Here is a 144,179-nt window from a genome sequence, read left to right on the forward strand (position 1 = left end):
ATGACCTCATTTCTGCTGGTTTAGGCATTCCCAGAAAACTATTCCCAGGAATACTTAAAAGAGTATATTATGTCTATCGCAGACAGCTCACTTTTTACAGTACATATTATTTCAGTTTTAGTGTATGTTTTCAATTGGCTCAGACAGTTCTTGTGTGTAATTGCAATTTCTGATGACTTGCTCCTTTGCAATGGTAGGTACTGCATATGGCCAGTGGTTTCTGCTCAAAAGCAAGAACATACATGTCATAACTCTTATACAGCTCATACAATAACATCATACTTCCAGAGGTTGTACAGTGTATGTTACCAAATGATTCTGCAAAGAATATATAACTCAGATATAACTATGTCCTATAGAATGCAGCATGAGAGCCTACCTTTAAGGGAAGAAATACCGGTGCATTATAAAAACTGATGAGAATGACAAATAATATTTGCTTTGAGGTTAGAGAAGTGCATTTCCATGTTTAAGATCACTCATTCCCAAATGCACCTACTATACCAGCATTGTTCACCTGTGTAAGTATTTAAAGTATCCGTCATTATACTGCCTGGGCCCATTGAAAACATACACTAAATCTGAAATTCCCAGGTGAACCTTATCCAGGTGAATTTAAACAGTTGTCTCTAGGGACACTGAGTGGGCAAAGTGTACAAACAGTAAACATATGATAGTCAAGGGATCACACATTCTAATTGTTATTTTATGATGCTGTTTTACATATAAAGCATTTACACTGCTGGGGATATTCAGGTGAAGTACTCAAATCAAGCACACAGCAGCAGCACCAGGAGCCAGACCAGTAGCCTTTGTGATTCCCCATTACTCATGTCACAACAGCGCCCCCTCTGGTTGAGCAGCACATTTTCCTCCTACTGCTGCTCAACAACAGACCTCAGCAAGTGAGTCTGAGATACACTGGCTGTGTGTGATTCAGAGAGAGTTGCCCATCATATCCAGAGTTAATGACAGGAGTGTTTGAGAGATGAGACTGCAAAGTACATTTGGGCATTCAGAATTAGGAGAGAATAAAAAAAGGGAATAAAAACATGTTTAAACACTGACAGTGTGCAGGGTAATAATAACACTGGCAGTGTGCTGGGTAATAATAGCACTGACGGTGTGTATCGCAGGGAAATCGAGTCTCAGTCCCTGATGGACTGAAATCCTCCAGGCAGCATGAGGCGTATTGGCCAGACTGAGATCTTAGGCAGGAAAAGCTCAGATCAGGGAGAGAACCTGAATAAAGCATCTCACCAGCCCACCCCAGGCTATGCAGTAATGTCAACTGACCACCAGAGGGCGAATACATCGTGAGATTTGCTAATGACACGCACCAAAGGCAACATCTGTATAATCCTCATTTAAAACTTGATTATGCTTAAATATGTGGCTGAGGGAGCAGTATTTTCGTAATTATGTGCATTATCTATGACAAACGAACACACACATGCACACACACATATCTCATGGTTCCGAACCAGGTGTCTAGTGGGCTACCTGGAACCTCAGGGAGGAATCATACATCATCAAACCACATAGAGAAAAAACAAGGACACGGTGTAAAGTAGAAATGTTCCACACAGACAACACAGAGAGATGAAGACTGTATGAATTGTATGTGGAGGTAATACCCTGCTCTGTGTCTATGGTAGATGCCTGTGTTAACGATGTACAGGCTGTGCACAGAAGCCCAGATTAGCCACACTCTGTTTTATTATTGATACAGTCCTGCATACTCACTCTCCATAAAATCAGAAACTCATTGTCCATCCCGCAGTTTCACTCTGCTTCAGTCTGTACACTGTGCAGTGGAATGATACAGAGCTATATTCACATCTGCTGAAAAGCTTACATTCAGACAAAGCTACTGCACAAATATCACCATATTGTAATGACTCTCATATGATGCAATTTCTGCATTATTATTTGTATTATTATTATTATTATTGGTGACTGCACAACCCTGCTTGTGACACAGTAGACTGTATATACTAATGTATTTGGACAGTGACACAGTTTTTGTTATTTTGGCTACGGCACATTGGATTTGAATGACTGACGTTACACCACAAACTGACACCTTGAAGTTGAGGGTATTTACATCCATACCAGGTGATCCATGTAGGAACCACAGCCCTTTCAACAGTAGACACACTAGTCCTCCATGTAAGGGGTGCAGAAATAATGGGACAGGTGGCTGCTTAGCCCTTTCTTGGCCAGCTGTGTGTCTTTGCGTGATTATTTGATGCAGAAGAAAGCTAAAAATAGATATAGAGCTAATTTGCATTTGGAGTTGCTGTTGCCTCTCAACATAAGGACCAAGTAAGTATCAGTGTTAGAAAAACAGGTAATCAGGTTATCATGAGACTGAAAATGTGAATAAATCGAGACGTAGCCCATCACAATGAGTACATCAAAATAAAATGTTTGACACATTATTAGGAAGCAAGAACAGACTGGTGAGCCCAGCAATGGCAAACGACCTGGTAGACCATCTAGTGCACAACCAAAGAATACTTTCAATTGTGAAGAAAACCTCCTTTTCAACTGTCGAACACATCAAGAACAGTTTCCATGATGTAGGCATAGGTGTGTCAAAGTCTACCATAAAGGGAAGGCTTTAGCAGCATAACCTCAGAGGGATCGATGCAAGATCCAAACCACTGGTCCAGTAGTGTTAGCCTCAAGAACAGAACAGCCAGGTAACAGTTTGATAAAAGCTACATAAAAAACTGGAGAGTATTAAAGGTACAATAAGTAAGGTAATTTTGGTGTTAAAATATTGTTACAAGACCCTTGTAAATCCCTTCCTATCATTGAAAAAGGCTCACTGACATGTTCACTCACCCTCTACCTGTGTTTATAGTCCTTAAATTCCGGTTTAAAAATAAGCAGTTGACGGGCACTCTGTACCAAAACATTGTATAGCTGTACAACAATTAATTGGTTGAAAATTGGTTCTAATTGCCACAGCCAATGGCATTTCAACTTCAGCGCGTTCAGAGAAGGGGAGGAATAAACAGCGTTGTGATTTGAGGAACTGCTCATGATCCAAAGCATACCATTTAATCTGTGAAACATAGTGGGCCCAGTATGGCTAGGGCATGTATTGTATGGCTGTCACTGGAACTGGCTCACTTGTGTTCATTGATGATGTCATTACTGAGGGCAGTAGCAGGATGAATTCCTAGTGAATCTTGTCTGCCCTGATCCAACCAAATGTCTCCAAGCTCATTGGACGGCACTTCAAATTGCAGCAGGATAATGACTACAAACACACTGCTAAAGCAACCAATGAGTTTTTCAGAGCCAAAAAATGGAATGTATCTGACTAAGTCGATTACCCATCTTGAATCCAACTGAACATGCGTTTCACTTGCTGAAAACAAGATTGAAGACAAAATGCTTCAGAAACAAACAGGAACTGATGCTGGCTGCAGTACAGGCCTGGCAGAGCATCACCAGGGAAGATACTCAGCGTCTGGCCAAGTCTATGGCTAGTAGGCAGTCTTCAAATACAAAGGATTCGCTACCATGAACAAAAAATGTTTCTTTTTTGTTTTTTTCATTGCAGATTATTTTTACTTGTCCAAATATTTTTGCTCCCCTAAAATGCAAGGACTGTGTTTAAAAAGGGCTGTAATTCCTACATTGATGTCCCAATGTGAATGTACACTCAGTGAACAATTTATTACGTAGTCCTGAACACCAGCTTGTTAATGCAAATATTTAATCAGCGAATCATGTTGCAGCAACTAAATGCATAAAAGTGTGCAGTCGTGGTAAAGAGGTTCAGCTGTTTTTCAGACCAAATGTCAGAATAGGGAAGAAATGTGATCCAAGTGACTTTGACCGTAGAATGAGTGTTGGTGGCAGACAGGGTGGTTTGAGTATCTCTGACACTGCTGATCTCCTGGGATTTTCACACAATAGGCTTTAGAGTTTTCAGAGAATGGAACATAAAACACAAAACATCCAGTGGGCAGCAGTTCTGCAGGCAGAAACGTGTTGTTAATGAGAGAGGTTAGAGGATAAGGGTCAGACTGGTTGAAGCTGACAGGAAGGTGACAGTAATGCTAATAACAGTGGTATGCAGAAAAGCATGTCTAAGTGGATAGGCTACAGCAGCAGAAGACTTCATCTAATTAGTCTAAAACATAAGTCTAATAAAAACCTAACAAACACTGACAGTCATCAGATAGTCCTCATATCGATGGTTTTATTTCAAATGCAATGTCAAAGCTGTCAAAGAAAATATGTCTGCTTTTATACTATATGAGGAGCCAGTTGAGAGCAGATTAGTTTTACTTTTGTACAATATTATTCCTCATGGGAATTAGTGCATGTGTGGCCCTGGAATAATCTCACTGTGCAGGTAAATCCATAAAAAGACTGAGATACTCATGCAGTGAGCACGACCAAAAGCTCTCCAGATGAAGAACGTAGCCTACTCCAGTTTCCATGGGAATCCGACCAACGTCACTCACACTCAATTACGCATTGAATACATGTCTTGTAATTGAACCGGGTAAATTGGCAGAGGGCTAATATTTTGACATTGGACAACTACACTGTCTTCCCTTGGTCACAACTCTCACAGTTAGAATTACAGTGGTGGGCTACCACAGAAGAATAAAGCCATATTCACCTGCGTTTTAAACGCTTGTAGTGGGCAACCCTTACGGTTATGTTGCCAATCGCGCTTATTGTGTGACTTCGCTTGTTTGAAGGAGGGTGACTGCCTGCATCACGTGGTCACAGACAGCATCACTAGTAAAGCAAGGAGCAATCTAGGAGGCGGCGAGAGCTTTCGCTATGGAGCATCAGGGCTGCGGCGCTGTCTGACTGTACGGGCTCGCCAACTCATTCCGCTGGGACTGCACTTCAAACGCACAGGTAGGCCAGTCAGTCCGGGCCAGGTCGCTGGATACAAGCTCTGCACATCTGGCGTGCACATGCGAAATATTAAAAATATAAATCACAAGACTACCCTTCCCAAAAAAAAAGGAAAAAAAAAACGGTTATTGGAGAAAGGAAGCCTTTTCTCTCCAGGAGTATTCGTTTCGTTGTAGCGTCATGCACATTGTACTTACGAGGAACAACAGACCATTGATATGCATTAAATAAAATCCACCACGTGAATGATCGAGCATCATTGGTTTAGATACAAAAAGATGAAGCGCGTTCCCTGACCACTCGCGTCTGGTAGCATTTTGCGGAAGATGCACGAGGAATTATTAAAGTAGGTGATGTATCGATTGCGACGGAAGCGGTGTTGGATTAGCTTATTTTCTGCCATTCGCCGTGAATCGTTTAACAATGATTAAATACATTAACTGTGTTATCGCTGCTTATGTAGCCTATAATACATAACAACAGCAAGAGTGACGCTACAATGTCCAATAACATCAGTGTTTTTATATTTGCTATGAACAAAGAGCAGCCAATGTTGTCTGAGCGCAGTGTATTGCCTTGAAGAGGGTTAACTCCGAAATGAGCAAATTCATGAAATCTAGGTTAGCATATTACAGGATCTCAAATATTCACTTAAGCTTCTTCCGATTTATACTGGTTTTTCGTATATGCAATAACTTGTGCAATAATAAATCAACGAATTCCATAAATGTCCGTACATGCATTCAATCGCATCGGATGGCAGGGTGGTCATTACAGCGCTTTTCCCAGTAGCAACCCCACCTATAATATAACTGATTATCTATTTTCGAAAACGCATCGATAACTGCTTAGCGCTGCCGCCAATTTTTAAGGAAGCATTGCATGACTGTCATGATTACAGAGGAAAATACGGCTGACACAATATCGCCAAGTGCTAAAGTATTTTTTTTAAATAGGCTATCGGTAAAAGATTTATTGTAATTTCTATCGTCTCATCTCATGTTGTCAGCGTAGAACATTTACCATTTACAACCAGTGACGATGACGGATCATGACGTTATTTCTGCAGATAATGCTTTGAAGAAGCTGGGAAATTCAGTACAGTATTGTTAGTATTGTTGAATGGACACATCGTTTTAGCGCGCTCACCATTCGCGTTTCCGAATTGTGCCCCACATTAGACAAAATTGAGTCCGTGCCAAATTATAAAACAAATATTAGATTACAATGGGCGTACTAAAAATCATAAGGCCCATAACAATACACATGCAGCTGTCTGCATTTCAAACACGTTTCTTACGTGCAGTGGAAATGTATCAGTTAAACAGGTGCAGTCAGTGGTCTGTATGTAGAACAGACGCAGTTATTATGAGGTTGTTGGGCTTCCTTTTACTGCATGTAGGGTGCCCTAAATGTAGACAGCTGCAGTGGCATGTCAACAATATGCAAAGTGCCAGTGCTTTTCCCAGAATGCTCTGCATGATTCTTATGTATTTCAATATTTAAAAACCATCAATGTTAGTCTTGTTCCTGCCGTTGGGTAGCTGTGTTCATTAGACGGAGTGAGATACATATTTGGCTATACTTCCAAGGGGTTGGTGCTGCACATCTGGCAGTGTCTGTTTATTTCCGTGTTCTTGTGTAGATTTCTGAACGCCATGGAAATTAGTACTTACAGCATGTCTCTTGCCCACACACGGGTCTATATATAGGCATTTGCATCAAGAGATGGTGTCCTGGTGCTCTGAGAAAATGCACAGAAAATTGCTGCTCTTCCGAAGAGAATCATGCAGGTTTTAGATGGAAGGCCGTTCCTGGTAGCGCAGATGTTCTGGGTGCCAAGGGGCTGGAGTGGCTAAGCACATATTACTGATTATTACCCACTTCCCAAGCAGCTTGATCAGAAGAGTAATGTGCTATGACTTACCCTCGGTGTGAAGCTACAAGCACGGGCTTGAGAAACCAGGCCTCGGTTATGAATGTACAACACAACGCTCCCTCTGTGAACATTTGTTTTACAATATGAGCTGAAATGCTGACAGTTCCCCTCCGACCCACATCTCCTACCTGCAGGAGTCCATAAAGGGTCATATCTAATTGGGATAATCTCCTGGTCTGGGTGCTTCGTCTGCTATTAATGAGAGCTGAATATGTGATCAATCCTCATTATTTTCCTGCCAATTGATTACCCGAGCGGACAGAGAGAGGTGCAGGTGCAGTCCTGCTGACTCCATGTCCAGTCAGACTGAATTAGACAGGCTGTAATGGGTGAAGAATAAGTCTGTCATCTCAAATCCAGGTTATGGAAGTCAGCAGTCCATAGTCCCGGTGCTGAGTAGGATCCTGGACCAGAAAGTTTAGAACAAACTCTGACAGAGTACTTTTAACTCTGATTGAGTATATTAAAGTCCTATGGTAGTGATGAACTGAGAGTTGATTTTAACCCTGACAGTGTTGTTGTGTTTTCTGATTTGTTTTGTCTTCAGATTTTAACTAATAGCGTATATTTAGTGAGAGTATGTTTAACTCTAATAAGTATAGTATATTTAGTTCCTATTGTAGTGATGTACTCGGAGTTGACAGTGTTAAAATGTGAGTTCTGGCATGTGGGGGAGTGGCTTCTGGTCCAGTTGTTTCCTTGACGCCATCACACAACCCGAAGGCATTTCTGTTAACTTCTTAAGTGAAAGGCAACTTAATGAATGAATTTTAGGAAGCTTTTTGCTTGTTTGCTGTCTACTGGTTCTGTATGATTCCAGAATCAGCCATATCCACTGTGCATCTTCCAGATGCAGACACGTACTCTCAGCAAAGGCAGCCCCCAAAAAATGACTGGATTGCCTCCATTTTATTTATCACTCAATAGGAACTGACATTGGAAAAACGAATGTGGGCTGTGGGTCATTTTGGTAGTTAGAATGCCATCTTCTGTGTTTCTGTCAAGATGAACTACACATGTGTTGTGATTTCCGATTTCTTGTTGTGCTTTCGGACTTATTGTTACGTTTCTGATTTCTTGTTGTATTTTCTGGTTTGTCATGTTTTCTGACTTGCCATGGTGTTTTCTGACCTGTGTTTTCAGATTTTTTGTTGATTTTTCTGATTTGTTGTTGTGTTTTCAGATTTGTCTGTGTTCTGATTTGTTGTAGTGTTTTTTTGTTTCTTTTAGTTTTTTTGGATTTGTAGTTTTGTTTTCTTATTTGTCATAGTGTTTTCTTGTGTTTTTTCTTTTTCTCGATTTTTTGCGTTTTCTGATTTGTAGTTGTGTTTTTTGACTTGTGTTTTCTGATTTGTTGTATTTTCTGATTTGTCGCGATGTTTTCTGGTTTGTCATTTTATTTTCTGATTTGTAGTTGTTTTTTTCTGATTTGTTGTTGTGTTTTTGTATTTGTTGTAGTGTTTCCTGACTTGTGTTTTTTGACTCGTTGTGTTTTCTGATTTGGTGTTGTGTTTTTGTATTTGTCATAGTGTTTTCTGATTTGTCGTAGTGTTTTCTGACTTGTGTTTTTGACTCGTTGTTGTGTTTTCTGATTTGTTGTTGTGATTTGTCGCCGTATCTCATCCCTAGATTTATTACCCCCATCCATTCTGATTTTAATGAATCTCTGTGGAGTCCACTCACAGAATGTGGGGGGTTAGTGGCACAAGTTGTTTTTATGAAGGTCAAGCCCACAAATAGTGAGATAAGCTTTGACCCTGTGGCCTGTCATCACAGTGGTGGCTGTGTTTAAGAGAGCTGACAGGCCGGTGAAGCAGCTCTACATGAATGAGGACGGGAGACCCGAGGTCCTCAGAGATGCCTTTCTGCTTCCCTGCTCGGGAAGTCTTTGCGTGTCAGAGTGCAGTGGACGCACTCCGGAGCCCACAGGGATCTGGTGACGACAAGAGGCCGATCGGCCTGTCGAGGTTTGTCACGAGTTTCGTCAGCTGTGTTTCTGCATCGCGTCCGATCTTACCATATGGAAATGAGCAACGAAACTTTCTTTTACTGTGTTGAATTATTATTTTTTAAATTATAAGTCAGCTGCCGTTTTTCCCATTTAACTGATTTCCTCCTAAACCCTCCTGATTATTTAGACTTAGATCATATCTAAAAATAAACAAACCTTGTGCCAAAACAACCCTATACAAGTGTGTTTTCCTGGATTCGTCTGAATGACTTGGCCCAACGTTTCTATCAGATAAAATAAAAAGTAATTTGTGACCTGATTAAAACCAGCGAGCAGTTCTCAGAATTCTTTAGAACTGTAATGGTGGTATTAGTAGTATTCTATGAGGGAGAGGTAGGATAGTGCTTGCTAGCTAATTGCCATGGGTAGGAAGAGATAGACGCTAGCTATCGCACAGTCATGCAGTTGCACAGTCAGAGAATGCACGTTCATACGGCTGTTGGCAGTGCATGGAAGAGAAGCACGTGCAGTACCTAACGTACAGTCCCCTGTGTTCTTTTTCAGAATGAAGCCACGGTGTCGTTTTAATAATAGTTACTCCATTCTGAATGAGCCAAATTTAAATCAAATGAGGATGAAGAGCTTTTATTTCAGTTAAACAAGTTAGAACTTAAGGTGTACTTTTAAAAACACAACAGGATGAATACTGTCCACGTGTTGTGCCATGGCAATGGCAATGGTGGTGTGGTTGTGTTTAGTTCAGCAGTTTCACTAGTGTGTGTGTGTGTGTGTGTGGATGTATGTGTGGTAGAGTGTGTGTGTGTGTGTGTGTGTGCATATGTGTGTGAGTGGTAGTGTGTGTGAGTGTTTGTGTTTGCATGTGGTTGTGTGTGTGTGTGTGTGTGTTGTGGTGCCCTTGGTGCTGTGACTCTGTTTAGTTCAGCGCAGTGTCAGTGGTCACTGTACCTTGTCATGGCTAAATGGTCAAGAAAAATACATTTGATTTTATGGCGGGTGTGTGTACATGGGCATTTTTGTGTACATGAATAGGAGGTTTGGTCTCATGATGAATAACTCTGAGGAGTGAATTAAAAGTGCAGTGTTTCTTTGGCTGAGCAAGCGAGATTAACCAGGCTAAAGGTGCTTGGCACAGTGAAGGCTGTCCACCAGGCAGTGGTATCGTTCACATGCCAGATATCCACAGTGCCTCCGTGCCAAAGTGCACATGCCACAGATGCCTGAAGTGTGGGTGCTTACTTACACACACACACACACACACACACACACACACATTTATTCCCATTCTCCCATTAGAAGAGTGTAGTGAAATGTAATCTGGGCCAGTGTGGAGGTGGACTGGGTCAGTCTTGTTTGGAGGCAGCCGTGGATCGGCTGGCAGACAGGGAACTCCACGGGTCTGTAACCAGACAGCCCCACGGACAAATCAGAAGGAAGGGAGGGAAGGTAAGAGCACCGAACACCGCACACAGCCCCACTCTCCGACTGACCACCGCACACAGCCCCGCTCTCCACGAACCCACCATTTACAGTGGAGAGTGGCCGTGAGATTAACAGCCACAAAACGGGGACTCGAGGAACAGCAGATAACCCTGTCTGTCAGGGACACGGGATATACGGGACACCTCTTTATTTAACCAACGCCTTGTCTGAACTGGGCGCACTCTGTAAAGCTGTCGTAGGGATCGCAGCTTTTCGCAGACACTCAGTGAGGTCAGTTTTCACGGCTGGCACTTCTGTACGTGGAAAACAACATGGAGTCTGTGCATGAGCCCTCGCACTCTGAAAGTCATTCCGATTTCTCAAGGACACCTAGAGTTAAAGAGTCTAGTGTGTTTACGGAGAAGACCAAAGTGTTTGCAAGGAAGACGTTTCCACCTGTCCACAGGCATTCAGGACAGTGCTAAACAATTTAGTATATTCTCCCTGATGTGTATGTGTCATGCCTGAGATAATGTGCATACTGTGTGAACAGTAAACTGAGATATCAGTGATGCTTCGCAAGTTTTAGTCGACAGCTCCGGCGTGGAAAGATCAAGGGTGTAGCTATTTGTTCCTCACGCGAGTGAATCAGACTGGGCTCAAGTGTGAATGTGGCGCATATTTAACAAGAGTGAACGGCTCACTGTGCCTATTATAATTCAGACAGGAATTTTATATACTTGTAGGCTTAGTGGCAGGTTTCTTTTTAGGGAAAGCCCTATTTTATATAGTAGAATCAATAATGATTTAGAGAATGTGCCTAAAGGCGTATATGTGTGTGAGTCTGTGCGAGTGTGTGTGAGACACTGTGTGTGAGAGAGAGTGTGTGTATGCGCATGTGTGTATGTATCTGAGTGCATGTGTGTGTATGTGTATGTGTCTGATTGTGTGTGCGCATGTGTGCATGTGTGTGTTTATATGTGTGTGTATGAGTGTGTGTGTGTGCTTTACAGCTGCAGTATGCAACAGCTCACTTTTGACACAGTTCAGTTCCACACTGAAATTTGCAGCAAAATGTCTGACTCATACATTGACAGTTTCTCGATGTTTGGCTCCCCTCTCTTAATCAGAACGGGCTCTCTTGAGCAGTGTTCTCCCAGAAGTGTTTCCTCTAAATCTCTGTCCAGACAGCAGTGTAAATCACCAGTAGCTCTTTCAGGACCAAATGAAATATGGAGGGAGGCTCTAAGGTGGTCTGGCACCAGGAGGCAGGTGATGAGCCAGCTACTACTTGCTGTTTGACCCGCATCCCAATATCCTGCAACAGTGAATTTGATCATGGCCAAGATTATCACTATGTCACTCTTTGAAAGGCATCTGGTCCGTAAGAACACAGCAGGCTCACGCTTGTGGTGTACCCAAATAATTGAACATTACTTTTAGGTTACCTATCGACATAGCCTGCCCTCCAGACAAAAACAATGGTTGTTTATCAGTCTCTTTGATATTGCGCAAAGCCAAATGATATGTCATTTAGAAGGTAGAAGGCACGATATGCTAGGAGATAATTAATGCACTTATTAATGCAGCTTGTGTATAAAATACTGGATCAAATTGAAAACAGTTTAGTGCAGTGCAGTGCACTCTTAACAGCAAGATACTTGCATAAGACTGCTCAATCATATTGGCTGCATAATGGTAGATATAATGATCATTGCTTGTTTAAAATAAAAGGTAATGATAAATGTTCATTATTAGCCTACATTTATAACATATTACATTTATTATGCCAAGAGAGAAATTGTGGTCTATGCATAATCTATGCGGAATATATATATTTTTTACACACATATTTTTTATGTTTTTGAGCTTTTCATATGATCCTCAAGCTTTCGATTTGTGTTCCATACTGATTCAACACATAGAACTTGAGCCGAGTTTTCTTCTCATCACTGTAAGTGCTTTAGTGTCCAGAAAAGCGCTGTATAGAATGATAATGATCTATCAAAATGTTGGTGCTAATGCTAGCTAACTAGTTAGCAAACAAAGTTAACAAATGTATCGTAATTTTGTAATTTCGCTGGTCAGCATTTACAGAGGCAGCCATGACACTGCACTAGAAAGTAACACCCATTTCTTCAAACCCCCGCCGACACAATTTGATTGACAGGTTTCCTGACTGCAAAGGCAGGCTTGTGTAGGGGTCCTCGCACGGGACTCCAAATTACGTAGGGTCCTCGCACGGGCCGCCAAATAACGCAGGGATTTTACTCTCTACGAAACCGGGGCGCCAGTTAAACGTTGTGTAGCAGTATAACTGCGAAAAGTAATCAGTCTCATAAAATTACTGTTATCAGAAATATCCAACCACAAATTTAGTATTTTTATTAATTAAAATAACCAATATTAATGATTGAACATACCGATAACCTGAAGGTTGGAAGTTCTTCGAAAGACTGCTTTAACTCGGCTCTCAGGTCTATGCGATTACAAAACGGACACCGGGGTTTAATAAAATATATTTATTAAACAAACATACAAACACATAACAGATAAACGAACGGGAATTAGTAGGGGAAGTTAGTATGTTAAGTTAGGGCGTGTATGTGTGGGTGCGCGCGATCGCGCGTGTCGCTTGAACAAAGGAAAGGTGGGAGTAGCTAGCTGGAGTAAGCTAGAGTTCTGGGTGTGGTAATAAGTTAGAGTTAGCTGTGAGAAGGGACTACTTGGGTAGTTTTATTCTATATATGCGCAAAAGACGGCGAATCAATTCACGTACATATATATGTAGCTAACCAAACACATTACAATGGTTGGATGGTAAATATTGAAACACAGATTCACAAAAACAGTTAAGACTAAACTAAACACTGGCTATGCCTGAATGTTTGTTTTCTTACTGAGTCCATACGCATTGCTGGATCCAAAAGACATGCTGTCCTTGTAGAAGCGGCGATGGTGCTGTGAATGGTGTCCGGGAGAGATGCGCAGGCTGGAGTGTTCCCGTCTTAGCAGCGTGTTGTCGTCTGATCCGCTGGTCCTTTTCCAGGTGTAAAAGTTCGTTGCTGTTTCGTTGTTGAGCTTTATTGGGGTAAACTGATGTAGCGTTCCGCGTACAACAATTTCCACTCACTATAGGCCACGTAGTTACCGCGAGGTAGGCCTGGTAGTGCGCTGTGCAGCATTCAGCCTCTGTCCGAGTCTCGGAGCAGATGAGCTGAAGCGAATGGCCAAAAAGGATGCGTCGAAGAGTAGAAGCAGAACAAGCAGAACAAGCAGAAAAAGCAGAAGAGAGATCCCAAGAACGTGTCTTGCTCTTATACGGGACCGTTTATTGCTCCCGCCATTACGGAATTGGCTGAACCAAGTTAGACGTCATTCGTGGTGGACATCGCAGAATTTTCCTGTGGGAATGTGGAAGTTGTAGTCCCTACACTTGCATTATCACCTCAAATTTTGGCGAGGTTTGTGCATGACCACGTGAAAATGATAATGCAAAGGTAGGTTTGCATTATCAACTAGAATTTTGGCAGGGTTTTCCATCACCAAGTGAAAATGATAATGGAACAATGATAATTTAGTAGACAATCGTACCCTATCTATTCCAATTGCCTGTGTGTTAGCTAGGGATACACCGCCCACACCCCATCCCTTGGCGGCCCATGGCCCGGATGGATCAGGGGATCCTGAGAATGACACACCTTCTCCAAGCTGCCTCGCAATTATGCTGCTCCATGTGAGCCGGCCAAACTCAGCTTTGGCAGGACCGGGAATCGAACCCCGTAAACCCGGAATCATTTTTGCGTGGTCCTCGGTGTGCAACTGCAATGAACTGATGCCTGCATCAAGCTCCGTTCATTTATCAGAGTAAAACTTTCAAGCAGTGCAGCTGTTTTTTGTCCACCACTTGGTTGGACTGTGGGAACAGAGGATGCAGATATTGCAGTGAGGGTACGGGGTCCAGCTGGCAGACAGAGATAGACCCACGACCCATGAGAACAAGTAAACACAGACAGCTAGGCCAGCTCTGCCTCCTTCTGCCCGTGGTAACTCCACATATCCCAGCCGTATTTACATGAAGACAAGACCTTTTGACCACTAGCTGCGAGTAAAGTGGCAATGCTGAAAGTATTAAGCACTCCCAATCAGAGGCATGTTTTTCAATAGCACACAGGTTAATTTCTGAGGGCAACTTACAGCTTTAAGAGTACGCTGTCTGTAAATATGCCGGATAAACACTGTCTGCAGCTGATTCCGGAGAATCTAGCAAAAACCCCAGAGGAATTTCTTCATAATATGCTGTAAAACAGAAGTCCTAGTGATGGCTGTTCACACGGACACTCTCAGCTCTTAAGAAAGACCTCTTGTTTAGAACAGCAGGCCATTATCTGACCTGCAGTTCTCTACATCTCTCTCTGACTGGCCAAGCTCTTGTGTTTGAATTGACCCTCTTCCTTGAAACATCTCAAAAGCACTACAGACATCAGTTCAGCTTACACACAATCCGCATCTGTCTGGTAAATTTGGACTTTGCCCATGGGAATTAATCTGTTGTTTGGCTGTGTGCAAATGAATAATTGTCTGATAAATTTCACTGTAGACTTGACAGATTTGCTGGCATTCATTATTAGTCCAGGCCTGCTAGATTTTACAAGTGTTTTTACCAGCAGATTTTTATGTTTGCATTGGTTGTTCACCTAAACGGAAGTTGTCTGTCTCATCATGTTGTGTTGGCAGTGCTACTGTGAATATTTCTTATCCCGTATATGTGCTTAATTCTGGAGGATATTTCTGCCAGCAAGTAAAGCTCAAGAATGACATACCAGCTTATTTCTTGTGCCAGTTTGCATTTAATAAGTGTTTACTGTCCACTTGAAACATGTCTAAAGATGCTATTTGGCAACTTCTAAAATGCCAAGATTATCATAAAAATAAGGCGTCAGAATAGCTTTTCACACGATAGCTCTCGTTTTTTATGGGAAATAGCTGCTTCTGTTCTTCTCACTAGCCAGGTGAGCAGATTGTAGTATTAATTGTTATCTTAATTGGATGGTATTAGCTTCTTCCCCTATTCAGGAAGTGTTAGCAAATTAACATGAACTGGAAAAACTGGTAGAGTGTGGATAATGAGCCCATTTTTGGCCACTGGGAGGACATGGCTTTTTTCCAGTTGTGGCAGCAGGCTACCAGTGGAGTCAGATCATTTCTAATCAGATCAGTCCTATGGCTCTCTTTAGCTGTGTAGTAGCATTTATTTTGAGTATAATACTAATTGCATTGCTGGTTAGTATGTCAACTTTACATTATTTTATTATAGATAAATAATGTAAAATAAAAATAATGCCTCAGTGCTTTCTTAGTAATAATGCTCTTCCGTATTCCTCAGAGTAACACTTATTCACTTGAAAGTTTTGTGTGTTAGTCAATTAGGTAATGAAAGTGTAGTTTAATGTAATGTAGTGTAGTATAATGTTTACCTGAGGTAAATAAAAACTCTCCAGTGGAGTGAAAAACCCTTAAACAGTGGTGAGAAACACCTCCCCAATGGCAAGGAACCCTGCCACCCTCTCCTGGGCTGCAGGAGGAATGGATGTAACGGAAATGTGTGACCCCGTGTTCTCTCTGTGCCTCTATGTGCAGGTTATGCCACCCCACAGGCTGACTGGAACCCCCGCTGTGAAAGAGAAGGGCTGATCTCGGACCAGTGCCCCCCCCCTCCCTCCCCCCGCTGCCCTCATACGTCCCCATGGCGACAGGAGGTCATGCCCCCGAGACAGACGTGCTGGTCAACCTGCATCAGGTAGGAGCCACTCCTCCCTCACCCCCCTCACCTCAGAAAAATCCCTGAGAGAGAGAGAGAGAGAGAGAGAGAGACACAGACAGAGAAAGAGAGAGCATGCCTAACATGAAAAAAAAAAGATACAGACATCCTGCATCTCCTCTCACACATGCCTACAGACACATGATGAAAATGACTGACGCTGGTGGGTTTAGCGATATTTAAAACAGATTGGGTTAAAAAGCCAATGCAGTTGGTGTCGTCTTGATAATTTGCAGTAAATCAATCATCCCTAATTAGACTCGGTCGCTCAGGCGACCTTAGCAACCGCCAACTGAGGGCCAGCAGCGGGCCATGCCACATGAGGCCCTGTGACACTCGCGAGTGGTAACTGACACTCGCGTGCGGTAACTGTGACACTCACTGTGTGTTTGTGATGGCAACTGTGTGTCTGTGACACTCACTGTGTGGCTCTGATGCTGACTGTGACTCTAATGCTCACTGTGGCTCTGACGCTCACTGTGTGACACACACTGTGACTTTGACACTCACTGTGACTCACTGCGTGGCTCTGACGCTCTCTGGCTCTCACTGACTCTGACACTCGCTGTGTGGCTCTCAGTGGCTCTGATGCACACTCTGTGGTTGTTATGCTCACTGTGACACTCACTGACTCTGATGTTTGCAGTGTGGCTCTGTGGGGAGCTGTGACTGATGCTTGCAGTGTGGCTCAGTGGGGAGCTGTGACTCTGATGCTTGCAGTGTGGCTCAGTGGGGAGCTGTGCCTCTCTGTGACTCTGATGCTTGCAGTGTGGCTCTGTGGGGAGCTGTGACTCTGATGCTTGCAGTGTGGCTCTGTGGGGAGCTGTGCGTTGAGATCCGTGCAGATGGACAGGCTCCCCCGGTTGTCTTCGTGCCGTACGATGGCGTCTCTCCACTCAGCATGTGCGCAGGGGGCTGATAGTAAAATGGCTGGAGTGCCACCAGCGACATCCCCACGGCTTTCTTTAGGACGTCTGGGGGACTGACACTGCTGTGTGCTGAATGCACCCAGGCCAGTGCTGCTCTCTACATGTTTTGGGTTATAAGTGGCTCCAGACAGGAGAGTAGGACAACCTCTCTCTGATATCCCAAACAAACAGTACTGGTGGTTTGACCTACAGGATTTCCCAACTTACACAGAAAAATCAAGGAACAGTAACTGCAGCATAAATACCGATTCGTCAATTATGTGTCTGTGACACTCACTGTGTGTTTGTGATGGCAACTGTGTGTCTGTGACACTCACTGTGTGGCTCTGATGCTGACTGTGACTCTAATGCTCACTGTGACTCTGACGCTCACTGTGTGACACACAATGTGACTTTGACACTCACTGTGACTCACTGCGTGGCTCTGACGCTCTCTGGCTCTCACTGACTCTGACACTCGCTGTGTGGCTCTCAGTGGCTCTGATGCTCACTCTGTGGTTGTTATGCTCACTGTGACACTCACTGACTCTGATGCTCACTGTGACTCACTGTGGCTCTGACGCTCACTGACTCTGATGTTTGCAGTGTGGCTCTGTGGGGAGCTGTGACTGATGCTTGCAGTGTGGCTCAGTGGGGAGCTGTGACTCTGATGCTTGCAGTGAGGCTCAGTGCGGAGCTGTGCCTCTCTGTGACTCCGATGCTTGCAGTGTGGCTCTGTGGGGAGCTGTGCGTTGAGATCCGTGCAGATGGACAGGCTCCCCCGGTTGTCTTCGTGCCGTACGATGGCGTCTCTCCACTCAGCATGTGCGCAGGGGGCTGATAGTAAAATGGCTGGAGTGCCACCAGCGACATCCCCACGGCTTTCTTTAGGACGTCTGGGGGACTGACACTGCTGTGTGCTGAATGCACCCAGGCCAGTGCTGCTCTCTACATGTTTTGGGTTATAAGTGGCTCCAGACAGGAGAGTAGGACAACCTCTCTCTGATATCCCAAACAAACAGTACTGGTGGTTTGACCTACAGGATTTCCCAACTTACACAGAAAAATCAAGGAACAGTAACTGCAGCATAAATACCGATTCGTCAATTATGTGTCTGTGACACTCACTGTGTGTTTGTGATGGCAACTGTGTGTCTGTGACACTCACTGTGTGGCTCTGATGCTGACTGTGACTCTAATGCTCACTGTGACTCTGACGCTCACTGTGTGACACACAATGTGACTTTGACACTCACTGTGACTCACTGCGTGGCTCTGACGCTCTCTGGCTCTCACTGACTCTGACACTCGCTGTGTGGCTCTCAGTGGCTCTGATGCTCACTCTGTGGTTGTTATGCTCACTGTGACACTCACTGACTCTGATGCTCACTGTGACTCACTGTGGCTCTGACGCTCACTGACTCTGATGTTTGCAGTGTGGCTCTGTGGGGAGCTGTGACTGATGCTTGCAGTGTGGCTCAGTGGGGAGCTGTGACTCTGATGCTTGCAGTGAGGCTCAGTGCGGAGCTGTGCCTCTCTGTGACTCCGATGCTTGCAGTGTGGCTCTGTGGGGAGCTGTGCGTTGAGATCCGTGCAGATGGACAGGCTCCCCCGGTTGTCTTCGTGCCGTACGATGGCGTCTCTCCACTCAGCATGTGCGCAGGGGGCTGATAGTAAAATGGCTGGAGTGCCACCAGCGACATCCCCACGGCTTTCTTTAGGACGTCTGGGGGACTGACACTGCTGTGTGCTGAATGCACCCAGGCCAGTGCTGCTCTCTACATGTTTTGGGTTATAAGTGGCTCCAGACAGGAGAGTAGGACAACCTCTCTCTGATATCCCAAACAAACAGTACTGGTGGTTTGACCTACAGGATTTCCCAACTTACACAGAAAAATCAAGGAACAGTAACTGCAGCATAAATACCGATTCGTCAATTATGTGTCTGTGACACTCACTGTGTGTTTGTGATGGCAACTGTGTGTCTGTGACACTCACTGTGTGGCTCTGATGCTGACTGTGACTCTAATGCTCACTGTGGCTCTGACGCTCACTGTGTGACACACACTGTGACTTTGACACTCACTGTGACTCACTGCGTGGCTCTGACGCTCTCTGGCTCTCACTGACTCTGACACTCGCTGTGTGGCTCTCAGTGGCTCTGATGCTCACTCTGTGGTTGTTATGCTCACTGTGACACTCACTGACTCTGATGCTCACTGTGACTCACTGTGGCTCTGACGCTCACTGACTCTGATGTTTGCAGTGTGGCTCTGTGGGGAGCTGTGACTGATGCTTGCAGTGTGGCTCAGTGGGGAGCTGTGACTCTGATGTTTGCAGTGAGGCTCAGTGCGGAGCTGTGCCTCTCTGTGACTCCGATGCTTGCAGTGTGGCTCTGTGGGGAGCTGTGACTCTGATGCCTGCAGTGTGGCTCAGTGGGGAGCTGTGCCTCTGATGCCTGCAGTGAGGCTCAGTGGGGAGCTGTGCCTCTCTGTGACTCTGATGCTTGCAGTGTGGCTCAGTGGGGAGCTGTGCCTCTCTGTGACTCTGATGCCTGCAGTGTGGCTCTGTGGGGAGCTGTGCCTCTCTGTGACTCTGATGCTTGCAGTGTGGCTCAGTGGGGAGCTGTGACTCTCTGTGACTCTGATGCTTGCAGTGTGGCTCTGTGGGGAGCTGTGCGTTGAGATCCGTGCAGATGGACAGGCTCCCCCGGTTGTCTTCGTGCCGTACGATGGCTCTCTCCGCTCAGCGTGTGCGCAGGGGGCTGATAGTAAAATGGCTGGAGTGCCACCAGCGACATCCCCACGGTTTTCTTTAGGATGTCTGGGGGACTGACACTGCTGTGTGCTGAATGCACCCAGGCCAGTGCTGCTCTCTACATGTTTTGGGTTATAAGTGGCTCCAGACAGGAGAGTAGGACAACCTCTCTCTGATATCCCAAACAAACAGTACTGGTGGTTTGACCTACAGGATTTCCCAACTTACACAGAAAAATCAAGGAACAGTAACTGCAGCATAAATACCGATTCGTCAATTAAATACACTTCACTTAATTTCATTTAATTCATTAGATGTTCATATGCTGCCTTTTTAGTTTTTCTGCAGTTAGATGAATTAAAAAATTTGAAGGTACACTTTCTCAGAAAGTGACAGTGGAGGTAAAATTATGTTCTTCAGGGATAGAATTTCCCAAGTGTACAGTGAAAGTACAGTAATAATGTCTTTTGGTACAAATGAGTATGCCTTCCAAGCAAAAAAATATACAAATGAATTAAATACGTATATTGTTGGCTAGGGGTAAAATGTTATGTACCTACAGGGTGCCACCCCTCTCCCGACCTGATCAGACCTCTCCACTGCTGATCAGACCTCTCCCCTGCTGATCAGACCTCTCCACTGCTGATCAGACCTCTCCCCTGCTGATCAGACCTCTCCCCTGCTGATCAGACCTCTCCACTGCTGATCAGACCTCTCCCCTGCTGATCAGACCTCTCCACTGCTGATCAGACCTCTCCCCTGCTGATCAGACCTCTCCACTGCTGATCAGACCTCTCCCCTGCTGATCAGACCTCTCCACTGCTGATCAGACCTCTCCCCAGTCTCAGCTCTTCCGGAGCTGAGACCGCGGCAGCTTGGGCTGCTCTGAAACGAGAAAGACAGGCTTTTATTTCCCCCGGCTCTTATCATCCATCCTGCCCTTTCCAAATGCCGACCGGCCCATATCAAAGTGATCGTTTTGTATTTTCTCATACGAGAGGTCCCGGACAACAGACAGGCACTGATTGAACTGATCCTTATTCTGATGAGAGTGTAAGTCACCGTAATAATGTGAAGTAGATAATTATTCGAGTGACGCATATCATGCATATAGATGAGGTTTGGCCAGCATCAGAACACAGAGGGAAAATTCAGCACAGACGACACAGATTTCTGTTCAGACGACACGGGTGTCTGAACTCCGCAGCGTCAGGTGGTTGGGGAAAGGTGTAGTGTGCAGAATGGCGTGCGATAGCCAGCAGCCCTCTAATTGGCTGATTAGGCCTGTAGGCCCAGAAATGGCTCTGGTGTGTACAAAAGTGGATCGCCCCTGCGGGGTTCACCTAGAAGCAGTGTGCGCACGGCTAGCGGCTTTTTCCCACCGCGCGGCCTATGAATGTGCGCTGTTCCGCATATCAGGTTCACCTGAGAGTGGAAATGAACACCCAGCCCCAGCCGTGCTCCTGAGGCAGTCTGCTCTTAGCCCAGACGAGTGAGGGCGCCCCGTGGGATAAGAACAGACTGGCTGGCAGTGATCGCTTTACTCCCCTCCCACTGAATTTACCCAGAGGGCAAGCTGAACGCTTCTGTCCCTTCTGGCTCCATATTTCACTGAACAATATTCAAACCTCATTCAAATCAGCACAATGTGATATTCAGTGACTGAATGAGGGAAACGTATCAGCGACTAAATTTAGCCAAGGAAGAGAAATTACAAATAGCACAGTAAAAATCCCATTGTGACACTTTGAAGTAAACTGGGCCAAGTGTTCTCAAACTAAAATATCATTTGAAGTACAATTGATTTCAGTTAAGGGTAATTTTTCTTACAGGAATAAAAAAAGGCTTTTGGCAGTTTTGTACAGGTAAACGGACCTGACTGACATACTGGCATTTGGGGCCGTATTATTGATAGTGGGAATCTTTAAATAAACATCTGAATTGCAGATGATTCATTTGGACTCTTCAGTGTTTATTTGCTTGTAGTGCAGTGAACCTTCTGGACGTCTGGAAGGACATAAGAGAGAGACTTTTCTCCTGCTTTCCGTCTCCCAGCGTAAGGAGCCCCACGATGGAAGAACTGTCTGTGTTGTTTGGTGGAGCTCCAGAGCCTGGCAAATCTCTCCGCCTCACACAGACTAACTCAAACAGACAGCAGTGCCGGCATTTTATCGGCCCCCTCCTTCAGAGACCCCAGAGAAAAGGCTTAAATAATACAATTGTCTTGGGTGAAACATCATGTTGCAGGGAAAATATTATTGATTATTATTTTATATGTACTGTATGTATGTCCTCCACACAGGACAACAGGGCTCAGCATGATAATTCTTGATATGAAGACTGGAGACTCCTGCCCTCTACAGGGGACAGAAAAGAACTGCCGGGTCTAAGGAGGATGTAAATGGACTGCATACCAATAAAAAAATAAATGATTTTGGCATAATGTTAACCACTCCCAATAGTTTACAGTGTGGTGTGGCACTCCTGGGTTTCATGTTAAATCTGCACTCGTTTCGGATTAGCCTGTTTCGGTTGCTGTAGCCATGATGGATAATTGAAGGTGTGGCACTCCTTTGTTTGATGTTAAAGCTGCACTCTGATCGGATCAGCCTGTTTCGGTTGCTGTAGCCCTGAAAGATGGATCAGGCTGATGTTGAGGAAAAGGTGATGCTCTTCATCGCTCCGGTGCAGTGCAGGGCATTCGTGTGATTACGGACACACTAATGCCCTGTCATATCACAATATGTGCCTTGTACGGACAAGGCACATATTGTGATATGACAGATGTAAACAGACAGGGCACATGTTGTGATTTGACAGATATGAACACACGGGGCACCTGTTGTGATATTACAGACATAGCATGTTGTGATACGACAGGACGCATGTTGTGATATTACAGATATAAACAGACAGGGCACATGTTGTGATATTACAGATATAAACGGACAAGGCGCATGTTATGATATTACAGATATGAACAGATATGCATGTTGAGCATGGTGACTGACTGATTGTTTACTGCTTTGTTTTCTGTTCTGTTGTCTTTCCTGGTGGCTCTGAGCGCTGGCAGAATGGGTGAGCCCTGGCATTCTGTCATTACCTATGGTTAAGGGCACATTATGGGCTGGGGTAGCACCCATTTTCTGAAATGTAAATCCTTTTTTTAATTCATGTATTTCCTTATAATGACCATAACTTATCATACTTAAAATAATTTATTGAGTACATTTTTTTTACACAGAACACAAAGCGCTTTACACTGCAAAATAAATGAGCAAAATAAATGAACTAAATAACATAATGAAGACAATAAACAGAAAATAATAAAAAAGTGATATTGGTAAGATAGATACCTAAGCTTGAGTCTGAAAACTGGTCAAATCTGGGCAGTTATTCTAGAAGATTGGAGCCCTCCTTGCAAATGCCTTCTCCTGTCATGCTTTAGAATGTGTGGTTTGGGTGGTGAGCAAGATTTATGTTGAGGGTCTAATGTGGTTGAGTCTGCGCTTCAAAGAAAACATAAATGTATTCTTACCTTAAAAGTGATGAGTAAAATTTCTCAAATCATTTGTAAGAGATACTGGAATCCAGTGCCGTGAAGCCAGGGGAGGTGTTATACGAGATGTGTTATTTATTCTGTGTAAAGGCCTGGCACCTGCATATTTTAACTGCAGATGGAAATAGGTATTTTCCACTGCGATGCAGAAGCAAAAGGATGCAATGAGATGAAATTCATGTGCAATAAAAAAATAAATAAATCAGTTTAACATTATACAACATTGATGGCTCACAATGCTGTCTCTCGATTATATTTTCCTGTGTGGTGGGGACTGTTTATGGACTTCCTGTTGAAGCGTGGACTGGTGGGGTCCAGTGTCACTGATCTTGGACACCAGGCCCTAGCCTCTGGCCTATGTAAGCTGTTTAATGTCTCTCCTCCAATCAGCTTCCATTAGCAGGCTAATCACCTGTCTAACAGCAGCATGCAGGCCGTCTCTTTGATTTCCTCTTTTAAAATCCAGCCAATCAGCCGGGGTCTGTGGGGCAGCAGGGACCATCTTCAACACTGTAATGTAATGTAATGTAAAAGTGGTAGAACTGCAGTGTTTGAGTGGAACTGCACTGTTTGAGTAGCAAAGTTTGAGTAGCACTGCAGTGTTTGAGTAGAACTGCAGTGTTTGAGTAGAACTGCAGTGTTTGAGTAGAACTCCAGTGTTTGAGTAGAATTGCAGTGTTTGAGTAGAACTGCAGTGCTTGAGTAGCAGAGTTTGAGTAGAACTGTAATGTTTGAGTAGAACTGCAGTGTTTGAGTAGCAGAGTTTGCGTAGAACTGCAGTGTTTCAGTAGTCATTGCCTACTTGGCCTACATCCAGCATTCATTGTTCAGTGCTCCCTGTTTGTAGTTGATCACCTGACTGCCTTGCATAGTCTATGGTTATTTTTAAATGTGTGTGCTAGGGCTGGGGGGTATACCTTATTTTTGGGTAAACCTGTATACATGCAATGGTACGTGAACAGCATTCTATTGTTTTTATTCAATTAAGAAATTGCACATTGCACCAATATTATAAATAATTAGCAGTGTAAAGTTAGGACAAATTGTCTGTTTGAATGAAACACACAATTTCATTCAATTACATTTGTCTCAAACAGCACATGCTGAGCAGTTTGTGGAAACACAGGATGGAGTCAGCGGTGAAACCGCTCATGTTCTGCTGCATCTGACTGCGCTGTTCCATTTTAAATGGGACATTGGTTGAAGGCTCGCTTGCAGTTAGCATTGTGACGTTTGTCAGTTTCTTTTATGAGAGGTGTGGTAAACAGAACAGCACGATTCAAGGAAAGCATTGGCTTACAGCTTTTTAATAAAGACAACTTTGAAGAGAAACAAAAGGCCAATCCAACAACCCCCCCCAGACTCACAATCAAAACCTATAACAACCATTCACAATGTCTAAAATACCGCTCCCAAAACCAGCTCCCAAGACCTGCAAACCAGGCCTTTTTTAAGGCCCATAATTAGGTACTGGGCCACAGTCGCAGTGATTACGATGAATCACAGTTGTGGCCCTGCCTGTAAGTGGGCCGGTGCTGCCCCTTGCTGGACATCACCCAAATCTCCCATCTTGGCACCACAGAGGTTTTAGGTATCACTGAGATTTTAATAAAATTCCTCCTGAAATTAGCACATCTGAACCACAGACTTTTTCTAGGTAGAAAAATGGACTTTACTTGAGTGAACCAATCATCTTTTCTTTTACCTGTGAATTTAATATCACTACCCCTCTGCAAACTAGGCCTGTTCACTGTGCTATGTGAATTCATGTAAGTTTGTAAAAAGATGTAAAAATCTTTACACTGGCTCCCTATGGACCCAGCCATAAATAAAGAATGGGTGCAGTGTATTTCTGATGCTCAGCTTAGCAAAAAAAGTATTTGTTTGCTCAGGACATTTCTTTGCAAACAACATGCTCCGTGAAATGGAGTAAAACACTGGGTAATACTCCCATGCATGCACACCTTCTGCATTTTTACAGTCAGGGTCATATTGCTGTACCGTTTCTGTCACAATGCTAATCTCTGTTAAAATGTGATATCTTAGCCATTATAGCAAACAGACCTACTGCCTACCTTGAAAACAAAATGAAAGAGGAATGTTGAAGGGATCTGGGAGGGCCCAGAACCTGACCTGGATGGCCCTCATATTCGGGATGTGACTCGGTGTTGTACATATACCGCGTGATAGCTCAGCATACTGCATACTGTTTCCTCAGGCTGTCTGGGGTGGAGTGGGTGGAGGGAGCGAAACGTGGGGTGGGTGTGTTCAGATTCCTGGGGACGGCACTGGAACCCATGCAGTTTGAGTGGGGGGGGGGGGGGGGGGGGTTGCTGTCACCATAGAGATCCCAGCAGGATTCAGCCCCCAGGGTGCACTGCTCCGGCGTTAGCGGGGGTCTGATCGAGCAGCGGCACCCGTTAACCAGTTGAGATTGCATTGTCATGGCAACGTCACCCTGGCAGCCAGCTGCAGCCCAACATCAGCAGCGTTAGTCAGAGCGAGTCAGACCCCCCAGAGATACCAGACCATAAAGCCCATCCATGCACTAGAACAGTGCCTTAACAAATACCAGACCATAGAGTCCATCCATTCACTAGAACAGAGCCTTTACAAATAGCAGACCATAGAGCCCATCCATGCTCTAGAACAGAGCCTTAACAAATACCAGACCATAGAGCCCATCCATGCTCTAGAACAGCCGTAACTGATACCAGATGCCAAGGAGCATAGGCCGCTGCCGACCTCCCACTGAGACGTGTTGGGTTTAATCTGCAAACAAGGCTGTTAGCCTGCGATGACCTCCCAGGCAGAGTCATCGGTCTGTTTTACCTGCTCAGTGAACAGAATCAGCCAGGTTCACACTCCTGTTCACTCAGCTCCAGGGGGTGGTTACCGTCTGTAAAACGGGCAGCATTCTCCCACCGCGTGATCCACAGCACTGGTCTATTCCCTGCCTGTCTGTGAGAGACTGCAGGTCAAATATGGACATAAATGCCATCCATTTTCCATTTTCCAATCATAGTAGTATGACGTCAAGAGGATGGTGTTTATAGACACAGACACACACACACACACACACAAGTGCACGCTTACACACGTACACACACACTCTTCTAACTGACCAGCAAACAAATGAGCATTGCGATTTGTCTGTGTACAGAGATGAAATCAGGAGTCCTGGGTAGCTCATTAATCTGTTCTAGTGAGACATAACATAGCCAAAGTGAAAGTTTCAGTCACATTACTTTTATGCTTTCAGCTGGAAGCAAGAAAACAGAATAGTTATTTCACACCACAGCCTCATGGTATAGTATTTGTGTTCTTTGTTTTTGTTTTGCAACGTCAAACAAAATGTTCATATTCTGTCCTGAGGCTGCTTGTATCTTGCCCGTCTGCGGCTAATCAGGTGAATACAGTTCAGGCACTTCTAAAGGTGAATACGTTTAGCCCAGAGGTCAGCCATCTTTATTTCAGTGACACGCTAGCACACGCCACCGCAATGGCTAATGAAGTGGCATCTTGATTTGTCTGAGAAGAGCCAGAGGAACACGTTTGACAAGAGGAATTAGTCCCCCTACTCAAATACATGTACCCCACCCCCACAGTGTTGTTTTGTCATGTTTAGCCATCTGTTAATTATCTACTGCTGCACAGACACAGCTGCGAAAATCCACACAAGATGAGATCTTTGGATTTAAAGGGGAACGCTATCCTGAAATCAATTTTGAATGGATCTGTTGACGGGTCTAACATATTACTGGTGGACGGATCAATTGAGTGCGAAGAAAATTTCATTTACATGATATTAGATATCCATCTCTCCTCCTGGAAAATCTGTAACCATGTATTTCATGTTCCTGGTTAAGCTTTACCCACTCTCAGTGTAATATTTATATGATAGGGATACAGTATATCAGAGTCAAATGGGCAGGTATAGGACACAATACAGGAGGAAGTTAACGATACATCCACCAACTTGAAAATATGCAAATTCCAGTTGTCAAAATTCAATCGGGTACTAGAACATTTAATTAGGATGAAGTTCCTCTTCATAAACCTTTTTTTAAATATCCATGTTATTCCCCAAATCTAGGTCCCGAATGCTGTTCGAAGAATAGTTTCTGGCTTAGTGAGACGTGTAACCTTTAAAAGTCAATGTCTAAATGAATGCAATAATTAATAGCCAATGTTAAAATCAGTGGCGGGTATATCAGGAGAATTCAGTAAGTGCATTCATTAAAGATCCACCCCACTCATGTTTTATTTAAGTTATTTTCAGAAACGATCACATGAAAGCCCCCCGAAATGGTGACCTGTGGAGTAAACAGGGGGCTATAACCCACCCCCCCTCCCCACCTGTGTGGGGAACACCCATTTCCTGTGAGACCCAGGGCCATGCTGGGAGAGAAGGTGCTGGGGTGATGAGTGCCTTCTTAAAAAAAGTTATCTGGTTTCCTGAATTTCAAGTGACCGTTTTTTAATCATTGCAATGTCCATTTTCTCTTAAAGTTATATTCCAGATGTCATTTCAACATTACTTTTAAGAAAAAAGCCACATAACAATGAACAAAAAAGTTATTGGTTTTTTTAATGGTCATTTGTGTTTACTTAATCAGGAAAGTTCACAATGTTCAACAGTTGGCATTTGAATAATTCAAATTCAAGATTCATTATATTGTTGATAATGTCAATGCCAAGTGCCCTCAACCTTTGTCATTACTAAATGCTAACCAATGTTCTAAGTTGCAACACTAAGATGCTTGTCATTATACCGTTGCCTCAGGTCCAAATGAGAACGTTTTTGTCAGCTGGGTTGGCAGGTATAAGCTGAAAGACAGAGAGGCCCCTCAGTGGAGACGAGGGCCCTGCTGCACTGTGGCTTGATGAATGTGTGCTGTGATTAAGTAATTGTTGAAGCTTGCTCCCCTGCAGCCTCACTCTCACCACGGTTCCTCATATTCCTCAGGTTCAGGCAGAAGAAGAGAAAGCCGCTGGCGATGGAGAGGAGGAGGAAGACTGGGAGCGGGCGCTGTCCGTGGAGAGGTTCGGGGACATCATCTCCGATTCTACTGCCAGCGGCGGCGAGAAGATGGGCCGCTGCTACAACGAGAAGGACTTTGAATGTACGTACTCCCCCGACCTTCTCGCTATCGTGTTTATTGTTTCGGTTGAAAAAAGATTGACCGCCCTGCATTGGCTTGATTTGGAAACTGCTTTAATGGAAGCCTAAGGCCGCAGTTCTTTACTGACAGACCAACTCCACCAGCCTTAGGCCACCAGTAAACCCAGCCAACTGTGCAGTCATTGGAGGAAGCCTGTTGGGTATAAACCTGCTTCTCCTGTCAGAACGCAGCCCTCTGGCATGTTGATCTGCACTCAACAACACTTGAGGGAGTATCCTCTGGATGTGGGGATTTGGGTATTTACAGTGAGGCTCAGATCAAGACCAGGAAGGGGGCGCGCACGCGTGGGGAGGGTGGATGGCGTGTGGTGCTGGGCTGGTGATGGATGACAGCCCGATCATTAGCGGCTCCAGTCTCTGCCAGAACAACAACGCCCCAGTTACTGCTGAGTACAGGCTTGACCCACAGCCCTGGTCCTGGGGAGCCACAGGGTCTACTGGGGTCCCCAGCTGTGGTCCTGGAGAGTCACAGGGTCTGCTGGGGTCCCCAGCCTTGGTCCTGGACAGCCACAAGATCTACTGCCTGATGTTTTAAGTAAAATCTGTGAACAGTTCAGAGCCACTGAACTAGGTGAGGTGAGTTAACATAATCACCAGTTTAGGCCAGAAACTAGCAGACCATGGTTTGGAGCCCTAACCTGAACTCTGAACCCATAGCAGTGTTACCTCACAGGCCTGTTCGTGTTGTAGTGGTGTATTTACAGACTGTGATCTCACGGTCCTGTTTGTGTTGTGGTTATAATCTCACGGTCCTCGCGATGTGGTTGTATTTTTACGGACAGATCACCGCCACACCTTCCACCACACGCACCACCCCCTCTCCACCCACCTGCCCCCTCCGCTGCGCTTCAGGAAGAGGGTTCTGAGCATTGACCGGCGCAGGAAGAAGAAGCGCAGGAAAAAGAAGACCTCCATGCCCCCCTCGGAGGTCACACCCACCATCCAGGAAGTGGACGAAGAAGAGGCAGAGTCAGAGGCAGAGGGGCAGGGCCAGGTGGCCACGCCAACTGAGCAGGCAGATAGCAAACCAAAGGTAACCTGAGACCACACCACACACCTGGGACACACACCATCGCTTGCATCTTAACATTGTTGGCTTCTAAAATGTTCATTGACTGTGTTGTAAAAATACACTCAGTGAGCACTTTATTAGCTATTTATTAGACTTCCAGCACATTGGATTTTAATGGTGTTAAGATATAGACTGTCACTTTTGGGGTTTTTACATCCATAGTATTTACATGCATGTAGGAATTCAATAGTACATAGTATAAAAAATGATCTGTACTGTCTGTGGTTAGCAGAAAAATAAACTGTTGACATCATTGACATGAGTGTTTGAGCTCGAGTGGAGAATGTTCTCGGCTGGACTGTAAATGTGTGTTGTGGGTTGACCCATTGGCTGTCACCCATTGGCTGTCACACAACGACTCGTGAGAATTTGTGGCGATACCTTTTTCCTATTTTGACAAAACGAGCTGAGTCTTGTAAAACATTACTGGTGCACATTTCTTACGAGTGTCCTTCACACCCAGATGAGCTGCGTGTTAGGAGAGTGTAAAACCACTTCCTTTGCCCAGTCAGACTGCGGCTGTAAACACCAGAGCTGACAGAGGACTGATGAAGATCAGCTGAGCGGCAGAATTATCGCCATCTTCAGAGAGAAAGAGACACTGCTCACAGAGCATGAGAGAGGGAAGCTACCCTTCACCTGCGCTTTTACTTGCCTTCAGAAGAGCTGGCGGCTCTGTTCAGACTGTCTGAGGGGAACACTGTGAGGGTTTGAGGGGGAGCACTGTGACGGTTTGAGGGGAGCACTGTGATGGTTTGAAGGGAGCATTGTGACAGGGTTTGGATTTGGATTTGGCAGTGGGGACCTTGCTGGCTGATGGGGGCTTGTCCTTTGCAGTTCAGCCTGGGGGGTGAGGAGGACCCGCCCCCCCCTCTCCCCTTCACCAGCTTCCACATCGAGAACGAGAGCCCACCCACTCCCGAGGAGGCCACGCCCCCAAACCTGGAGCCAGAGGACAAAGCAGTGCCAGTGTTGGAGGACACCTTCCTCAGGTACATTACATTACATTATTGGCATTTGGCAGATGCTCTTATCCAGAGCGACGTACAGTTGATTAGACTAAGCAGGAGACAATCCTCCCCTGGAGCAATGCAGGGTTAAGGGCCTTGCTCAAGGGCCCAACGGCTGTGCGGATCTTATTGTGGCTACACCAGGATTAGAACCACCGACCTTGTGTGTCCCAGTCATTTACCTTAACCACTACGCTACAGGCCGTCTACAGGTACCCACCTGACAGTTTTACACTTCTATAACACCTCCCAATGCCTGTATCTGTACGCCTCCCTGCTCCTTGAATGTTCTTTGTTGTCACAAAGGATGTTGGAGGAATGATGGTAGAGTGCTATGATAGAGCGCTATGTTTGTTGTTCCCACATTAACATTAGCATTAGCAACAGCACTAGCGCTCACAGCACTACTCGGGCACTTGAATTTCAGATGGGAACTGTCATCCTCAGATGTTTAAAAAAATTAGGAAGTTTGTGTATTTTTACAAATGGTTGTTAGGAACAGCAAATACATTCCAAGATTGTTTGGGGAAAACTCACTTGGCATTATGTACTGTGACAACCAACTGGGAATCTTTACTGGAATGTTTCCCAATATTTTTGAGCTGTTTCCTGTACTCTGTGTCGGACTGTCAGAACCAGTGGCCCATAGAGAAGAGAGAGAAAACAGAACTCTGTCCAGGAAAATGTTATTTTAAAGGACACTCCTGTGTGTTCTACAGACATATTTGATATTTGATATATTTTATGACTGAATTTGGCATCAAGACGGATCCCCATTTCATCAAAACAAACTGCTTGTTATCAGTATTCAGTGGAATTTGCCATCCAGGCTAATCTGTATGCATAGAGCAGCCATTGCTTTGTCACAGTTAGTCATCTCAGCAGAAATGTGTGTGCATAGGGGTCTGCTAGGTGGCTCATCCTGGCAATGCTCTGCTCTAGTGCATAGATAGGCTCTATGATCTGGTATCTGTTAAAGCTCTGTTCTAGTGCATGGATGAGCTCTATGGTCTGGTATCTGTTAAAGCTCTGTTCTAGTGTATGGATGGGCTCTATGGTCTGGTATCTGTTAAAGCTCTGTTCTAGTGCATGGTTGGGCTCAATGGTCTGGTATCTGTTAAAGCTCTGGTTCTGGTATCTCATGCAGTAGCCAGCATGTTAAAAACCAGCCGGTCGCAAAGCGGGTTCTTCATATAGGGTTCCCCACAGGTGCTAACAATCCTGCAATCAAAGTTAAAAACACAGCACACGAAACTCATGCAACAAGGGTGCTGGGGACGTAACAAGCATCAATTATGTGACTGATGTCACGATCACCAAAAAAATATCATTGATCCGTTTCAGTGGTTACTAGCGTCAAACAAGAGTATTTGACTGTATCTCTGATTGTAAACCTTTCAAGGTCTTGACTGGGAAAAAAATGGTTGATGTATGAAGTGTCATGTTTCCCTCACAAACCTGACCAGTCAAACTGGAAGTTGTTTTGTGTGCCTTAGCTTAATAAGCTAAACTACAACTTCATTATGACCATTCATTATGACTTCTGCTGTAGCACATCCACTTACAGGTTTGACACATTGTGTGTTCAGAGATGGTCTTCTGCATACCACTGTTGTAATGTGTGGTCATTTGCATTACTGTCACCTTCCTGTCAGCTTTTACCAGTTTGGCCCTTCTTCTCTGACCTCTGTCATTAAGAACACATTCAGACCTGCTGCTCACTGGATCTTTTTGTCTGTTTTTTGGTTTTCTGCACCATTCCAAGTCTAGAGACTGTTATACATAAACATATATAAAAATACAGCAAACTAAGTTAAAATCACAATCAGAAATATAGTACACAGCACAAAATCTAGGAATAGCATAGACATTACCATGAGACCACCTCCAGATCTGTATGCTGTAGATGTAAAGACATTTTTCTGACAAATGGAAAAAAATGAAAAAGTGTGAATCCTTCTTTGATCGAACACACCTTATCTCAGGCTTAAATTTTAATGACCATGTCATCTGAAGATGACTCATATATGAGTCATCTTCAGTATCATATATGTGTGTCTCTCAAAGCACATATGGTTCATAAACACACATGGCAATTAGAATATAAATAATTTGGTGTTGCTTTGAATAATTTATGGGGCAGGCTGCCTCCCATGAGCTGAGGTGGGGCTGAGGTACCTGTCAGCTGATTGCGTTGTGGAAAACATATTTCGATTTATTACAGATTTATTGCAGATTCATTTTAGAGCTTGGTTTAAAAACATTATGACAGGCTGATGTGAAGCTGTGCCACGGTGACTGAGGGAAAACAGGAAATGATTCCGTCACAGGCAGATTCCAGCTCCAGTGTTGTAGCACCCCCTGGTGGCCATTGGACCACACTGCTGCACTGGAGTCCACGTTTAAGAGATTAAACTGAAACTCCCCCCATCCACTGTGTGAGATCCAGGAACTACATTCGGTCGTAGCCTGAGAGAGCAGCAGTTTTACAATATTCACTGTCTGGTCATATATCCCCCAAAGACCCAGGAATTCATTTCTCTTCCCAGGAGGGTCACAATTCACTGGTCTTGATCTCAAGTACCATATATTTCACTGTGCCTACACTGCAAGTGGCATGCAATAAAAATGATTCATATTTTTAAAAACATTTTCATTTCACATGTTTTTGTAATGCAAGAGACTTCCCTGGGAGGGAGATGCGGCACTTCCAAAATTGTATTGCCTGTGGTAGACTTGCAGTGGTTCATTCATTTGCCGTGGCAGACATGCAGTACCTTTATCCAAAGCGCTGTACAATTGATGCCTCTCATTTACCTATTCACACACACACAGACACACACACACACACACACACACACACACACACCAATGGTGATTGGCAGCCATGCAAGGTACCAATCAGCTCATCAATTGGGGGTTAGGTGTCTTGCTCAGGGACACTTCGACACCCAGGTCTGGCAGAGGTGCAGTGAATGGTTGTGGCCGAGCTGCATTGATTGGCTGTAGTAAACCTGCAGTGATTGGCTGTGGCATATCTGCAGTGATTGGCTGTGGCATATCTGCAGAGATTGGCTGTGGTAGGGCTGCATTGATTGGCTGTGGTAGGGCTGCAGTGATTGGCTGTCTTCCTCAGGTTCTCGGGTGCTCCGGAGCCTCCCAGTGTGCCGGGCCGTGGATGGTTCCGGAGGAAGCCGCTGCACCGGGCGGCGGGCGCCCAGAGGCCGAGCTACGACCTGCGGGAGAGGATCTGCATCGGCAGCCTGACCGCCATGGAGACCGCCGTGTACCAGAAGGTGCCCACCGACGAGGCTGAGGCCCAGATGCTGGCCAGCGCCGACCTGGACGACATGAAAAGTAAGACCTGCGTCCAGCTGGAAGTCCTCACGAGTACAGCCAGAACACGGCTGACGCCTTCATCCAGAGCGACTTACAGCCAATTAGGCTAAGCAGGGGACAATGTGTGGTTAAGGGTTTTGCTGAAGGTCCCGACAACTGCATGGCTCCTTTTGTGGCTACACCACGGATTGAACCACCAACCTTCTGGGTCCCAGTCATGTACCTTCGCCACTAGGCTACGGGCCTAGTCATATGCTGTTTACTGTATCTAGAACTGTTAAATAGTCCTGCTTTTCCAGAAAGACTGCTGCTCTGTGGGGTGAGGCTTATGACACTGCTTTCTAAATGCATTCATTAGCTCAGCCAAGTGGGCCACAGCCTTGGTCCCAGAGGACAATTGGGTCTACTGGTTTTTGTTCTCCCTGGAAAATCACCATCCAGATCAGATCAAAGAAAGCAGGCGATGTAAGTCAGTTGCTTCTTTTAGTCTAACTGATATACGATCCAGCAGACCATGCAAGCCTCCAGGACCACACAGTGCTACCCTATGCTTATAAATATACGGTACATGTCCACAATACAGAGCTCCAGTATTATCTGAGCAGGGGGATAGCTTCAGTGACTGTGTGTTTACTGCTTATTGGACATGACAGGAAAGTCTTCGGTTCTGCTGTTGGAGCCCAAACCAGCCCAACAAAAACAGAGTGAGGGCTGACATCCCATCGCTCATAGTTCAAGGAGCGAGAACAGGAAGGACTGATCTACCGTTAGCCTGGTGGGCTGAGAGAGCCAGCTTTGGCAGGGTCTGCACCCGTGGGGAAAACGTACAGGAATGCCGTGAGCAACAACAGATTCACTAACGTGTTCCACTCGAGAATGTAGCTCTGGGTTCACCTCCAAGGCCCTCAATCAGACTGTGGTTTAGTGCACACAGGAGCACGTATTCTCAGGCTGAAAGTGTCACAGAAGCGAGCACAGCATGTTCTAGAAAATAATGTATTGGAAATGGTCTTCACATTTTTAAAAACAAATGTTATCCTGATTTATCTTCACACATTCCTGCTCATAGCCTCAGGGCTGCCTGCCACAATTGCCACTGGATTTGGTACCCAAACCGTTGGGCTCATGCATTAGAATAATGTCCTGACAGGATGAGCCAACAACCCTGGAGGACACATTCTGTGATATGATTTCGAACCCAAAATAGACGTTATCTCTAACATATGTATTTGCTTGTCCTTTAGCGTCCCAGGTTGTCTAGACACTTTGTAAATAAAGTCAGTCAGTGCTAAAAACTGCATGCCTACACTCTAATGTTATTTCATACAGTGCCAAAAAAAGGATTTGCCCCCTTTGTGATTGCCTCTATTATTGCATATTTGTTAAGTTAAGTCTTTAGACAAAATGTAATACAGGGAGGTAAGGTGGATGAATCAGGAACAATACTTCCGGTCTACTGCTACCTAATAGAGCAGCGAAAGCTAAATATCAACAAACTACTAACCGTTGAAGTCTGGATACATTTCATGGTTTAAATACATAGCTATATACTGAATATGATGGGATTTCAGTTCGTAAAAAGTCATGGTCTGCTTTTTTGGATTGCCTATGTTGTTGCATTTGGTAGACAAATCTCATTTGGGGGTTCATATCTCCAAAAGTGAACATAGTTTTAGTGTCATTTGATTTTTCAATGAGAGTCATCTCTGAATTCTTTCCCATTGTGTAAAGATGAACACGTAATGACAATGGCTGAGATAAGACCCATAGAATATTCAATTTGGCCATTTTTGGCACATATATACCCACCCGGAAACCAGTGTCATAAATTTTACCCGAACCTCTACTTCAAATATTTTGAAGTTACGTCCTTAATCAACTTTTCTAGAAAAAAATAGCTTTGGTACTCCGTGGGTTTTGTTTCTACAACATTCCCAACTAATACAGCAATTCACAGTAAGTAATCATACCAAAAGGTGATGGTATTGTTCTGCTGTGGGGATGCGCTGAGCAGTACGCCTTCTCCAAATAATAAAATTAGTAGACCTACACAACGGGATCCCACTGATGGTGGACAGTTTTTCAGGGTTTCCACAATGGGAATGTACAAATAAACATCAATAAGGCATAAACTCTTTGTTCACTAACTCTAGCTTGCTAGCTAGTTAGCAAGCTTGTTTAGCAGAACTAAAGTTTACTAACGTTGCATAGCAACCTCCTGGCACTATGTGCCAGCAGCCGGGAACTACCTTATTGCAAATTATTATTGGTGAGGCAGGGCTGGTGATGGCATGTAGTGCGCAGACAAATAAAACTCAAAAGAATAATTGGCTTCCTGCTGTTTAAACATAAGATACAAACAATCAACAAAACCTTTCAAACATAAAATAAGCCTCCAACACTCCAGGCTAGGGTGGAAAAAGGGAAGCAAGACATCCACAACCCAAAACATCTCTCCCTTAGGCCTGACATCCAGGCCTTTTATTAAGCCCATAACAAGGTAATTGGCAGCAGCCACAGTGATTACAATGAATCACAGCTGCTGCCATAGTGAGTGGGGCCGGTGCTGCCCCCTGGTGGACAGTGCTGTAGGGGTCCTCGCACGGGACTCCAAATTATGTAGGGTCCTTACACGGGCCGCCAAATAACGCAGGGATTTTACTCTCTACGAAACCGGGGCGCCAGTTAAACGTTGTGTTGCAGTATAACTGCGAAAAGTAATCAGTCTCATAAAATTACTGTTATCAGAAATATCCAACCACAAATATAGTATTTCAATTAATTAAAATAACCAATATTAATGATTGAACATACCGATAACCTGAAGGTTGGAAGTTCTTCGAAAGACTGCTTTAACTCGGCTCTCATGTCTATGCGATTCCAAAACGGACACCGGGGTTTAATAAAATATATTTATTAAACAAACATACAAACACATAACAGATAAACTAACGGGAAGTTAGTAAGGAAATTTAGTTTGGTATGTGTGTGTGCGTGTGTGTGGCGCGCGCAAGCGCGCGTGTCGCTAGAGTTCTGGGTGTGGTAATGAGTTAGAGTTAGCTGTGAGAAGGGACTACTTGCATAGTTTTACTCTATATATGCGCAAAAGACGGCGAATCAATTCACGTACATATATATGTAGCTAACCAAACACATTTCAATAGTAGGATGGTAAATATAGAAACACAGATTCACGAAAACAGTTAAGACTAAACTAAACACTGGCTATGCCTGAATGTTTGTTCTCTTACTGAGTCCATACGCATTGGATCCAAAAGACGTGCTGTCCTTATAGGAGCCGCGATGGTGCTGTGAATGCGTGTCCTGGAGAGATGCGCAGGCTGGGGCGTCTTAGCCGCGCACTGTCGTCTGGTCCACTCGGTTGCTGGAAGGATGTTCGCTTGTCCTTTTTCCGGGTGGAAAAGTTCGTTGCTGTTGTTCGATGGTGAGCTTTGCAGGAGTAAACTGATGTAGCGTTCCGCGTACACCAGTTTCCACTCGCTATAGGCCACGAAGTTACCGCGAGGTAACTGGGTGTGTCCGTAGGCCTGGTAGTGCGCTGTGCAGCATTCAGCCTCTGTCCGAGTCTCGGAGCAGATGAGCTGAAGCGACTGGCCAAAAAGGGTGCGTCGAAGAGAACAAGCAGAAGAGGCAGAAAAAGCAGAAGAGCCAGAAGAGAGATCCCAAGAACGTGTCTTGCTCTTATACGGGACCGTTTATTGCTCCCGCCATTACGGGATTGGCTGAACCAAGTTAGACGTCATTCGTGGTGGACGTCGCAGAATTTTCCTGTGGGAATGTGGAAGTTGTAGTCCCTACATCCCCCCTGTGGTCTCAGGATGCGGCTGAAGCCAGTGTTCCTCGAGAGCACAAAAGTCAGTTCACAGTCCACAGGTCAAGTACATTGGGTCGGTAACACAGTTCACAATTGACTGACAAACATCCAGGCATTTATCAACAATTAACTAAACTGGTCTAAAACACATGATACAAACAATGTGAAACACTAAGGTCGAACAGTGAATACATTGTCACAAAACATGAAAAACCTTGGTGAAAGGGTTAGTCGTTTTGTTAGTTCAGGTGTTTTGTTAGTTATTGGATGGTGTCCAGAAGGTGGAGCACCAACAGGAATGACCCAGCCATGAAAATGTTCAGATGATGTAGGGGTCTAGGATGGAGAGGCTGTAGCCTTTTTGGAAGTCTTGTTCAGACTGACCAATTGTTCTAGTCCCTACAGTCAGGTTGCTGACGAGGGTTGTCATCTGAAATATGTGGGGGCATTTTCAAATTAGGGCAGCTTTCTGTATCCAAGCTTAACCTTATGGCTGTGTCATCAGGAAGGAAATGGAGAGGTGGTCTCATTTCTAAATGATGTGGTAAGCTCACAAGTGGTCTTGTCTTGCTTGGGGAAGAGGTGGAGTAAGGCACACTGGGGTGTGGCAATATACTTGTAAAGATTACCCTGTAGTTTCTACATGCAATACTTTACGATGGTTCAGTAGGTGTAGAAAGAAGCAATGAACGTTTACGAGTTATAACAGGTGTCGGATTTAACTCTACAGTACCTACTTACGATCTGCGTTTGCTGCTGCTACATGCAAATCTAAGTGGCTGCTATAAACTACCAGTTTATTTTGCCACCCCCCTTTGGTAGGAAAGGTGTGCAAAAGAAAGTGGTCAAAGCTTCAGCTGGGAGTCTGCCTGTGAGGAGACCACGGCTATAGATCAGTCTTATTCAACGTCTTTTGATGGAGGTTGAACAAGACCAGATAGCTCTTTGGAGTGGTTACTCAAGGCATACACACTACTGAACAAAGGTTAGAGGCTTTAGTTGTCCTCAGAGGAACTGAAGAAGCTCTCTTCAGACAAGGTATCTTCCCTATCAGAGTCATGCTGGTGACTCTGAGGCTTGGGCCTACCGGGTCGGTCTTCTCTCCAATTCCGGCTGGAATCAGAGTGTGAGAAGCGACCACGGTGGCTCTTAACCGGGAACTTACTCACATGCCGTTGTTTTGAGCCATTAGATTTTAATGGGGCAACTTGGGAAGTGCCGGCGGGCTTGGTTGGAACAACGTGCTTAGCTGTTTCCAATACCTCGTTCCTGGGCACAATCCTGAAAGTGTCCCAGACCATTTGGGCTTCATTTCTTAATTCAAGGGCTGAGTGTTGGCCCCTTGAAAACAGTGAAACATGAGTTCGGACGCAGGGGTGCAGGTTGTGCACAAAAAGGGATTTGAAGGCTTGATCTTCATCTAAGCCTGGTCCGTTTCTGCCCTGGAAAAATGCATGTTTAAGTCGTTGGTAAAAGTCTTTTGGTCGTTCTGTACGGCTATGTTTAACCTCCACAGATTTGATCATGGCTGTGGCCTGATCAAACCGTGGCAGGTACTCAGCTACCAACGCTTCACAAACCTTGGGATAGCTGGAACGAACCTGTGGTGGAAGTTGTTCCATAAATGTATGGATCTCTCTGGTAGAGGTTTTCCATACAAGTCGTACCTTTTCTCGATCGGTTGCCCTGGGCAGATCCGAGAGACAGTAGTCAACTTCTCTCAAGTAACTCTGAATGTTAAATTCAGAGTCCTTGGGGTCAAATGTGTGGACATACTTCGCCATGGCCTCTAGCTCCTCAAAGCGAAGACCATGTGAAGTTGCACTAGTCTGCCTGTTTGGAGAAGGAGAGCCTGAAATCACATTTGAATGTGAATGCGTTTCATGCGGAGCTCGACGTCCTCGGTTTGGTTTAGGGGGCGGAGCTACAAAACAGTCATTCTCACAATGGTTGGCAGAAGATGAATTGTCACTGTCAGTGTACTGTACAGAGCTGTCACCTATCCTCTCAGTTATAAAGGGAAAGCTAGCGGGATTAGCGTTGCTTTTTGTGTGCCCAATTAATAACGTTAGATCTCCTCTACCGTGTCCACGGGAGGGTTCCCTGACCTCCTCACGAGAGGGGTGGGCATGGAAGGTGGAGTCCTGTACTTGCCTGACTGTTTCTCCCTTGCGGAGATGGACCACCGTTGGGATGGAGTCCCCCCTTTCCCTCTCCAGGGAAGAGGTGGGCAAACCATTGCATGGGTGGTCAACAGCACTGCAATCTGAGGAGACTGACGAGTCTCCATCAGAGCAAGCTGTGGAACCGGGATCTGACAAACCCGAATCAATTTGTGACCCCCCTTCCCCCGCCTTGTGGTGTAAGGAGGAAGCAGGAGAAGCTGGAGTTGGGCAAGCCTGAGAAAGCAGGCTTACAGAAGAGAGTGGATGTGGTAGCTTGTGGCATCCACTCTTCAACTGAAATAATTCCTCTCTGTAGGAACAAAGATCTGATTCGGCTGAATGCAGATCACGCAAGTATTGTACTGCTTTCTTGCCAACAGTTTGAAGCTCAAGTAAAACACTGGTGTGTTGTCCTCTGAGGTATGTCATCTCTGAGTCTAAGTTTTTGTTGCTCTGAAGAGCAAGACTAATCTGTCTGGCAAAATTCAAGACCAGACAACTTAGAATTGGGTCTTTTGAATGGTTGGGGGAGTGACCTTTCTCGTTGATTAATGAGAACATTTCTTTCCTACAATCAGTGAGGTTCATCTGATTCAGGAAAGCTATGTAGCCAGGTGCTAAACCTTGGGCTAAAAAGGAAAGGTACTCATCAATAGATATGGGTTCCATATCTCAAGCCAAATAAAGCTAAAAGCTAAAATCAGTAACTTAAGAGGGTACTCTTGAAGTTAACAATTTGACAAGGGCCTTGAGCTCCTAACAGTTGGCAATGAATTGTTTCCCAATATCACAATCCAACATACAAGTTGTGATGAAGGATAAAGAATTTAAAACGCTCTTTGAATATTCTCTATAACTATAGTACAAGGTAGCTATAGCATCACACAGGGACTCGAGTTGCACTAGCGGTACTGCAATGCAACAACAGCTAAATGAACAAACATATGGCGGATATTCAGACCGTAAAATAGGAACTGTGATGCTGATCACATTAATCCTAAATACCAGAATGTGATTGGTTGAAATTACAATTAAATTTGGATTTAAATGTAAAATTCAATTAATTATTAAAATTACTTTGACCAAGTAATTATAATTAATAATACAGTGCGGCTAATAATACTATTATTGATAATACGTATTATACCGGAAGGTAAATGCCAATCAACAAACTACCGTGTAAGATTACGAATGTAATGCCACAATGTTACACGAGGGGGCAGTATATTGAGAAAGCGGCTCATGCAGGCTTTCAAAAATGGTACAAGGGTGACATCTAGCGGTATTTTCAAAAAAATGCACTGGTGGCAATTTAGCTGAGAAAGAATGTCGAGAATTCGTTCTGGAGTCACGTGACATGAGCCAAAGCTCGTCTTTCTCACGCAGAGCTCCAAATTAGGAAGGGGAATTCGTTATGAAGTCACAAGACATGAAATTTGAGCCAAAGCTAGTCTTCCTCACACGGGGCGCCAAAATATGTAGGGGTCCTCGCACGGGACTCCAAATTATGTAGGGTCCTTACACGGGCCGCCAAATAACGCAGGGATTTTACTCTCTACGAAACCGGGGCGCCAGTTAAACGTTGTGTTGCAGTATAACTGCGAAAAGTAATCAGTCTCATAAAATTACTGTTATCAGAAATATCCAACCACAAATATAGTATTTCAATTAATTAAAATAACCAATATTAATGATTGAACATACCGATAACCTGAAGGTTGGAAGTTCTTCGAAAGACTGCTTTAACTCGGCTCTCATGTCTATGCGATTCCAAAACGGACACCAGGGTTTAATAAAATATATTTATTAAACAAACATACAAACACATAACAGATAAACTAACGGGAAGTTAGTAAGGAAATTTAGTTTGGTATGTGTGTGTGCGTGTGTGTGGCGCGCGCAAGCGCGCGTGTCGCTAGAGTTCTGGGTGTGGTAATGAGTTAGAGTTAGCTGTGAGAAGGGACTACTTGCATAGTTTTACTCTATATATGCGCAAAAGACGGCGAATCAATTCACGTACATATATATGTAGCTAACCAAACACATTTCAATAGTAGGATGGTAAATATAGAAACACAGATTCACGAAAACAGTTAAGACTAAACTAAACACTGGCTATGCCTGAATGTTTGTTCTCTTACTGAGTCCATACGCATTGGATCCAAAAGACGTGCTGTCCTTATAGGAGCCGCGATGGTGCTGTGAATGCGTGTCCTGGAGAGATGCGCAGGCTGGGGCGTCTTAGCCGCGCACTGTCGTCTGGTCCACTCGGTTGCTGGAAGGATGTTCGCTTGTCCTTTTTCCGGGTGGAAAAGTTCGTTGCTGTTGTTCGATGGTGAGCTTTGCAGGAGTAAACTGATGTAGCGTTCCGCGTACACCAGTTTCCACTCGCTATAGGCCACGAAGTTACCGCGAGGTAACTGGGTGTGTCCGTAGGCCTGGTAGTGCGCTGTGCAGCATTCAGCCTCTGTCCGAGTCTCGGAGCAGATGAGCTGAAGCGACTGGCCAAAAAGGGTGCGTCGAAGAGAACAAGCAGAAGAGGCAGAAAAAGCAGAAGAGCCAGAAGAGAGATCCCAAGAACGTGTCTTGCTCTTATACGGGACCGTTTATTGCTCCCGCCATTACGGGATTGGCTGAACCAAGTTAGACGTCATTCGTGGTGGACGTCGCAGAATTTTCCTGTGAGAATGTGGAAGTTGTAGTCCCTACAGTGCCTTATCTTTAATTCCCCTGTAATTACATTGTTGTAACTGTTTTGTAAAGGCAATAATTCCCTCCAGGACGTGGTGTAATTGTAATTTCATCACAGATACGGGTATTGCAACTCTTAAGTTATTGCTTAAATATTGTATTCTGTGCTGTTTGTAATACAGTGTTATGTCTAAGAAAATCATTGTTGCTCTGAGGTCTGTAACATGAGGTCTTTTCAGGCTGTGGTGTCAGAAAAAGGCTTGTCAGCGTAGTTGCTGCTGACACACAGCTTGCGTGTGTTTAACTCCACTGCCATGCTTTGGCCACTCTCTGTGGGATCGCTCTGTACCCGAAGCGCAGGAACCTCGCAGAGTATGGCTAAATCAGCCCGTCCTGCTGCTCCACTGCTGTCTGCAGTCTGGCCTTCTGCGTTCCGCCCTGAAGGCCGCAGTCTTGGCTGAGAGTTCGAGAGGGCTCATCCCAGAAGGGTGTGCTTCTGCATGGGAGACTGGTGTTTTCGCACAACCCTGCCTCTGGAGGGTCTGTCTCTTCTCTCACAGAGGTCTTTCAGCGAAAGGCGAGGGGTCCGACTGCCTGTGTAATGCAGGGGTTTGAAACATTTTTGGGGGAACCAGTTTTTTTCCAGGGACCCCCACCCACGGTCAAAACTCATCCAGGGGACCCCATTATAAGTAAAAAAAAATAAAATAAAATAAATACCCTTTTGAAATATTTTCCCAAAGCTATTTATAGTCATTGCATTTGATGTCTGGCCAGGGACCCCTTTCCGTACCCTGAAGGAGCCCCTGTTGAAAGCCCGAGACTTGAGGTGTTGAGTGCTGGAGCAGCCCTTTGTGTTTGGCCTGTGGACGGGGCAGGGGTGAGAGAGTTAGCGTCATTCGCGCAGAGCCGTGGAGCTCAATGGGAAGGCCCCCAGCTGTAATTAACATACAGGCTGTGATTGATTACGGGCGACACCGCCGCTGGCCCTTCCTGTTTGGGGCCTGGCCTCATCGACCGCTGGCCTGGATGGATTAGAAACAGCCCTCGTGCTGGAACAAGAAATTGGATTTTTGTTAGGCACCAGCGATGCTGAGTTTTATTTTGCCCTGCGTTTGCTCTTTGTGACGATGTTCTACCTCACGGTCTCTCCTGCCCGTCTTCTATTTTGCCGTTAGCATAGGAGGGTTTTTTACATCAAAGTGAAAGAAAGCACTGATATAGCAGACTGTGGTACAGTTTTAAGTGACACTTAGTTTAAAAAATACTTTCCTGACAGTATAACCAAACATAAACAGAAAATGTGCTCCATTTACAGACACCCACCCACACACACAGACACACCCATGCAGACACAAACACACACACACTCACTCTCCCCTCAGATGTGAAAGTGTAAAGGTCAGCGGGGGGGGACGTACTAACAGGGCAGGTGAGGTCATGAGAAATGGGACAGGGGTTATGTGATGGGACACTCACAGCTAGAGAGGACAGGGCATTATGAACCACAGTAAGCCCTGTCATGCAACATGTCTGCTCTGAACCAAACACCTACTGCCTTTTGCCTTTGTACATACACTGCAATATTCAATTCATAGAGTTACATCTACTGTAAAATTTATCAGCATTAGATCTGATCCTAGACTACAGTTTCCCCAGAAACCATCCATTATTCTGCCAATCTATCTGAAATCTGTGTCACTTGACAGAGATCATATGATGCTTGTTTATTGGCGAAGAGCTGCATTTTACTGGCATTAGCAATGGAACATATTTGACACTTACAAGAACTATTCTACTTGCATAATTCAACCACATTATCACATAAACTGCATAACTATGAGGATTTGAATCACAAAGGATAGAAAGCCAGGTGTTCAGAAAAAGTATAAAGAAGGTTTTGTGTTTGGTGGAATTGCATTTGTTCCTTTATGAGAATTAATGCTGTCAGGCAAGTCAGCTGTATAGCAGCCTTGCATTTATAATGTATTGCTCTTAACTTTGACAATGGCACCTACTGATATTAACATTGAACTACAGACTAAAGTACACAAATCAAACTGTAAAATGCCAGTTTTTCATCCTCTATCTTCTCTGTATCACTATGCCATTCACAATTTGGGGTTGAACATTATTCGGCTGGTCTTTGAGGCAGCTTGAATGTCTGCTAAGAATAATGGTGAATTCATTCTCTAAAATACACCCCCTTCAGGCTATCAGTAATTCAAATAAGCAAAAATAAACAAACCCTGTTTTGCTGGATGACATGTGAAAGCTGGGTTATGCCCATAGGAACAAGCTGGGTATTACAGGCACTTTGGGGTTTATGGTTTAAATGAGTCCATGTGACTGGAAGCTGAGAACACAAATGGGGTCCATCTCTTGCTCCACACAGACCCCCTCCCCCCAAACACACACACACTGACCTACACGCACACACAGACACACACACCCACACACACACAGGCCTACACACACACAGACACACACGCTCACAGACCTACATCCCACACAGGCTCCAGTGCATTTCCCTCAGTGGCTTAAACATCTACATGTAAGCTAAGGATATGCTTTCATTGTAATTCAGATAATACAAACATGATATGTGCGTGCATGTTTGTGTGTGTGCATATGTGTTGGTGTGTACACGTGTGAGTGCTACCATGTGTGTGTGTGTACATGTGTGTGTGTGTATTTGAGTAGGTGTATTATAGTATCACAATTTAGCCCCTCAGCATGCTCATATCTATAGTCGGCCCAGCACTCAAATGCAGTGAAATGGTATTTTCAAACACAGTGGGAAACCATGCTGGTGATGAGTGTGTGTGTGTGTGTGTGTGTGTGTGAGGCTGTGAGGACACCCTGATGGGCAGTGTGTGAAAATGAGTGGGCAGTGTGTGAAAACCCCTCCTGGTGAACACACGCGGGATCGATGCTAATAATCACTGGTCGCTGTGAACTGAACAGCAAGCCAGTCGATCAGCTGAGTGAAAATAGATCCGCGTATCAGTGTATGCTTCTTCTCACTGGGCTCAGCTCAGTGACCTGCGAGCTACAGAGCGTCGTCCTCACACTACTCCAAGCTCCGCTCATCTGCTCAGGAAGCTACCGCTCCCACCTGCCGCTCCGCCATCGCACACCCGTCCTGAGCCGGAAAATAGTGGTCCTTCATCCACTTTTGTTTTTGTCGTTTTTTGACTTGGGACTTTAGAGAACAACTAGGAGCTACCCATTTTCATTCTCCACCAAATATACTTACGCTCATTTCACAACCCAGGACGTAGGGAGGGGGCACACGGGAGGGCTGTGTGGGTTCGGCCCATCGCTGCCACACTCTGGGACTGATTCTCTCTCCTGTGTCCTGGGGCTGTGAGAGCTAAGTTTTGGGGAGACAGAAGCGGTGTGCCCGTTCTCTCAGCTGAGTGGGGGCATCCCGTATGGACGCAGCGGGGCCGTGTGGGTGCTGACAGGCAGGGGGAGCGAGGACGCGGGAGGGGACGGACGGTTCGGAATCCTGGGTGATCCGGGCTCTCAGACGGAGCGGGGTGCAGCCGCAGACGAGATGACAGGGAAGCCGGACACAGAGGAGCCACTCTCTGACGGGGTGGAGGGGCCCAGGAGGGAGCAGGAGAGAGAGGAGGCATCTCCACTGGGGTGCTTCAGTGTGGATGGGTTCGAAGAGCTCGGCGAGTTCGTTCTGGATTTTGAAGACTATGATCTTTTGGAATCTATCCACTCTCAGTTGGGGTCCAGTCCTGAACACTCCCGTAAGTTTATGTGAGACAGACTCATCAAGACAGATTGGTGTGTGTGTGGTGTGCGTGTGTTTGAGTGTGGTGTGTGTTTGGTGTTTGTATGTATGTATCTGTGTGTTTGTATGTGCATTTGTGGGTCAAAGCCAAAGTCATGTATGTTTTCCCATAATGCACCTGCACCCAGCCAGATTCAGTGTGCGTCATGTAAAGAATGCTGTTCCCTTTTTGCTGTACATTGCATGCATGGTTTCCATGGACACTGGTAATCAATCACTCAGCCAGCTTTCAGCTTAACTCTGCAATCTGTCAGCAGTGTGACATGCTTACATATGCCAGCCTGTTTCCATGACATGGGCCTACTTCCGTATCACAGTCTATCATGGAGCAGTGATGGGGCTTCAGACAGAGTGCAGGGATGTTGTTCATTTTGGCTGAAAATGACCCTCATGCTGGGTGGGATAAAGCCCTGGCTTTGTGCATAGATCCGCTGAATGATCGGGGACATCTTCCAAGCGGTCGGCTCCATCGGTCATACGGCGATTTAGCGATAACTAATTAACGCCAGGCCTATTCCTGGCTCGGACGCGTGGTAATCGAAGATGTTTTCAGTTTTCAGGGCCCTGGGTGAAATGGCGTTCTCCTTCCACATCACTTAACGAGTCAGAGCCCTTGTCCATCTCCCAGCTGCTTGCGGTATGGGCATAGGCTCGTCCGAGCGTGAAGGAATCCCATCGATAGAGCGGACGTTTCCGCCTGACATTGTTTTGGCCGGTCTGTAATTAGCTGAGGGTTGAGAGACGGACGGGGTCAGTCTCTCTGCAGATCAGGGTCTTGTGGAAACATCTGCCCTCTCACACTCATAGGCCTCAGAGGATAATTGGGCCCTTGAGCTGTTTTGTGTTTCCTAGTCTAGATGGCGCTAATCAGCGGATCTCCCAGGAGTCCTGACCCCGTGCCTTTCCTAATTCGGCGAGAGGCCCAAGCTCCTCTGATTGGGCTTCCAGATCTTCCCCCTCGCTCCCTACAGGAGCCTGGACTGGGACAATGTGACCGCTCTCCTCTCTGTGTCCGGTGTTTGACTTTCCTTCTCCTCCCATATTAAATAGGAGTTTATTTTCACTTAATGGAGTGTTTTATATAAAAGATCAACTTTCAGCCATTCCTGGTTCCTCGTTTCTGCGAAGAGGCCCTAATGTTCATGCATATTTCTAATGCTCGGTCAGTTCACCAGTTCAACAGATCCTCAGCTTCTAAAGGGCTTTTCAGTTGCTTGATGCAGATTGCCATCGATCGCTGATCTTAAACTCCAGCTGGTTTGGTTTTCTTTTGAGCTTAGCGATGTTTGGGCTGCGCCAAGACACCCCCTCCCCCTCCCGTTAAGCACGGACCTGTTCACAAGAACAATGACTAATCCCAGCGCAAATTTACTGTGAGACACAATAAGGCGAGAGTAATAGGAGGCTGAGGAGAGATGTTTCGGGATCCCCCCTGTGGCCACAGGGATAGTGCGGAACAGCTGGGAGTTGGGTGTTTGGGTGGCCCCAAGGACCCCAGACCCCCAGCACCAGAGAAGGAAGCTCAGTGTACCCCTTCAGTTATCTTAAACTCACTCACCTGTCTGTCTGCAGCCTGAAAGCACACTGTTAAAGCTCTAAGGCCTAACCCAAGTCTTTCTCCTTAACTCAGATCTTCTTATATTTGTTTTTAAAATGGAAGCTTAAACACATGCATACATTAAGAACATGTTTTACTACTGCTTGATATACAATAGCACCCTTTTTTACTTTGACATGATTCCACCATGGTATTGCGATGGACAGCATGTCACCTTCACCCGTGATCTGTTCAGTGAAAGCCTGTGTATTTTATTTGATTCATGATTTTTCTTGGGGGACAGGTCACCGGTTTGAGGACAACCCTGGGGTGAGACGTCACTTGGTGAAGAAGTCTTCCCGTAACCAGGTAACCCGGACTAGCAACAGCTCACCCCCTACCTCTAGCATAAAGAAGAGGACCAAATCAGACAAGAAAGTCCACGAGGTGAGACAAGGACCCTCCGTACCAGCACACCTCATTCTGAGCAGTCCACTTAGCGACCCTACTCCACCTTTCAAACCCCAGGCACACACCTGGAATCACACCTTTCACGGAAACCCGAGCCCTTTGCCGCCTGGCTAGCACGCATAGCCTCCGTCAGCGCTGAACTCTTGAGCACAGGGAGAAGGCAGTCTGCCTACAGTGGAAACCTGAGACCTGGCTCTCCGGTTTGCTTCGCACCAAGGCCAGTCTCAATATTAACGCCACATCTGCTGATAAAACACAGCCAGGGCTAAACAATACAAGCTGATTCTGTTCACTGATCCCTCCCAGGCCAGAAGGTTCCTTGATGAATTGCATAAACCTTTAGTTCTTGACCAGACGACCTGCTTCTCTACCTCACAAGTTTGCTTTGTTGTTCTGTTTCCACTAAACTAAAGGAGCTTTTTCTCTGTGTGAGGGATCTGAGGTTATTTATAATGCACACTATGAATTAAAGGGAATGCAATTTTTCACATTCACGTTTAATGTGAATGATTTCTGCAGTAAAGTTGAGGTTCTCTGCCCTCTCCTGGCTTAATTTAAGTGCTGCACTGAAACATTTTCACCTGCTACGAGCAGCCAGGTCTTCTGGTTTGTGCAGGAGAACCTCAACGTTTACGCCATGTTTGCACGTGTCCTCCTGCTGATCCCCTCTAAACCGTCGTGCCGTTCTCCCCACCCTGTGTGGCCGACCGCGCCAGATCTTCGTGGAGCTGAATGAGCTGATCGTGGATAAGAACCAGGACATGCGCTGGAAGGAGACAGCTCGCTGGATCAAGTTTGAGGAGGACGTGGAGGAGGAGACGGATCGCTGGGGGAAGCCTCATGTGGCCTCGCTGTCCTTCCGAAGCCTACTGGAGCTCCGCAGGACCATCACGCATGGTGAGGCCTAAATCTGCCCTCACGTTCCCAAACTCAATAAACCTCACTGTTACATTTTTCATTTTAGGCATTTAGTGGACACCCTTATCCATGGGGATAGGACACAGTTCATATTCTTTACATCAGGGGTGCACAACTCCAGTCCTCGAGGGACAGTCTGCGTATTCCCTTTTGTGCCAACCAATTTCCGTGTTTTTAATTTGCTGACAGCTCTATAAATTACCCTTGTGCAAGCATGTACGTCAGCACAGTAAAATCATTAGGATACACATGCAGTCTGCTGCTGTAGCAGGTACTTATACACATGTCAGATAAGATATGATTGAGTCAATTAAATAATTAAGACCAGAAGTTGGCACAAAATCCTGAAACAGATCGGCCCTTGTTGTGTACCCCTGCAACATGCAATCCATTGATACAGCTTAATATTTACTGAAGCATTCACTGCTGAAGGGTATGATGACAGTGCATAATATAGCCCATGATTGTCTGGAGTCAACAGGCTTCACAATGTGACTGAACAGAACGCCCCCTCCCCCCCCAGGTGCAGTACTGCTGGACCTGGACCAGACCACACTGCCTGGCATTGCCCACCTGGTGGTGGAGACCATGATCATCTCTGACCAGATTAAAGCAGAGGACCGTGCCAATGTGCTCAGGGCCCTGCTACTCAAACACAGGTCAGTGTGTACTCACACACACTCACTCACACACACACACACACATCCTCACACACACATTCTCTTTCTGTAAGCCTTTTGGGACTGTGGATCTGCTGTATTTCTTGCACATGTGTTGTGAATACATATTTATACTGTAACACAATCACGTGATGTCCATTCACACCCATTGAACTCACAGGAGTAGAAAATAGCATGCCGGTGAGTCAGTGCTGAAGTTAATTCTATTTTGTCCATTGAAAAGCAAACCTTTTCTTCATTTCAAACCCAGTTCTCGGCAGGCACTGGTCCAATTGGACCCCCAGGAGTCCTCTGTACTGTAAGAATGGTATCCTACCTTAACACTAACTCACACTTACTCTTGCCTGTCCACTCCTTCCAAGCTGTGGAGATGTATTAACACTGTTGAAATGAAATCTAGAATTGGCACTTTGGAAGAATAAATGACCTGTATATGCAATACTACTGTACCCAACAATTAGTGCGTATAGACTTAAAATTAGGTGTCCCAGGACTTTAACAATTACATGAATTAAATACAGTCAGGGTGCATCTTGGGCTGTCATACACTAATGTGCACTTGATCCTGATGCTTGGTGTGGGGTGTTCTTCCTTCACTCTTCACATTGTGTGTTTTATGGAGTAGCTGTTACAGACTGCATCAGGGATCTGATTGCACCAGCTAGCAAGTCTGACCTTCTCTGCACTGAAATGACTCAACTGTACATTGTGGTTGTTCAACTGCTGGGCAGGGGGCTGGATATAGCCTGACTTACGCTAACCTTTGGACTTTTATCATGAGAAAGAAAATGTGTAAAATGGAGGTGCAGAAAAATACTATGGGCCGCCTGGAAGCAGTAGTTGTATAACCCTGCAGTATGAGGACCTCATTTTGATACAAAAATCTGCTGTGTGGAGACCTTACCCTGATACAAAAGCATGCAGTGTGAGGACCTCACTTTGATACAAAAATCTGCTGTGTGGTGTACCTCACTTTGATACATAAACCTGCTGTGTGGGACCTCACTTTCATACTCAAACCTGGTGTGTGGGACCTCACTTTGATACTAAAACCTGCTGTGTGGAGACCTCACTTTGATACTAAAACCTGCTGTGTGGGGACCTCACTTTGATACAAAAACCTGCTGTGTGGGGACCTCACTTTGATACTAAAACCTGCTGTGTGGGGTCCTCACTTTGACGTATGTTTTCTGACTGTGCTTGCTGCAAAGCAGTGACAACTATAAAGCAATTGGCTCAGTCCCTCTCTTTCTCTCACACACATACATGCACACACATATGCTGAGCATCAGGCACACACACAGATAGCTCATAAGGAAAATGAACATTTTCAGAATATATTCAAAAATGTTTTGTTTATTATATAGGCATATTCACTGGATAGAAATCGGCAAATGATGATTGACCTGCTGAAAAAACACCTTAAGCTAGGTTTTGAAATAGCTGCTTGACCAGTTCAGACCAGCTTCCAGATTTACTGGGTCGATCAGCTCAAACTATGTTTTGAAACAGCGGGGTGACCAGCTTAGACAAGCTACTAGCACTAGCTGGTTGACCAGCTCATACCCAGCTAGACCAGCTTCATGACCAGCTTGAGAAGCTCAACATTCAAGCTGGATTTTACAGCAGGGAGTGTCACTTTCCTATTACAGCAGATATGTTTTAAAACTGCAAATTTTACATCAATTAAATTATATGTTTTATATTATTTGTTTTTGCTTCTTAACTTTACAGTATACTGAGACAAACTTTTAGCCAGTTAAAGTGGTTTGTATATTGCTACTATGCACTATTTGTTGGCATGCAATTATGATATTATCTTTTATAACTGTGACTTTCCTTCATAACAAGGATATAGGCCTACTGTGTGTATTTGTGCTATGATTCATCCTTTGTCTGAAAGGTGTGCTTTTCAAGTTTCACACTACAATTTGATTGGCTTCATGGTTAACCCTTGTGTTGTCTTAAGGGTAAAAATGACCCACCACTATGTTTAACAGCAGAGAAAACCCCCTAAATGATCTTTTTTAAAATTTGTGATGAGTGACAGGTTGTTTCTTCTTGCAAAATAGATTTGGGGTTTAAAATTCAATGAAGCTGCTTTATTTTAGGGGTTTAGAGAAGGCGGGTCATTTTTGACCCATAGGACAAGGGGAGTATACAGAATGTTAAGACTACACAAGGATTAATTGGTTGTTTAACACAGTGGTATTGTCATTACCACTTGGGAGTTGTGTGTTGAACCATGTTCAACACAGTGTTCAGTGGCTGGTGAGCAGCCCTGTCTCTGGTCTGCAGTCACCCCAACGATGAGAAGGAAGGCTTTTTCCCTCGAAACCACTCCGTCAGCAGCCTGGGCAGCTTCCACCGCAACCACAACCACATGCCCACGACGGCCCTGCCGCTGGTGTCCGAGGACCATGGCGAACCACGCGAAACCAAACCTCAGGACCAGGACAAAGAGGTGTTTGTAAGCTTGTTTGTGAGTTGGCTGCCAGTTGTGCTGGTATATGTGCTCCACCCAATCCCCCTTCACCCCGGTGAATAATTGATACTTAACATCAAGGACCATTGAATGGCAAGTGAAGAGAACAGAACCAGAACCAGAATCAGAAACCTGGTTGGCACCTGGATCTGCTGTGACTCTGGTGACATACATACACTGATCCATGGCAAATGCGTGCCGTTTGCTGGACTGTGCTTATTGTGCCTAGTGCTCCAGCAGAATTCTGGCGAGCTTGTGGAATCTTCACCACCACATGTACTGAATTAGCCATTTCAGAACGTGTACAGGTGCTTCTCGTTAAAGCTTCTTGATGCATTAACTGTGAAACTTTTAATACTCCCCGTGACTGAAACATTTTGGCAAATTTAGACCGGCTCATAAAAGCACGAAACGCAGTCATATTAAATTGATTTAAAGTGATTTACCATTTGGTAGCGAACTTGCTCACGTGGTCCGGTACGTTTTTGTTTTTGTGATAGTAGAAAGTCACTGTGATTTTAGATGATTTATATATCTCACACATGTACGGAAATAAATATTTTTTCCCCTGCGTAAATTTAAATGGATTTCAAAACTTGTCATTGTTATGCTAAAGTTACTCTGCATTAGTCACACAAGACTGCACGTTTAAGCTAATATTTTACTGCCGTTTATGTTTTTCTGTTAACGAAAGAAAGCACTTCACCCCCTTCCTGCTGAAGTGCATCCGGCTGCTGTCAGGTCCATGAAACTCCTGGCGAAGATCCCCAAGGATGCTGAGGCCACCGTGGTCTTAGTGGGTAAGCCACCCAGAATGCACTATGGGTAATACACTAATCCTACACTGATTGGCCATTTACCCATGTGGAATATTTCAATATAATGCATGTTACTGATTATGGATTTACTGAAGATGGCTGCTCGTGTGAGAGAATAATTTTGCTTGCGTTATGTCAACTGTGTGGCGTATACTACAAGTGAAGTTTTACAAAGCTGCATATATACATATATGCAATATATACAGTGCAATGCATACAAGCATGCAGGAGCTTCAGATAATGTTCACATCAACCATCAGAATGGGGAAAAATGTGATCGAAGTGACTTTGACCATGGAATGATTGTTGGTGGCAGATTGTTGGTGGCATTTGAATATCTCAGAAACTGCAGATTTTCTGGGATTTTCACGCACACTAGTCTCTAGAGTTTGCAAAGAATGGTGCAAAAAACAAACAAAAAAATCCAATGAGCAGCAGTTCTACAGACAGAAATGCCTTGTTAATGGCAGAATAGCCAGACTCGTCAAAGCTGAGACAAACATGACAGTAATGCAAATAACCACACGTTACAACAATGGTAATCTCTATCACATCACATCATAACTCTAAGTAGATAGGCTACAGCTGTAGAAGTAAAAAAATAAATAAAGTAAAATAAAGTGCTCGCTGAGTGTATAAGAGCAGTGCCAGTCAGAGATCCTTCCTGCCGATAGTAAGGCTGGTCTGGGGTTGGTTGGCAGGGTGTGTGGAGTTCCTGGAGCAGCCCGCCATGGCCTTCGTCAGGCTGAATGAAGCGGTTCTTCTGGAGTCAGTCCTGGAGGTGCCGGTACCGGTCCGGTTCCTGTTTGTGCTTCTGGGACCGAGCCAGTCCAACATGGACTACCATGAAATCGGCCGCTCCATCTCTACGCTAATGTCTGACAAGGTATGGCTCTCTTTATCACTATTCACAGTGGGGCGATATAGATACATTCTCCAAAGACAACAAATGATCTATGTATTTTATAGGGCCTGTACTTTTTATTGTCATCTTGTTTCTTGCTTCTTTAAATGTCACTTCACCTCAGGGCTATTTATTTGATTATTGCATCTGCAACAGAGTACACAGAATGTATGAACAATTGCCAATGCTGTATATATATATATGTCTTTGACTAATATTTAAATTTGTTTGATGATCTGAAACATTTAAGTGTGACAAACATGCAAAAAAATAAGAAATCAGGAAGGGGGCAAACACTTTTTCACACCACTGTATATATATATATATATATATATATATATATATACAGCATTGGCAATTGTTGTAAAGGGAGGGCGGAAAAGGTAGGGTTCTCAGCCATGATTTGATTATCCCCAGCTTAAAGTAAAGTAAAACATCACAAATGAAGACCAAGTCCGATCCTGCCACGCCATTTGTTTTTCTCGCTCCCTGACATTAGAACTTCCACGAGGTGGCCTACTTCGCTGACGACCGCCAGGACCTCCTCAATGGCATCAACGAGTTCTTGGACTGCAGCATTGTGATCCCGCCCTCGGACGTGGAGGGAAAGGACCTGCTGAAGACTGTGGCCTCCTTCCAGAAGCAGATGCTACGGAAGAGGAAGGAGAGGGAGAACAAGAAGTGCATGATGAGCTCCACAACGGGGGCCGACAATGAGTCAAAGGGTGAGCGTCCTGTCTGACCCGGGCCTCTGCTAGAACCGGGCCTCTGCCAGAACCAGCCTGTGATAGAACCGGGCCTCTGCCAGAACCAGCCTGTGATAGAACAGGGCCTCTGCCAGAACCAGCCTGTGATAGAACAGGGCCTCTGCCAGAACCGAACCTCTGCTAGAACTGGGCCAGGCGTGCATAGTGGAGACGTTGGAAGTTAGCATTAGGTACAGATTGTGGCAGTACCTTGGAAGAAGAGTATGACTTTATCTAGACTACAGGCTTGATAGTTCAAATCAAATCTGAGACAAGTGCCCACACTGGAATGTTACTGAAAGTGGCCAAATCAGATGTGGAAGCTTAAGACAAGCTAAGACAAGCTGCTTCTTGTGGGTGTATATGGCTGGTTTAAAACACTCTCATTGTGGTGACTCAGAGGTGAGCTTGGACGAGCAGGAGGAGGAGGAGCAGGAGGTGGACCCTCTGAAGCGGTCAGGGATCCCCTTTGGGGGTCTCATCCACGACATCCGCCGTCGTTACCCCCACTACCTGAGCGACATCAAGGACGCCATGGACACGCAGTGCCTCGCCGCGGTCATCTTCATCTACTTTGCAGCTCTATCGCCCACCATCACCTTCGGGGGACTGTTGGGTGAGTGTGTGTGTGTTTGTGTGTAGGTGAACATTATGTGTGTGTGTGGGTTTAGAGTGTGTGTGTGTAAGTGTAGAGTGTGTGTGTATGTGTGTGTATGTGTGCGTGCATGTGAGTGGTAGATTTTAAAGGCAAGCCTCCCCCATACCCCCTTCATTAGAATGTTCCTTATGCTCCTTGTGAATGAACTTATAAAAAGTTAATTCATTATCAGCTCATAATGAAGTCACACAGAGCAGTCTGTCAGCTCTCCGCTCTGTGTTCTTCCCTCTCTGTCCAGGGGAGAAGACGCACGGCATGATGGGAGTTTCTGAGCTCATTATCTCCACCGCCACACTGGGGGTGCTGTTCTCCCTCCTCGCCGGGCAGCCGCTGCTCATTATCGGTTTCTCTGGACCCCTGCTGATCTTCGAGGAGGCCTTCTATAAGGTACCCTGCGTCGCCCCCAATTCTACCCACCCTGTCACCCTCCGTTCACAACCTACATCATTTCTACCTCCTGCACGTTCCTCCAGCATTCATTAATGCCGAACATTAACTATCACCGTGCCAACACCACACAACCCACTCTCCTCCTTGATGACTCAGATGAGAGAGAAATGCTGATGTGACCCCCCTGCTATATTTCACTTCTCTGCCCCTTCCCACCTCTCTGTCTTTTATATCCTCTGACAAACTGCTCTTCGCATTAGCCATATGTAAAGTAAGTCTAGGGATCTGCAACTGTGTGTAATTTTATTTTGTGCATCTCATTTGCACTCTGCACAACTTCCCTGACTGCAAAACCCAGTGCACACCTCATGGATTGTGGTGAGGTTGAAAGGTTGAGGTGACCTTGCTCTGACCACAGGCTCATCTCTCTCTCGCTCTCTCTCTCTCTCTCTCTCCTCCCATACCCTCTTATCCAGTTCTGCCAGACCCAGGGGTTTGATTACCTGACGGGCAGGGTGTGGATTGGGTTCTGGCTCTTCTTCATCGTCCTGGTGATTGTGGCAGCCGAGGGGAGCTTCTTAGTGCGCTACATCTCGCCCTTCACCCAAGAGATCTTTGCCTTCCTTATCTCCCTCATCTTCATCTATGAGACCTTCTCCAAGCTGATCAAGGTGAAGGGCCCACACCTCTATGCACAGACAGTGATCAATATACATTAATTCAGCATTTATTAGCAATGGTGATATAAGTGTAGATTCATTGTTAACATGCCAATCACTGTTTTATTAATCACAGTTTGGTTATTTGTGAATGATTTAGTCCATATCTCTGTGTATATGCCTGTATGTGTGTGTGTGTGTGTGTCTGTGTGTGTTTGTGTGTACATGCTTGTGTGTAAATTGATGCATAGGCCCAAGTGTCTCCCTACCAGATTGACCGTTTGCTTTGCAAGTAACTTCACGTAGTGTTTCAGCTAATCACTTCACCCACCAAAGCAGGAACTTTGACAATTGTTGGAAGTATTGTATTGATATAGTAATTAAGTTCATGCTATATCTCTTATTAATGTCATTTTGCTAGTTGGAGAAGTGAGCTAGTTTGTTACCTAGCTAGCTTCACAGAACCATAACACATTTACCTTGTTAGCTCGCTAGCTAGTCTAGATCACGAACATTACCAAGCTAGCAAGCTTACTAGTTGGCTAAACTACCTAGATAGTACCAAAGCATATTAGCTATAGTTGTTTCAGCACACGGATAACGTCATTCTTACATTACTCAATCTTGCAATGATTAACGTTTGTCAAAGTCGCCCCTTGGTGTACATCTAACTCTGTGTGTATATAGAGTACATCATTGCATGTGTATGTGTATGAGTTGTGATGCAGGGCTAGGGGTGGCCACTGATAATGTAGTGAACAGACAAACAGAAGGAATTGTTGTTTTAATGCTGTTTATTAAAGAAATATAAGTAGAAAATATAATAAATTCTTCTCAAAAAGTACTTCTCTGGACAAGGGAGAGTCAACATCCAAAAATGAAAACTAGAAGGCAACCACAAAACCACCAGCCCTTCCAACTTAGCCCAACACATCTCTCCCTTAGGCCTGACATCCAGGCCTTTTATTAAGCCAATAACAAGGTCATTGGCAGCAGCCACAGTGATTACAATGAATCACAGCTGCAACCATACCTGTGAGCCCTTCCTGGTACCACAGTGTTTATGTGCATGCGTGTCCACGTGTAGACATGTGAATCTGGTTCATCCAAGTATCCTGTATGTGGTGAGGTCAGGTTGTTAAAGGTATGACACATTCTCCCCAGGTGTTCAGTGAACACCCCCTGCTGAAAAGCTACCCCCCGCCCAGCTCCCAGAATGCTGTGGGCTTCGTAAACCTGTCCCAGGAGATGGGTCTGCTGAACGCGCCCGTGCTGAACCAGCCCAACACCGCCCTGCTGTCCCTCGTGCTCATGCTCGGGACCTTCTTTGTGGCTTACTTCCTCCGGAAGTTCAGAAACAGCCGCTTCCTGGGGGGAAAGGTACTGCTGTGTATGTGTGTGACAGAGAGTGTGTGTGTGTGTAGTGTGTGTGTGTGTGTGTGTGTGTGTGACAGAGAGTGTGTGTATGTAGTATGTGTGTGTGTGTGTGTGTGTGTGACGGAGAGTGTGTGTATATAGTATATGTGTGTGTATGTGTCAGCATCTCTGTGGCTCTGTGACTGAAAGTCTTCAGGGTCTCCATCCCTCTGTTCCAGGCCAGAAGAGTCATAGGAGATTTTGGGATTCCCATTTCCATCCTGTTGTCCGTGATTGTGGATTACTACATCCCTAATACGTATACAAAGGTAAATACACTGCTCCATCCCTGATACCTACACATAGGTAAACACACTGCTCCATCCCTGATACGTACACAAAGCTAAACACACTGCTCCATCCCTGATACGTACACAAAGCTAAACACACTGCTCCATCCCTGATACCTATACAAAGGTAAACACACTGCTCTATCCCTGATACGTACACAAAGCTAAACACACTGCTCCATCCCTGATACGTACACAAAGCTAAACACACTGCTCCATCCCTGATACCTATACAAAGGTAAATACACTGCACCATCCCTGATACCTACACATAGGTAAACACACTGCTCCATCCCTGATACGTACACAAAGCTAAACACACTGCTCCATCCCTGATACGTACACAAAGCTAAACACACTGCTCCATCCCTGATACGTACACAAAGCTAAACACACTGCTCCATCCCTGATACCTATACAAAGGTAAACACACTGCTCTATCCCTGATACGTACACAAAGCTAAACACACTGCTCCATCCCTGATACGTACACAAAGCTAAACACACTGCTCCATCCCTGATACCTATACAAAGGTAAATACACTGCACCATCCCTGATACCTACACATAGGTAAACACACTGCTCCATCCCTGATACGTACACAAAGCTAAACACACTGCTCCATCCCTGATACCTATACAAAGGTAAACACACTGCTCTATCCCTGATACCTACATAAAGGCAAACATACTGCTGTCCTGCACAGCTCTGACCAGACAACTGGAGAACAGACAATTTAAGAAAAACACACAGCATATTCAGTAACGTGTTTAGCTACGTTTATCCTTAGATGGACTGTGCTAATGTGTTAATATTGGGGCTTGAATCACGTGTTTTGTTTTGTTCTTTGGTTGGGGATTGCAGAAGCTGAACGTGCCATCTGGTTTCTCCGTCACATCTCCGGACAAGCGCGGGTGGTTCATCAGCCCATTCGGAGACAAGGAGCCATTCCCGGCCTGGATGATGGGCGCCTCTGTAATCCCAGCTCTGCTGGTCTTCATCCTCATCTTCATGGAGACTCAGATCACCTCGTAAGAGTTAGGGACACTGCACTGCATGCCTGGTTTAAAACATACACAGCCATTTATTACTTCTTATTTTGTCACTATGGGAATGTATGCTGACACCGTACAGATCATGCAAACACAGACTTGGACAGAATCAGTGATGCACCTCAATATTTTTTTTATGTTCTTAGGAGTGCTCATTTTAGAATAATAATGCAGGTAAAGGAGCACAAATTTGACAGGGGCAGAGTGCAAATGCAGAGAGAAAAGATGAAAGCATTTTGGAGGATAAAGAAGCCTTGAACTAAATAGTGTTCCTCTATGGAGGAACAGAGGAGCCTTTTGAACCCTTTCCTTGTCTAAAAAGTATCACGCTTTGTGCACCATGGTGTGTAAGATAATAATGATGATGATGATAAGGATGATGATGATGGCGCTCTGTCATACTGCAGGCTGATCGTGTGTAAGAGAGAGCGGCGACTCGTTAAAGGCTCGGGGTTCCACCTGGACCTGCTCCTCATCGTGTTTCTGGGGGCGCTGTGCCCGCTCTTTGGCCTGCCCTGGCTCACCGCAGCCACCGTACGCTCCGTCACCCATGTCAACGCTCTCACCGTCATGAGCAAGGCCACCGCCCCCGGGGAGAAGCCCATGATCCAGGAGGTCAAGGAGCAGAGGGTCACCGGCATGCTGGTTGCCCTGCTCGTGGGTAAGATGGCTTCTCTCATAGTTCTGTTCTTGGGTATGATGGCTTCTCTCGTAGCAGTGTTTGTGGGAAATATGGCTTCTCTCGTAGCAGTGTTTGTGGGAAATATGGCTTCTCTCGATGCTATGTTCATGGGTAAGATGGTTTTTCTCGTAGTTCTGTTCATGAGTAAAATGGCTTTTCTCATAGTTCTGTTCGTCAGTAAGATGGCTTCTCTCGATGCTCTGTTTTTGGTTAAGATGGTTTTTGATCGTAGTTCTGTTAGTGGGTATGATGGCTTTTCTCGTTGCGGTTCGTGGGTTAGATGGTTTCTCTCGTAGTTCTATTCGTGAGTAAGATGGCTTCCCTTAATGCTCTGTTCGTGGGTAATATGGCTTGTCTTGTAGCTCTGTTTGTGGGTAGGATGGCTTCTCTTGTAGCTCTGTTCGTGAGTAAGATGACTTTTCTCATAGTTCTGTTCATGGGTAAGATGGCTTGGCTTGTAGCTCTGGTCATGGGTAAGATGGCCTTTCTCATAGTACTGTTCGTTGGTAAGATGGCTTGTCTTGTTGCTCTCTTCGTGGGTAAGATGGCTTGTCTTGTAGCTCTGTTTGTGGGTAAGATGGCTTTTCTCGTAGCTCTGTTCATGGGTAAGATGGCTTCTCTCTTAGCTCTGTTCGGGATCTTCCTACATGAGGAACCTTCCACATCCATTTGAGTGTTACTGATGAGGAGTGAGGCGGCATGGATGGTGCAGTGGGTAGCACTGCCGCCTCACAGCAAGGAGGTCCTGGGCTCGAATCCCCGTTGGCCGGGGCCTCTCTGTGCGGAGTTTGCATGTTCTCCCCGTGTCTGCGTGGGTTTCCTCCGGGTACTCCGGTTTCCTCCCACAGTCCAAAGACATGCAGAATAGGCTGATTGGAGAGTCTAAATTGCCCATAAGTATGAGTGTGTGAGTGAATGGTGTGTGTGCCCTGTGATGGACTGGCGACCTGTCCAGGGTGTATTCCTGCCTTTCGCCCAAAGTATGCTGGGATAGGCTCCAGCCCCCCTGCGACCCTGTTCAGGATAAGCGGGTTACGATAATGGATGGATGGATGATGAGGAGTGAGCTCTGTTAGGTACTGACAAGCCATCTCTGTTAACTCCTGACGAGCAGTCTCTGTTCGCTCCTGATGAGCTGTCTCTGTTAGCTCCTGATGAGTCATTTCTGTTAACTCCTAACGACCAGTCTCTGTTAGCTCCTAACGACCAGTCTCTGTTAGCTCCTGACGGGTCATCTCTGTTAGCTTCTGGCGAACCGTCTCTCCCATGCGCCCCTCTTTCACGTCTCCAGGCATGTCCATTGTGATGACGGACGTGCTTCGCACCATCCCACTTGCTGTGCTGTTCGGGATCTTCCTGTACATGGGCGTGACCTCACTCACTGGGATTCAGCTCTACGAACGCATCATGCTCATGGTCACACCCGCCAAGCACCATCCTGACCACATCTACGTCACCAAGGTAACCCTGCCGCCTGCTTCCGGTACAAATGTGGTAAAAACACACAATGAATGCTACATGTGGTAGCTGGGTCCTCTTATCACACCCCTATTGTGTATGAATTAATTAACTGGAAGTGTTTAAAGGTTACAGATTCAGGTGAACAGTGGAGGTTGACTGAAACCTACAGTACCCGCTAGATGGCACTAAATGCTTTTCATTAGCTAACATGTCCTGCTTAGTGGAGGTGGAACGTATGAAGGCTGAACAAGACTCAGAATAGAGGGGAGTATTTATGGAAGAGCTTTAACTTGAAATTATGTGTGCTGTGTGTGTGTGCTTATGCATGTGTGTGTGTGACCTGCAGGTGAAGACCTGGCGTATGAACCTGTTCACCCTGATCCAGCTGGGCTGCATCGTGCTGCTGTGGGTGGTCAAATCGACCGTGGCATCACTGGCCTTCCCCTTCATCCTCATTATGACCGTGCCACTACGCCGCCTCATCCTCACTCGCATCTTCGAGGAGCGAGAGCTCAAAGCGGTGCGTGCAGCCCGATCTTACCCAGAATTCTCCACCACATCACCTTACCACGCAGTAAAAATAACATCAGTGTCAGGATAACACATGGGAATTCACTCAGTAAAGGCATGGTAATTCATGACCTGAAAAGATCAATTGATGAAAATGGCCCTTTTCTCCTCTTTCAGCTGGATTCAGAAGAAGACTCTCCCAATTTTGACGAAGACGGCAGGGACGAATACAATGAGCTGCACATGAATGTATAGTCAAACCACACAGGAGCACCCTGAAAACACCACTACAGCAACACTGAACTGGGTGGGGATTTGGAGAGAGCACTTACTGGGTATTGGGCAGGTGTGAGTCTGCCTGCCATAGAGTATAGTACACCGACTAATTTATTGTCCAGCACGCTTACGTGTTGGTGCGAGTTCGGAGATAGGGGTATTTTATTTATGTGGTTACGTTACTGTATGCGTGAGAGTTGTTCTGCGACACACGGGTCTGTAAGGGAGGCGTACTCCTTTGTATATTTTGTTTGTTTCATTTCTGTGTCTAGCTCAACATTTTTTCACAAAAGTGACCATAAGCTCTGTGCTTCACACGGTGCAAGACATGGATGGCTCTTTAGTACTTATTTTTGTTTTACAGGCCAGAGCGTGTTCTGGTCCCTTTACTAAACAGACGCACGGGAGAGGTGTGTATGGGTAATGAGCATAGGTGCATTGGGGGCCCAGTGTGAGTGAGGCTCTGAGCAGTTCCTCTGTAGCTCAACCTGGACTCTAACACGGTGCTGGCAGGGTTGGGATGATGTGGTAATGCTAAATTTCAGTTTGGATGATGTGGTAATGCTTCATTTCAGTGGCCATGATGATGATGATGTAACCAGTGGCAAAGCATCCTGGGAGTTTCTCTTACCTATAGAGCCGCGTAATGTTATGAGCACCCTACTGCTCTGGTCTTTAGGACCGTGACAGCGATTCACGTTCACATTACGAGTCTCCGCTGAAAGTGATTCCCTTTTTTTCCCCTCCTTTCAATTACCCCAAAGTAATGCACTGAAAACTGCATGTTTTATAGAGAGATATTTTTATGAGACAGATTTTACTATGTACAGATCAGATAAATATTATAATTATGACTTTTATGGACGTAGACATTGGGCTCTAATAGTGGAGTCACTGCATGATTGGTTTCCATTACATATAAGCTGTTTTGATATTTAAAATGTGACCACTAAAATGAAGTTTTACCATTCTTTTGCCTTTACACCAGACTAGTAATTTGTGAAATTCAGAAGTAGTTTCGAAGCCATGGTACTAATGTGTGGGTGTATGTTTGAAACTTCCCTGTATTTTATCTGTAAAAAACGTTGCGTGGACACTTGCATCATAGGAGAAACTTGAAATGACCATGGAAATGACTGGAGCTAGATGCTCATCCACTCACATTCACAAGACAAATGCGCTTGTGTTATTTTCATCCTCATTACACACAACGAAGCCACCAGTGAATGTCTAATGTGTCTTCTCAGAACCAACCGCTCAGAATTATGGGAGCCTAGACACGTCTAAAAGTGTGTTGCCCTTCCTAGTAACATTTGAACCATTATTTCATCTTTGAGGAAAAATTAGCCTTTTTCTGGGGGGAAAATTTGAATCTTGTTTTCTTTTTTTGGTCTAGAATCTAAGAATGTAGTGTGTCGACTAAAAACTAATTAGGCAGCACTGAAGTGAGGCTGAACAGTCGCAAGAAAAAAGCGTAACTCGATGTGGCACTGGGGTGAACAGTCAACATTAATCTGAGGCTCTGTTGCGTCGCTGAAAGCTTTTTTAAGGATGAATGTGTTGACTGAGACCGTACTTTTCATATAGCACCCTTTTGCAGGTAACTTAAACTTTGATTGAAGCTTTCTTTTTTACTCTACCACGCTCCAGTCATTTTATAAATAAAACCGACGAGCCATTTTCCCCTGCTATGCGCTGTACATTGTGCTTTGCAGAAAGTCTTCAAATAAATCAGCCCTATAGATTGTAAATAGTGTAATGTTCATCGATTTCTTGCTTCTGACTTGTACATTCAGCAGGCCACTTTGATACTATGACTCGAGAAAACCCACATGGAGGGCAGTTTCAATTTACAACACATCCTACACATCCTAAAAAACACTTACTCTATTAAACTGTAATAATTTGGGTCGGGGTATGCTAGGTTTATTTTATTGTAGTTTGAAAAAAAATAATAATGGTGTGAAGTTCTTATAGAAAGTAGTACTGCCTTAAAAGATTGAGGATTGTTGCTGTAAGTTGAGTTATTATCTTACAGTACATGCTGTATTGTAACCGCGTCCTTAATTCATGAAGTGAAGAAGAGTCAGTCTGTAGCTCTGACATGAGGAGAGTGGGACACTTCTAGGTGAGACTCAGTGGAATAAGAATGAAATGAATGGATGATAATGGTAATGGAAGAGGTTACTAGCCACTTTCTCAACACAACCCCCAGCTAGCACACAATATAGTACTGCAGCAAGGTTGTCTAAGGTTGCGGCGAATAACAATTCTATATCAATGTTTTCACAATATTTCTTCACCGCCAAATCATAACTTTCCACCTGTTTTAAATACTGTAGTTCCAGAATACAGCTGTACTTTATTCCTGCAGAATAAGGACGTGTTTACAACCCAAATCACTAGACATAACAAGCCATAACTTTTTGCAAGGCTTAAACGCGACATGTTGCTGCAACCTCGCGGTAATGTTTTGAGGTGGTTGGGAACAGCTTCTCACTGCTGCACATCTTGGATTGTGGCAGCTGATCATAGAAGTCACTGCTGGTGCCAAATGTTGCCAGTCTTGCAGGTCCTTTTAAATGTACTGCAGTCCCCCTCCACGGTGTGAGATCCATTGGAAGAGATGACCAGGAGAGGCTTACACGGCCTGTTTCTTATTGTGTGCCTGCCAAACTAAATGCGTCAAAGACAGTTCTGGTTATTTTGATCCAATTTATACATGGATTCTCCGAAATGTTCTTTTGGATTTGTCTGTCAGTTTAAAGAGGAATGCAGGCATTTGGATTTCACTTTTCCGCCATGAGAGGTGCGCCAGGCTATCTTTACATCTTTTCAGGATTCTAGTCATTTTCCACTCCTCAGAGATAATTAATGTGTGCAGTCCTGGTGGTTTCTGTGGGGAGACTAGTGTAATCGCTCTTATTTTTTTAATGAATGCTTCACCGTTTGGAGCATTAAGAAAAATCTCAATCAAATTAACCACTGCATTTAATGCCACTTAAGACACATGCACAGTAAACAAACAATGCAGCATATCAATCTCTATGGAAAACAAAGACAAAACAAAAAACAGCACATTAAATCAAATATCACTTCATGTTTGGTTAATATGACAGGTGCAGATCTGGTTTCCCTTCTAAACCAAACCAGAGTTTAACGGCATACAGAATGTACAGTATGTGTGAGGTCAGGCCGCCATTGTTTTGTAAGTCTCTTCTGGTTTGTTTTTTCGGTTTCCCCGTCTCTCTAATGCGAAGGAGCGTGTGCTCGAATGTCTGGCTAAACAGTACCAAATGAAACTGGGCGTGCTCCGGCTCAGACTCAACCCTTTGCGTTCTCACAAGGAATGACTTCAATCTGAGCCCTGACACAAAGGGAGAATTCAAACAGGCGCTTTCGCCAGAGAGAACAACAAGCGGTCGGGGAGAGAAGGGCACGTCTCAAACAGTGTTGGTGGTTACCATGGCGGCAGACATGTTGCTGCCCAAAATTGGGAAATTGCAGAGGTGAAAGCTCTCTGCTTGTCGGAGTGAAAAGGTTTTTTTTTTTTCTGAGCGAGAGTGCACGTGCTCCTGTGCAGAGGACAACCTGGCACGTGCACCTGCACTAGCAGGGCTGAGTGCTCACAGGAAAACCAAATGTCTGCCCAGAAATCTCATTCTCTGAAAGAGCATATTTGGACCCAATGTTATTGTCTTAGACACAGAAAGACAGCCAGATCCTTTGTCTGGTTTCGTAAACTTGAGGACCATAAAATTAAACTAAAAATGTTAAAAGCACATTAAAAAGTGACAGCGGGCTACAGTGAACATGTAAACCAACAGCATCCTGTCTCCAAGACAAAGCGCAATTGAGGCAAATGGTGTTTATATTTTTGTATTTATTTATTGATTACACTTTCTGTTTATGGAACGCACAGTTCTGTTTGACAATAGGGTTCTCATGGTCCGTGATAAGCCGACAATCATTACATGTGTGTTGTAGTTACTCTAAGGACAGACACAGTTGGTACGTGTGTGTTACTTGTCACTGCAAGGACATGCACAATCGGTCATCCATGGCAGGTTAGACCAGCCATTTTCATCCAGATTTGAATGATGTTTGTTGCACTTTGAACCTCACTGAATTGCAATGAGAGGCTGGAAGTGAATGGAACAAAAGATACATTTTTATGTGAATTAATGAATGGTAAATAATGTATTACTTTAGCATTAGCAATACACTAAAATAAATCTAATATTCTGGTGGGTAATTTATTAGTAGTTCAAATTGCAATTATTGTCAAATTGTAAAGAGCTTGTTTCAAGCCATTTAAAAGATTTGTTATTTTTTGTCCGGAAATAAATATTTATTATGTGTTTCAAGTTTATGCTTGTCTGGGAAGAGTTTATTCAACTGCAAGCACCATCGCCACTGTACTGTACCAGAGGAGGAAGGCTGCAAATGGCCTCTTTACATCTAATTAAACCTGCATGTGGTCCTGCTTGATATAACCCCATTCCTCCCCTGAGCCTTCTCATTTCCCAAAGCCACTGAAGTCATATTTCAATCAGAAATGTTTTGAGTTGAGAGTTTATCTTTGTGTATATGTAAAGATACAGAAGTAAATTGCACTGCCTGAACTACACTTTCAATATTTAGGCTGTTTCCAGCACTGATATATTATATCAATAAGGCTTTCCAAAAGCTCTTGGATTTCTGATAGCAAAACCATCTTAATTGAATGTATTTCTCTCAATGTTAGGATTCTTAGAATCACATATCTGTCTATGTGTTTAGTAAACCAGTTTTTTATTAAATGGCTTATTTCTTTCCACACCACATTTGTAGCAGCAAATGTGAGTTGCAAATGTCAACCTTAATCATCGATACGATGGCATCCATTTCTTCATCAAGGTGGTTTGTGTGTGTGTGTGCGTGTCCTCAAGCTCACAGCCAATCACAGACACTTCTGAGTCTGCAGTCCAGCAATAAGCTCTGTGCATGGAGAGACTGCAGGTTTCTGATCCACCAGAGGGGGGGCTGTTGAAATGTGAGACAGACTGAAACCCTTCCACCCATGTGACTCCAGGCCACAGTTGACCCTGGTGCATCCCAGGATTCAGCCAAACCATGGGGTCCATTACAGCACTGATAATAAGTGTCTTCATTGCATATGTCTCTTAAGAGCCATCCTGTCCCAGTGTTTTGGGATGTATAATGCTATTGCTGTTTGGCTGTTTTGGGCTGGGTACTGCTGTGTTTTTGTGTTTCCCTATACAGGTGGAGGGGAGCATGCATTCCATTGCTGAGCAACACACTTGGACGAAGAGGATGCAGCATCTCGTCAGGTTGGAGACCGGACCAGATGCAGCCGTTGCTAAGAATGCCAGTGGTCGTCGCAGAGCAACACATGCCAAGAAGAATGCAACCATATAGGAGCTGCACGCTGTCAAGAGCAACAACATCAATTCACATGCAGCTGGAAGCTACGCCCCTTTGACCTTCACTACCGTCAAGTTATCTGTGACTTTAAGAAGATCTTTGAGAGACCAGACTTTGGAGAAGTTTCACCCGTTGTAGATCAGCTTAGAGGGTGAGACTTCCGTATCACAGACTTCTAATTAGAGGAGGACAGTATTTGTATGGGACTCTATTTAGCTTTGTAATTTTTTATAACGCTGCGTACTGACTTCTTTCTGAAGAGTTTGTGATAGTGAATGTTATGCCGCATTCAACTCTCTTTGTTATTGAAACATCGGTGGGTACCAGGTCGTAACACATCCTGCTACCCTCAGTAACCACAAATGTTGTGGTTCACTGTAAACGTGTCACTGTTCCATTATTTCTGTTTGTGTCCATATTCTCCTCATACAAAGACCTCCCTTTCACAAAGATGTATTGGAAGAGCAGCCCATATACTATATGTACATGGAGAGAACTGAACAAAGTTTCAGAGCCCTGTGAATGAGCCTTGCCTCGTATGGTTATCTGGTATGGTATGCATCTTGTACAGTTGTGTATGAGAATATAGTGCATTGCCCAGCGTTTCAGAGGATACCCTCCTGAAAAAGAACAGCTCATGCTTGGTTTTGAAAGAGTTGGTAGTTGGTTCACCATTTTAGACCGGCTCCCAGCTGGTTTGACCAGCTCAAGCTGTGTTTTGAAAGAGCTAGTAGCTGTTTGAGGCAGGGAGGCCAGTGAGGATGGAGATGCAGTAGTCCAGGCCTGAGATAATTAATACCCGGAATCACAGTTGGGTTGCATAGGTGGTGAGGAAGGGGCAGGTTGGTTGACCAGCTCATACCCAGCCAGACCAGCTTATAACCAGCTTGAGCAGCTCAATTCTCAAGCTTTTGCAGCAGGGTATGGTTGTGGTGGGTGGGGAGGGGTGTGAGAGGGAGCGTGGCTGTGACGGGAGGGTGTGAGACTGTGAGGGGTCCTTGGGGGGGGGTTTGGAATGTGCCAGAAACGGGTGAAGCTTTAGGCTGCAGCGTCAGAGCCCAGGGGAGGCTGGTCGGGCAGCACTGCAGGTGGTGATGTAGACGCAAGTGAACGGGAGAATGATGGCGGCGATGATGCAGGGCAGGGCCAGCAGGAGCAGGGTGCGGAGGTCGGGGTTCTGCATATAGGAGCAGAGAGAGAAGTAGGCCCTGTGCACCTCCAGGAACACCTGGTCCTTAATGGAGGGCTCCATGCAGCCGGTCAGAGACACCACGTACTCCACACACAGGTCCAGCGTGATGTAGGCACTGCGGGAGACAAGGGACGGGCACAATGTAACACACATGTGGTGTGCCTCTACTGAACATACACACATCAACAGATAAACTCTCAAAACACCTGACTGAACGTAGGGTTTTTAGTTGGGGCCATGTGAAAGAAAAACATTGGAACTGAAAGTCAAAATGAGTAATTGTGAGATTCAGCTTGGTTTAAATGAGGTAAACTCTTTAAGTTACACAAAGCACCCAGGAGACCTGAAATGCTTTATTAAGATTTATTAAGGACGTTCATTACAAAACTTTTCCATTCTGAAAGGTCATATATCTTTGATGTAGAGTCGTTAAAGTTAAAATATTGTTATTTTCTCTCACTCATCATTTATGATGATGTCATGGTGAGATCATTGGCTGGTCTTCCTGGCATGGTTTGGTAATTGATGAAAGTGTGGAAAGTGAGGTTGTAAAAAGACAAATTATTAAGGATCTTGCTAGCTACACCTGCACTGTCTACTAAGGGAAAATAACATGGCTTACCTTCTCGTACTGGGCCACGGGCATCTGTGGAGGTAGTCGGTAGATGCCATTGACTGGTTATAGGCAGGAATACAGAGATTATTGACATAATCATCAAACGTGGACCTGTTGCAGGAAACGGATGCCTTTGTGATGCCTAAAATGACATGAAAACAAAAATAAACAACACATTTTTGAAATATATATCATGGATTATATCGTGTTAAAATGGTTAGTTTCCTGTTTAAACGAATGAGCGGATAAATGCAGCATTGGTCAGTGGGATACAGCAGTTTACTGTAGATCTCTTTCACTGCAATGGGCAAGAGGTGGAGACATATCCCACTTTCTTGCGTGTCTCCTTCGGAGAATGCTTTTCTGATCATTATTAAAAGGCAGCTACATCCAAACACAGAAGAACCTGTGTACGGGTCACATCTCAAGTCCGCTCAAACCCTCATAACATCAGTGCCTGTTTAGACTGCCCCAGTCTTTTATTTATTCATTCTCAGTGATGTAAACAACCTTTGCACCAACATCACAACTGCTTATTTCCCAAATCCTTTGCTTTGCCTCATGTACACTTTTTTGCTTGTGCTAGAATGCTTTAATTTGTTCTCATTATTTCTAATGGCACACATCTTTCTACAAGGCAACAAGATAATAGAATTTAACACAGATCTCTAAACCTTTCAATCACTATTTTCAGGTAATTTAAAAAGGGAACTCACCAGCAGAAGCAAAAAGAATGTAAATATATGCAGAGATTGTGAAAGCCTGTCGATTCTCCATCCCTCTGTTGGTCTCTTTCCCTGTGAAACATTTATTACAGTGAAAACCCCCCTTTCTCCTCTAATAAAACTGTTGGAGGTGTTTTAGCATGGTGGACTTGTACGCCAGGTTGTTAATGCAAATATTTAATCAGCCAATCACATGAACTAAAAGCATTAATGCATGCAGACATGGTTGAGAGGTTCAGCTGTTGTTCAGACCAAATGCTAGAATGGGAAAGAAATGTGATCTAAGTCATTTTGACCATGGAACGATTGTTGGTGCCAGACAGGGTGGTTTGAGTAGCTGATTTGGATTTTCACGCACACCAGTCTCTAGAGTTTGCAGAGAATGGTGCGAAAAACAAAAAAACATCCAGAGAGTAGCAGTTCTGTGGGCAAAAACACGCTGTTAATTAGAGAGGTCCGAGGAGAATGGCCAGACTGGTCGAAGCTGACAGGAAGGTGACAGTAATGCAAATAACCATGTATTACAACAGTTGTAAGCAGAAGAGAATCTCCAAACACACAACACATCAAACCTCTAAGTGGATAGGCTACAGCAGCAGAAGACCAATAATTAAATAAACATAGGTCTATTAATAGGTTGATAATAACTGTAGGGACTACAACTTCCACATTCCCACAGGACAATTCCGCGACGTCCACCATGAATGACGTCTAACTTGGTTCAGCCAATCCCGTAATGGCGGGAGCAATAAACGGTCCCGTATAAGAGCAAGACACGTTCTTGGGATCTCTCTTCTGGCTCTTCTGCTTCTTCTTCTTCTGCTTCTTCTCTTCGACGCACCCTTTTTGGCCATTTGCTTCAGCTCATCTGCTCCGAGACTCGGACAGAGGCTGAATGCTGCACAGCGCACTACCAGGCCTACGGACACACCCAGTTACCTCGTGGTAACTTCGTGGCCTATAGCGAGTGGAAACTGGTGTACGCGGAACGCTACATCAGTTTACCCCTGCAAAGCTCACCAAAGAACAACAGCAACAAACTTTCTCCAGGACACACATTCACAGCACCATCGCGGCTCCTACAAGGACAGCACGTCTTTTGGTTCCAATGCGTATGGACTCAGTAAGAGAACAAATGGCATAGCCAGTGTTTAGTTTAGTCTTAACTGTTTTTGTGAATCTGTGTTTCCATATTTGCCGTCTTATCATTGGAATGTATTTTGTTAGCTATATATGTACTTGAATTGATTCGCCATCTTTTGCACATATATAGAGTAAACTACGCAAGTAGTCTTCTCACAGCTAACAATAACTAACGCACCCAGAACTCTAGCTTACCCAAGCTAGCTACTCCCACTTTTACCTTTCCTTTGTTCAAGCGACACGCGCGCTTGCGCGCGCCACACACACGCACACACACATACCCAACTAAATTTCCTTACTAACTTCCCGTTAGTTTATCTGTTCTGTGTTTTACGTTTGTTTAATAAATATATTTTATCATAATATATCATAATAAATATATTTTATTAAACCCCGGTATCCGTTTTGGAATCACATAGACATGAGAGCCGAGTTAAAGCAGTCTTTCGAAGAACTTCCAACCTTCAGGTTATCGGTATGTTTAATCATTAATATTGGTTATTTTAATTATTAATTAAAATACTAAATTTGTGGTTAGATATTCTGATAATAGTAATTTTATGAGACTGATTACTTTTTGCAGTTATACTGCTACACAACGTTTAACTGGCGCCCCGGTTTCGTAGAGAGTAAAATCCCTGCGTTATTTGGCGGCCCCTGCCAGGACCCCTACATAACCTATTAAACTAACCATAAGAAAACGTTCTAAGAACTAAAATGGGATAGCATTAAACAAGGAAACATCAGGATAATATCCATATTGCAGATTCACTTGATATTCCAGAGCACTTTAATGAGGGAGGGGAGTGATTACAAATACGTGTAAAACTACATCTGATTCTGGAAGTATAAGATAATGTTGCAGAATAGATAGCAAAGTAAATGCAAGAAAAAAGTCAACAGATGATACAGTATGGGGAGAACCTACGGACACAATATAAACATCTAAGATATGGGAATAGTCTGAGCTTGTAACCCGCTGTTTTTCAAGTTGTTTCTGGGAAAAATAATTTCCCCTTGAGGATTAATAAAAGCAACATCATCTTTCTACTGACCACTTAGTACAACATGTGGAGTCTATCAGGAGGGAAACTGAAGAATGATTATGCATCTAAGAAAAAAAAAAATCAGAAGGAGCAGTCCAAAATATTTAGGCAATTTTGAAAAATGGGTTTTATAATGGATCCCTGAGGAACTCATTACATTGCATTTCAACCACTCAGCAGACTGACGTACAGAAGTGTACAGATCAGTGTAACTCAGAGGAATACAAAAATGCAGTTTAACCAAGAAGACACAGGGCCCCATTTATAATCACTAAGTATAACATTAACCTAACAAACCCAACAATTTGTATTGTAACAAGTGAAGGTACCACTAGACCATATACAGCTAAAACTATAACATTATAGGGAAATGTTAGGAAAGGTCATCTAATGGGGGTCAGGGCTGAAGAGGTGAGTCTGCAGTTTGTGTCAGAAAATGGGCAGGGTATCTTCTATTCTGACTGCAGTGGGAATCTCATTCCTCCACCAGGGGGCCAGAACAGACAAGAGACCTGGAAGTTCAGGAACAGACAGGAGGACCTGCAGGAATTTGGGAGGGGGGGGGTCCATAGACCCAGAGGTAGTCCAAAACAGAGGGGTTTGGGGTCTGGTACTTGTGTAAGGTCTGATGGAGCAAGCCCAAATGGTTAGTGTGAATGTTTTGAATTGGATCTTCTGTAGGGAAGGTTGTAGATCAGACAAGTAGCAGCATTCTGGGTGAGGCAGGGAGGCCAGTGAGGAGGGAAGTGCAGTAGCTCAGGCCTGAGCTGATTAGTACCTGGAATCCTGGAATCAGAGCTGGGTTGAGGAAGGGGCACATTATCTGAATGGTGTACGGGAATAATTTGCACATCCAACAAACTGCCACAATGTTCTCAAAGAGGGACAGTTTGTCATTGAGTACCTCTAAATTCCTGGCAGATGGAGAGGGTGACACTGTGGTGCTATATAGTGTTAAGGATAGGTCCAGCAAGGGGGATTCTTGCTGGGGAGCAGAATATCTGAAGCCAAGTTGAGCATAAACTGATGGTTTGACATCCAACTTTAGATGGGAAGGCATGAAAGAGTCAAGAGACTTGATGCATTTATTAAGGGAAGGTCATACACTGAAGTGTGTTTTTTGGGAATAGTGTATGGGATAGTAGTTGGTCTACAAAACCTACACAATCACCTGATATGCATGTAAATCCATGCTGGCAGTCTATGCTTTAACCTCATATTCAGTATGCGGGGAATACAGAGCCAAAACAAGAACTTTCCCAATACTTTTGAATTTAACTGTATATCAAATGTTACAAAGACTCATTTGGAAATAGAGACTCTTGAGCCTGGAACTATTCAATAATTGTCTAAGTGTAACAATTTTTGACATTTTAATAGACTGTAGGCAAAAATTAAGCCATGTGTATATGACCTAGGTATTCATATAATTCAGAATGTTTTGGTTATTGTCATAACTACATGGCTCCATTTTGATGGGAATAAGTACATGTATAATTATATTTGTCCATAAGTTCCTGACATAAAAATGATCATTACAAGAATATGTTCTCATATTGACTTATTAACATACTACAGCAGACACCCTGTCAGCATTACAATTGCTCCAGTACAGAACGTGCTTATTCATGCCACACTTACATAAGCACTGCATCAGGAAATGATGATAGCCTGAAAGTTTAGTTTTTAGTTTAGACGGTTTTTCCTGTTTGTTTACAAATAAGGACTTGGGAACTGGGTTTTAAATAGGTAACGGCCTCGGAAAAGCTTGCAGCATGGTAAACATTCTCAACATAATATACACTGTCATGGAGACAATATTTGTTTTGTGTTACTTTGTTGTTATTCCAATAAAACACAGTTCTTATAAGGAATGTACACAATAGGTTCACCAAAACAGCACTATGCTCCAGTGTGCCATGGTCACATTTCCCCTCCTGGGGGGAAATTAAATCATGGTATTTTCAAAATACAGCATTACTGACCAAGGGTCAAAATGAGAACTCCATAAAAAAACAAATCCAATATTCCCTCCATTTTAGAACAAATATATTTCAGTTACACTTCCCATTAACTATGAACACTTACAGGATAATATTGGCACGTTTGCATGGTCCCAGCTGAACAGACCCATTAAAACTCCCTTTTTTTCAGCATACTTCTTAAGGAAAGCAGCCAGACACAATTACCTTATATCTATCTGTGGACTCTTCCAGGAAGCACACACATTAAAGCACTTTTATGCCAAATAGCCGAAATGTGCAGCTTAGCAGAAAGTGTTTGGAATAGAAATCGTTACCGCAGTATAGGATGAGTTGCTCCGGTCCGGGCGAGGCTGGGGCTCATCAACAGCAACAACAGTGCTCGGTCATGCTACACACCAGAGCCCCCCCCCCCACCCCCCGGACATCTGCTTCCGTTCCCATGGAGCATCCCATCCTCACACACTTTCCCAGGCTGCCAAGCATCTATTTACGGCCCCCGATTCCCAGGTGCCAGTGGCCCTGGTAATGTAACTTAACTCGATAAGTCAACAATGTCACTTTCTACAGGACAGCGTTTACTGGAGGGAGAGTGTTCACACTGCCACCGCCACGATGCCATACACATGGGAACCTGTGAAGCCCCAAAGCGGCGCTCTTCTGTGGATAATCCTAATGCTTGCTGATTTATATGGCTCATTTGTGACACTGTTATCTGTTTAAACAGCTGTCTATGATCTGAAGGCGTCCAGGTTTGTAAATGTCAGTGTCTTTGTCGAGGGTGCAATCCTGCCAGACCCCGCTTATACAAACTAACAGGTCTGCACTATTACAGAATGAACCAACGAGTGCACACAAACATGACACGCACACAAACACAGGCACACTAAATGAGAAAACTTGAAATGATATAAAAATTAGACAAGGGAGTGAGCTTAAGCTATCACTAAAGAGTAGCCTGCAAAGAAAGTCCCGCTTTTGACATAAAGAAGGACAAAATTTGCTGCTGGATGGAAGTGAGGATGGGGCAAATTATTTTAAATCCAGTAACGATTGCGTCACACCGATGGCTACAGACAATGCAAGTGGCGAATTTGACTTTAGCTTAACATTGCTGCTCATCCACAAGAGTGCGAAACTTCATTGCTTTGCCAATTGTAAAAGTTTACAATTTTAGCCTATTGTTGGTTATTCGATTACACTTTATGTGACTGTTACTCTTTGGGCAAATGCCTTTGAGGTTATTGGTCTATCATGACTGAAAAAACTGAACTGAAATAAATATTTAATTTAATTTAATAAAATTGGTTAATGTCACTCAGAGTTTCAAAAATGTCAGCGTTTCAAAGGACCTTCATTCCTGATGTGTTGGGTTCTTGGAGGTTCTACTGGACTAAAAAACGCAAGCACAAAGGGCAGAATGGTGATCTCTGGACAGGCAGGGGGTTGGCAGAGAGAACAAGCCCCAAACACAACGCCATCCTGGGGGGAAACAGATCTTCAGTCAGAGGACTTCCTGTCTGGAAGTCAGCAACAGTATCGCTGACAGAACTGTAGTTTGGATGCAAAATCAGGAGGGACTGATACAGCACAGATTCCCAGTAATCCCATTTAGGGAAATGAAATATATTGAAACATAAAATCATAAATATATTTAACAATATATCTTTTTAATATGTGTGGTGAGCTCCTCTGCACTAATTGTAGATGTGTAATCAAAAATTCACATGTCGTTAAAGTGCACATTCTCAGATTTACATTTATACACTTTGGTTTCACCATGTATAAATTACAGGACTTTTTATTCATAGCCCCCTCTCCATTCAGGGCACTATAATGTTTGGGAAAGTAATGTTATGTAAATGTATTCATGTTTAGTACTTTGCTGCATATCCTCTGCATGCAATGACTGCTTGAAGTCTGTGACCCAGGTGCTGAGTATCTTCCCTGGTGATGCTCTGCCAGACCTGTACTGCAGCCATCTTCAGCCTCTGCTTGGGGACTAGCTGTCTGACGTTCTTCAGTATACGAAATGCATGTTTAGTTGGATTCAAATCAGGTGACTGCCTTGGCCAGTCAAGAATCTTCTGGTTTTTGGCTTTGAAAAAACTAATTTGTTGTTTTTTGTTTAGGCAAGATGCAGCTTTACTATTAAAGCCTATTTTAGCAGCCATGCAAAGTCTTGCTGAAGGACACTTCCACACTTTTTCCCAGAGCATCATGGATCAAACAGCAGCTCTCTGACCACCCTGCCTCCTGGGCTACTGTCACCCTACACCACCCCCACATCGGATCAAGTGATGCTTTTCCCAATCTTCAATTGTTTCTGCATGCCCACCTTCTATCTTAAGGAAGGAAGAAATCTTTTAGCTGTCTGTTAAAGAAAACAGCCTTTACGTCCTGAAGTACCCCCGAGGGAAAACTGATTATATTCTATTCTATAGCTTGGTCACACTTTAGCTCCCATGTTAAAGGGCTATAGCACTGTTTTGGTTTCCAGTGAGGTCTGTAGCTAAACAGTGTGTAAACTATATTAGCTCCATTCACTCATTTCTTTCCATCACCTCAGCAGGCCATATTAAACGGAGAGCTAAACAGAATTGTTTCACGAGCACAGCCAGGAAGATCCAGGACTGTGAGTTTCCCCCTGAAATGAGAAAACCCAGAGATAAGTCCTAGGTGTGTTTGCGTGCGTTTGTGTGTGTGAGTGTGTGTGTGTGTGAGTGTTTGTGTGTGTGTGTGTATGTGAGTGTGTGTGTGTGTGTGTGTGTGTGTATGTGAGTGTGCGTGCATGTGTGTGTGTGATAAAAGAAAATTGGCACTATGGTGTAGAGGCAATTCCAACAGCCTCCACAGCAGTAATGAAATCCCCACCCAGTCCGAAGAGAGCAGCCTTCCTCCTGCCGTGGCAGACTGGCCCGTTTCCTTCGCCTTTCTCTTCAGTTCAGCAGGACTGTAAAAACAGCGGGACACACACCAGGCTGGAATAAAATGCAGAAAGGAAAAGAAGAAAGAAAGAACGGCATTCCGAGAGACGGGAAAAGCGAAGATGACCGGGCCACAAACCCGTGAAATCCCAGTCCCGATCCGCACCGCTTCCAACCTCCCTGAGTCACACTCGTGGATCCATATCAAACACATGTCCCAGAGAAACCGCAAAGACCACATCAAAGTCAGTCAAACAGCCACGGAGGAACAGGACGGCAACCCAATCAAACTCCATAAATAAACTAACAAAACACACCAGTTTGTCCCTCCAACAAGCACCAAACATCAGCATATCAGTGCCAGAATGATCAGCAGTGTGTCTTCAACACAATACTGCTGGGGCCTTTTTGAAGTTCGCTTCTCAGCTTAGTTACAATAGGTAATTTCAGTCTTCTAACGGTCAAGAGAGGAATTGCAGCAACAAACGCCCTCAAACCACAACACTGTTAACCCACCCCCTTCTCTGTGAACGCGCTGAGGTCTTTTTCAGGGGTAAGTGGAAAAATGACAACATCAGTAAATGATGTTGCACTATCAGTAAAATGCCATAAACGATGGTGAGAAACGGTGAAAGCCGGGCACTGGACCGCAGTAAGGCGAGGCTCTGACCTCGTTCTCTCCTTCAGCTCAGCCCTGTGTGTTTTGCACACAGTGTTTCTCTTGGAGCCCGCTGCAGAAACGTGTCCATTGTTTCTGTAAAGCGGCAGGGAGACAGGCCGGTAAACGGAGCCCAAGCCTTTCATCAGTTGAGCTCTGTCTCCTCCGCGTTCGGCTACCTCGCTGTTCCAGGCACTGTTTTTTCCTCTGTTCTGTTCCATTAAACTCAAACGTAGGCCCTGGAAAAATTAAACGCCGTTGTACCGTTTAAAATTTTTCCTGACTTGACGACCACTTGAGAGATGGATCTTTCAAATTTAATAAAACGTAATTTTTGCCACTGTGATTTTTTCTGTTTTTTTCCAGTAGGCCTACAAAACAAACATTTCCCAATTTTCGCCTATGTACATTAATTTCTGGTTGCTGGGCAACATACACATAATATGACTGCAGTGACTCTATGACTGGAGAAACGGTCATGTTATGATCTGATGAAGGAATCAGTCTTTCAGGCTGGCAGGTTGGAAAAACTTGAAAAGGTTGTTTTGAAGTATAAATGACCTTCACAGTTCAGTAGGTGGATTTTCTGTTATAGAATGGTGTCAAGCGGCGACCGTGGGTGAGGTATACACCTGTCTCAGGCTGTGAGCAGCTGCCTTTGATCTCGGTGGCCAGGACTACAAACAAGCCTTTGAACTACACTTCCCACTCAACACCCCAGGTCTCATTATATCACTGTAGTGCTAGATTGATAGCATGCTGGAGACAGGTCAACTTTGTGAAGCAACAAGCATCATCAGCTAAACGGTGGTCTCAATCACTCAATAGTGACTGCATTTGTAGCATGGTTAGCTCAGCTAGTTTGCTAGTAAGCACGGATGGTGCAGTGAAAGCGAAGGCTGGTAGCAGGTTATCGCGACAACACTCCCCGATGACGTAACCCTCAAATTCAAAAGAACGTTGTTGCCCTTGGCTAGAGGCGAGTTCGTCTTTAGCTGACTGGTAACGTGTTCGTTCAACAAATATTTGGACAAGTGAGAGGCCGGGGTTCAAATCCCACCTCGGACTCAGGCAATTTCTCACCTGTTACACATTGAATTCATGGTCGCTGCTCGGGCATTCAGTGCTGCTGGAGACTCTTTGTAATGCAGCCATCTTGGCACAATGAGGCAGCCATCTTGTGCCACAACGTTCATCGCACAACAGCTGAGGTGGAGAGGAAGGGACATTTTTAAGTGAACTACATGGCAAGATGAGCATGAAAGAGTGGGCTATTTGTTTTCCATTACGGTACTTTCCTTTCCTCCCTTTGAAGCCTCATCTGAAGCCAAGAACAAGCCAGCACCTATTACACAGATGGAGCTCCTGAGGGTTTGAGTCGCTGGTTCAGTCAGAGCAGGCGGCCTACGCTGCGAGGAGGGCCTTTGAACGCAGCACAAAGTGGGCTGGATGAGAAGCAGAGGGAGGCCCTGTTTTCAGAGGGCCTTTAGCTGTTCCTACGGGAGACGATAGGGCTGAAAGCTGAAACCAGGGCTCCCCCCCAGATCCCTTTCTTTAGAGATTTCCTTTCAGGATAATAATCAGGGGTTGGCAACGTGTCAGTACAGGGACATCCGCGTCTGTGGTAAAAAGTTTCATGTCTGTGATTATTTTCTCAACAATGTAAAACAGTCAAAACAGTCCATTAAAAAACTGTAATTGTCCTGTACTTGTTTTTAGTTGTCCATTATGGAGGATGGTGGTGCTGACTCTTGATAACGCTGCTATAGGTTTAATTGGTGTGATGCAGGCTCGGAAGGCCCTTTGCATCACCAGCAGACATGGGGAAAAAAAACACAAAATGAGTTGGCTGAATACCTTTTATTCAGTCCAAAACGCAACAAAATCTTCATACCTAAAACAGGAGACAACAAAAACACTCCTCAGTGGGGAAAATCAGGCAAAGGGTCTGACAAAGAGAAAACTGAGCTCTACATCAAGTCTTCCAGGCAGTCTTCCCAAAGTTATCTCGCTCCCAGGCCTGAAAACCAGTGATGTTACTAATGATAACGAGGCATTGAGGGATGTGTTGGGTATGTACGTCAGTTTTCCCTGAAGCCCCTCTTCGAGGCTTGTATCATTTTCAGACGTGACCGATGACAAATGAGGCCTCGTTTTGTGTAGAACCATGTGATCGGTTTGGTTTGAGCAAAGAGCTTTGCTCTCTGGTTTGAGTTTTGGGTTGTCGATATGAGGAAGCAGACCCCCACTTTAACTTGTGGGTTGTCGTAGTGGTTAAGTGCCCAGAGTGTCCCTAGTTACACAAGCACTTTTACTGCCCAGTTGAACCCACACAAATTGACATTTTGTAGTCGAGTCACTTAACATAATTGTATTATTGACCTATTTTCTAACTTGTTGAATCAGACATTATACCATTGTATTTTATGAGTTAGTAGGGAATGATTACATCTGCAGGCATAGTCTAATGATAACTGTATCAGTATATCATAAAGTGAGACTAGTAAATCCTTATTTGTTACCAGTAGCACACTTTGCTACTATTTCTCAGAGCTGTTTCAGTTTCTGCCCGTGTTTTTGCTAATCAGTCAGAGGAAGAAAATGTAAGAAGAAAGCTGCCTCATATACTGAAAAGGCAGCTGTGGCTTCCAGCTTATTTGGTGTTGTGGTTAGTGTTGTGGATAGATAGTGTTGTGGCTAGATAGTCTCTTATGCAGGAGACCAGGTTTCAGTGCTCATCTATTCTCTTTGTTTCGCCAATTTCCCCTTCCTGCCTGTACTAATGGGTTTGTTTGGCCAACTTTACATTAATTGATAATGAACTATGCTTTTGGTGATGTTCCTGTTCCTTGCATTGAAGTTTTTCATTTTAGTAAGCTCATCTGGATGATAGTGCTGTTGTAGTTTAATGTAATGAAACACTTCTGCCAATGAGCACATCTCCACTGTAGCAGCACATGGAAGCCATATTGCCAATTTTCCTGGGGTCTGTATTCAGTCAACATTCATTGCCTTTGGTTTGAAACTAGGCTCATTCATATCATGCGTTTTATCCTTCCTTGTCTCGTTGTTCCTTGCCTGACCCAAAAATTAATCAAGGTCAGCCATATTTAATGGAATTCAAATCCATTAAATGTTCCTTCAAGGAGCTAGGAGCCATGAGCTAGGCAGCTCCCAAACATTTCCTGAGCAAGGAAAGACAAGCATATCCTTCATGGAAGTTGACAAATAAATGATTGTGGATCCACCTATCCCCATCTGCCTTAATGTGGCATCAAAGTAACATTTGAAGGAGCAAGGACATTCCTACAGTAACTCACATTCTCGATTCCCCCCATCTTCATGTCCTTTTCTCGCTTCCTTTCCTTGCCTCCCCCAGCAAGTGAGGAACAATGGAAAGACACAAGGAAAGGAAGAAGGAGGTAAAGAAATAAAAGATTGGAGCCCACTGGCTTCGACATCTCCTGGTCCCTTCAGAAGCATGTCAGGAAATTGGACAATGTTATTCTGATCTCCTAACATAACTATTTTTGTACAATCACAATATCGCAGCTGTGAGTGAGTCTTTGCAAGGTCTTTAGTTTGGGGACTGTGCTGAAAGAAACCGTAATAGCCATAATTTAATGACGTCAAGAAAATTACTTTCACAAAATGTGTTTGGAGTGAGTTTATTAGAAGCACTCATAGTGAGTTTGTACTTTCATATGTTTTACATTCTAGAATTAATTTGACCCAGGAGGTTCAGGGCCGTGGTTTCTTCGTGACAGACGGTAATTTGGCAATACTGTAAATATTTGGAAAATTAAGAATTTGTCTGGTTTCTCTCAACCTGGTGTAGGGATATCCAGAATAATTCATCAGTATGAAGGATAACAAGTTCTAAATTCTGAATAACCACTGTTAGCTTAGACACACACTTATTATGTAAAATTCCTTCAGCGATTGGTCAGTGATCTCTTTGTTTTTGGCTTCCTGGTACGTCGTTATTAAGTGTTGGGGGAAGTGATGAAGTTTGACCAGCTTGACAATTGAGCTGGGTATGAACTGATCAACCAGCATGGCCAGACTGGTCATAAGCTGGTTTAGCTGGGTATGAGCTGGTCAACCAGCTACCAGCTGTTTCAAAACATCAGCTTCAGCTGATCAAACCATGTCAAGCAGGAAGCTGGTCTGAATTGCAGAACCAGCTAAACCATGTCGAGCTGAGAGCCGGTCTGAACTGGTCAACCAGCTACCAGCTGTTTCAAAATCTAGCTTGAGCTGTATTTTTTCAGCAGGGTAACTAACGGCTGAATAAAATAGATATAAATGGCAGAGCACGTGGTTTGGCTGCTGAGAGTTCGACAGACGTTACCTCAGAGGCTCGGCTGCAGCAGATCCAGACGGGAGGCGCGTTACCCAGTGACGGCGGCACACAGCGAAAAGGCCAACGCACAGTCGGGGGTCAGCCTCGGTGGAAGCTCCTGAAAGCTGAAGCGCGTGCGTTCTCCCTCACCCTGTGCTGAGCGTTGAGCAGAAATTACGGTACAGGGTACAGGTACAGGTGCGTCTTCGCTGCGGACCGTTATTGTCACACCCCTCCCTGTCTGACCAAACGTGGCGCCTTAGGAGACAGCGCACTGCATTCAGCAACCAAACAGGAAGTGTCTTTTCCTACTCGCACACAGACAGTTATATATAGCCACTGCGAAAGTGCTACTTATATCTGATGCAGCCATAAGAAACAGCGTAACAGTAGGGCTGTTGATGTGAAAAAGCACATTTCAATGTAAAGTAAATTGATGGGCATATGCGGTGGAAATAAATAGGCGTATGACCCTGGAGAAAGCCTTAGGTCTCTGGTTTTGATTTCCTCTGGTGAGATGGTAGCTTAGACCTCCAGTGCCCTGTCCCTGTTTACCCAATGTGTTTTTCTCCTCCATCATTAGAACCCCTTTCACGACTCATTAGAAAACACATAAAGCATGTGTCTAAGTATAACCGGGCCTTTCCAATGATAACATAACAGCCCAAACTACGCTCCTCTTTAGCTAATTAGAGCAAATATCTCCCAGCTTGTTGAAAAAGCTCCCGGCCCCCTGGCTTCCCGCCACTGGACGGTTGAAATGTAAATACTTAAGAGAATATTGCCCCAAGTCCTTGCCCCCGACCTCCATGACCTGTAGAGTTTTTAAATACATTCTGACATTTGCAGTTGAGGGCAGTAGCGACCCCTCACAGTCAGACTCCAACGGAGAGCCATTCTGCAGTTCCCCCCGTATATTTCAGGACTCAATTTTACAGGTGAACCCTGAGACCTTCTTCTGGACAGGCAATAAAGGAGCCATATTCAAAAGCTCTTTCAGCATTATCCCATTTTAGAGCTTTGGTGGCACAAACTGCTCAAAATAGTAACAACCAAAGCCCTGTCCAACAATAAATAAATACATTTGATATAACTTTATTTTAACAAGGAAGGCATCACTCTAATCAGAATGAAATATTTATTTATGGATTCATTGCTTAATAAAATAGGAAGACCACAGGGAGGTGGAAATCAGTCTCCCAAGGGGGATGGTGACACGATGGTACAAAGACACAGACAGTCAACAATCAAAATGGCCATAACACACAGGCACGAGACAGCTGTGTAAACAGGAATTAACACCGGAGATTAAAAGCAGGAGCACACTTAAGTCACTGTGTCATAAATGACAACATGACATCTCACTGACCTAGTTATCTTATCTGAATACAGATTGGAGGGGGTTAACTGATACATTCAAGAGATCAATGAATCAATTAATCTATTTAATACATACATTATTCAATTAAATACCAAAGCTGTGAAACACACAAACAGGAGTGAACAACATACAGACTGACTAACAGCTGTAGAAGGATATTTATTATGTTTAAATCTGAATTAAAGTAATTTGACAAACATAGTTAATCAATGCATACTGTGACTATAACCTAAAATATCAGTCACTCTGTGCAAACGTGGTCTACAAACTGTATTTATAAAACTGCAAGCCCCCTCTACAGCACTTTCTTTTTTTTAAATGACATATGAGGTTCTACATAAACACCCCAGTTTCATCTAGACTCCTGCTGAACCAAGTTTTTCAAAAGTCCCTTTTTCTTTCAAACTCTCCAAGGTAAAGCAGGCTGCTAACCGTAAATATATACATGCCATAAAATCAGTAGGCACCCACAAAACAACATAATCCTCATTTATATCTGCTAGTCAGCCGCAAGAGGGTTAGGTTTCAGAGTGAGCGGCTATTTCTGTACCCTTAAATCAACAGCTATTAGTCTCCAGGCAAGCGAATGAGACGGCTGTACTGTATGGGTTAATGGCAGGCTGTGTGGCAGCAAGGCTGACACCTCCAGTCTGTCCCACAATAATCAACTCACTACATACAGAGCCCACCTGATTTGGGAAAAAGAGTACAGTTTAATGAAGTGTCAACGGACATGTCAGGAATGGAGCGTGGTTACACCATAAAGCTCGCCCTCATAATATTCCCACTTGCATACTGCATACTATATACACTGAATATTTGGCAATTCGAAAAAGAGTTTGAAAAATATATATGCTGTGGACACCCACAGAGCCAAGAAAACAGGTCAAAATATTTTACAAATATTAAAACAAATAGTAATAGGAACGGTTTGCAATGAACATTAAGCTTGTATACATTTCCCCAGGCTGATTTTTAACTTAAAGACAAAAAAAGGGTGTAATTGTGTACTTTAAAACATGCGGGAATTGAGGAAGCAAGTTTCAGTCTTCAGCAGCGCTTGGTGTAATTCCCATTAGTGTACATGTCTACCCATTTACTTACCAATGCCTTATCATGAACACAAAAAATATAAACTTACACAATAATTACATTATACATAAGAGATTATTAGAGATCATATAATAATAATAATAATAATAATAATAATAATAATAATAATAATAATAATAATAATAATGCATTGTATACTTTTAATTATTATAATTAATGTATTTCTTTATTTTTGGGTATAACATTTATTTTGCAGGACGGCTCATCTTTGCGCAAATGCGCTTATACGCCTTATCGCGTCATGCCAGTGAAACCGGACAGTTCATAGGACCCTGAAGATTTAGCTAGACTTCACCTGTTCGCATGCACAGTTCCACTTTTTCACCTGTAGTTGCTCTCCTCTGCCTGTGCCCATTAATTCTTTAGCTAGTGGGGAAAATGGTTTCGTACGTAGTCTACAGCTTTCTGCTAGCATCCGTAGCGTTCCCGGGGACCTTCCTCGGAGAGGTAGTGTTTCGCTGCCCTAGTTGCAGCGCCGAGCGGCAGGCTGCATGTCCGAAGCTCACGGAAACTTGCGCTGAGATGGTAAGGGAGCCCGGCTGCGGCTGCTGTCCGGTTTGTGCTCGACAAGAAGGCGAATCTTGCGGCGTCTACACCCCGCGATGTTCCAGCGGGCTACGCTGCTATCCAAAGCCGGATTCCGAATTGCCGCTGGAACAGCTTGTGCAAGGGCTCGGGCGATGCGGACACAAAGTGGATGTAGAACCCACGATAAGCCAAGAACGGGAGGTTAGCGGTGAGTTAGCTAGTCTGCGTTTGATCATTTTTTTTGACCACGGTGGAAGATTCAAACGACCCTTGTACGGTTTTGTGTTTTCTACCTCGTAATTACTGTGCTATATTGATTGTACATTTACACAACAAGCGTACGTTCATAACCTACGGTCACAGGGAAGATGCTGATTTGACACGTACTTTGACATGCTTGATAGTATCCAGAGCATGGAAGTATTTATTTTACGAATATGAATGTATTCATTGTGCAAAATTACCCGTTTTCACGAAGAAAAAAATGTAATGTATGTCCCAAGAAAGCAATAAGTAACATATGAAACATAAAGGCGAATGTTCTCAGTCTTGCAGTGCATTGCACTGACATTCTACTCTTGTTAAAAGATCACATGGGCGCTCAGAGTAGGCTAGCCTGCGATATATGTGGCAGATAATGCACTGTTGCCTTTGGAAGTTGTTGGTCTCAAAGCTCTCAAAATGTTATACCTACATCTGTTCTCGCTCCTCTGTTAACCTGTATTGCAATGCAACTTGTTTCAGTATTTTTCTATGCATCCGTAGATCAGTACATAGACATGTACCTGAAGTAAGGCACAGTTGGATTTTAATGAGCTGTAGGCATGTAGGGTTACTGCTGTTTCTTCGCATTAATCACATTTATTTTTCTCTTGCAGTCAGGAATGTCACATCTAAAGATAATCTAATCTGAGCAAACTGGCTTTCAAATAGATTGCTGTTAAATGCATTTATGGCAATAGTGGTTTAGTTGGTTTTTTTTCTGGCCATTGATACCTCCAGCATTCTTCCTTCGGTAGCACCAGTGCTATGTACACGGTTCTCATGGAGAGAATGAACTTAACTGTGGATGTCATGGCTTTCTTGGAAAGAGGAGGTAAACGGAATCTAGCAATGATTAGCACCATGGACTTTGAGTTTTGGCCCAGGTTTGTTTGGAAGTGGCCAGGCCATGTAGCATAGACTGTGGCACAGACACAAACATCTCAAACCATCTGACACACAGGAGCAGCCTGTAGCCGAATGGCTAAGGTACACAAGCCCTTAACCCTACATTGCTCCGGGGGGGGCATTGTATTGTGTAGGTGTATGCACACAAACCCCTAAAACTCACACACAAACATGCCTATTGTATACGGGTGTGCATAAGCATCTAAAACCATCTCACACACAGACTGACCCACTGCATTGTATAGGTGTATAAGTACAGGCATCTGAAACCCTCTCACACAGTGTCTTTCTGAATGTGAAATGAATATAAGGGAAGAGTATTCATTCTCTTGTTCTCTGAATGGAAGTATCTGGCTTAGCTCAGAGGTTACAGAAGAGTTCAGTGTAACCGCAGTGATGCACTGGGTTGAGTTATATCCAAGTATTAGAACCTGAAGTGAAATCGCGGAGAAGCAATCTGGCGTGTTCCAGGATGAAGCTAATGGGTCACATCCTCACGGAAAGGCACCTTTTCTCACTTTCCTTGGGAGGAATAGGTGACCCAAAATCAAGCCCTACAAAATGTCCACCAGCTTGGCTGGGAGTGGAGGGCTTATACGTGTACCTGCAGAGATAGCCGCAGGGCTGGAAGAGATGGCCCTGGTCCCTCACTCCTGCAGGCAGGCTGCGGCGTTGCCCCTCAGGCCTTCCCTCGAAACACAGACGCCAGAGGCACAGCGTGTTCCACAGCCCTGTCCCAGCGGAACACCGCGCTTGCGTAAACAATGTCAAAATATTATTGAGTTACACAATGTTTTTCCAGCCAGTGGAGCGCGTAGCTTTGGACAGGCCGCTGTTTTGCGGCCGTCGGGCTGTTGTGATGGTGTGAGCGGAAGGCCAATGAGCTCGAGGGGTAGTGTTCAGGAAGACGTGGCGAGGCCCTGGTGCGTCTCATGGCGAGTCCTGTAATCAGAGTTTAGCCGTTAAAGACTGTTTGAGGCCGTTCTTTGTTGTCCCTTCCCCTGGTCACGGCCAGTCCGTCTGTCTGGGTGACATGGCCGCTTACGTCTGCGGCTGTTCCCGCGTCTGGAATGGATAGATGCTTTACCTTCTGCAGACCTGTGAGGAATGCTAGGGGTCTGTGTGGAACGCTAGGGGCCTGTGAGGAACGCTAGGGGCCTGTAATGCAACTGAACGCAGTGGTGTTTGAGCTCCAAATTGTTTGGCGGAGGGAGAGCATTGGAGCCATGGTAGAGGTGTGGTGCTCCACATTAATGGTCCTGTGTGGACTGTGTGCGCTCTCCCTTCCCATGCCTGTTTCTGTCCAGCTCCGTCTTCTGTGCTTGGCCCTGGCTGGCTGTGCAGGCTGACCTTTGAACTTTGAGTTGCTGTGACTTTTCTCTCTGAGGAGACCGAGGCAGTCTGACCTTGGGCGGTGTTGGTGTAAGGCGTAGATAACAGAGCCCAGCTGAGAGCCTTGGCCGGATGAAATGCCTCATCGTGTAGAGGAAGTCACATATGGCCGAGAGCTGGCTGCCATACACACTGTGCCACACAGCCTGCCAAGTTACTGTGACTTTCATTCTGAAGCGCTCGTCCTTCAGGGAATCTGGTGGGTGGGAGGGTCCATGCTTTTCATGGATGCTGCAGAAATGAGTCTAAACAAGCATTTTAGCCTTGTAATATTTTTACTGTAATATTAACTAAAATTAATGAGTTACTGTTCGCTTGACAAGTGAACTTTTTGTACCCCATCTTGCCTTGGCAATTATTTTGTCTTATTTACAAAAAAAGGAAAAGAGTCTGAATGTAAGACTAAAATATTTGTTGATTGACTTATTTTTTGATTTGTGCAGTACGATGAGTTTTAATGCATCCATCCCTTAGAACATATCCCATACTATCCCTCTTCCTGCTGTATTTTAATATTCTGTGCATTCTGCCCCTTCTCTGTCACCCGTGTGTCATACAGTCGTAGGTGAGCAGAAAACCTTTTAAAATAAAATAAATTGAGGCAGGTTCATTGGTCCAAGACATTACTGAAGACATGGCAACGCACACTTCCAGGTGGCCAGTCCCCTGAAGAATCCCCTTCACACTGACAATGGGTTTGTTCTGGTTAGAATGCTTGTCATGCTTTAATCCATGGCATTCACCTTTCTGCTTCATTATAGTAGAAACCATATATTACTCTGACTCTAGCCTTGCCAGCCTCTTTAGTCGACACAGCAGTGTGGATGTCTGCTTCTCTTCTTTGATGGACCGGCTATCGTGGGTATTGCTCTTTCAGGTTGCTCGGTGCTCTTTATCGGTGCACTATATGGAGAGTTACAGCCATTTAGCTATTATGAATCATATAAAGCATCCATGTTCACACTATCTTTCCCAGTGACTGAAGCTTATTTAGTCTCTTCACAGATAGGAGCAAGGATTAGGTTTGACTTTGATGGTAGTAATTGTCACCTCTTGCATAGCGCAATGGATCAAAGTACATGGATTTGTATCAGTTTAGTCAAAGTTGAAATCAGTTGAGTGTGCCTACAGAGATCAGTTCAAATAGCTGTGCGCTGTATAAATATTTTACTGTATAAATATTTTACCATTTCTGTGGAAGAAAAATACCTCCGTGAGCTTTTGTCTCTATATGGTCAATATTTGTTCTTTTTGAGGTTGAATATGGTCTGAGCCGGCTATACGTGCTGTGGCTGTTTTAGAACGCATACGAGTATAAGCTCCAGTAATATTCACCTGAAAAAGTGGCGATTATGGAAGCGATGTGAACCCAAGGATCTCAAAGCCTGATTGTGAAAGAAAACAGCTTTTTTTCCTTGTTAAGCCACTACTAAATGTTGACAGATTTAGCGTGACTGGACACCATTTTAGTTGTGATGAATTTCAACAGCCGTATGTCCTTAATGGCATCGATGGTCGCTCACAGTTCTGATGATTAAAATGAAACCTTCTTAATGAGGGTTTTTGATAGAAGGCTAACACTGCTCTGGCACTGTTCCCTTTCTAACAGCATGCACTTTTAAAGCCTTTACACTTCATCGCACATCAAACAGGTATCCGTATGCTTTCCAATATGGACACAGCATGTGAATTTCTATAGCCATTGTGTAACCTCTCTCTCTGCCTTTCTCCCCCTCATTCCCTCTCTCCTTCCCCCTCTCCCTCTCCCTCTCTCTGTGCTGCAATGTGCCCCCCGATCTCTGTGCTATAATGTGCCCCCCCATCTCTGTGCTATAATGTGCCCCCCCATCTCTGTGCTATAATGTGCCCCCCCATCTCTGTGCTATAATGTGCCCCCCCATCTCTGTGCTGTAATGTGCCCCCCCATCTCTGTGCTATAATGTGCCCCCCCATCTCTGTGCTATAATGTGCCCCCCCATCTCTGTGCTATAATGTGCCCCCCCATCTCTGTGCTATAATGTGCCCCCCCATCTCTGTGCTGTAATGTGCCCCCCATCTCTGTGCTGTAATGTGCCCCCCCATCGCTGTGCTGTAATGTGCCCCCCCATCTCCGTGCTGTAATGTGCCCCCCCATCTCCATGCTGTAATGTGCCCCCCCCCCCCGTGCTGTAATGTGCCCTCCCCCCCGCTCTGTGCTGTAGTATGCCCCCCACCCCCCCACTCTCTGCTGGACCTGCAAGGTTGGTGGTTCGATCCCTGGTGTAGCCATGATAAGATCCACACAGCTGTTGAGCTCTTGAGCAATGCCCTTAACCCCACATTTCTTCCGGGGGGATTGTATCCTGCCTAGTCTAATAAACTGTAAGTTGCTTTGGTTAAAAAGCGTCAGCCAAATCACATGTAATGTAATGCCCCCTGCCCTCCCAGGGCCCCCTCAATGAACCTCTGTTTGGATTGGCTGGCCAGCTCCCAACAAACTGAACGCTGTTTGGAGTTGTTCCGGCTACAGGGTGAGCCATGATAGAGCAAACAAGCGTATTGTTGTGATGTCATAACTTCACGGAACTCCAAAATGCACATTTAAATCCACATAGCAAGGGAAAAGTCATTTCTCACCATATGATACCTTTAAAAAAGTGAGTTGCTCACAAGTTGCTGCATTGAAACTACAGGTCCCATGCAGGCAGGCTAGTATGCAACTTGAGTGGAGGCGGGCAGAATATGGTCGTTGTTGTAGTTTTGGTGTAGCTTAGCAGTACATGGTTGAGATTAACAGATGTAACCTAACGTGAAACGGTCTTAAGCATGTTGGCCGCACATTCTTTTCAGCAGAAATCAAAATCCCTATGGTGAAAAGCATGGGAAATCTGCCTTAAGAAGCCATGGCTCAGAAATGCTAACTCAAGCTGAAATCAAAATGCACTTTTCCACCATTTTAGTTCATTCTTCTGGTTGTCTGTACATTTTAAAGTTGATTTTTAAGGTTAGCACATAATGGCTTAGAACCAACCTACTTTTCTGATCTCATATCTTTGTATGTCCCAACTGCTAGTCTTCTCAAGGCCCCAAGGGTAAAGCACAAAGAGTGGAGAAACTGTTTTTATGCCACGACTCTGGAAGACACTTCAAATTTTTTTTAGATTGACAGGCATTTTTGGCATTTTTGTAAAGTTGCTTAAAATATACCTGTTCACATTGGCTTTTTTATTGAAAGTCTTGTTCATGGAGGACTTTCAGGAAATAAGGAATAAAGGAATATACGTATTTTATATTCCTTTGAATTGTTTTGCATGTTATATATTGTACCTATTTCTTAAGTATCAACCTGTTTCTTAACACAAGAGGGGTTTGTTTTCCAATAGACAGAATTAGTGTAAATATTACTAATACAAAGTTACAGATGCTCAAACAGTGTAAGTTGAAGCTTTTTTGCCCCTAATTATTATTTTTTTGTATTTGGGTGGTTACAGATGCTCATGGATGTGTGGGCTTCGAAACAATGGAACCGCTGCAAAAAATGCTGGACAAATCCCTTTCAAATTTGTTGAAAATGATGAGCATTCTGCATTGCTTTTTCTAAGCTATGTCTAGGCAGGTTTCCAAAAAGGACATTTGGAGACTCCAAGAGGACATATGTAAACTAAATTATATTATGGGTTCTGCATGCGGTGCAAAATACTATAGTTTGCATACTAAATGATGAAAAATATCCCCCTCGCCCTCCCCCCTGCCTGTCACCCCTTCCCTCCCTCTCCCTCTTCTTTCTCTCTCCTTCTGGCGTAGCAGGTCCAGATGATTGTTAATTTTTTATTTTTTATTATTTTATTTTTTTTAAAGAAAAAAGGTTGAGCTCAATTTTTATGTATGAAAGGAGCTATAATAATAATAATAATAATATTAATATTACTGAAGCTAGTGTGCTGCCCCCCCCCCCCCCCCCCAGTCAGTCCCTGGTCTTCGGCTGTGTGCAGGCAGGCTGATAGCACAGCGCCTTAACCGGACGCACCCCCCAGGCTGATAGCACCGTGCCAGAAAGAGCACTCTGTTTACCCCACTACTGCTGCGTTTGCTGGGGACCGTGTTTTACTTTTCAGCAGAACTGGAGTTATGTTTTTACTTCTCTGAAACCGGGCCAATGGCATCTGTAGTATCACTACAGAATCGTAATAAACTGTTTTTATCAAGCTAGATGGCAACTCATGCTCAAAGACAACTCATGCTTAAACAAACAATACTGACAAATGTAAACATTTATTCCCCCTTTGCTATAATCAAGTCACAGCAATTATAGGCATTTAACGCTACACTCAACATTTTTAATAACCCAGGATTCCAAAGTATAAAGGAATTATTTGCTAATACCTCTAATACCATCCTTAATATGGGCATGTATAGTGCACAGTAGTATTAAGAGGTTCCAAAGGAATTTAACATTTCATTGTGCCATTGCAATGTAAATCCTGTGTGTGTTTTATAATACTTTTTATGGTAGTGTGGTTGTGCGATAGCTGAACTGCCTTCTGGTGTGTCATGACCGAGTGATTGGGGTATCTTAAGGTTTCAGCCTAACTTAAGACTTTCATAGGTTTAGTGTATGAGCAGTTCCAGCCCAACTCAGTACTGAACACTTATAGGTTTAGTGTGTGAGCAGTTCCAGCCCAACTCAGTACTGAACACTTATAGGTTTAGTGTGTGAGCAGTTCCAGCCCAACTCAGTACTGAACACTTATAGGTTTAGTGTGTGAGCAGATACAGTACTGGACACTTTTATAGGTTTAGTGTGTGAGCAGTTCCAGTACTGAACACGTTTCATAGGCTTAGTGTGTGAGCAGTTCCAGGGCTAACTCAGAAAGTTCAGAGCTCCTGGCTTCAGTCCCACTGATGTTGTTCTTCATACTCCAGAGGCCATTCCTTTACACTGAAACTAGGTCAGCATTATTTACACAATCATTACATACCATGTTTCCTTCGCAGCTATAGAGGGGAACCAACAAAAAAAAACTTTTTATTTTAACCTTGGACATTTAACCAGGCCGTTCAATATTGCTGATAATTTATCAAACATTGACAGAGGTTGAGCTGTTTGAACAGGGATTTAACAGAAATTCCGTGCGGTTCTGATGTTTTGCAGCCTATGTTTTGCGACTGTGGCTCAATAAGGATGGGTCAGGATAAGGACGGAAGAGCTTCGGGCCAAACCTGCCGCACATTTTTCCTGTTGCCTGTGGCCTGCTGAGTCATCACCTGCGCTTGCCGAGCATTGAGATTAACGGTTTCACACCCTCAGCAGCTGCGTTTTAAATTGCAGATTAGCAGTCGGGTTTGTCAGATTTACCGTATTTCTGCCTGATTTTAGACCCCAGAGATCTGGACAGTTTCAGATCCAGATATTGGGTTGCTCCCATGGAGCAGGTATGCAGGACAGTTGGACAAGGAGCGATATTATATAATAAAACAACAAAAGACCCCTCCCCCTCCGCGGAGTGTGGCAGTTATGGAGATTTAGTCCTAGGAAGTTTCTTTCCAAGAAAGATAGCGGCGAGGAGCTTGGCAAGGCTTCTTGCGAATGGCTTGTGGAAAGCTTCCTGTTGATTTCCACTGTGTCGGAATCATGACCGCTTCAATACGGAGAATTATAATGCACAGTGAGGTTTTCAAAAAAGAATAAAGAAAAAAATCTGTGGGAAATCACCCAAAGTGAAGTAATGAAGTCCTGCCTGCACAGCCAGGAATAAAGCAAGGAAAAGTGATGTGACTATGTTGCCATTGGCTGAAGTTTTTGTACTACGATGTAGTGGATCTCTAATCATCAGATGAATGAGAGGCAGGGCCCAATAGCTGAAGGTTGTTGGGGAGAATATGACCTGTGCCACTAGCAGACTCTGACCCAGCAGTCTTTAGTGTTGCGGCAGTGCAATTGGCTTTGTGCCTCCAGGGGTTGGCTGGGTTCAAGTTGGCTGGCATCCCTGGTTTTGTACACAAGCACCCCCTAGCTGTACTCCAGGCACCTACAGGTTAGAACGGGGGTGCCCAATCCTGTTCCTGTAGCTTTACAAGAACCATAACAAAGCACACCTCATTCAACAGTTAGAGATCTTGAGCTGCTAAATGGTCAAATCAGGTGTGCCAAATTCAGGTTGAAATGAGAACCTACAGGTAATGTAGATCTCCAGGACCAGGTTTGGGCAGCCCCTGGGTTAGATGGATTTCTGCAAGTCTTCTAGTCCATTCTACCTCTCCTAAGGATGTGTTGTGTTGCATGACTAGTGTGGTGAATAGTCTCTGCCTCACTGTATGGGCAGACTGTAGGCCCTTCTGATACAGTGCCTCCTGTCTAGGTGCAGTTGGCATTGCAGTGAAAATGTTCTAAAGTAGGTGAATCAGGAGTGTACGATTGGGGTTGAACAGGTCTAGAGGGCACTCAAGTTTTATGAGTCTTTCCTGCTTTCCCTGCACACACTGAAAAGCTTTGCATTTAACCCCAGAGTCCTTTTTGTTTTGTTTGCCTTGCCACAGTATATTTTACCACCTAATCTTTCTCCCTACCTTGAGAAATCCTGAATGTTCCCGGTGCTCAATAGTTGTGTGGGCCCAGATGTTGTTCTGTGTAGATGTCGTACGGTACTGTTGGCTGGACCCAGCGCGTTTACAGGCTGGTAGACTGAGCCCTCAACCCTCGACTGTCTGTTCCAGCAAACAGAGATGGGGCACTGTCAGCATCCAGGCTTTGATCCAGGACAGCAACACAAACGGTAGAAACAGGGAATTCTTTACAGTATACTGCAGAGAAAGAGCGTCTGTGTGGATAGGGGCCCTTCTCACACTGCTGTTTTCAACCTTTGTTCACTCTACTTCAAAGAGACGCCTTCGTTTTATGCCCATGTCCTTCCCCCACCCACCGGCTTCCTGATAAAGAAAGCGCCTCACTGCCACACTTGCGTCTGCTCGTCACATTTGGGGTAAGTCGCTGGGCTGCTGTGGGGATATGGTTTGCCTTTGTGCTCTGCAGCAATATCTGGCACACATTCTCTCAGGGCGGATTTATTCTGCCCCTGCGCGGAAATGAAATTAAATCTGAAATGTTTTTTCTAGCCTCTGTTGTACCAGGGTCCCTTGACGCAAAGTTCATCCCCCACAAAACCCCACTCTTATGTAACACAGAAATAAGCTGGACCTGGCCAAATGTTCGGCCTCCTTTGGAGCTGGCGTTTTTCTGGCTTTACATTTTCATGCAGCAAAGCTTGCAGGAAGGTGAAAGACCTCTGTTTTGGCTGCTGTGGAATACAACATATCCAGTTAACTCACGGCTCACTTGTTAGTCTTTGGCTTGGGGTTCAGAGGGAATATGGTGATGGTTGTCTTTCATCAATGGTTAACCACCGGGGCAAACCGTGCCGGTCTTTCAATCAGTGTCAGTGTCGCCTTGTTGACTTTCCAGCACGGTGAGATGTGGGGCTGGTGGGGTTCATGTCAGCCCTTGGCGGGGGTTCCTAATTAAAGGCACCCACTGTAAAGTAGCCATTTAGGCTCAAAAGCTTAGTTTTGTGTCACAGAACCGGCCTGCCCTCTGACTCCAAGCTTTATTGTGTCTCCAAACATATGGACACTCCCAGCTCACCTGCTGGACCAAAGTGTACAGCTGTGCACATACAAGAATGTTTTCAGTATAGTCACAGCTAAAGGGTGTGCTTACCGGAATGTGTTTAGTATAGTCACAGCTAAAGGGTGTGCTTGGTGGAATGTGTTTAGTATAGTCAGAACTAAAGGGTGTGCTTAGGCACTTAGTGGAATGTCTTCAGAATATTCAGAATATTCACCGCTAATATATTCAGGATATTCCACAACCTCAAGTCTTTATTGTCTTTGTAAAATTGATCTACAGAATTTGGACTAATAATAATAATAATAAAATAAAAATATAAAATCCAGCAAGACCAATCAAAATAACATTTGTTATTGCTAGAAATGTCAGTGTACCACACTGTATTGTTCCTGTGTCTGGCACTGGGCAGTGTGGTTTGGTCAGCTTTGCTCTGTAACTCTGATTGAATGTGATTTTAAATCGTCAGATATTATAGCACGGCTGGAACACTGCGTGGAACCATTGGAAAACAATGCATTTTACAGTTTGTTTTCTTTAAGTTGAAGATCGCTGGAAATTGAACATTTCTAAGACAAATAGTAACTTGGACAGGCAGCTGATGAAAATGAAAGCAGTGGAGTGGAGGAAATGCTTCATATGCTGGTCTGGAGGTGCCAGGGCTCACACTGTTGCCTAATGAGTAGGAAGGCCTGTGAAGACGGTAGATGCGTGTGGTCTGATAGACATGTAATACATGGGCACTGCAGGATGCCCTTCATACCGAATATTCAGTAGCTCACAATTTGACCAAATAAAAAGCATATTTTTATTTAGCATGGTTATGAACTTGATAAGGCTAAAGAGGATATGAACGGGATTTCTCTGTTGTGTGAGTACCAGTTTGAGAATATCAGTTGTGGAAGTATCATTTTCAAAATCCTTTGTGAGGATCAATTGCATACCTATGAGCAGGCATGTGTACTGCAGATAACCCAAAACCCCCAATATACTGTATGCACAGTACTAGACTTTACGAACAGGTGGTAGAAGATGATGCATCATTTCTAATGACTTTTCAATATTTCAATATGTCAGATGAAAAAGAAAACTTTACTGTACTACTAGCAAACTGCTGCCATCTCCTGCACACACCCGCGCATAAGCATAATTATGAACATTAACATTCATGTACATAGTTTACAGTAGGTACCAGGACTAACCTCAGTGTGTTGTGGTGCTGGTTATGGATAAAGAGCATATGGCCATATGGGACATGATGATTTGAGGAAAACACTGCAGGAAGTTTGTATGGAATTATCTGTTGGAGTCCAGTGATTGGAGGAGGATTTGATGCTGGTTTGGGACACGTTGGTTCTTCAAGGTTCAGGCCACTTGGAAAAGTGTCAAATGTTACACATCCAAAGATCAGTTTAATTAGATTCAGAGCAGCATTCATTCGGGTGGGAAAAATGGTAAGAACTGATGAAGTGAGTAAGAGCAGTGATAATGGGTGACTATGTCAAGATAATTAAACTAAAATCACACTTCATGATAATTAAACTGAAAGAAAAGAGAGAACCCTCAGTTTTTTTGTAGAGTTGTTCAAAGGAACTATGGAGTGTGTCTTTAATAAAGACTACGCTCAGGACACTTACTCTACCTGGGAAACATCTGAAGCATTTGGGCTTGGCGCAGGCAGTGTGCGTGACTGTAATGAAAACCTTCACCCTGAATGAAATCCAGTGGCAGCACATTCTGAGAAATCACTTCAGCCAAAAGCTTGGTGGTTTCTTTTTTTTTTTCTTTTTTTTTTCTTTTTTTTTTTCCTTTTTCCTTTTATTTTTGTGTTTGTTCTCGGTGGTCAAACGTGTAGCTGGGGCGGAGGGGGGGGGGGGGGGGGCTGAACCCAAATGTGCAAACTCTCAAGGACGAGGATTAGAGGAGTACCCGGAAAGCGGCAGTGGTTGTGTGTAATGGTGAGCCTTCATGGTTGAATTGTGTGCTGCGGTGGTGTTCTGGTAGGCCAGATTCACAGAGCTGTAGCAGGAGGCGTCTGACACACAGTGCCCTTTCAGGAATCCCGCAGGCCAGCAACTGGATGTAGTACGAAGAGCTTTACAGCCCTTGAGCTCTAGATCAGGGACCTCCACCCAGGTGTAAAATCATCACCCCATCATGAGTTAAAAAGGGTTATTAAGAAAAAGGTTCTGTGTTATAGTGCAATGTGTGAGTATTTGGATAGTGACACAGTTGTGTTGCTTTGGCTCTGTACTTCCATCATTTGAAATGATTTCAAATTGATTTGAAAAAGCACTGTATATGAAGTTCCAGTGTGAACGGTCTGCTTTAACTTGAGGGTATTTCCATCCATATTTGATGATCTGTGTAGAAAATGTAGCCCATTTTATTCATAGCCCCCCATTTTATGGGTGCAAAAGTAATTGGACAATTGGCTGCTCAGCTGTTTGTTGGCCTGCTGTATGTCTTTGCATCATTCATTTATGTACAAGAAAACTAGCAAAAAAGTTGATTGTAGGTGTGGAATTTGCATTTGCAGTTGCTGTTGTCTCAACATGAGGACCAAGTAGCTCTGGAACAAAGTCTTATGGACAGATGAGTGAAGTAAACCTGTACCTTAATCACGGAAAACAGAAAGGAAAATCGTTCATGACCCAAATAACCCCTTCCCCCTCATCTCTGAAACATGGAGGAGGTAGTGTTATGCCTTGGGCGTGTAGGACTACCACTGGAACTGGCTCACTTGTCTTCATTAATGATGTCACTGCTGGTGACAACAGTAGAATGAATACTGAGATGTACAGAAACATCTGCTTGTAGCCAACCAAATGCCTCCTAATTGGACAAATGCTTCACCTTGGAGCAGAACAATAACCCCAAGTTTTTCAGGGCCAAAACTGAGCCCATCCTGCATTCCAACATGCATTTCACTTGCTGAAGATGAGACTGGAGGCAAAAATGCTCCAGAAACAAACAGGAGCTGATGCTGGCTGCAGTACGCATCACCAGGGAAGATACTCAGCGTCTGGTGATGTCTGTGGGTCGCAGCACACTCCTGCGTGCGAACACAGTGCGTTCACCAGCCTCCTGTTAACAGCACACTCCTGACAGCGCGTTCACCAGCCTCCTGTTAACGGCACACTCCTGACAGTGCGTTCACCAGCCTCCTGTTAACGGCACACTCCTGACAGCACGTTCACCAGCCTCCTGTTAACGGCACACTCCTGACACCGCGTTTACCAACCTCCTGGCCTACAGCACACTCCTGACAGCGCGTTCACCAGCCTCCTGTTAACAGCACACTCCTGACAGCGCGTTTACCAGCCTCCTGGCCTACAGCACACTCCTGACAGTGCGTTCACCAGCCTCCTGTTAACAGCACACTCCTGACAGCGCGTTTACCAGCCTCGTGGCCTACAGCACACTCCTGACAGTGTATTCACCAGCCTCCTGTTAACAGCACACTCCTGACAGTGCGTTCACCAGCCTCCTGTTAACAGCACACTCCTGACAGCGCGTTCACCAGCCTCCTGGCCTCCAGCACACTCCTCTGACAGTGCGTTCATCAGCCTCCTGTTAACGGCACACTCCTGACAGTGCGTTCACCAGCCTCCTGTTAACGGCACACTCCTGACAGCGCGTTCACCAGCCTCCTGTTAACAGCACACTCCTCTGACAGTGCGTTCATCAGGCTCCTGTTAACAGCACACTCCTGACAGTGCGTTCACCAGCCTCCTGTTAACAGCACACTCCTGACAGCGCGTTTACCAGCCTCCTGGCCTACAGCACACTCCTGACAGTGCGTTCACCAGCCTCCTGTTAACGGCACACTCCTGACAGCGCGTTTACCAGCCTCCTGGCCTACAGCACACTCCTCTGACAGTGCGTTCATCAGGCTCCTGTTAACAGCACACTCCTGACAGTGCGTTCACCAGCCTCCTGTTAACAGCACACTTCTGACAGCGCGTTCACCAGCCTCCTGGCCTCCAGCACACTCCTCTGACAGTGCGTTCACCAGCCTCCTGTTAACAGCACACTCCTCTGACAGTGCGTTCACCAGCCTTCTGTTAACAGCACACTCCTGACAGCGCGTTCAGCAGCCTCCTGGCCTCCAGCACACTCCTCTGACAGTGCGTTCACCAGCCTCCTGTTAACAGCACACTCCTCTGACAGTGCGTTCATCAGGCTCCTGTTAACAGCACACTCCTGACAGTGCGTTCACCAGCCTCCTGTTAACAGCACACTCCTGACAGCGCGTTCACCAGCCTCCTGGCCTCCAGCACACTCCTCTGACAGTGCGTTCATCAGCCTCCTGTTAACGGCACACTCCTGACAGTGCGTTCACCAGCCTCCTGTTAACGGCACACTCCTGACAGCGCGTTCACCAGCCTCCTGTTAACAGCACACTCCTCTGACAGTGCGTTCATCAGGCTCCTGTTAACAGCACACTCCTGACAGTGCGTTCACCAGCCTCCTGTTAACAGCACACTCCTGACAGCGCGTTTACCAGCCTCCTGGCCTACAGCACACTCCTGACAGTGCGTTCACCAGCCTCCTGTTAACGGCACACTCCTGACAGCGCGTTTACCAGCCTCCTGGCCTACAGCACACTCCTCTGACAGTGCGTTCATCAGGCTCCTGTTAACAGCACACTCCTGACAGTGCGTTCACCAGCCTCCTGTTAACAGCACACTTCTGACAGCGCGTTCACCAGCCTCCTGGCCTCCAGCACACTCCTCTGACAGTGCGTTCACCAGCCTCCTGTTAACAGCACACTCCTCTGACAGTGCGTTCACCAGCCTTCTGTTAACAGCACACTCCTGACAGTGCCTTCACCAGCCTCCTGGCCTCCAGCACACTCCTCTGACAGTGCGTTCACCAGCCTCCTGTTAACGGCACACTCCTCTGACAGTGCGTTCACCAGCCTTCTGTTAACAGCACACTCCTGACAGTGCGTTCACCAGCCTCCTGGCCTCCAGCACACTCCTCTGACAGTGCGTTCACCAGCCTCCTGTTAACAGCACACTCCTCTGACAGTGCGTTCACCAGCCTTCTGTTAACAGCACACTCCTGACAGTGCCTTCACCAGCCTCCTGGCCTCCAGCACACTCCTCTGACAGTGCGTTCACCAGCCTCCTGTTAACAGCACACTCCTCTGACAGTGCGTTCACCAGCCTTCTGTTAACAGCACACTCCTGACAGCGCGTTCAGCAGCCTCCTGGCCTCCAGCACACTCCTCTGACAGTGCGTTCACCAGCCTCCTGTTAACAGCACACTCCTCTGACAGTGCGTTCATCAGGCTCCTGTTAACAGCACACTCCTGACAGTGCGTTCACCAGCCTCCTGTTAACAGCACACTCCTGACAGCGCGTTCACCAGCCTCCTGGCCTCCAGCACCCTCCTCTGACAGTGCGTTCACCAGCCTCCTGTTAACAGCACACTCCTCTGACAGTGCGTTCACCAGCCTCCTGTTAACGGCACACTCCTGACAGTGCGTTCACCAGCCTCCTGTTAACAGCACACTCCTCTGACAGTGCGTTCACCAGCCTCCTGTTAACGGCACACTCCTGACAGTGCGTTCACCAGCCTCCTGTTAACAGCACACTCCTGACAGCGCGTTCACCAGCCTCCTGGCCTCCAGCACACTCCTCTGACAGTGCGTTCACCAGCCTCCTGTTAACGGCACACTCCTCTGACAGTGCGTTCACCAGCCTCCTGGGCACAGGCATTTTGGAGAGGTGGGACACACTCCTCCGTTTTAAGTGCTGCTGCTGAATTGCGATTGTTTGACAAAGTTTGGACAAAGGTGAGGAAAAAAAAGTTGAAGAGAAAGAGATTCTTTGGGGTAGGGGGCACGGTTCGCTCGGCACAAGCCGGAAGGGAGGAACCCTGGGTTTGGGTTCTGAAATGTGCACAACTCAATGCAATGTGTGTTTAAGTCAGGGCACATCATGCTTCTTCAAAGCGTTAGGCTTAATTTAGTCTTACTCTTCTGTTGCAAGTAGTGCTGGTTTATTGAAGTTCTTCTGAAAATAAAAGTCTTATTTTATACATTTTGCAGTTGGGTGTTTTTCCTTGAAATGACCTAAAGTGAAAAGCTAATGAAGGCTTGACGTTAAAGGCTATTAAATGTGCTTAACTCTACTGTAAATGGACACAAGCTCGGGCTTACCCCCTACATCTACAAAAACAATAATGCGTGTTGGCTACCCGGGGTTAAATATGTCATTTGACAGGAATGCAACCTCAGCTCAGAGGATTAATTTCAGACAATGTGCTTCTGAAGTCTAAACCACATATGAAGGCAGCCTGCTGAGGAAAGTAATTTGATTTCTTTATCTCATCAGGAATCGGTTCAGTTTCATTTACTTGGGTGTGTGCGTGTGTTTCAGTTATTACCGGGGGAATACCAATTCATTTTCTTTGATTAAGTCAAATGCTATTTGAAATAAATTAATACAAAATGATGCATAACTGTATAATCTCTCCTGCGTAGTTACTTGATTAGTATGTCAAATGAAACTTAGTGTCTCCAAAAAATCCATCGACTCGTATTGATCATGTGACCCCACTCTTGAGAATGTGCAACTTTGAGGGTTCCCCCCTGTGGCGGTAAGGGGAATAGCATGCCTGGTGGCTGAGCACACAGGTTAATCAGGCAGTTAGCACAGCTACATACAGGGCTTGCTGGAGGCCACCGGTTTTAGGAGCGCTGCAGAGAGAAAGCAGGATTGTGAGGTATTTTTCCTGCATTCATTTTGCAATCCAGGAAAATAAGGATACAACAGAAAAACAACTGCAGTTACTCTGGGTTTGCCCAAGCTGGTTACCATGACTCTTAACATGGATTGTGTGGATATACCAACAGTAAGATGGTTATGTTTGATAGAAGAGCATAACATGGGTATTAGCATACACAGATACACAGGGAATTCAGAAACATACAGAAGTTCAAGTTAGAGATAAATTTATTTTGTATAATGCCCCTGTTGCACATTCAAAGTCAGTCAAGTCCAGTGAGCCACTCTGGTCATCACATCACCTCTGTCTCTATCCAGAAGGGTAATAGCCATGGGTATAAGTATAGCAGAATCAATTATACAGTTTATTGATTCATCTTTGTAGACTGAGGGGAATTCATACTCTAACTCCTTCCAAATACCAGCCCCCATCCCACACCCCATATCTGTAATTGTCATGAAATTGCCACTGTACCAATATCACTGACAAGCCTCACATGGACCACAATCGGTTAAACTTCTGGAATTTTACTTGATGTCTAATGGAGAGAGTCTGAAAGAAAAATACTTTATTGATTAATATTGGAAATGTTCTGTATATAAAACATTATATTCAGCCGTCTTGTAACTTGATATAAATCAAGTGTATTTAAAAAAAATATCCTGACGCATCAATATTATTGGATCATTCATTCAAAAGAAACGATTGGGCACGCTCAACTCTCCTGGACATTACGCTACATTTAGCTGGAGCTCTAATCCACATTGAGTTTTTACAGTTTATATTTACATAGTTTCTGGCTATACAGCTGGATACATACTGACACATTTGAGGTTAAATACTGTACCTTGCTCAACCGTACAATGGCAGTCTTATCAGGGAATTGAACCTCCAACTTTTAGGCTGTAATCCCAGTTCTCTACCCGTTATACTACACTGCTACCCTGTCTGCTACAGGTTTCTGTGTCTCTGGTGCAATATTATTTCCTGACTAGCTTCCCAGTGGTGGAACGACCTCCCCATTCCCATAAGAACACTCACTGCCCGTTTTCCACCACTGTCTGAAGACTCATCTCTTCAGACTGCACCTTACTTCATCTTCCTAACTTATTGTCATTTGTTTTTTACCTGTCTATCTTTAGCCCCTTGTATTTTATACCTTAATCTAGGGCCTTTAAATTTGTATTTGTCTTGGTACTGTACTTCCTCAAGTTGTAGTTGTCTTGGTATGGTAGTTACAGACTTGGTCCATCTACCTTGTGTACTGGACATACAGTACTGTGCAAAAGTTTTAGGCAGGTGTGAAAAAAATGCTGTAAAATAAGAATGCAGGTGGCTGAACTGCTTAAAACTTACTGTAACAGTACTGTATGTCAGCCAAGCAACATGTAATGTAATAATGTAATGTAACATATGTTCATGGCTTTACAATGAATTGTACCATATCTGACGTGTTCAGTTGGGTGTTGTATGACCTTGATATGCACTGTTTTGTGTGTCGCTTTGGGTGCTGTAATGTGATGTAATGTAATTTCATAATATCAAATTTTTATAGCGATACATTGGGATCACTGTAACATGACAAGAATACATAACCGCATGTAAATGTAGACATAGTACATATACTTCCATAGCCACAGATGTGTATATACTTTGATATTGGCTCAATGGACTACACATGTGGTTAGTTAAAACACATATTGTGTAATATTTGATCATTAAGAGAATAATGGCCATGTCTTCCGCCTTGCATGTACTTAGTGCCTCATATTTTTGGGGTATGAGCCGCTTTTGTCTTCTTTAATACATTTTATTTTATATATATATCATGTTCTTGTGACAGCTCTAATCTCTCTGCCCTGCTAATGGTGTGCTAACCTCCTGCTGTGGTTTTGGGGGGGAGGGCAGTAGAGGTGCCGGACCCAGCAGAGGTCAGTCTGACAGAGAGCCCTGCCCTGAGGAGGCCCACCAAGGACGGGGCGTGGAACGGGAAGGAGATCGCCGTCAGACTGCACCGCATCGAGATGAAGACCAAGATGAAGCTCAACAAGGTGGAGGACAGTAAAACGGCCCGCTATATGCTGGTGAGTGCCCCCCCCCCTCCCCTTATCTCAAACCAGATGGGATGCTTCAGCCGAGATGGGAAATGGGAAGCGGAAACTACACAGTGCATGAATCTCAATAGCAGCAGGGGCTTGGGTTGACCTCGGCTTGTATCTAATCCTGTGCGGCAGCACCCTCTGCTGGTTCAAACCGCACACTGCCAGCTGGATTATTATGTGCCAACTGACATGACAAACAGTCTGAGGCTTTGAATCCAGAGCTGCACATACTTTTCAATCAGTTTTGCAGCTCTTATCACACACTGCAGTAGAAAAAAATATTTTTTCTTTTAAATATTTTTTAGATTGTATTATTATCAAGAAAATTAATATTCTGATAATTGCTTAACTGAACTTCCATTTTCTTAAATACATTTTCTTAAATGTTGCAGTTTTAATCGTTTTCCTTTGTTTTGATAATTCCTCTTTGCTAAATAACATGGTGTGTATAAAAACTGACTTTGAAGAGCAACTGTTCTGCCTGCACACATTAGTGTTGCCCTGCGAAAGGACAAAGATGCTTTTCAGCCCACAAAACAATCATACACTTCTCCCATTTTCTCCCTCATTTAACTCTCACTAAAACGTCTTTGCACAAAAAAAGAACAAAAGTTGAGTAAATTGACATTCAATGAGACCATTAACAATCACCAACTGCCCCATGCCAGAGCAGGGGGGGGGGGGGGGTGGCTGTAGATGTGGTGTTGGGCAGTGTGTGCGGGGGGTTTGGGCTGTTGGGGGGGAAACAGGGATGCTTTAAGGACGCTCGGGCGCTGGCTCTGACCCGTTTGCTTCGTGTTCTGCAGAGCCAGTGCCAGCAGGAGCTGGACCAGGTTCTGGAGCGGATCTCCAAGATGCCCTTCAGTGAGAATCGGGGTCCCCTGGAGGATCTGTATGCCATGCACATCCCCAACTGTGACAAGAGGGGGCAATATAACATGAAACAGGTGAGCTCCTCAGTGTGTGATGGGACCAGGGGGCAGTACAACATGAAGCAGGTGAGCTACTCAGTGTTACAGAACCAGAGTGTAGTACAACATGAAACAGGTGAGCTACTCAGTGTTACAGAACCAGAGTGTAGTACAACATGAAACAGGTGAGCTACTCAGTGTTATAGAACCAGAGTGTCGTACAGCATGAAACAGGTGAGCTACTCAGTGTTACAGAACCAGAGTGTAGTACAACATGAAACAGGTGAGCTACTCAGTGTTACAGAACCAGAGTGTAGTACAACATGAAACGGGTGAGCTACTCAGTGTTACAGAACCAGGGGGCAGTACAACATGAAACAGGTGAGCTACTCAGTGTTATAGAACCAGGGGGCAGTATAACATGAAACAGGTGAGCTCCTTCTTGCGTGTGATAGGAAGAGACACAGGTGAGGGTGTGGGGCTTTTTCAGTGGCTCTGCTTAAATAAACTTTGGGGGGGGGGGGGGGGGGGAGATGTAACAGATGGCCCAACTGACAGCAGGAGAGCAGGTGAGGGGGGTGGGGTTAGGGGGTGGATGTGGTTATTTCTTGATGAAAAACACTGTTGTGTAAACAGAGAAGAGAAAGAGCTCTGGCTTACACAGTGATTTCGCTGATTGACAGTGGCTAGTCTGGGAAGTTTTCCTGTAGGACTTTGCGAAACTGAAATGGCTGCATCAATCAGATTATTTTTGTTGACTATAATTTCTCCTTGACAGTAGCTTGACACAATTATTTTTAAAGCGGTCAAAACAAGCGATATGGTATCTGTATCCTGAAAAGACCGCGAGTGTTAAATATAGAAGGTTGAGCACGGACAGAAGCCCAAAGAGGGGGAGAGGAGGCGATTGTTTTGGTGCGACGCTGGGTTCCCAGGGCTCGAGGACTGTACCTCCACAGCGCAGAGCTTTGTCATGGCGCCCTGCCTCCTTTAACTCCTCTAACTGCCACTTTTTGTTCTTTCTCATTGAAGGAAAAAATCGAAAGTGTTGTTTTTCCTGCTCTGTTTTGGTCCCACATATGCTGCGTCCTGTTCAATTATGACCTCATTCTGGGAGCGCTCAGCGGGGGGGCGCCCAGTCTGGCGGGGGCAAATTAACCCCCCTCCCCCTCCCCACCCAGTCCCAACTGTAAAGGCTTGTCCACACCCAGAACTATAACCATAATGATGTGAGCATCCAAACTGATGAAGGAAAACATTCTGTAAATAGCCATTTTTGTGCCGTCCTGTAAATTTGGGTGATCCCAATGATATCGTTGGTCACTGTCATTCCACTTCAGTACATTTTTTTAATGATATATTTATAGTTGTGCTTGTAGTTGTTGGTGTGGAGGAGCTGTAACCCTGCTCTCCTGGTCCAGTGTAAGATTATATGTTTCTGGTTGTGATTGTAGTTGTAGTGTAAGATTATATATTTCTAGTTGTGGTTGTAGTTGTTGTTGGCCATAACACTGTTCTGCTCTCCTGTTGCAGTATAAGATGATATATTTGTGGTCGTAGGTGTAGTATAAGATGATATATTTATGGTTGTAGTTGTAGTGTAAGATGATATATTTATGGTTGTAGTGGTAGTGTAAGATGATATATATATGGTTGTAGGTGTAGTGTAAGATGATATATTCATGGTTATAGTTGTAGTGTAAGATGATATATTTATGGTTGTAGTTGTTGGTGTGGACAGGCCGTAACCCTGCTCTTCTGCTCTCCTGTCGCAGTGTAAGATGTCGGTCCACGGGCAGAGGGGGGAGTGTTGGTGTGTGAACCCCCACACCGGCCGGCAGATCGCCACCTCCCCCATCCTCAGGGGGGACCCCAACTGCAGCCAGTACCTGCACAGCCCGGAGGCAGAGGCCCCCACTGCCGCCCAGAAATAGCCGCGCCTAGACCTTCTGACCTTCTGACCCAACGCAGAGGAAACGGCAGGTCCCGGTCTCCAAAACCAAGAGAGCAACATAGAAGAACCAGTTATGAAACAGCTAGGCTAAATTCAAAATGTGCACGTGTGTTTGTGTGTGTTGGTATGTTATAATGTGCGCATGTGCGCATGTCTGACTGTTTGTGTATGTGTGTGTGTGTGTGTGTGTGTGTGTGTGTGTGTGTGTGTGTGTGTGTGTGTTTGTGTGTAGATTTGTTCCGTGTAAAATGCTCAATCCTCAGTGACATTGCAAGAAAAGTGAATCCATCAGTGTGTTTAGGTGCATTGGCTAAATGCCAGTACCACACCGACCACCTATGGAAAAATAAAAGGAAAGTATCATAGATGAAGCTCGTCTGTCATTCCCAGATTCCAGTTTGGTGTTGAAGCAGACTAAACATGCGTTGTTATCTCAGTGTGCCGTCCTTCACACGGAGGCTTGTATCTGTGTGAGTGTGTCTGAGTGTGCATCTGTGTCTGAGTGTGTATTTGTGTGAGTGTGTATCTGTGTCTGAGTGTGTATCTGTGTCTGAGTGTGTATCTGTGTGAGTGTGTATCTGTGTCTCGGTGTGTATTTGTGTGAGTGTGTACCTGTGTCTGAGTGTGTGGATAGTTCTGATAGTCTGGCCTCGCTTTGACCAGCTGCCTCTCTTTCGGCCGAGTCCCATACCTATTTATTCAACTTCTGTGTTTCTCTCCACTGCAAACACGTGCTCATCCTGCTGGCTTTTTAGTTTCCTTCGTATTTCTCCAAACGCTTTTTCCTGGTTTCTCCATCTTTAAAGATCAATATTTTTCCGTTGATCTTTCCCCGTGACTCCTCACGCATCACTTCCCTTTGGCCCACAGACATCCTGCTGGCTCTACCGTCTCTCTCTCTTTCTCTTTCTCTCTCCCACTCCCCCCCTCTCTCTCTCTCTCTCCATCTCCCTCCATTTCTCTCACTCTCTCTCCAGCCTGTGTGTATTAGTGAGCAGAATAGAAATGTATAGTGGGTGAATGACCCTGGCCTCCTCGCCCCATACCCAATCACGTGGCAGAATCTGGAAGGAGGTGGAGTAGGGGTTTTTTTGGGGGGGAGGGGGGTTTACTAATGGAGTGCCGACAGAGAGTGAGTTTAGGATGGGCTCTGACACTGACTGATGGGATATTAAGTGAGTTTGACTATATATAAACATAGGTTCACAAATGTATGCCTGCAATGTTGTGTAGCAGCGGAGTCCAAATGCTCCGGATATCCCAGTGTAGCTGTGCCTAATTCGAGCAGCATTCCGATATCCCAGTGTAGCTCTGCATAAGCCAAGCAGCATTCCGATATCCCAGTGTAGCTGAGCCTAAGCCAAGCAGCATTCCGATATCCCAGTGTAGCTGTGCCTAATTCGAGCAGCATTCCGATATCCCAGTGTAGCTCTGCATAAGCCAAGCAGCATTCCGATATCCCAGTGTAGCTGAGCCTAAGCCAAGCAGCATTCCGATATCCCAGTGTAGCTGAGCCTAAGCCAAGCAGCATTCCGATATCCCAGGGTAGCTGAGCCTAAGACAAGCAGCATTCTGATATCCCAGTGTAGCTGTGCCTAAGCCAAGCAGCATTCCGATATCCCTGTGTAGCTAAGCCTAAGACAAGCAGCATTTCGATATCCCAGGGTAGCTAAGCCTAAGACAAGCAGCATTCCGATATCCCAGTGACTGCCTAAGCCAAGCAGCATTCCAATATCCCAGTGCAGCTGAACCTAAGGCCAGCAGCATTCCGATATTCCTTGTGTTGCTCTCCTGAACCAAGCGGCATTCTTGGCCTGAAGCACAATGTGGCCTGTAGTTTGAATAAGTTTGACTGTTTAGTCCTCAACAAATTTTCCACATCGGCTGCCTTAATGCCAGAGTGTTGTGTATGCTTTACAGCCATCGTTTTCCTCACGCTCCGTTCCCATTATAATAGGCCTCCACAAACAATATCTTTCAAAACAAATGCGTAATTTAACAATCAACTCTAGCTACTGAAAAATACCAAATTAATATTCAAATGCCAGACCCTCGTCCATGACATTACTGCCAGTAACGTTTAAACCCTGTGCAAGGTAACCCATCAAATTATCAGATTTACAGCTTACTGAAATAAACACATGCTTACTTAACAAGGTATTACTGTCTCTATGTATATGAGCATAATCAGAGTTTCTTCCTTTAATTTTTAATTATCATTATCATTATTCGGTGACACCCAGAACTGGGGTAGTTGCCATTCTTTTTAAATATCTACGTGCATTCAGAGTGCTGTATGTGATTATCTTTTTCTTTACAGCAGGATTACAGTACAGAAATGTGCCAGGATGTCAGTCCCGTTTTGTGCCTGCAGTGTGAGTCGGCCCTGATATAGATTTTCATGGACCGCTGTGGTACAGTAAATTTTACGGTAGTTTGAGCGTGGCCTGCTTAGAAGACAAAGCGAAACCAAGCCCTGCGGATCCAGAGTATTGATTTGCCAGACAGGCCTGGGGAAAGATGGCCAGGCAAGTTTGTGTGAGAGAGAGACTGTTCACCATCTGCTGTGTGCGTGTGCGTGCGTGTGCGTGCGTGCGTGTGTGTGTCTGTGTGTGTGTTATCGGGTAGAGCTCTCGGCCTCTGCTTGTGTGTGTGTGTGTGTGTGTGTGTGTGTGTGTGTGTGTGTGTGTGTGTGTGTCTGCTGCCGGGTTGAACTCTTGGGCTCTGTGTGTGTGTGTGTGTGTGTGTGTCTACTATCGGGTAGAGCTCTCGGCCTCTGCTTGTGTGCGTGTGTGTGTGCGTGCGTGTGCGTGCGTGCGTGTGTGTGTCTGTGTGTGTGTTATCGGGTAGAGCTCTCGGCCTCTGCTTGTGTGTGTGTGTGTGTGTGTGTGTGTCTGCTGCCGGGTTGAACTCTTGGGCTCTGTGTGTGTGTGTGTGTGTGTGTGTGTCTACTATCGGGTAGAGCTCTCGGCCTCTGCGTGTGTGCGCGTGTGTGCGCGTGTGTGTGTGTGTGTGTGTGTGTGTGTTTGTGTGTGTGTGTGTGTGTCTGCTGCCGGGTTGAACTCTTGGGCTCTGTGTGTGTGTGTGTCTACTATAGGGTAGAGCTCTCGGCCTCTGTGTGTGTGTGTGTATGTGTTCGAAGAGTCACTCACCTGTGACAGGGAATTTCTGAAGCAAAGCAGAGCATCATGTGCTGGGGTTGTTAAATGTGTTTGTTTGTTTTTCCCCTCCCCCTCTTGTAACCGGGGAGAGGATCCAGCAGGACGACTGATATTGCGGTTTACAATCATTCAGTTCACCGTGATTCACATGAACGCGTCTCATTTTTTATCTCCTTTCTATTCTGTCATATTCTCTTCTATTTACAGTTCCTCCTATTTACACTACCCTGTTAGACGGTCACAAATGTATGAGAACACAAATAGTTAAATGTCATTTTAAAATCATGTAATAAATTCAGTATATAATAAACAAAAATATTGCCTTTCATTGCATGACTCGTGGGGTTTTTATTTTGTTTTGGAAAAAAAATAAAAAGGAAAAATGAACGACAGGTTTTCTTTGTAATAAATACATTGCTTGTGATCAAGCGAAGTGGAATATTGCTCAAGTGATGTAGTTTACGTTTCTTCATTAGGATGGTTTGACGTGCACCTTCTAAAAAGCAGCCTGTTTTTTTTTTTATTGGCGTGGAAGGCTCTTCTGTGCATGTGCGTGTCCAGTGTTCGGGTTGGGCTCGCCTTCATTTAAGCTGCATGACACAGATACCCAAATCTGCCAATAGCACTGCTGCTTTTCATCTTTCTCATCCAATCAGGGACTGATTTAGACCTGGGTGAGTAGAGTCTGGGCAATCTTGTTGCATGAATCGATTAACTTCCAGGCTGAAGAGAAAAGCAGTATTGCTGTCCTGGAGGGCCAGATTTGAGTTTCCCATTTGTAGAACCTTCTATAACAGGAATGTTGGTCATGTGCTGGAAAACCAGGTCATGATCCAGGTTCCGACCGTGTTCTACTTTCGTCTGCGAGTTCCTCTGGGTTCTGGACTTAAAACTCGACGGATTTAGTTTCAGTATTTCCACGTCTGTGTGATCACCTAGGCATGGTCTCCCATTTTCCCTCTCTAGGCTAATATGAAAAGACATTTTTAGGTGTTGATGCAACTGTTTAAAGAACCCAAGAAAGTTGAGAAGAAAATATGGTTTACAGTTCAATCGTGTACAGTGACACACGCTCAGATGCAGCTATCCTTATGGGCAAATTATCTTCTTTAAAAACTGAAAGGAAGCTTTGAGGTCTCGAGTGCTTGGTCACTTTCTCTGAAGATAGTGGATATTATAGTTTGCTGCTTCACAAATTAACCCACCTGCATATATCCGCCTTGATCAATGAAACTTTTCATGTTACCGCACCATTGGGAGTGTGCCATTCTCTCAGAGAAATGGATTGCTTGGATGCTGTACATTAACCGATGGTGGGGCTTGATGTGCTTTTTTATTTTTTTATATAAAGTAGGCTTTTATTTTATATTTCTGTGTGTGAAATCATCTCCTTAAACACAAGTAGCCTGCCTACAGTGTTGACATGGGTCTATAGGTTGGGATTGTGTTCACTAGTATTTATCCATCTTTTTCATGATGCCACCTGCACGTTAACATCCCCAGACATTTCAGTGACCGTGTATGTTAATGGTATATATTCTGTAAATCCGACAGTAAACAAACATGCAAGAACACAGACAAACACAAAAACTAAATGAATACATAACTTTATTTAAATAAATGCTTTGTCATAACAAAAAGACAAAGTTTAAAAGAGTACATAAATTACAAGTTGAATAAATATTACACAGTGATATTCACTTTTCTTAATAATTTGAGTTTTTTTTTTTTCTTCCTTTTTTTATTTACGTATTAAGAGTTCCAAATGCTGAACATTTTCGTGGTCCTTCTGCCACGAATGGGTCTGTTTTCACAAGCCGTTAACGTCACGTTAAAATATCGAATAGGTTGTCTTTTTCCCTCCACAAAAATAGTTATGCATTCAGAAAAAAACTGCTGATACTACTGAAATACGAGCTGTAATTATTGCATTAGTCTAACCAGGTAGGAGGCGGGGAATCTGATGGGCACGCAGGCGGAGCTTAGAGCAGCTGAATTTAGGATTTTAACAGCATCGTTTAAACTTCTACACTTAGTGTAGGCAATGAACTAAATGTACTGTGATGTTAGCTCTGATCTTCGTGACGTGATCTGCACCTAAACCTAAATAGTGAATGTAGGCAATGGCCTACAGTTGCCTTCCCTGGTGTGAAATCCAGCTATGACCAGCTGTTTCAAAACATAGCTTGAGCTGGTCAACCAGCTAGCAGCTGTTTCAAAATTTAGCGCAAGCTGTTTTTTTCAGCAGGGATTATCTCGGCAACTACTAGCTACATCCGCAAAAATGCGCTGTAACATTGCAGAAGAAACGCATCAATTAAAAAAGTTAGGTGCATGCATCCTCTTTAGCTGATAGTTTACAGATTTTTTTTCTGTTTGGTCAGTAGACCCAACGAAAAAAAAAAAAAAAGCACCAGCATAGTTCAAAACATCCCCAACATAGAGGTAGGCATGACTTTCTGATATCGTTTCACGAAAGGGGTAAGGTTTTTGTTTTGTACCATAATGACCGAACAGCGACCCGAACGAACCGGAAACGTTAGCCCGGGCGTGGGGTTCGCGCTGCTTTTCGCCTGGCCCCTTCAGATTCCACAGACCCCCTTTGTCTGTCCTGCTAACTGTAACTATGTGATACTGTAATGCCGCTGCGGAGGTCTATCGGAGAGAGGCGGCCCTGCAGGACAGCAGTGCCTAGCACTCGGCAACGCGCTCCACAGGCTGCGCGAGTAGGTGGAGTTCGATCGTGATTAGTAGTTACTTATTGTCATTATCATCCGTAGCTGACACTGTTGTGGACCCCAGGCATGGGCCAAAGCCCCTGTCAAAAGTTATCTAACCCAGGCCTCGAAACCGAGGCCAGAATCTGCTGTTTGATTAAAAAAAACAAGACAACAAAAGAAAAATCTGCATATTTTCAAGAAGGGACTAGTAGAGGAGGTGTGTCCTGTTTTTTTTTGTTTTTTTGTTTTTGTTCTGTTATTTAATTTATTCAAGTGCAAGCTGCTTTCCAAATGGGGCCATGTGGGTGGGGGGGAGGGGGGTGCTTACAAAGACAGGGACCGGGACCGTGTTAGTGACTGGTTTATTCATCGTTTCATTGCTTCTCATATTTTGGGTGCCGTTTGCAATAGAAATGGACCAAGATCATGTCCTCAGCTTAAATCAGTGGCTTGGAAACATAAAACATGAAATGGAAAGAATAATGACTACACTTGTAAATTATTCTCTCTGTTGTTAACAGTCCCCAGTCTCTCAGCCTGATCACCTCTTCGACGGTTGTCCAGATCACTAGCCACTGCATGGTACTGCCTATTACGGTCCTTTTAGCGAACTCAACATGGCTGCTAAGTGGCTCCCCTCCTGTTACCAGTGAATTTATGTCTACCGCTGCATTTCTGAAACACAGGATATGAGTACAAACGATCTGGCAAAGACTACAAACAAAAGAAGGAGAAGGACCGGACGTCTTTTAGAGGCGGTGGTCGCTGTGACGGATGGTGAATCTCTACACCCGGCCGTTTTACACGATGCAGTCGCGGCAGTACCCCAGCCTCCGCTCGAAAAGAGGCTGAGCTACAGCCGGAGACCCATGCATCCAGCCTCACTGTCCCTCACCTCCAGCACTGGCTGTGCGTGCTTTTGGATTCAACACGTTTTTGACAGTTTTTTTTTTTTTTATACATTATTTTTTTTTACCAATGGTTGTGCAACCCTTTCTCCCTTTCTCTCTCCCTCTCGTCTACACATGATGGTCACGCAGGGCATCTGCTATGCTCTCGTTCTCCCCCACTGGTGTCTGTGGAAATCACTATTCAAATGGATTTGCATGCAGGAAGGCACTAAGATTTACATACAGGCCGAAAGTGCACATTTAATGGCCCAGGGCTGGTTAATGTGCACCTTGTTTCGATGGCGGCTCTTTATAAGAAAGGGATCCTCGGGGAGAATATGCTCCTGCCGTTCTGTGCAGTGGCGGTGGCAGACTGAAGATCAGTTATGTAACACACAGTTAAAGAGGTGAGCTGCATGCGTGGGGGGGGGGTTAAGGGCAGGGGAGGAGGGGCGGGCGGGCAGGCTAGCTCTCCAGCCTCAGTCAATTCAAATAACCCCGATTCCCTCAGCTGTGGCAAGCTGGAAAAACACACTGAAATAAAAACTATGCAAATTCTATTTTTGCATAGGTTATAGGCTAAACTATGTCCTTTTCAAAACACGAACATGTTGTAGTTCTGTAAAAAAAAAAAAAAAGCATTTATCTATTGTTAAAGTAACACACCAACGTTAGACCTACTTGTGCACCTAGGGGGCCGCTGGTTAAGAAACATGGCTCAAAAATCGGGCAGTTATTCACTTCACTGAAGGCAAAGGAAATGGTACAAACACACCAGGTAAGGCTACACCCAAAGCGACCACTATGGAGAGAGACAGCTGTTGCCCCAAACTGGTGAACACCTCGCACGATGGCTCGAGTCCCCTTCACGACCAACATACCAACTTTCACCTGTCAATTAATACGCTTCTTTTGGTTAATAGTGTTGTATTCTTACGTCAAGTCCACAATGTTATTAGACGTTTCAGTTTTAACATGCAAATTCATACGTTAGCCATATCTCAGACATTATACATTTTTCGACATTCACATCATTTATCAGGTAAAGTTTAGTTGAGGGCAGGGCTTGTGGGGGGGAGGGGGGGGTTTAGAGTGTCCAATTCAAAGCTTAGTCAGAGGGAAGGGGAAGAGGGAAGTCTCGGAGCATCCAATCAGAATCAAACGTTGCATGGCCTCTCCACCAGTAGGAGCAGCGTTCTCTTTAGAACTCTGTGTGTCTCATGACATGGCAGCGTCTGGTTACATAGGCACAATTGGCATTACACGTTTGCTACAGAGTCACAGAGCAGCTTCAACAATATGTTCACAAAGCGTTTCTTTTCCGTCCTGCTTGCAGTTCCACATCCAGAGACATCCTGACATCCTGTCAGTCAGATAGCCCCTCCCACCCTCCCCCAGCTAGCTTCATGGAGACTCAAAGAGCTTCTGACAGGAGAGGAAAAAAACAAAAAACATTCTTTTGTAAAGTCGCTCACACACAAACACACACACGCACGCACACTGAACCTACCAAAATTACATATTTTCAAGCAAATGAGGTTAGCCTATGAATAAGTGCTCTGACAGGACTAAAACCTGGAAAGTGAGAACTGCATCAGCAGATCCCTACTTAGCTGTTTCATTATTTTTGGAGAACAACCCAAGGAAAATGCCTATATTAAAACTCCTGCTATGTCTTCTGACACCACGACAGTAACAGACGTACAGACACAAAAGACCAAGACAGTCCTGCGTTTCACCAACATGCCTTCTGTTCTTTATGTTTGCATTACCTTAATTTTAAAAAGAAATAGTTTGGTGCTCAATCCCCAGCTTCTATAAAAATATATAAATATATGTATATATTTTTACAAATAGAGTGCAGGGACCTAGTTCTTACTAGAAGGTTCCTGCTACAGACAGACAGGGAGACTGCTCTAGCTGGGTCCCACACATTAGCCGTTAGCGCACAGTCGAGAAGCATCACATGTTCATGTCATTTTGTCTCAGTTTCGTTTCTCTTTTCGTTCGTTTCGTGTTTTAAATCAAAGTGACTGGTGGGCGGATGGGCAGTACGATAGGAGGTGGGCCCTTGGTCAGGTGATGGGGGGTCGGGGGCTGCGGGGGACGTTGGGCGGGGGTGGGGGCGTCTCCTCACTCGTTGTTGTTGCTGTTCTCCAGGTCTTTGCACTGGATGTCACCCCCGCTGTAGTCCGTCCCTGGCAGCTGCACGCCGTACTTGTCCACACACCAGCAGATGCCCCGCTTCCGTCCGCGTGAAGGTTTACACTGCGGAGAGAGAGCAGAGCCACGGGCATCAGAGAGAGCTCACAGATTCACAGTACATAAAGCACAGAGCTCACAGATTCACAGTACATAAAGCACAGAGCTCACACACAGCACATAAAGCACAGAGCTTGCAGACACGCACAGTACACAAAGCACAGAGCTCATAGATTCACACAGTACATAAAGCACAGAGCTCTCACAGTACATAAAGCGCACAGAGCTCACAGATTCACAGCACATAAAGCACAGAGCTCACAGATTCACAGCACATAAAGCACAGAGCTCACACACAGTACATAAAGCGCACAGAGCTCACAGATTCACAGCACATAAAGCACAGAGCTCACACACAGTACATAAAGTGCACAGAGCTCACAGATTCACACAGTACATAAAGCACAGAGCTCACAGACACACACAGTACATAAAGCAGAACGCTCAGATTCGCACAGTACATAAAGCACAGAGCTCACAGACACACACAGTACATAAAGCAGAACGCTCAGATTCGCAGATTAAGAAACTAGCTGACTAACTAACAGCCACTGCCTGGCAACCTCAGTAAAGATTTCCTGAATTAAAACCACAAGTCCATGTAGCATGCGTACCTGCTTGCGCTTGAAGAAGCCCTTTCTGTCACAGTTGGGCAGGTACAAGGACAGCGCCATGACACGAGAAGTGTCTTTCATCCTCTGGATGATTCCGTCCAGTTTTCTCCGACACGGGCCCTACAAAACCAACACACCGCCGGCCCTGTTAACAAATTTCTCTGACAAGGGCCCCACAAAACCAACACAATCCCACCCCCATTAAATTGCAGGTCTTCCATCATGTGCCTTTTAGTCAAACTTGTTTCAGTTTTATTGTTGCAACACAGTGTGTTCCCTACCAGAAAATTTTCCAGCAAAAAACGAGAAAACACGGATATCAGAAATATCATAGAAAACAATAAAAAATGCACAAAAAGTCAACTTCACTGGTCAACTGCAGCAGAACAGGCATGTATATTTGAACACGCAGGCACACTCGTCCGAAGTCTTGCGGGACTTACGAATTCGGGCTCGTGCTTGTCGATGGGGAGCGGGGAGTAGTCGACCTGCCCGACGGACCTCAGCTTCTCCTGTTGCCGTTTCCGGTCCTTGCGCATGGCCTGGACCTTCTTGCTGGTGATGTGGTCTTTGGGGAAGAGTGGCACTTTGGGCATGGGGAGGAGGTCCTCCGACATCTCGGTCGTCACCATGTCGTCGTGTTCCCGCGACTCGCGATCTGCACACGGACCATACGGCGGACGTCAGGCGGACGGACACAGAGAGGCTCTATCGCTGCCTTAAACTTGACTGTCAGAATGATGGATGCGTGACGTTTTATAATTATTGGAAAACGCAGGGCTACTTTACTACACAACCAGAAACTGGGTCAAAATCACCTCTGTATCTGTGAGAAGTGCAGTGCTGCAGAAAAGAAGGACATTTTCCACCACCAGGGGGCACCTTTCTTTAGGTTTGTCGGTACAAGCAGGATCTTTCCTATCTTTATCCACATATACACACAAATAAGCATATACAGATACAAATGTATCCCTTCACACACACACATACACACACACACAAAACCACTAAAATTAAACAAAGTGTACTGTCATTCTATTGCCTACCAACATGACTGCAGCACTGAAACATATGGGACTAGCCGCAAGACTGCATACTGGATTTAATATAAAGAAACTGGGGGGGGGGAGCCAGAAGAAGGACAGACATCTATGTCAAGGCTTTCATTTTCAAATCTGTAGTTACTATGAAAAAAATCCCACCATGCATTCCCTTAATATGTACAGAAAGCACATCTCTGAAAAAGTTCAACATCTCTGCATGCAAAATAAATTACATTAAAATTTTTATAAAAAAATATTTGAAGTCCTTGAGAAGCCCATTCCAGTAAGCTCTTCTGCTCATTTTGGTTAAAAGAGGGGAAAAAACTGGTCTGACAAGCAGGAGAAAATGGAAACCGGCTTCTCAAAGAGTCTTTCACAGCTCAAAGCCATCGTCAGGCCCTTTGAAGCCACGGCAACTGAGAAACCATGGAAACTGCGAACCCAGACAGAGGTGGACGAATCCAAGGCTGGATGGTAACTTTATCCATTGTTTAGGAAGCATGCTTAGAATGACTGGATTGACCCTGTATGAATAAATGAATCTTTCAGGTTCATCTTCTGCTATATAACCCACTGTCTCAAGGGAAAATCTGAATCAGAAAATCAGAACATATTTACTTGATTGCCACCACATAAAGGGACAAACTACATTTTAAGATATCCCAGCATTCACCACTTGGGCCATTCAATATGCATGTCTGGGGGGAGGGGGGGTATGGGATGTCAGAGCACCAATCTGTGTGCTCCAGACCGGCCCGGTTGCAGGCACTGGGGGTCTCTCCAAAATCCCCCCCCCCCCTTATCTCCGCACCCCCGCTAAAGCTCACAGGCCCATCCGGAGGTTTTTCGGGGCCATGGGACTGGGCTCCTCTTCCCAACCTTGTGTTGTGTAGTGAGTACAGAAATAGGCAGGGAGCGTGCCAGCCCAACGCTCACCAGGCCGCTGTGCCAGTGGATGACTGTGGTTATATTTATCCGCCGAGGAAATCCGACTGTATGGCGGTAGGCGGGTGAAGTCTGGCGGGCACGCAGGGGTGGGAATGTGCCAAGTATTGTTGCAGAGACAACCGCTAAATATCAGAGGGGCAGCTGAGGGGACCATTAAAAATAATCGGGACCAACTAGTTCCCATATCCCCCGCCCACCCCTGGGGCTGATACTGTCTGGAGGAGGACTGGGCTCCCTGGCTCCTGAAGCTGCAATCAGAACTCCGGCCTTCTCTTTGAAATCAATCTCGCAACTCATGACTTGGCAGGCCGTGGTTCCGAGCACAACCCCGCAGACAAGCTGGCTTCCCCTCCCCTCGCCTCCACCCCCCCACCCCTCCCCTGGTCACCGAGCTGCAGGGTCATAAAGCACTATAAATAAGCATCTTTCATGCACTTTTTATGATGCATCATGCTGAGAGGCAGTTGGAGCTAGGGGGAGAAATCCAGCCTCACGGGGGTGGGGGGGCTGAGCCGCTGACTAACAGAATCTGCGGTCCTTTTTTGACCAGTAGCTTTGTTCACTTTGAATGATTAATTACTGGTCCTGAGACATTGGTGTGGGTTTTATGGGTGAATGGGTCTGGTGGGCTTTCGTCTATGGTAGGATGGGTCTGGTGGGCTTTCATCTATGGTAGGATGAGTCAGGTGGCCTTGGTCTAGGGTAGGATGGGTCAGGTGGCCTTGGTCTAGGGTAGGATGGGTCAGGTGGCCTTGGTCTAGGGTAGGATGGGTCAGACAATTTAGCAGCAGGTCCGGTGAAAGCACTTGGCTCCTACTGGCAATAAACGTTCCGCTGAAACCCGCTCCCAACAGCGGTGTCCCTCTATCCTGCATCTTTCAGTTTTCTGGGCCGCTTGTTCGTCGTGGGGACAAAACTCACTTTTTCCATGCCCAGGCTGTCCTGCTTGTGCAAAAAGCTTAGTGGGCTTGTGTTTAACATCTGAAACACTGCCAAGAATCTGGAGGGACGCCAAGGGAGTGGTATCACATGCAGTCCCTCAATTGAAATGAGCTCTGGAATCGAAGCTAAAGAGGTATTTGTGTGTCTCTCTCTCTCTCTGTGCTCTTGCTAAAGTTTCCATAAAGGCAAGAGGTCCTGATTAGGCGAAGGAAGTCTACCTGATACGCTTTTCTTTAAATATTAACATGCTCCGCCGGGCAATTATACTTCATGAATATCTTAAGTTTGTCACCGAGAGAAGAAGCATAATGAAAGGCAATACACCCTCCTTTCTGTTTTCAGGATCCTGGCCCTCGGATCTTTATTAAGGCTCTGTTAATTGGGAAAATGTAATGACAACGTGTCGGAGAAATGCTTACTGACTTTGGAATGTGACCTGTCAATCACGTACAGGGGCACGTTCCGGTTTCACCGCACGGAGGGGTGAGCACAAAAAATGTTCAACGTTCAAGACTTGGGCAGACATTGTTACTGCGGATAAAACCAGCGTAAGAATGGAAGTGTACGTGTGCATTTTATTTAAATATGCAGCCCTAACCGACTGAGGCTCCAACGGCCTGATTCTGTTATGGAGCATTCAGGCAGTAACCTCAACAGAAAAACCCACGGCTTTGAAGTGGCATGGCAATGTTTATTTTTTGAGAGATGGTGTGAAGCCATGCATCTTTATACCTTAATGGCAGACGGTGTTGAGCCAGTGTAGAACAAGCATTTCAGTAACCGCAAGTTCATGAAGCCTTAAATCTGTCATGATATTTCAGTACCATAAATTATTAGGCTGCTCCAACCATGTTTTAAGGGCTGTTCGATTAGATTTTGTTCAATTGTGCCGGCTGCACGTCTGCAAGTAATCCTGGAGTGGCCTTGACCAAACATGCAAGCACAAGCACAACCCAGCCTCCATCTTCATTGGGCTAATCCCCGATAGTAAATCCCCATTGATAACTGTATTGACAGACTCCAGGGGGTGGCAAAGCAAGGACACCTGTCATGGCTTCTCTGGTTAAAGCCATCAGGTGTCACCTTAACTGGACATGTGGTCTCTTCCGTTTCCCAGCAAATTCCTTTTTGGTATGTGTTGTTTTCCCCCCAGGTACCAATTAAAAAAACTCTTAATCTTTTAAAGCCAAGTTTCCTTGCTTATACGAGTGTCTACTCAAAGCATGCGATGACTCAGTCGGAATATTTTGTCATTCCAAGGCACTTGCGATCCGTAAATTCCACGTCGTTAGATAAATCTCAGGCTAATCTTCAAAAGCTAGTGTTTCATTTAATGTGGTTATGCGGATGCTACTGCCCGCTTCCTGCTGCTCAGCACCCTAACAAAAACAGGGCTCCTCTCAGAAGGTCTGAGGGCTCTGCTACTTTGTGCTGTGTGTATTTTGGTAAGACTCTAGACTCTGGGGATCAGTATTGACGTTTCCTGCTTTAAGCTCTTTCCTCCACATGTCTGCAGCTCTGCGGGGTGCCTTCGCTGACTCAGGCCTGTCCTTTCTCACTTGGCTCCCTGTGCTTTAACCCACATGGCGTACTCCTCACAGGACGTTATTATGTAGGAGAAAATGGCTGATATGAATTCAGTCCAAACGGTTTCTTGTTTGTGTTGGGTTTGTCTTTTTTTAAAGATAAAAATAACAGTACCAGCGATGTATCCCAGTTAGGCAAAGCTTGTTCAATGAGGTTCCCGTTTTCTTTCCTTTTTTTCCAAGAAGGTCACAGGTAGTGATCTTTCAGCTCTGAACTCCTGCATTCTCCAACCCAGAAAGCCTCATCAGAGACTGCAGGAGACCATATAGTGCAAGACAGTGTCCAGGAGATGCAAGAATCTGCCCTCTGAATTCAGAGAATTTGTCCCGCCCGCTGCTAAGATTCGGTTTTGCTGCAAACCATGCAAGCTCAGCCTTTCCTGGGACTGCTGCCCTTACCAAACAATTGTTGGCCATGCCTAGATTCTGACTCCTGTCACACAAGTGTGTATTTTGGTTTGTTTTGTCATTGCCAAAGCTTCCTTCCCCAGGCACCCAAGCACAAGGGTGGGATTCCCCTCCATCCCGAAATGGAACCAGACTAGAAGAGTAGATGAGGCCAAATCAATTTTGTTTCACGTCCGGGTGAAGGAACGGGGTACCGGGTCATTTGGCATGAAAATACGGTGGCTTTCAGCAGAAACAAAGCTTTGGCAGTTTCCAAATACTCACTTATTTCCCTACAATGTTTTGCTCCTGACTTTGTTCCTTATCTAGTATTTTGGCGGGGCGAGCGATGGCAGGACCCATGTTCCAGTTCAAAGCCCCAGCATGAGGACGTCCCAGCTCATGTTTGCCACAGGACAGACTACTGTGCACAGCCTGCCTTTCTTCTGCAGCTGTTAGCCAACCCTCCTCCCAGGTGTCAGTGACACATGCGTGCTGGTTGTAGTAAAAGTTTACTGGGAGAAATCATTCATGTTCGCGAAATAGGATCAGTCCTGCATTTCTTGGGGGGGGGGGGGTGCTCTGAGCCCCTATGCAGCCAAAGGCATGAGGAGCGCCATTTGAACACACAACGTTTGCAATTTCTTTTCTATTTGTTGATCACCTTGCTTTTGTTTTCCCAAAAAAATGAAATGTCTTCCTTTTATGTCATGGCATGGTCCCAGTGGCTAGCCACACGCTAAAGTGTCATTTGCACCTCCTTTTCTGCCCAGAGACTGTTTGGTCAGGAATGCTAGGTACGAGATAAGGATGAAGGCTTAAAGGAAACTTATGTTTTCTTTTCAAATAATTCTAAGTGCAGAGTGGAGCCATGGATGTCTTGTTTTTAAAATGAACCTCCTAAAAGAAGGGAAAGAAATGGATGCCTCCATTAAAGACAGGGCAAAACTGAGACATGCAAAGGACAGGGCCATGCAACAAATCACCCCGAAGGCTTTGTACTGTTGAGCAAACAGGGACAGCACTGTCCCTACAGGGCATCACCATTTGTCTCATCTCCCTGCCATCATACATTTTAGAACATGACAACAGAGACAGACTAAAGAGCATGCCTTATTGACAGACTTAAGACTTTTCCTTTGTAACAGATTTAAATTCTGCCATAGTTTTCCTATAACTGCTCTGCCTCATGGTTCCACTTATACAGTGAGCATGACTTGCACAAAACAAGAATACACTGCCAATACTGTGTCAAGAAAAAATGTCTCAACACAAAAGTCTATATTTTATGTATTTTTCTTCACTTCGGCTATACGGTGCAGATTGCTTTGTCATCTGCATGGCATGCTTTTTAGATTTGAAATCTCTTTTTAATCATCTTTTCCATTCTTGGCAATGGACGGTTTGTTCAAACATAAGGCTCTTTCACAAGCACAGAGGGCTAGCAGGCTGCTGCCATAAAATCATATCTGCTGGCAGCAGCTAAGGGGTATGATGCTTCCAGACTCCAGGGTCACGTGACCAGCTATAGATTGCAAGCCCATATGTTTCACATCCGGTGGCCCCAGGCCCTTGTTCATAAAGCACCTCAGAGTAGGATCACTGATCTGGGATCAGCTCTGTTGTTAGCTCTTAATGGATAAGGCTGGGGCAGAGTCATGCCAGACCTGTACCAAAATCAGTGATACAGGCCCTGGATCAAATAATCCACACCCAGTGAAAGGACAATCAAATTAAAATTGAAGGTCGTTTTTGAATAGCTGAAGTGATTTGGCTAATACGTTCATTAAAGACAAGCCTAAATGGAACTGCAATATGACGTTTACATGAGTGAAGCCTGATCTTTCTGTGGAATTGAAGGTCAGGGAGTCAATTTGACTGATGTCAAGGGGGACATCAAATGAGGATGCGCGCTGCTGTGTGAAAAGGATAGATTGGAGAGGAAACGGACATTTGATCAATATGCACGCCCACTGGTATATGATGACATCAAATCTCATTGTGAAAGAGTATTAGAACTGTATATATTTTTTGGAATATATTCTTTAAGACATGTCTGTATGGTTGTGAAGAACTGGCTAAATTGAGGATAAAGTTCACTGATTGAATATTGTAGAACATGGGAAAAAGTGAATATTGCTGTAAGACTATGTAAAGAAAACCACAATTCCATCATCATTCCCTCAATATCACAGGTGGTAGGAATTGCACAACTGTAAACAAACCTTTCTTGACCTGTTAAAGAGTAATAACATACATTTGGTTGCATTCTAGGCTGCATAATGAATAACAGAAAAGATACAGAGACTCTTAAATGGATGTCAGTGGTGTCCCCTCTCTCTCTCTCCTCTGTCTCTACATGCTATTGGACACTTGACCTCTTCTGTCTGCCTTCCTCTGCTGGTAAAACTGGGTTGAAACAGAAGCTTACACAAAATGGAGTGGCATTCTAAATCTATCCAGGGCTTTGATGGACAGCTCCTCAGAGAAGTGATCCAAAAGTATTCTGCTGAATCACTGCAGAGAGAGCGGGTGCCACTGTATTAGCAGGTGGAGGTGTCTCCTCCCCCCACCCAAATGCACCAACAGGATCCTGACCGCCTAAGGCTAAGGCAGTCATCATTACTTCAACTGTTTATATCTGAACACTCGCGGCTGTCTGACGGTCGACATAGACAGATCTGTCATATTTTTGTTTCAGCAGAACAATGGTGGGTCCAAAACAGTATCACTTGCCGTTTTCTTGATTGATGTGTCATGGGGAAAGGGCTTTGAGACTATTTTAACTAAGTATGTCAACTAACTACACACAAATAGGCTACATAAAATGGCAAGTCGCGTGTAACTCATAAGAATCATAGTGGTTAAGGAATTTCACCACATTATGAAATCCCAGATGGTAATGGTTTCCAGATTCTAGATCGTTAATGCAAATGACTTCAGCAAATATCTACCAATACAACTAGTACTGTGTAAAAAATCTAAACCAGTTCACTAGGAAGGGAATTTGCCCACTGAATCAATTATGTAAAAATGCATTTGACTTCGTAGCCATAGCACGACTCCCTGCCTACGTCTGCTTTTTGGAAAACTAAGAGAATCGATGCAGATGGCATTCAGTCAGACCCGTCTGTTTGCCCCTACTTTCAGCTTCATTCATTTCAACTGCCCCTTCACCCTCCCCCCTCCACCACTGTCGCCGCAACACACACACACACACACACACACACAAGCGCACACACACACACACACACACACACACAAGCGCACACACACCATCGCTACCCTCCTCCCCTCAGATTTTATCTTTGAACAGTAATCCAACTCGACACCACCCACCGACATAAACCAGCATTTAGTCCGTCCAAGATCGGTTGCCTCCGGAATTAGGCTAAATGCACACGACATTCACACTGGAAACATGCGATGCATACATTTTGCATAGCAGAGCGCTGGTATTTAGAAGTCTTGCTCTGACTTCATAAAGAGCATACCGCGTCTACCTCCAAAATGTATGTTCAATGAGCATTCAGTGGAGAAGACCAGTTGAGCTTCAATCCGGAGAAATCAATGCATTAGACTATATTCTGGCAAGCTTTCATATTTTAATCACAGGCTCTTAAATTGTATAGCAAAATGTATATCGATGTTGGTGATTAGCTGCTACACATAGCCAACAATTTATCGGTGAACAACCATCTGAAGTTTGTAGTCTACGATCGGGCTAGTCGTCATTGTGAGGGGATTGAATGACGTATTACTTGGATATAAATTGTATGAAAACTTTACTTAATAGCCTATAGCGACTGAGTAGCCTACGATGCGTGTAAAAAAGCCATTAGGCGCTGGGGTAGTGAGGCAGCATCGTAGCCTAAAGCACAGCTAGTGAGCTAGCTAACATTTATGTACAAAAACCGGTCCCGCCTCATACACGTGCTAGTATGTTTCGCGTTCTGCATTCAGATAAACACACTTATCCGTAAAGCTACCATTACCATAGATATTTCGAAAACGAGGCTCTTTTTCTTGTCTGAAACCATATAGTCTATTGTTTTATGTTATACTTGTGACCTACATAGCTAATTTGCAAAAGAAAATCGCTACCGACAAATCACTAGCAACAATTACATGATAATCAAAACGTGTGGTCAAAACAATCCTCTCGTAAACCTTAAAGACACATCGCCGATCATCCAGTTAATGGACCTGCAGCAATACCGCAAAACATGGGGGAACCAGTCTAATCAGTGTTGCATCGATAAAAAGAGACCGCGGAGGATACAGTCTTTTTTCGTTAATTTCCTAAAGATAAGTGTCCCACTGTTGAGCTCGTCTAGCTACCTGTCTCCCGCATCACCGCAATGCAATATAACTAGCCTACAATTGGGATGCATTTTACCCAAAAACAATTTTTAGGCTATCAGAACTCGTCCTAGTTGGGAAATAAAAGCACATTTTACTGATTACTTGTAGATTTAAGGTATGAATATAAAGACCCCGTTTACAGTAGGCTACATTATGCACGTACCTATGGCTGAATGAGGAGGTTTGTATCCTTTCTCGTTCGTGCAGACTCCTCGTCCATGAAGAAGGGCGTGAAGCGGCTTCTCCTCGCCATTCCGCGGCAAGCACCGGAGCCCGTGAATGCACGTCCCGGTGTACACGCCGCACGCCTGCCCTTCCGATAAAGCGCAGGTCAGGCAGCACCCGCAGCCCGGCTCCTTGACGAGCTGGCAGCCGACAGGAACCGGTGGACACATGGAGAGAGCTTTCTGGTCGCAGGGCTCACAAGGGACGTAGGAACCCAAGCACCGGGACAGTCCCAAAAAGAATGTCACCAAGATGAAAACACCGAGTATCATAGTTGTTCAAAGTATTGCCTCACAATATGTAAATATTAATCAACTGGTTGGGTTAACGAGAGAGGTGGTTTCTTTTCCTCCGGTCATCAGATTTAAAGGTTCTACCAACGCGTTTGTAAAACAGCCAGCATCCAAGCGCACCTGTTTTATTCTCGTTGAACTCGGTTTTACTATGATAGGTTTATTGTCCTTAGGAGCTCTAAAATGAAGTTTTTCCTCAGACTAAAAAATATTCCCCCCTCTCCGAAAAAAAAATCCAATTAAATAAAATGTGTGCAAACTGACAAAAATGAAGAGGGTTCCCTTTCTGAGCAAGGCAATTCTTTGCGCAAAAATTAGCACTTCCCCCCTTTCAAACCGATTCCAATACTTTCCCCTCTGGAGCACTTTTCTAAGCGGACTGATCAACTTCAAGCAAGGCTTGCCTTTTTAAAAACAGCCAAAACCAAACCCCTGACTATGAATAAACCAAGCAGCGGCGAAGGGAGGCGCGCTTGTCTTCTTGCTAAGGTGCTGGTTCCAGGGCGGGTCCTGGCACGATTCCAAACCTTTTTTTTCCCCCTGCAATGGGATCAGTCTATCACACTGGAGGCAACGATGCCAGGAGCGAAGAGCAATACTAGAAACCAACGCAACATTAACGAGACTTTTTGGAACGAAAGAGTGAACCGAGGTTCTCCAGACGCCCCACCAAAGGCAGCGCTTATCTTTTATGCGTGCTCCTCAGCCAGTGCCCAGAAGCACGCCACTCGCCCGGTCATAACTCAGCTTCCCAGGTTTGCTGTGCAAGCGCCAGACCCCTGTGCTATGCGAGATAATACCCTCGCTCTGTTTAGAGTTCTTATATTTAGCATATGCATTGTTTTCAACAGTTATACGCCATATGTACAACTAAAGGAAAATATTTACAGTAATGGCGTATTGACGTGATCAGAATAATTAGCAAAAGCGACTTGTGTGTGTGTGTGTATGTGAGTGCGTGCGCGCGCGCGAATAGCCCATGAAACTGCCGATGCAAATCAGTCAGCAACCAATCCAACAGAAATCGGAGTTAATATGCGCTGCGCACAAAACTATAGAAAATATTAGTAAAAATGCGGGGTATGTCTGACTATCTGCTTGGATCTTTATGTCAAGCACTGACAGGTAGCATATATTCCAACGATAGGCTATTCCTGTATAGAAAATGAGTTTAAGGCTTGGAGGTTTGTGAGGCTCAGACAGAGGTGTTGGAGCTTTGCCTGGAAGAGAGAGCTATGGGTCTGGACCTCATCCATACAGCCAACAGCAAGCGCATTGCTGCCACCGGTCACATCGTAGGTGTTTTAGCCCCTGGTTAACGTGTTTTCCACTCCCTGTTTTGTATTCAGATAATCGTAGCTGCCGCTGAGCCCATTTAGTTCTAAAAATAACAACTTTTAAGCCTGCACCTGTTTTGTTGGACCCCGTTTCAAATACAAAGGTAGCGAGCAAGCATTTAAGACAGTGTGTGAGTGAGGTGAGAGAGAGAGAGAGAGAGAGAGAGAGAGAGAGAGAGAGGGGGGGGGGGGGGGGGGGGGTTTGTCGAGCTGTCTTTAAAGCATAAATGTTATGCATGTCTAAATAATGAATTATGGCATAACTTGATTTTGACTAATGCATGCGTTCAGATGTTATAGTTCTTAATCTTCTGACACGTAGTTATTTGTCTTCATGTCCCCTACTCTGCCTCTACGTCCACACTGGTTGAACTAAAATGGAAGAGATGCGGCGTTTAGATATTTTACATGGAAATTTCACCCACCAAGCCTACACAATAATATACTATAGCCTACTCAATTTTATTTGAGTGTAGAATTGTCTTCTAATATAATTCTCGATCGATGCGTTTTTGAGTACGTGAACTTTGTTATTTTCTTCCTCTCTAGGTTCAAAAAACGTATTTGATGTAATTTGTATCATCTTATTCATATCCTGAACTGGTAAACGATTTACTCAGTTTTGCCATCTTCCTTGGATCCATTCTCATCATGCAGCACGGGCTCTCGCTGGTGGGTGTTCCACAGTTGACCACTAGAAGGAGCTGTTACCAACAATTCGAGCCGTCGGAGAAAGCTAAAATTATCTTTGGCCATACATTATATCACAATGGATCTGAACAAGCCAGAAAACATTCCTCTATTGATTTTGAAATATAATATCCTCTTGAGCTATAGCAAATCATCCAGCTGATTGCGCCATGTTCTTAAACTGTGCTGTGACAATTAGTAATGATTAAACCAATATTGTGGGTTCAAGATTTTTAATACATATACAGTCAGTTTAAAAGACACAGATTAAGCATAGTCCTAGGCTAAATTCAGATTTTAATGGAGATTATCCATACAATTAAACTATGTCTGTGAAACTGGCCCATGAGGAAGTGGGGTGTAATTGGGCCTGTCATTTGTATTGTATGTTTAAGTCATTTACAACAGATATCTGTATTATTTCAGTATTACCTCAGGGCCATTTCAGCATTACTACAGGGTCATTTTAGCACTACTACTGGGTCATTTCAGCATTACCATAGGGCCATTGGGAGTGAAAAGCTTGTACTGCTTGAGAATTGAAGAGGACAGACATGCTGGCATGGTGTGAAATGGCCGTCTATGTGCGTAATTATGTCTCATATCAGCGTGACCTTTTATTAAATGCTGCCATTGAGAATTTTATTGTATCTAATGAATGTACTGATCCTGAGTGACCGTCCCTGTGTTAAAGCGTTTCCTCTTTGCATAAAGGGGCATCTTTCAAGATGACAATTTGTCGGTCTTCGGAAAACACAACTGGTTGGCCACCAACTTACTTGTATCTTGAAAGATAAGGCTTGAGACTTGCTCATAACTTGCATAACTGTTACTCGTGCTTATGGGATAGCAATGCCCCCATCCACAAACATGCAGATTCAGTCTCAGGGGTTTCAGAAGCGCAATGCTAATCTCATCCATATGTCCTAATCTTCTGCACCAGGGATTATCAAATCACAGTCCTCCAGGGCGAAGAACTGATGGTTTCCCACCCTCCCTGGACCTGGGAGTCAGGTGTGAAGACAGTAGCACTAATTGTTCAGCTAATTACCTGAGAGAAAAGAAAACCAGGGCCGGATTTGGATTTGAGGTCCAGATTTGCTACACAGAACAAAATTATTCTAAATGGAACCCTGTGATTCCATAGAAGAACCTCATCTAGTTAAAGGAGCACTGGATGGCGTGACAGTGCTCTTTTAAAGGGTGCTTTTTTGGGCAAAATGGCTCTTTGTCTGGGAGCTCTCCCACTTCACTCCGATGATAGAGCGCTCCATAAACAAATAAAAAGGGTTCCTCTATGGAGACAAGCCAACGAGTCCTTTTCTCTGAGAGTGTGCAGTCACTAGATCTGAGCCCAATCATGCATCTGCAGGATACACCTGGAGCAGCCTGTGTGATGGTGGTTTCCACGTTCATTATCTGGGCCTGAGGTGACTGACGTTCCCGTGGTGAAGTGGTGTCGTGTTCCTCCTGCTGAACTCCACACGTTGGTAGACTCAGACTGTACTGTATATGCAAGTGAAGGCCCCTCTTAACTGTTATTCAGCAGTTATATCCAGGCCATGTAGAGAAACTACACTGAATAGAGACCCTGTAAGCACGATGGGAAGGCTGAGGGAATGCAGGAGTGTATTAGTGCAGGACTGCAGTTTCGACATGAGAACTGCTTATTTGTGAAGGTTATTAATATGATTTGTTTGTTTTCTTACTATGGTGCAGTGGGTAGCACTGCTGCCTCACAGCAAGGAGGTCCTGGGTTCAAATCCCCTTCGGCCGGGGCCTCTCTGTGCGGAGTTTGCATGTTCTCCCTGTGTCTGCGTGGGTTTCCTCCGGGTACTCCGGTTTCCTCCCACAGTCCAAAGACATGCAGGTTAGGCTGATTGGAGAGTCTAAATTGCCCGTAGGTATGAGTGTGTGAATGAATGGTGTGTGTGCCCTGCGATGGACTGGCGACCTGTCCAGGGTGTATTCCTGCCTTTCGCCCAATGTATGCTGGGATAGGTTCCAGCCCCCCTGCGACCCTGTTCAGGATAAGCGGGTTCAGATAATGGATAGATGGATGGATGCTTTCTTACTGACCTTGTAGCCGGTGTCTGGATGTGGCTGTAGGATGTCTGTCCCCCAGTCATGATCTGTGTGATTTTACAGACTGATTTTGTGCATTTGACTCTGCTGTCCTGAACACAAGAATAATACATTTCTCCCATGTATTGTATCGGGTATCGGGTCCAGTGTATGGGCATTCTTGATTTGGAATTTTCAGACCTGGGTCAAATATGTAATTGTTTTGGAGTCAAATAATTTTCTGTGCTCGATTGAACTTGCCTGGTTCTATTGAGCCAACCAAGAGGACCAGAAGGCAGGGTTTGCAGTGTTCAAGAGCATTTCACAGTTCCAATACACCAGACAAGCTCAGTAAAGCACAGAAAAGTATTTGAATCTAAAAATATTCTGTATTTGACCCAGGTCTGGTCATTTTTCTTGTACCAATAGAAGGCTGTTCTGATAATGTATCCAGCCCTAAACTACAAACACCTATGATAGCAAGACATAAGAAATATTATTGTAATATGTTCAGAGACATCTGAACACAATAGGAAATGCAGTCATATACATATCTGCAAATGTAGCAAAACACACAGGTGTTTTGTTCAACTCAAATGGAAATATATAAGTTTACGGGGGTGTTTTTGTCTTCCTATTATGCCATTGCTTAATAACCAGTTTTCAGTTTGAAGTTTTACCATCCTTAGTACCAGAGTCTGGTTTCTTGTAAAATGTTTCACTGTTTTATGTAACCACCTTCTGGCACAGGAACAGCTAAAAAGCTACAAACACTGGTTCTTTGGGCTGACACAGGACCTTTTTTCTGTTCCGTTTCTGGGCGACATTCCTCTGGACTGACATTTACTGTGTTCCCACTCCACAGAGCTACCATCTCTCCCTCACTATCGAGCAACAGCATTAATCATAAATCATAAGTGTTATGCCAAAATCATGTTTCAAAAGTGCACATGTGAAACACAATACATTGTGTCTTAGTTTGATTGTGTGCACGAGGCAATGCAGTCATGGTTTAAATAAACAATGTGTTTTACTACTGCAAAAAACCCTATTTGTGCAGAGTATGAAGATACTGGGTGTCTTGGTGGCACAGCCTGTAGAGCACTTACCACATGCTCACTGCGGTTCGAATCCGACCGTCTGACATTTGTTGCATGTCTTTCCCTCTCTCTCGCTCCCATTCTTCCTGTCTCTCTATACTATACTGTCCAATAAAAAAAAAGAAAAAGGCCTAAAAAAATATCTTTAAAAAAAAAAAAAGAATATGAAGATACTTGTGTAATTTAACACTGCACCCCCACCTCCATCGAGGGAAAAGTGCAAAAATGTGTGGTTTTGACACTTCTTGTTTAGAGACTTTATTATTGTCTTTATTTAGAGAAATCACTACATCCTGATCCGGAAAGAATACACTAGTCAGAGTGTGAGACACGGAGAGGTGAATAAATGAATCCTTTTAAGATTTATATTCAGACTTGTTATGGCCTGTAATCTGTGCAAAAACATGTGATGTCCTTTCACTTTTATATGAGAACGAGAGAGAGAGAGAGAGAGAGAGAGAGAGATTTGAGCTCAGTTTTGTCCTCTGTGACTGTTGAGATTTTGGTTAGTGCCCAGAATTATTTACAGTAACTCAGTTTCACAGGGCTTGTAACTTAGCTATGTTTAATTGCTGATCAGAATTCAGGTTCTCATTCTGATTTACGAATTTGTTTATTCATTCTTATCTTCATTGCTATGTTTCCATGTTTATCTTGGATATCAGTTTTTTCAAACCCTTTTGGAATTACTGCTGTTGAAAGTTATACACTTGTCATTCATTGGTATGAATTATGTCATTCGTCATCTGTCATTTTGTTTTTGCGAGACATTTTATGATGATGGGAAAAAGGTCTTCTAATCGCCCGTATCTGGGAAAACGGTCAGAAATAAGGCGATGTAATTTTCATTTTTTCATTCCCTGCTTTCATTCCAATGTCTTTTTATTTTTTGGGGGGAAACATTTATTATTTTCTTTTCAAATTACAGTACAAAAACAATATCAAACAAAGAAAAAAAACATGCAGACTCAAGAAGGCCTCTCCATCGTTGATATGCATGCATAACGGGGGAATGTGAAATCACTCACTAATTGCAGTTCTTCACTATGTGTAAAGTTCTGGGAAACCTGAAGCGGGCTCTGGGCATGCCCCTCTGAAGCCAGGGCAGTTTTCACAGTTGGTGCAGGGCCTGCCGCCCAAGCTGAGACAGCTGCCCCTCTGAAGGACCAGCATTAGAGAAACAATGAGGCAGCTCAACCCACAAGAATCACAACTATTTCTTCTACCAACTCCACCATCTCTCTCTCTCCCCTCTCCCTCTCTCTCTCTCTCTCTCTCTCTCTGTGTCTTGCTCTCCTCACTTTAACACACACTGGACTCTGCAGAGCATTCCACAGGCCTAAAAGTAGTTATTGTACGTGAGATGAGACTGCAGATACTCTGCTTTACTCCAAGTACATGTTACAACAACAGTAATAGGACAACATTGGAATTTTTAAATTCCTACCATACCATTACATAAACAATGTATACATACACACAGACACATGCATGCACGGACACACACAAATTCAGTGTCTTCCAAAATGATTGGCTCTCTTGAGAAATAAAACAATAGAATAACACTATTTTTATCTTTTTTGAAGGGAGGGTGCACAAACCACTGAAAACATTTTACATGCTTCTTCTCTGGAAATAAAGTTACCACTTGAAAAAAGGCTCTCTAAGAAAGCATTTGAATATAATTTCCACAATTTTGAGCATTATTTATAGTTATTTAATAATACATGTTTGGAGTGTGTGTGTATGTAGGTGTGTGCGTTCATGCGTGTAGACAGAGAAATCTAAACAGACGATCTTAACACTTAAAGCTCTAAGCACTTAGTAGCATCAGCAGTCACTCTCTGAAGCGCCAACATCAGACAACCTATATTTCTATAAAAATACAGCAAGTATCATTTTAAAATACTAAATGTTATTATGTGAATGCTATAAAGCTTGTGCTCAAGCAACCAGATGGTACCTTTGAAAACGATAATATCTGTAGATCCATGGTTATGTTTTTAATTTAAATCTAATCTAAAACGTTAATCTAAATCCAAACACAAAATGCTAAAACAATGTCTTCACCTTCTTCTTCATCATCATCATGCACAAACAGGTGCTGATATTACATTTCATAATTTTACTTTCACATGCTGCATTTTAGGAGAGGCCATTTTATTTTCCATATTTCCATTGATTTTATGACTGTTCCAACTCAGGTACTGTATATAAACAGAGTTATATTTACCTGTGTTATATGGAACAGGTGTGAATCTATAGTTGGGTCCTTTTTCTCCTCTGCCTATCCCCCCCCTCCCAGATGTGGATTCATGCGATGACATGTTCAACTGTCCGTCACTCAAAATGGCATTACCTTCTTCCAACACTATGGCTGACCTGCAAGAGAAACACACGACAATGGAGACATTGTGTAGCCTGCCTTTTCCCCAAGAGAAAAGTAGTTGCGCTTAAACCACAGTGGTGATTTTGCTTCAGGGATGAAGTGTTCTGTTCTTTATTAGTGGTTGAGGCAGCTGTAATGATTGGGCTATCTTGTATGCCGTAGCACGTGTACAACAAGGCCTTCTTTCATTCCTTTCCCAAGCCTAAATCAAAACTGGACAAACTGCAAATTAAAATTTGGTGTCGTCCTTCGCTGTGGGCCGTAGACTTATGACTTTGCCGTTGGTTATGACGTCATGGTTTTGATTAGAGGGCTAGTCCGAGTTTTGATCTGTTCAGTCTGCTCGATCCGTCAAGCATGGTGAAGCCCTCCAGACGGACCCACGTAGGTCTGCAAAGAATTTTCTGATTATACTTTATACAGTAAATCTTCCGTGAGTCTCGCAGTCCCAAAGCCAGTCATTTGCTTTACTTGATACACAAAAGCTTTGCTCCAGCCCAGGTCATTGGTTTATATGTAAAATTGCAGGCTGTAGGCTTGTCAGTGGTTTATTTAAATTGTCAGATAGGTCTCAGTTAAACCTCAGTAAGGGATCAGAATCAACATCTGGAGCCTTCTCCAGTGCTTTTACCATACCACGTGTCTTCTTTCACCATTACAACCTCCATTCCCAACCTTTTATGTCGTACAGTATACAATAGAGCTATATAAGGTGACAGTGTGGAATAAGAGAATGCCAATGTGTAATAAAGTATTTATGGGTTTAAAAACCTGGCTGTGACACTGTTGTTCCTATACTGAGAACTGTATTGTATATATATATATATATATATATATATATATATATATATATATATATATATATATATATATATATATATATATATTTATTTAATATTATATATTTTGAAATGATTTGAGACGAGCTGAAGAAAAAAAGAAAGAAATTTAAGCTGCTCTGGATTCACAACTAAATGAATTAGCAATGCAATACTGTATTCATAATTAATTATAAACAATATTTTGGGGGAATTAACTGCTTTAATTGGGTTCATTTTAAAATGTAACAACTCAACAGTACCTTAGTGATAACTACAGGATCCTTCAAACTAAGCATGTTGGAAAATGTATTTTTACTTTATGCTGAGGCTGATAACAAGATTGTAACCGATCGTTGAATTCAGAGCTGCCGTAGGTTGGGATCTACTGGACTGGAGGCTGGGATCCACTGGGCTGTAGGCTGGGATCCACTGGGCTGTAGGCTGGGATCCACTGGGTCAGAGCCTGCGATCCACTGGGCCGTAGGCTGGGATCCAGTAGATGGAGTTGTCTAGTCTATTTCCCCTGCACACGGTTGAACTGCGTCCATGGAGATGTTTCTGGCATGTTGGTAACATGCTCAAGGTTTCTCTTACAGCCACAAAGTTTCAGCCAGCAGTCAGGGCCTCTGGAGCCCATCAGAGCCAATCTGTGTCACCAGGCAGGGGGTAGAACCGGGCTCCACAAGGGTGGGACTGGGTCTGGAGTCCGGTGACAAAACAAGGGCCATAATGTTTCTGAGAGCCCAAAAAAGTGGGTATTTTAATAATGTGTTTTTTTTCCCCGTATTTTCATTTAATGAGTAACAGTCAGCCTGTGATGTTTTTTTTTTTGGTCGAAGGAAACTGTTGCCTTTTGAGGCTTTTCTCTCTGCTTGGGTTTCAATGTGTATCTGTGTCCAAAGTGGAATCACATTTTATCCCATCAGATCAAAACGGACAAGCAGAGGAGTGTGTTCACCTTGAGGTTGACTTTCATCTTGGCGACCAAAAACATGCCTTTTCTCTGCATGTCAGAGTTCAGCTTTACACAGTGCTGAATTAGAATAGGCTCTTGGTGTCCTTCTCTCTCTCTCTTATTAACACGATCGCAGTCTGTCTGCACATAGTCCTTCAAGTTATTACTCATTTTCCACCTTGTTATTGTGCTTCCAGTTTATCATAACTCATACAACATCATTGTGGTGGTAAAGTATTAACACAGAACATTAGCTTTTGGTCAGTTGTAGTGCTTCTGTCCCAAACTCATTTTGAATCATCTGGAACACTTGACCAAATGGAGGGTAATGCTCATTCATTTATAGCCTTCTAAGACCCGTAAACTAATTTTGTCCCCTGTAAGGTACATGAGTCTCAAGAGTCATATCTTCTACTATGCTGCAAACTTAAACTAAAATTAATATTCAATAAAAATAAAAATAAATACTTTGGATAATTTTACTTCAACATTTATTTTTTTCCTTCAAAGTCATTTGTATTTAGTAAAACAAATCAAAAGAGTTTTTACTGGGTCTTCCAATATTCACTGGCATCTAAAAAGAAAGCAGGGCAGCTAACCAGTTAAAATCTCAGTCAGACCGTGAACAGTTCAAATCTCAGTCAGACTCAGAATAGTCTCAGTGTGAGTCCAGAATTCCCTCAGTCAGACCCTGAACAGTTTAAATCTCTGTTTGAGTCCAGAAGTCCCTCAGTCAGACCCTGAACAGTTTAAATCTCTGTTTGAGTCCAGAAGTCCCTCAGTCAGACCCTGAATAGTTAAAATCTCAGTTTGAGTCCAGAAGTCCCTCAGACAGACCCTGAATAGTTAAAATCTCAGTTTGAGTCCAGAAGTCCCTCAGTCAGACCCTGAATAGTTAAAATCTCAGTTTGAGTCCAGAAGTCCCTCAGTCAGACCCTGAATAGTTAAAATCTCAGTTTGAGTCCAGAAGTCCTTCAGTCAGACCCTGAATAGTTAAAATCTCAGTTTGAGTCCAGAAGTCCTTCAGTCAGACCCTGAATAGTTAAAATCTCAGTTTGAGTCCAGAAGTCCCTCAGTCAGACCCTGAATAGTTAAAATCTCAGTGTGAGTTCAGAATTCCCTCAGTCAGACCCTGAATAGTTAAAATCTCAGTTTGAGTCCAGAAGTCCCTCAGTCAGACCCTGAATAGTTAAAATCTCAGTTTGAGTCCAGAAGTCCTTCAGTCAGACCCTGAATAGTTAAAATCTCAGTTTGAGTCCAGAAGTCCCTCAGTCAGACCCTGAATAGTTAAAATCTCAATTTGAGTCCAGAAGTCCCTCAGTCAGACCCTGAATAGTTAAAATCTCAGTTTGAGTCCAGCAGTCCCTCAGTCAGATCCTGAATAGTTAAAATCTCAGTTTGAGTCCAGAAGTCCCTCAGTCAGACCCTGAATAGTTCAAATCTCAGTTTGAGTCCAGCAGTTCCTCAGTCAGACCCTGAATAGTTAAAATCTCAGTTTGAGTCCAGAAGTCCCTCAGTCAGACCCTGAATAGTTAAAATCTCAGTTTGAGTCCAGAAGTCCCTCAGTCAGACCCTGAATAGTTAAAATCTGGGCTTGGGAGTCTATGGAGCTGCAAGCGGCTCAGCGAGCCTCTGATTGGGCAGATGGAGCGATGCAGAAGCCATCAACTTTATCTGCTGCCCTGAAAATGTCTTTTTGTTTGCCTTTGCTCTCCACCCAGCGGGAGAGCTTGTAAGCTTTGGGAAACAGGCAGCATTCAGCCCGCGTTTAAGGGGCACCTCTCCTCCCAAGTGTCCTGGTCTGGGGGAGGGGCCACATTTTTTCACTTGCTCACTGTAGCCATGGTCACCAGTGTTTATTGGACCACATTTTTTTTGTGGCAACAAATTTTGGCACGTTTTCACATTAATTTGGTGGTTTCCATAGTGACAAGTTTTTGTTGCTATGGTAATGACTAGTAGGACTTTAAACGTGTCAAGCTTTCTTTTTTTTATCATTATTTATTGATTGTATGATTCTATATTTATGCATTTGCTAGGGTAACATTGATGTAATGTCTTGGCTGTAATAAAAGTGGGTTGATATGGGGTTGGTTGAAAGGTGAAGTTACCCACATTGTACTGACTTGCTAATTACGATGGGTGTGGGATCTGACCACACATGCTTAGACTCAGGAGCGGACGACACCAGGTTCCTGCTTTCTCTAAGGAACTGTGCGATGTCAGCATGGATCAGGATGTCACCAGCGCCATTTTGAATCCATGCTGTGAAGAATTCAGGCTGTTCTGTTGGAAAAAAGGGTTCTGAAGTTACATATCAGGTTACATGTAATATGTAGGGTTAAATGTTAAATGTAGCCCTGATGAACACTGATAAACTTCTCAGTGTGACTGAAATGTACCGCAGCTTTTTTGTAGTTATATAGATGATAGATAGAAGTACAGAATCTGCTTAAACATGTCATATCACAATTCATTCTTCTTCTGTTTTTGAAAATATTTGGCAAAATAAAGCCTCTAACTGTTCTAAAAATATGCATCATCATATCAGTACTAAGACAAATCTTCTCAGTTCAGAGGAAAACAGAAAGCCAATATTAGCAAGAAATTCCAATTGCAGCAATTGGACTTTCTGAATATATATCTTTTTTTTTCAATTGCAATGGTTCCTTTGTGACCTTTTCCTTACTTGAATGATGCACATTAATAACATACCAATAAAAAAGTGAGGATTAGTTGCATATAAATATTTATTAATACTAATTTTAAACAACCACAAAATGTAACCAAACTGCAGTTCTATCAATCAGAAGAAGTTTTTAAACCATGAATGAAAGAAAATAGCTAAAATAACAGGGAAATAATTCACCTCCTCTCATTTATGTTCTATTCATTCAGTCTTTGGAGTGAGGTGCATATTTCTGGAATAATCTGTCCATAAAGAAAAAAAGGAAGGGGCCTTCACTACCTCTGTTCTTGTCCATGCCTTTTCTAAAAGGCACACAGAATTAAACACGGACAACCGAACACTGTTCCACGCTCAACTGCTATAAGCAAGCAAGCAAATGACACAAAGATAAACTACCCACTTAAACATTGCTTCACGCATGTGTTGTAACAGTAATACAATAAGCAAACAAACAAAATGGTTGGTATATGCGGCCTAATTTCATAAGCAAGGGACCATCCCCCCTGGAGCAATGTGGACTTAAGGGCCTTGCTCAATGGCCCAACAGCTGCACTGATCTTACTGTGGCCACGTTGGGGCCTGAACGACCAACCTTCCAGTTCCCAGTCATGTACCTTAGCCACTAGGCCAAGATCTGCCTGTCTGCAGTGAGAAGTCTATAATCTGGTAAGGCACCTATAGATATGAAAACTGTGCCTTGATTCATAAGCAGGACAGCATGTAGCATGCAATATGAAAATCAGAACACTTGTGTTACAGCATATAGGTTTACCATCACTAATTTAATAATATTAATGCGCTAGATGGAACATTCATGATTCTACAATATATGTCATTTTCTTTTGTATACTGTGACAAAGGTTTTTTTGTAAATATAGAACACAAGGACTTAATCATGGGAGAACTGAAATGAAGCCAATGAAGTACAGTTATGCAACTGAGAACCCAAACCATGAAAAAAAATGGCTTGAGTGAAAACAAATTCATCTAATTTTGATATAAAAACCATTTACTCACTTTTGAACCAGGTACGTGCCAACCTTCCTGGTGAACGGAAGTTTTGTACTACGTATATAAATCCTCAAAATGCCAGCTGCCAATTTGTATCTGTTTTACAAGTAATGAAAAATGGATAGAGCTTTGCAAGTTAATGAGATCCAGCTGGTTGCAGCCCTGCCATTAATATGATGTAGTTAGTAATGTCTCAGTATGGCTGGGCTGTCCTGGAGAGCTTGCAGAATCACTGTTCTCTGTCAAACTTGTGAAGGATGGCTGTTACGGGCCTAACAGTGCTAAACCTTGTGATGGGCTACCATGGAGGCTCTAATAAATGTGGTTCTCCCCCATTTTTGTGTCTTTTTCCCCCTTCATTTAACCCCCAGGTCATTAGTGGATCTTTTCATTTAGGTATGACATTTTTAATAGGTCAAATATTTGTTCGTGCACAGAGTTACAGCATTAACAAAACAACAATATGTGCCAATAGTGCAGTTTTAAAGAGATTTTCAAATTTAAGTCCTATGTAATAGCATTGTATTGTGTTTAGACTATTTGACAACTTGGTAAAATAAACAAAGGCATTTTAAGTTTCATTCAGGTTCATAGCAAAAAGTCTGAACAAAGAGCATATCTTGGAAATGGCTAATTTTGAGGAGCAAATAATTCACAGTCCCCAATCATTTTACGATCCAGATTTCTGAAAATGATTACCAAGCACGTAACACAAACAGCCAGGAACTCATTCACCTGCACACTGTCAGTAAATGGTGTTCTGTGTATATATTAAAGTAGTTTTCTCCTCTGTCCCCTCTGTGAACCTATGACGATTGTGCTGTTTTGTAGTGGATCATCTTATGGATTTCAGAACAGATTCATCCAGTTCTCTTGCTGACAGCACTCACACTTATTCCCCCGAACCAACTCCCGGCACAGATTTCACATGCAAAAATATGGAAAAATGACGAGTGGGGCTTGGCGCTCATGCCCGATCTTTAATGTTTCCACTGTGGCCCTACGGAGCTGCTGGCTCCCGGATCGGCAGCTCTGTTGGGGACGCGTGCGTGGGTCCGTCAGCCCTGCCGTTCCGGCACATCGCCGTACCCGAACTTTGGGAAGCCCCCGGTCAGCGCTCCTGCCTGGTTTCAAAATGCGAGAGCTGCGTCAAATCGCCTTGCAACTATTCAAAGGCCAAAGGTCAAAGGCTACACTGGTCAGCTAATGCCTCTCGCTACCACTGACCCCGACCCCTGACCCCTGACCCAGCAGGACACTTGTTCAGTCTTTGGGGGGAACAAAGGCAGCCTTTCAGAAGTCAACCTGTAAGACATCTACTGCTGTAGAGGCAGCGGTCGCTCCAAATGCTGAGGGGCATCAGACATCCAGGATAAAGATTTCATTCCTCTCTGCTTAAACACCCGCACAAGTAAACCCTTTAACTTGTGCGGGTGTTTACACAACCTTTTCTGTTCCATCACAGCTCTATCTTTCCCTGCTTGTAGTGGCCATATGTTCTGATACTCGGATTCGTTTTCTTAATTTGTTCCAGAGATGTTGCCGTACTCAACATATGGAACGGATCTGCGGAGGGCTAGAAATAAAACTGTGAGTGTTCCTTACTCTGCGCTCAGGACCATAAGTGGGGTGAGTGTAAGACGCGACGAGTTCTGTAAAGTGTGCTGCTGTTAAACGCTGAACAGAGTTTACTCTCTTTAGCACTGGCCTCATTATTAAAGCATGCTGTGCTCTAGGTGTGTGATGAATTGTGGGGAATCAGTTTTCAGCATTGATCATTTAAGATAGGTGCCGATAAACCCAGCCACCCCTGCCTTCCCAACCCCCCCAAATAAGTAAACCCATAAGCCTCAATTTAGAGAAGTACTGGTTTGTTTCTACACTCACCGAGCACTTTATTAGGTATATATTAGACTACTGCTGTAGCCTATCCACTTAGAGTTATGATGCATTGTGTGTTCAGAGATGCTCTTCTGCATACCACTGTTGTAATGTGTGGTTATTCGCGTTATTGTCACCTTCCTGTCAGCTTTGACCAGTCTGGCCATTCTCCTCTGACGTCTCTCATTAACAAGGCATTTCTGTCTGCAGAACTGCTGCTCTTTGGATATATATATATATATATATATATATATATATATATATATATATATATGCTCCAGTGAGCAGCATATATATATATTTATTTTTTTACTAGTGTGTGTGAAAATCAGCAGATCAAATCACGTAGATCAGATTTTACCCCATTCTGATGGTTGAACATTAACTGAAGCTCCTGACCCCTATCTACATGATTGTTTGGATTGCACTGCTGCCACACAATTAGATTGATTAGATTATTACACCTACTTATTCATGCGATTAAATAAAATGTTCCCATTTGATATCTTATGCCATTTATATTGCGCTGTAAAAGTGAATAAAGGTGAGAGCTCAGGAAAATAGTATGCCTTATCAACCATTTGTGCTTGGGTAATGCACATTAAAGGCGTAGATGTAATAAGGCAGATCATTTAAAATCCTTTCATTTTGGCTAGCTTAATAATAAAAACATGAGGGATTTATGGGCGGATAACTATATTGGCTCTGTGCATGTATGCATGTGTGTCCATGTAGGTACATATATGCGTGTCCATGTATGTGCGTGTACGTACTTGTACGTGTGTCCATGTATGTGCCCGTACATGTGTGCGTGTGAATATCTTTTAGTTTCTCTGTCTCCTGCTCTCTCCTACTTCCCCTTAGACTCTCTGACTCTGTGTCTATATATAGCCGTGCTCAGATACACACATCCAGACCAATTGAGCACATTTTTTGGCCTGTCCCCTATCTGGAGCGCTTGTCCTTATATGTTGCTGGGAGAGCTGTGTTTATAATGCAGCTGATTAGGAAACGCTGAGGCAGCACTTCCTGGGGTTTATATGCACATGACAGTGCCCCCTTTAGCCCCAGGGTCCCACAGTGACTGCGTGTTTGTTGCGTTTGAGTTCAACGCTGCATTTCCTTTGACAAGACCTGGTCCTCCAACCCCCCTCCTCCACCCCCTACACTACCCCCACCCAACACCCTTGTTTATTGCCCTCCCAGCGCCTGTTACCACCCCCATCCCCCCTCCCCCCGGTACGGATGGTAACTCAGGAGCTGTTCCTGCACATCCTGCCCCAGGGTGCTGATGGAGGTCTGCACTCACACGGCCCTGCTCAACATGCAGCTACAGGGCCCCCGCTGACTCACCCAGACCCCACTGCTGCTCCAGCTCCCAGCCCGTTCCCTCCACACGGACCAGCGTCTCCACACGATGAGTCAGCAGCTCTTCTGCTCCTCCGTGCGCAGTCATAATTTGCGGTTTTTGGCCGTCTAAAAAAAGATTATTATTATTATTTCTGCTTATCAGATGAGCACAGGCCATGGTGCAAGCAGTGTTATGTCTCTATGTCCTTGCAACCAGAATTGCGTGCATGCATTCAAAACCGTGTCAAACCACAGGTCCTGAAAAAAGAAATGCTTTCATCCAGTAAATTTATCTTCAGGTGTATGCTCAGATTTTACGTATGTTCTCTCATTCATGAAAAAAACATTTTTAGAACAGTAGAAAACTGCCTCTCGTTTCTTATAGATTTGACTGGGCCTGATTTTCATGGCGGTTACCAAAATGTCAAACACAGTCAGTTGCTGTGCATTACTGGCCGTCTTAATGGAAGTGCGTGAAAACGCACTCCAGGCCTGTTGCTCAGGCAGTCAGAGGGCCCACTGTTGAACAGAGGGGGCTGTGATCAGGGCATGTGTCTGAAACGCAACAGCACTGACATTTAATCTGTGAGGGCCTGAATGACATGACCTGACCTGAGACTCACTGAACTGTTGTTATGGAAACCAAGCAAGCTTTTTCTGCCCTCACTGTGCAAACTGTCCTCCAATAGCTATGAGCTGCCCATCGGACACATCAGGGCCCATCACAGAGGACTGTGCCTGTGTAGAATAATAATAATAATAATAATAATAATAATAATAATAATAATTTCAGACCATAGGTCCAATTAAAACAAAATAAAATATAGCAAAGCAATTCACATAAATCAAATACATTTTAAGGACAAGGAAATACAATTTAAAAAATGGCTAAATTAAGTCTAATATAAAAAAAAAAATTAAATATTAGGGGAGTACACATACCACATAACCAGTATCAGCGTCTGTTCAACCAAATGATCTGTATTCATAAAATGGAATGTTTGTCCAAACAAAATATTGTGTCTTTTTTCTAATCTAATGTACACTGGCATTGCGATTGTTGTGCTATCAAACAACCATACTCATGACTTAAGACTAAGAGTGACAGGTCATTAGTCAAGTATGATAAAATCTCATTTATTTTTAAATCTGTATTTTACAAAC

General features: G+C 44.4%; 3 protein-coding genes across 3 annotated transcripts; 2 read left to right on the forward strand and 1 right to left on the reverse strand.

The window, feature by feature from the left end:
• The first annotated feature begins 15,949 nt into the window (after positions 1-15,949).
• On the forward strand, positions 15,950-66,709 carry slc4a3 (solute carrier family 4 member 3). The gene is made up of 22 exons (XM_061227087.1): positions 15,950-16,032; positions 28,247-28,403; positions 29,245-29,495; positions 30,372-30,526; positions 33,681-33,901; positions 48,227-48,369; positions 49,110-49,290; positions 49,835-49,970; positions 52,290-52,455; positions 53,171-53,276; positions 53,996-54,180; positions 54,698-54,923; positions 55,345-55,560; positions 55,841-55,989; positions 56,469-56,663; positions 57,816-58,031; positions 58,247-58,336; positions 59,223-59,389; positions 59,818-60,071; positions 61,384-61,553; positions 61,900-62,073; positions 62,241-66,709. Exons 1-22 carry the CDS (start codon positions 15,979-15,981, stop codon positions 62,316-62,318), a joined length of 3,690 nt encoding a protein of 1,229 aa, XP_061083071.1. The 5' UTR covers positions 15,950-15,978; the 3' UTR covers positions 62,319-66,709.
• An 18,454-nt stretch (positions 66,710-85,163) lies between these two features.
• Positions 85,164-110,781, forward strand: LOC133117052 (insulin-like growth factor-binding protein 2-A). Its single transcript, XM_061227140.1, has 4 exons — positions 85,164-85,630; positions 104,234-104,409; positions 105,234-105,374; positions 107,114-110,781. Exons 1-4 carry the CDS (start codon positions 85,273-85,275, stop codon positions 107,270-107,272), a joined length of 834 nt encoding a protein of 277 aa, XP_061083124.1. The 5' UTR covers positions 85,164-85,272; the 3' UTR covers positions 107,273-110,781.
• Positions 110,782-112,044: 1,263 nt separating this feature from the next.
• Positions 112,045-127,131, reverse strand: LOC133117053 (insulin-like growth factor-binding protein 5). Its single transcript, XM_061227141.1, has 4 exons — positions 126,374-127,131; positions 117,383-117,597; positions 116,940-117,059; positions 112,045-116,331 (listed from the first exon to the last, which is right to left on the reverse strand). Exons 1-4 carry the CDS (start codon positions 126,705-126,707, stop codon positions 116,197-116,199), a joined length of 804 nt encoding a protein of 267 aa, XP_061083125.1. The 5' UTR covers positions 126,708-127,131; the 3' UTR covers positions 112,045-116,196.
• Between the last annotated feature and the right edge of the window lie 17,048 nt (positions 127,132-144,179).

The sequence above is a fragment of the Conger conger genome, chromosome 17 (assembly GCF_963514075.1).
Source record: "Conger conger chromosome 17, fConCon1.1, whole genome shotgun sequence".
Lineage (NCBI taxonomy): Eukaryota > Metazoa > Chordata > Actinopteri > Anguilliformes > Congridae > Conger > Conger conger.

What these genes read in the sequence shown, in the direction of transcription:
- LOC133117053 (XM_061227141.1), bottom strand. Translation starts at nt 126,707, where the DNA reads ATGATACTCGGTGTTTTCATCTTGGTGACATTCTTTTTGGGACTGTCC. An exon ending in ACAAGCACGAGCCCGAATTC is followed by an intron (nt 117,060 to 117,382) that starts GTAAGTCCCGCA and finishes TTGGTTTTGTAG; the next exon opens with GGCCCGTGTCGGAGAAAACT. An exon ending in GCTTCTTCAAGCGCAAGCAG is followed by an intron (nt 116,332 to 116,939) that starts GTACGCATGCTA and finishes CTCTCTCCGCAG; the next exon opens with TGTAAACCTTCACGCGGACG.
- LOC133117052 (XM_061227140.1), top strand. Translation starts at nt 85,273, where the DNA reads ATGGTTTCGTACGTAGTCTACAGCTTTCTGCTAGCATCCGTAGCGTTC. An exon ending in CCAAGAACGGGAGGTTAGCG is followed by an intron (nt 85,631 to 104,233) that starts GTGAGTTAGCTA and finishes GGGGGAGGGCAG; the next exon opens with TAGAGGTGCCGGACCCAGCA. An exon ending in AAACGGCCCGCTATATGCTG is followed by an intron (nt 104,410 to 105,233) that starts GTGAGTGCCCCC and finishes CGTGTTCTGCAG; the next exon opens with AGCCAGTGCCAGCAGGAGCT.
- slc4a3 (XM_061227087.1), top strand. Translation starts at nt 15,979, where the DNA reads ATGGCGACAGGAGGTCATGCCCCCGAGACAGACGTGCTGGTCAACCTG. An exon ending in CAGACAAGAAAGTCCACGAG is followed by an intron (nt 48,370 to 49,109) that starts GTGAGACAAGGA and finishes CGACCGCGCCAG; the next exon opens with ATCTTCGTGGAGCTGAATGA. An exon ending in GCCCTGCTACTCAAACACAG is followed by an intron (nt 49,971 to 52,289) that starts GTCAGTGTGTAC and finishes TCTGGTCTGCAG; the next exon opens with TCACCCCAACGATGAGAAGG.